This window comes from Pagrus major, chromosome 5, assembly GCF_040436345.1.
Source record: "Pagrus major chromosome 5, Pma_NU_1.0".
Taxonomy (NCBI): domain Eukaryota; kingdom Metazoa; phylum Chordata; class Actinopteri; order Spariformes; family Sparidae; genus Pagrus; species Pagrus major.
The window spans coordinates 34,923,182-35,065,383 of record NC_133219.1 but is presented as its reverse complement, the minus strand read 5'-3'; the positions used below and the strand labels follow the sequence as shown (position 1 = coordinate 35,065,383).

General features: G+C 40.6%; 7 protein-coding genes across 13 annotated transcripts; 3 read left to right on the top strand and 4 right to left on the bottom strand.

The window, feature by feature from the left end:
* Positions 1-6,641: 6,641 nt before the first annotated feature.
* ndc80 (NDC80 kinetochore complex component) lies at positions 6,642-13,544 on the bottom strand. Of its 2 annotated transcripts, none has more exons than XM_073466566.1 (17): positions 13,455-13,544; positions 12,812-12,910; positions 12,268-12,351; positions 11,922-12,048; positions 11,213-11,385; positions 10,656-10,758; positions 10,444-10,533; positions 10,104-10,197; positions 9,849-9,949; positions 9,471-9,615; positions 9,028-9,233; positions 8,706-8,855; positions 8,433-8,522; positions 8,055-8,147; positions 7,681-7,811; positions 7,460-7,562; positions 6,642-7,142 (listed from the first exon to the last, which is right to left on the bottom strand). In XM_073466566.1, exons 1-17 carry the CDS (start codon positions 13,460-13,462, stop codon positions 7,014-7,016), a joined length of 1,926 nt encoding a protein of 641 aa, XP_073322667.1. In that variant the 5' UTR covers positions 13,463-13,544; the 3' UTR covers positions 6,642-7,013. The 2 variants fall into 2 exon arrangements, with proteins under 2 accessions (XP_073322667.1, XP_073322666.1); XM_073466565.1 differs by having other exon boundaries at positions 6,922-7,142; positions 11,922-12,051.
* A 1,992-nt stretch (positions 13,545-15,536) lies between these two features.
* nipbla (NIPBL cohesin loading factor a) lies at positions 15,537-42,941 on the bottom strand. Of its 2 annotated transcripts, none has more exons than XM_073466007.1 (49): positions 42,588-42,941; positions 40,947-41,018; positions 39,143-39,292; positions 38,274-38,439; positions 37,405-37,505; positions 37,180-37,291; positions 36,861-37,024; positions 35,097-35,245; positions 34,156-34,246; positions 33,605-33,826; positions 33,136-33,384; positions 32,276-33,033; positions 30,277-30,484; positions 29,944-30,120; positions 29,526-29,699; positions 28,691-28,852; positions 28,495-28,598; positions 28,312-28,398; positions 27,890-28,121; positions 27,167-27,318; positions 27,002-27,082; positions 26,737-26,837; positions 26,437-26,563; positions 26,256-26,338; positions 25,957-26,089; positions 25,497-25,640; positions 25,293-25,379; positions 24,686-24,906; positions 24,447-24,549; positions 24,172-24,270; positions 23,874-24,020; positions 22,652-22,786; positions 22,349-22,447; positions 22,181-22,234; positions 21,978-22,086; positions 21,695-21,825; positions 21,385-21,525; positions 21,178-21,271; positions 20,824-20,978; positions 20,564-20,654; positions 20,119-20,292; positions 19,791-19,981; positions 19,419-19,526; positions 18,852-19,052; positions 18,316-18,462; positions 17,802-18,175; positions 17,490-17,664; positions 16,949-17,146; positions 15,537-16,847 (listed from the first exon to the last, which is right to left on the bottom strand). In XM_073466007.1, exons 3-49 carry the CDS (start codon positions 39,204-39,206, stop codon positions 16,485-16,487), a joined length of 7,638 nt encoding a protein of 2,545 aa, XP_073322108.1. In that variant the 5' UTR covers positions 39,207-39,292; positions 40,947-41,018; positions 42,588-42,941; the 3' UTR covers positions 15,537-16,484. The 2 variants fall into 2 exon arrangements, with proteins under 2 accessions (XP_073322108.1, XP_073322109.1); XM_073466008.1 differs by having other exon boundaries at positions 32,858-33,033.
* Positions 42,942-44,543: 1,602 nt separating this feature from the next.
* slc1a3a (solute carrier family 1 member 3a) lies at positions 44,544-59,459 on the bottom strand. Of its 2 annotated transcripts, XM_073466009.1 has the most exons (10): positions 59,320-59,459; positions 58,534-58,864; positions 57,506-57,643; positions 50,820-51,024; positions 50,539-50,581; positions 49,451-49,719; positions 49,125-49,358; positions 48,706-48,900; positions 47,870-48,004; positions 44,544-46,472 (listed from the first exon to the last, which is right to left on the bottom strand). In XM_073466009.1, exons 2-10 carry the CDS (start codon positions 58,715-58,717, stop codon positions 46,265-46,267), a joined length of 1,611 nt encoding a protein of 536 aa, XP_073322110.1. In that variant the 5' UTR covers positions 58,718-58,864; positions 59,320-59,459; the 3' UTR covers positions 44,544-46,264. The 2 variants fall into 2 exon arrangements, with proteins under 2 accessions (XP_073322110.1, XP_073322111.1); XM_073466010.1 differs by lacking the exons at positions 58,534-58,864; positions 59,320-59,459 and adding an exon at positions 56,621-56,685 and having other exon boundaries at positions 57,506-57,576.
* Positions 59,460-73,046: 13,587 nt separating this feature from the next.
* Positions 73,047-82,466, top strand: lmbrd2a (LMBR1 domain containing 2a). The gene is made up of 18 exons (XM_073466357.1): positions 73,047-73,114; positions 74,920-75,137; positions 75,321-75,433; positions 76,722-76,820; positions 76,947-77,114; positions 77,215-77,425; positions 77,523-77,597; positions 77,738-77,842; positions 77,920-78,103; positions 79,002-79,183; positions 79,348-79,481; positions 79,679-79,784; positions 79,924-80,021; positions 80,509-80,612; positions 80,888-80,934; positions 81,048-81,156; positions 81,742-81,835; positions 81,958-82,466. The coding sequence occupies exons 2-18, from the start codon at positions 74,964-74,966 to the stop codon at positions 82,019-82,021; spliced, it is 2,067 nt and encodes a 688-aa protein (XP_073322458.1). The 5' UTR covers positions 73,047-73,114; positions 74,920-74,963; the 3' UTR covers positions 82,022-82,466.
* Positions 82,467-83,219: 753 nt separating this feature from the next.
* golm1 (golgi membrane protein 1) lies at positions 83,220-91,603 on the top strand. Of its 4 annotated transcripts, none has more exons than XM_073465571.1 (11): positions 83,220-83,432; positions 84,733-84,874; positions 85,847-86,026; positions 86,225-86,279; positions 86,410-86,512; positions 86,639-86,762; positions 86,895-87,048; positions 87,234-87,461; positions 87,669-87,830; positions 87,992-88,084; positions 88,686-91,603. In XM_073465571.1, exons 2-10 carry the CDS (start codon positions 84,746-84,748, stop codon positions 88,081-88,083), a joined length of 1,227 nt encoding a protein of 408 aa, XP_073321672.1. In that variant the 5' UTR covers positions 83,220-83,432; positions 84,733-84,745; the 3' UTR covers position 88,084; positions 88,686-91,603. The 4 variants fall into 4 exon arrangements, with proteins under 4 accessions (XP_073321672.1, XP_073321670.1, XP_073321669.1 ...); XM_073465569.1 differs by having other exon boundaries at positions 86,892-87,048; positions 88,691-91,603; XM_073465568.1 differs by having other exon boundaries at positions 83,222-83,432; positions 86,892-87,048.
* Positions 91,604-92,029: 426 nt separating this feature from the next.
* Positions 92,030-102,260, bottom strand: naa35 (N-alpha-acetyltransferase 35, NatC auxiliary subunit). Its single transcript, XM_073465567.1, has 23 exons — positions 102,167-102,260; positions 100,596-100,724; positions 100,446-100,479; positions 99,997-100,111; positions 99,721-99,795; positions 99,094-99,261; positions 98,929-98,995; positions 98,758-98,801; positions 98,597-98,647; positions 97,981-98,064; positions 97,697-97,811; positions 96,169-96,347; positions 95,972-96,031; positions 95,684-95,790; positions 95,442-95,508; positions 95,014-95,112; positions 94,602-94,780; positions 94,346-94,482; positions 93,888-93,955; positions 93,656-93,796; positions 93,405-93,527; positions 93,026-93,106; positions 92,030-92,776 (listed from the first exon to the last, which is right to left on the bottom strand). The coding sequence occupies exons 2-23, from the start codon at positions 100,714-100,716 to the stop codon at positions 92,717-92,719; spliced, it is 2,175 nt and encodes a 724-aa protein (XP_073321668.1). The 5' UTR covers positions 100,717-100,724; positions 102,167-102,260; the 3' UTR covers positions 92,030-92,716.
* Positions 102,261-102,500: 240 nt separating this feature from the next.
* On the top strand, positions 102,501-133,325 carry agtpbp1 (ATP/GTP binding carboxypeptidase 1). Its single transcript, XM_073465829.1, has 26 exons — positions 102,501-102,627; positions 103,740-103,798; positions 104,943-105,073; positions 111,374-111,441; positions 112,079-112,142; positions 112,808-112,954; positions 113,339-113,470; positions 113,613-113,706; positions 113,871-113,908; positions 114,117-114,325; positions 114,441-114,618; positions 116,115-116,215; positions 116,838-116,954; positions 117,552-118,321; positions 118,712-118,795; positions 118,908-118,997; positions 119,234-119,382; positions 119,554-119,641; positions 120,058-120,202; positions 120,682-120,832; positions 122,437-122,617; positions 122,838-122,967; positions 123,515-123,646; positions 125,114-125,290; positions 126,521-126,672; positions 131,078-133,325. Exons 2-26 carry the CDS (start codon positions 103,767-103,769, stop codon positions 131,247-131,249), a joined length of 3,732 nt encoding a protein of 1,243 aa, XP_073321930.1. The 5' UTR covers positions 102,501-102,627; positions 103,740-103,766; the 3' UTR covers positions 131,250-133,325.
* The last annotated feature ends 8,877 nt before the right edge of the window (positions 133,326-142,202 follow it).

The following is a 142,202-nucleotide window of genomic DNA, read 5'->3' as shown; positions in this document are numbered from 1 at the left end:
CCTGACAAAAAAGAATAACATTTGCGAAACTGTTATGTTTCATGCCTTAGCTGAATTATGAGCGGGCTGAAATGGAAAAACCTGCTGTGTGTAAGCCGGTCACTCACTGAATCTATTATTCAACAAAAGATACCCTGATTACAGCGCTTCACACTGAGGCTGAACACACAGGAAACTGTCAACATGCGCTGGAGTCACACAGGAAGCTGCCATAATGTCAACAGAGCACACTGTCATCAAAGGAGCCATAACAAGGAGAAAAAAGCACTGGCCTCACACATGCATCGGGGGCAGTGGGAGAGCCCGTGGAAAAAAGCTGTCGCACACACACACACTTGTGATGACAGAAGCAGACACTTTGCGTTACCACAGAAGGATTGAAGGGCTTCCTGTTCTGTGCAGCTTTATTCAGGAGCTATTTTGTGACACTGACACTGATCCAGTATGGGTCAAAATCCAGAAACATTGGATCCAATTTCCATAACGATTGATTGATCTTCCTATTAGTCACTCCCTGCCTATCACGTCTTTCAAACTCAGCACTGTTGGAGGCTTTCTGGACTTAATTTGAAGTCTCAAAGGTCAAGCCGAGATAACTCCGGTGACATAGCTATGACATCATCGGGGTAATTTTCTCAGATTTGACTCCTTCAGAGCAACAAAGGACAACTCTTTTTCGCGAGCTGAGTAATGATGAGTAAACTGATCTTCGTGTGTAAAATCAGTGGAGTCTGACCCCCTTAATGGATGAATGAGCAGTTGTGATTGCAGAGTAGAGCAGCGCTGGAGAGGCTGTGTGGAAGTGGATGTGCGTTGACAAAGATCAGCTGGTTTCATAATTAGTTTAGCGTGAGTGATTGTGTATTATTTGCTGAGAATGAACAGAAAACGCTCCACATGTAATCAGATGATTACTTTTACATGTATTGAGCCTAAAAAGCATAACCATCAATGAATTATGACACATTATGTCATTGCCTTGACCAGATGAAACCAGATGTGGTGATAAAGCTAGATGCCTGCTCTTTCTGCCAGCTGCACAGAACAATCGTGTGATACTGAACAAGAAAAATGTTTCTTCAAATATGCAGAGCGTAACAACAGCTGGCATGATCTGGATAATATAACCTTAAATATCTGATGTATCTTGTATTACGTATTTCCACATTTTGCATACAAAGCTCTCTATTGTATCATCTTTCATTCTGTTCTGTGTTAACAAGCAGGTGTTGACCATTCTCCAGCACACACAGACTGAATTAACCAGAACCAAGATTTACCCAAGTACTGTACTTAAGTAGGTACTTCTGGTCCACTACAATTCGGAGGCAAGTATTGTCCTTTTTACTCTACGACATATATTTGACAACTTACAGACAGCTCTTCCCCACTCGCATTTCCAAGTGGTATTATCATTAGTGCTGCTGTTGCACAGACAAATGGATTGTGTCCATTTTGACAGCGAGGTTTATAGGAAACCAATGTAAACGCCGGCAGTTTTATTATTCTGTATCTTTTTACATCGTGCAATTAACATTTACTTCATTATGATACATTGATAGGTGCTAACTACAAACAAAACTCATTACGTCATAACGGTATGTGTTGAAAACTTGCATGTTGAAGTAAACATGTATGTGACGCTGTGATCCTACCCTCTTACTGAAGTTATAGTGCAGAAACAGGTGATGCAGGGCCGGATTGGCGGAGACAGAGACACCATTCATCCTTTTACAAGACACTGAATCATCAACATGATTTAGAAGCTGTTATTTTAAGCTAATAAAGTCACATAATGTTGCTTTAACTACAGGATATGAGCACATCTTCCACCTCTGCTGCTGTGAATCCTGCACAACATTTTCTTTCACATCAGCACAAACAAGCAATTTGTAGAGTAACTGCTGCACATTGTACTCCATATATCTGACGGCCACAAAAGGATGCATTATCATCTCTGTAAATTGTTGTGTTATTCTTATTAATGTTGGTGCTGAAGTTCGAAATGTCAACAATTATCTTTCACGACAGCGAGGTTTTCCAAATCTGAATCTCATTACAACCGTTGCGTCATTTCTGCGCTATAGCAGAAGTTCATTTGTCTTCTAAATCTGGAGACAATTAGATGCTGGAACAGAAATCAAAATGCCAGAGCCAGTCATAATGTAGGTTTAAGGAAGACAGATTTCAGCTACACAATGGTGTTTTGACAGGGAGCGGAGAGACAGAAAATAATGGAGAGCATTTCTTTATAAGACGGAGCTCGCTTTCTCTCTCCATCCTCCATTTCCCACATCTGTAGAACAGATTATTCAAGTGGCGGATGGGTGAGATTAACCCCTAATAAGACTTCACATTAACACCTCCCTGCTCTACCGTGTCTGCCTGTCTCTGGTATGACGGATCGGCTGCCTCGAGCACTCTGGTAAAAGTTAAAGCAGCACCACACACCTTCTTCAGGTCACAGAGAGGGGAAGGAGATAACCTCAGCTTGTTTTTTTACATCTTGGGTCTTTCCTCGGCACCTGAGTCTCTGTCTCAAGTGCATGACCTCGTCCTTACATCTGCCGTCTTGCGAGAGGCCCTGAGAGAGTTTAGCACACACACACAAACACAATGCCTGGAAGAGTTTTTGCCCTCAGCCGGGTCACTTCCCCTGTGTGAGAGCCGGAAAATACAGTGTATTAAGAATTCATGGTGCATGTCTTCAAATGCAATGATCCGTGATAAAATGGGTCCATACAGGCTCAAGAGCACAGGCAACATGGGAGGACACACACTCTGAAGAACGAACCACGTGAGATGCATGGAAACAGGAAAAACACAAATACGAGCACAGGTTTGCGCAGAAATAAGCACGCAAATTCCCGCACGAGGAGTCACACACGTACACATTTTAGGCCACCATGTACACGCCTCTGGGGGTGCAGAGATACACAAATCATGACATTCATTTTCTCACACATGCAAAGGCACACACACAGTTTGAAGTCTTGTAAAATGGCTTTTATGGATGCCACCTGTCCATATGGGATCTGCTAAACACACCGAGGTCTGTCTTGTTTAGTTGAATTAAGTCTTTGTAGCTGTTAACACATGGTACCAGTCTTTCTCCTTTCCTTTAACCCCCATCACAACCCCTCCCCTGCTCTCCACTGCCCCATCCAACACACACACACACACACACACACACACACACGGGGGTTGCCTCTGCTCATGGTGGACGTTATCCATCACATTTTTCATTCCCTCTCTCTGTGGAGCCCCTCACAATCACCTCATCTCTCCTCATCACATCTGCCAAAACATTTCTCTCACGCTTGCAGCACTGACGGCTTTCAAACGGTTTTACTTTACTGTATTGACACGAGGAGTTTTAGGGTCCGCCCAACCAACGGCTCAATTCCCAGGATGACACTTTAGCCGTGTTTGCAGAGCTTTTTAACTGAATATACTCCAGTGATACATCTTGATGTGTCTAAGTTATCTGCTCATTATTTTCTTGAATGAATATTTAGTCTATGAAATGTCAGAAAATATCAAAAGTCTTGTTTTGTCAGACCAACAATCCAAAACAGGGTTTCCGCACATTTTTAAAAACAAATTCAACGACTTTTCAGGAACTATCCAGGCCCGATTAATTCAATATCAAGGATGAAAACCAGCATAGTTTGAGACACAGATCAAGATTAAAATTATCTTACCACACTAAAAAAATGTTATAATGAGAACTATCAGGCTTTAAGGTTGCCTTGCAGTAACAGGCATCAATAATGTCGCAGGAGACACACATGCAGACAGACACATGTAGCCTATTTACCAATGTTTAGTCAGAAAAATATAAAAAGAACTTCAATTTCTATTCCTGTACAAAATATATTCAAGCATTTATTAATTATTGTATGCGTTAATGTTTTTAATGTGGACTCAGGGAAGATTAGCCAAAGAGCCATAAGAGATTCAACTAAAATCAATTCAAAAACTCAGAAAATTTGATTGGTTTTTTAAAATTCACAAACTTTAAAGGATTTATGGACCTGTGAGAACCTTAACAAAACCCCAAAAATGTAAATTTGAAATATTCAGTTTGATTGAAAAAACAATTCTGCTGTATAAATTAGACATTATTTTACCTTATTGTCTCGAAATTAGACAGTAGTTTCCAACTATATTTCCCACAATGCTTTTAACAGGTGGAAAGAGCAGCAGCGACAAAGCCTCGGCCAGATAGAAAACAGCTGTTAAGTGACAGATAAGTGCAACTATTAGCTTCAAATCAAGACTTTAAGGACACTTTTGACACTTCCTGATCTTCTGACTTCAACAAAATGCTGCAGCAGAATTATGTATGCACTTTCATACTATTTTTCATTAGGAACTAGAAAAAATACCAAAATAAATAAAAAAAATACTACTTTTAGATACATTGTTAAAAGTTTCCTGTACAATTTAAAGTGTTAGGGTTTAGGGCTGACTCTCCCTTCCAAGTGGAACAGCATGAGTGAATTGGAAAAGGATGCGTTTATGTGAAATCATAAATCAACACCACCGTGTCCAACAAGAGCAGCTGCATCAGAACAGATATCTTTATCAGAAAAAGATCCTTTGGGTCTGAATCGTAAAGTTGTATAACTGGATCAGGGCTGATGTTATAGGATACAAAAAGATTTAAAGCTTCTCAATATTTTTTTTTTTTTTTGAAAACCTGAAGTAAACCCAAACTGTGGTTTGACTTGTATACAGGCTGCTACAGGATATCTGGATTGAATCTCTGGACTGGATAGAAATGTAAAAAAAAAAAAAAAATCTAATACTGAAGGCCAAGCATGCAGAGTTCATTGGAAACAGGTACAATGAGATGAGGGATGTTGACCATGACATGGAGAAATTCCCTTTTTTAATTTGCGTTGGCCAAATGATTTGCAATAAATCCTCCTGCCAGAGACGCGGTCTATAAATAAGTGCTTCATTTACTAATGAGCCAGTTAGTTTTATGGGTTTTGGCTGATCTGTGGAATGTAAATGTTTTAATGCGCTCGGTAAAAACTGGATAAATGAGACTGACACGAGTGGAAACTATGCCTGACTTTTCCTAAACAATATCTAACTAGAGTCTAATGCATAAATTCACAGCTTATCAGTTTGTAGAATACAAATACCCTGAAATAAGTCACATATTACGACTGGATCAAGACAAAACTGACAAAAACGAAAATATCTGCTCAATTAAACAGCTTCAACTTAACAATCTTTAGTCATGCAAGTATAAAACTGAATTAACTTTGGATTGACGGTGGTACTGAATGAATACTGTATTGCCTCCAGCCACAGTCAGTATATAAATGTGTTAGATCAAGAACCTGGTTGTAAAGCTTTAGTTAATGTTTAAATACTTTAATTAACCAGGTGACTACTCAAAAAACGTGTTATGAAACAATAACCAACAGTTCAGAAATTTGAAAAACATATTTAACTGTTTCCATCAGTCAATAACATCCTGAACAGTTTTAGCAGCCAGTGGTATGTGCTGCCCTCTAGCGGCTATCTCAGCTCTGTGCAGACTCCTCACCTCACTGACGCTCTGTAGATGGATGGATCACCAGCTGCAGAGCCTTCCTGTCCTGGGCTGTGCACGCACCATACAATTATGTTTCCAGTCAGGGAGCTTTCTATTGCTCTTCTGTAAAAGCTGAGGAGAAGTTGGCTTGAATAAAAGTACAGAGTCCATGTCTCTGAGCAGGTGAAGCCATAGTCCCAAAAAAGGCCTTAATGGGGTGTCATCAAAAAATGTCAGTCAATGGAACCTGATCACAGGAAATCAGGATTCAGTTCAGGAAACCGTCGTCCAACTAGAGCGCCAGCAGCTGCGACGTCCTCAGCAGCCTGTTTTCAGCTCCTGGTGTTGTCCCAGAGCCCCGCTAATGTGTCAGGCACCAGGGCGTTTGCAGCAGATCTCGTAAACCATGTGGGTTTTGAGGTGGGGCCTAAGGCTGCTCTGATTGGTCAGTTCACACAGGTCTGAGCCACCACAAATTAACATGTCTCTGGTCTTTCTGCTGGTGTTTGTAGCTCTCAGTTCGCTGCACTTCTACCATGAATGAGACCACAGCTGCTTCTAAACCTTCTAAACCTGTTTTAGTCTTTTTTTTAATTAACCTTTTTTTATTTGTCCCATATTTAATTCTTCATGGAAAAATACTGTTTTAAATGTGAATTAAATACATTTAATTATACATTTTCTAATTCAGCTTCAGACATTGATCTTGGCATGCGCAGATTAAGATGATTTAGCCTTTTTTAAAACTAATCCAAGTGTCCCAGATTATCAAAATTTGCCAGAATTGTATTTTTTTGCACTAAGAACACTAATAGGTGTGGCATGTCTCCTCTGGGTATGATATCTACATTCTTTCTTCTGGTGTGTTGGTAAATAGTTAAAAATAAGCTGCACTTAAACTTACTAACTACAACAGTAAAATTATTGCTTACATAACAGACACCAAATAGTAATTAGAACAAACATGACTGGCACTGGTGTGTACTACAATGGACCAAAATGTATTTCAGTGTTACAGTAAAAAAGACGCTCAGTTTTTCTCTGGCACCTTGGTGACACACATTAAACCATTTTTAAATAGTAATTTGAAGCTTTAAAGGTCATTTTATTTTGCATGTGAATGTTTATTAATAATAATAAAAACAGGAAAGTGGATACAGAATGACACACACACACAAAAACATGAAAATCAGTCTGTTAATACCAGAAAACTAAAAGAACATGGCTTCAAAACTGCAGAACCGCCATGGTGCCGCAAAAACACACTGCTGCTGTCATTAAAAACAGAATAATTAACAGAGGAAACCAAGTGATCAGAGAGGCTTTCTACTTATTGTTGTTATCTAAACTGTTAAGAACAAAGAATGAAAGTTAAACAAACTAAATACACAAATGGCGGAGAAAAGGGAAAATCCCAAACACTTTGATAGTCTCTGAAATCTTCTCCCCCCTCGCCTTATAAATTGTTCGCCTTGGACATGAAGCTCTTCAAAGTTTCCCGCAGCTTCTGTATGGCAGCCTCATCCTCTTCCACAGCCTTAGAGCAGACACGCTGTACTCTGCGGTGAAGATCCTCCACACACTTCTGTTGTACAGGAACAACAATACCAACAGGTTATATTTTACATTCATGGTAGAGTAATTTGCAACAATTTATCGTGTATTTTATACAATCTGATCTTTTCTGCATGGAAAGCCTAAAGATATTGAGTCACAAATGACTACAGTCACATCTAAATAGATCTTCTCAATCATGTTTACAATGTTTGCACGAGGGGGAAAAAAAGTTGTAGATGCCTAAACCCTGCAAATTCAGGTTCATTTGTCTTTCTTCTTTTAAATATGAGATAAAGATTATTCCTTGCAGTTCAAGGGACAGATGCAGAGTTGTAAGAAAGTTACCTCTGTCACTGACAAGTGGTCGTATGCTGTGGAAAACACAGACGCAAGGTTGTTGGCGACTGTTCGTCTCTCCTCATTGGTCTCCTGCAGCACCAGGTGGTACCTGAGGAAGAGACAAGTGTTTAATCTCAAACGAAACACTCTTCATTTAGACTGAAACAAACCTTGAGGATTGGCTTTGCAGTGGCCATATTGTTGATATAAATATAATGCTAACTCACTGTTGTTGAGCTGCCTTCAATTGTTGCACAGCCTCATCGTAACCATAGTTAACCTTCTTCTCAAGAAGCTTACGATGGTTCTCCACCGACTCCACCTCTTCTGCCCAGCCCTCTTCCTCTTGGGCGAGCTCCTACAGACAGAAACACACTATTGTTAGTACATGTATGATGCAACTGTGCATTTTCTGTCTGTCAGCAACATGTTGTAATATTAACTTAATCCTGTTTTTCAGCTTAGAAGATAAATAGTTCAGAGCTCAACTGACATCACTAAAAACAAATGCCATCTTTGGTTAGGTCTGCTTTATATGTACCACTCGATGATGCATGTAGTAACGTGGCATCTCTACCAGACTGAACTAGAGGGACTATACCTGCATGCCACAATCCAGCCGTTCGTCCAGTTTGCGAATCTGCTCTCTCAGCTGCTTCATGTCATTGGATTTGTCCATGATGTTAGAATTCACCTTGGAGACACACAGACACAAACATTGATGATATCAAACTGTGACCGACTTGATCAAAGCCAACTTTTCAATCATTTAACAAAGATAAATGTGATTTGAGAAAAGATAAACCTTGGTATCATTGTGTATTGTGCCGTTTTATGTTGTTTATATACTGTTCTGTGGGACAAAAGATGGCAATTATCTGCTAGCTAACTCTGGTGCAATTACTTTTAATTGTGCGCCGATCCTTAAAAACAACAACAAAAACAATAAAATGAATAAATAAAATGATTTTTTTGGTACCTGTTCTGAAGACTCCTCTAGACTGAGCTTCATGTTGGCAAACCGACTGTTCTCCTCCTCCACATCACCGATCAACTTTCTCAGAAGCATCTACAACACACAGCATTGATAAGAACACGCATAAAGAAAAACAAAATCTATCTTCACACAGAATAATAGAATACATTTTTACAGCGGCCTACAATGGAGTTAAGATTTAAATAGAAATAACCACAGATGGAGCTAACCGAAACAATAAAATTAAATGTAAACAGGAGCATAAGCTTGAAGTACCTGTATCTGTGTTCTGTGTTGAACCATGCTGCCGGGTCCATATTCAAAAGGTCTGATCTCAAAGTCGTGACCACAGGCGTTCTCTGCAGACAACGGGATCAGCTTCAGTTTACGTGCCAGCTTGTGGTACTCTGCTAGCTTCAGCTCAGCCTGGGATTGAGGGATATAAAAGGACAGGACAGACATAGGAGGGGCAAGGAAACAAATTAAATCAAAGGTCTAAATGTGAATGAAAAACATTGATTTCAGTAATGTCATATTCACAATCAAAACCAAGTGGCACTATTGATGCTCCTCTTTGCATAGAGACTAGATACAGTACCTTGTCTTTCAATTTGGCAAAAGCGATCTCCTCATTCCACTTGTGCTGTTCAGCATCTTCAAGAGACGTGCTGAGGCTAGCGATGGTCTGCTGGAGCTCCCTCTTCTCTCTGTTGATCCTCTCCACATCAGCTGGAGTAAACTTCTGGTTCTGCAAACGGTGTTGCAGCTCATCTTGCTCATGTTTTAGAGTCTCCAGATGACTGACTGCAGGAAGACAGAAAGGAAAAACATGATGCATTTGAAATCAAGTCCAATCCGAGGTGGACTGGAAGGATGATAACCAACGAAGCAAGTTCACTCATAACCAAAGTCCTTATCATATTGTAACACATGCATCTTCGTGGTGACACAATCTTCAGATGCCCACAGGATCCAGTACATCCTGCTAAAGAACTGGTTGACTGACAAGGCTACATGGAGCACGTTGTTGCCCATATTTACCGGTGTGCTCCAGCTCATCATTCAGTTCTGAAGCTTTGTTTTCCAGGTTGGTTTTAAAGGACTCCAGGCTGATTCGATAACTCTGGAGTTGCTTGAGGTCTGCCTGCCGCTTCATTCTCTCCATTCTCTTGTTCATTAGACGGTCCTGTCCAGAAGGAAACAGACAATAATACGTTTGATTTATACTCCAACAGACATAAATATATCAGTTTCCTTTCCTTCTGTGCAGCGTTTCATTTTTTTTTTTATGACTATGTGGCAATTAATTCCTAATAAGAATGAAATGATAACACTGTATATAGGAAATGGGGATGGAAATATCAAGAATTCAAAATCATAATCTAATCTGTGGATGTGTCAGTTTAAAAGTTGTCTGACCGTCTGGTTCTCCTTCTCCAGTCGTTCAACCTCATCACTCAGTATTTTGTACTTCTCCTCCATCGTGGCCAGCACGGCTTCATCAACGTTGTACAGCCTCTCTGTGAGAACACACACACATTTAATTTCTAAATATCAATTCTGATCAGAATTTTTCCGCAAATAGCTGAAATAAAAGCTACTTTTGCATTGTGCTCGAATATACATACAAGCTAATAGAAAACAATTCACTTCACAGAGGGACGCCGTGCTTACTTAGTTTAACGAGAAATGTTTCATCCTCTTCCTCAAATGTGTCATCACCCTGCATGAACTTGCAGTAAGTCTCAGCTGTGTAGTCCACAAAGAGCTGCGTAGATACAAAGGGAACCAGAAGATTAAAAAAAATGAATAAATCAAAACTATCCACAAATGTTAAGGCAGACAAATTAAGAGTAACAATATAATTCTGTTGAGGATGTTTGATGTCTGAAATGCTTTCTAATATACTGAAGCAGTACAAAAACATAATGTAAAGGTCTTGTGTTTGATTTGCAGCAACAGATGTACAGTACATCCTCTTGACATGTCTCTACATATGAAGAAGTCACAGTACCTTGTTATACTCAGCTCCTTCTTCAATATTGTCACTGTCTTCACAGAAGTCGGTGAACAGCAGTTCCTGTTTACTCGAACTCCACTTGATCTGATACAGAGACACACACAATAAACACAACACTGGCTTAAAATAATTTAATTAAACAAAACTGACCTTGGTTTAGTTTATTTGTTGTTTGCATGTTTTTTGTGTTAAGTGTTGCTTCTCACCTTGACGTTATCAATCAGCCACATGAGAGCAGCGAGGGCCTGGGGCCAGGTATGGGGAGCTCCAACAGAATACATTGAACACTTGGAGAGAACAAATGGATACCTGAAACCAGACACAAGGAGAGAAATAAAGACAGAGATGGTCAGCAATGTTTCTTGAACTATAGAAGAGGAGAACATGAAGGCTCACAAAAAATAGTAATGTACTTATTAATTTGTTATATGATGCAGCCTTTTTTTAAAAGATTTTCTCTCTATTCCTTTAAAAGAATGTTTCTTACTTTACGTGATGTGGTTTCAATCTCTGATGTTTGTTTTTATATTTGTTCTTATTGTGTAATTTCCTTTAATAATTTGATAATGTAACGTGTCTGAGTATCATGAAAAGTGCTATGTAAATAAGATGTATTGTTATTATTATTATATCAAGTTAGTCCACCAAGGTCTTTCTATGATCTCAATACATATGCACTTAATCCTGGAGAGATACTATAAAAATGAATCAAAGAAATTCTAGTATATAAAACACTCATTGATACAAAAAGATGGCATTTCACCTCAGAGCTTTTAGGATAGCTGGAACCTCCTCCTCCACTTTTGAGTTGGGCATCTCAAAGGTTGGGTCTAGCTGGCGGTAGATGAACTCAAACATCTTCACAAACTCCTTGGTCGAGGGAGACTGGAGGGTCTTGGATGACAGAGTGCCAGGGTAACCCTGCTCAGTCAAGAACTAGAAAAATAAACGAGAGCATATCAGGCTGGATAGAAATATCCCACACATAATGACACAGATACTATTCTGGTTAAACTACTAGTTCAATTCCACATTCAGTCAGATATCACAAAAATAACATTTAATCTGTCAATCTAATAATACAAATACGATGGTGTCATGTTTTCTCAATTTAGTCTGATGCCGAGCAGTTGTGCTGAAAACATCACAAGCAAAAATTGGAGCCCTGCAGTATGTGAGCTGTTTTATTTATTTATTTCACAATTAGCTTGCTTTCAGCTCAGCAGCAGCCCTCTTTGGTTTAGATGTGTGTGCTTACTCCCACTTGTTCATCACACAAATACAGACAAAGAGGTTCAATAAAATGTGGTGTATGTTGCTGTCTGCCACAGCGACTTTTTGCATACAAACACTATGGGGCAAGGGTTGAATATTTTCAAACCCAAAGAGTGTGTTTAATGTACTGAACAAAAGGGTGTAACCATCTTAAACAGAGAAACCTTTAGTGTTTGAATCTTGAATAGAGTTTTTACCTCATGTAGCTGCCTGATACATTGCTGCACATAGGATTTATCATGCAGCGGTCGAGCATCTTTCATCTTCTCAGTTCCTCCAAACCCTGACATCATGCTGTTGCGAGGCATGCTGGCTCCACTGGTCCTGCTTTCAAAGTTTTCACAAACCACCACAGTATCAAGTATTACATTTGTTAATTGATTCCATCTTTATTTCATTGTATTACTACTACTGAAACTGTGCTGGTGCAGTCTGCGTTTTGTTTTACTTATCTCTATATTCTGTATGTTTTCTATGTCAAACTTCTGAACTGTTCTATACATTGTAATACACTTCTGTAGGGAAGAAATATTATTCACACACCGTGCACCAAAGAAGCTGGTCCGCCTCTCAGAGGTCACAGACTGTGGTTTGGGTATGTTGAGCTTTCCAAATGAAGGCTGCTTGCTGTAAAGAAACAACACTGTGAACAAATGGATGTTCCACTTGCTGACTTTCATTTGAACAAGCTACCTGTATCATTCTGTCCCTTCTGTACATGTACTGAATGGACGATTAAAGCATTTCATCTGCTTACACTGAGTCATAGCTTTTGGTACATGGCATTATGAACATTTCAGCCAGCTACTCATCATAAGTGTCACACTCTCCAAAGTCCATGTGGAAACAAGCACCACATAACAATACTATTGTTACACTACCTATAATCTATTCTTTACCACGTCATCACATGGTTACAAATAATGTTTGTACATCAAACTTATTAAAGATGCGTTTGTGTCCCAGTTTTGTCATAACACACATATGAAATACCATGAAACTACAACCTCGGATCATGGTATAAGAAAGCATAACCTTTTCTGATTAACTGTACAGTCTCATTTTTATTAATTTGCTTTCAACCTACTTCTGGGGCGTTGTATACACCATGCTCATCCTGTTGCTGTCTTGCACTCGCAGAGGCAGCTCCGACAGTCTGCTGCTCGCTGCTCGACTCATCCTGGCACTGGACACAAATAATGACGAAAACAAACACAGAAACCGTTGATAACGTTATTCTGCTGCTTCACAGAGTCCCGCAAATACACAACACTGCTTGTCAGAGCTACAGTGGCACATTACATTTGAAATGAATGTCAGTATTTATGGCCACAGTTAGCTAAGGTTGGCGTCAAGTCTGACTGAATCGCAGCGTACGTTAGCTTTAATGCAAAAACGTTAAATTAGCTTAGCAAGCTAACTAGCGGGGCAGCTGTTTGTACACTTTCCCCAACCTTACCAGACACAACTCACCCCCAAATCTAAAAAAAAAAGCTTTATTAGGAAGTATTTGACGTAAAGTAATTATTACGTTTGTTAGCATCGGTTAGATTAAGAGTAGCTAGAGTTAGCTAACTGTGGCTAACGTCCAGCCACAATAAGGGCGACTGCCTGAAAACAAAGTTACCAAAATCATTAACGTTACACTCTGCCCGAATATTGTTCGTTGATTATTTTTCTGTCATACAAAATAACTCAAAGTGTTTCTTTCTAGCCAGTTTGAGACGTACCGCTCCATGTTTCCTCGGTGAAACGCTAATGTTTACAACTTAAAGCGAAAAACCGACACAAACTTGTAAACCCCGCCAACAATACAAAATACCGGAAGACGGTGACGTCACCAGAAGGCCCGCCCCCTCTCCCATTTTTTTCCTAAAAAACTTTATTGAACAACGTAGAACACAACAGTGGCCTGCAGAGCTGTGAACCAAGGAAGCATGACAGCATAAACACAATAACGACATAGCAAGACAAGTGAAAACATTAAATTCACTGGCACGTGCAAAACGTAACACAACAACAAGTCACAGGAATAAAAGAAAAAAACATACATAAAACCCACAAATGATAAGAACGGGAAAAGGGTGAACTTAGATGTGCAGGAGATGAAGAGGAAGTTGATGAATAATGTTTCTTTTTTTTATTCATGAATTTGTTTAAAGAATAAAAACTGCTGAAAAGCGATGTTTCCCCCAAGAATTCAACATTTGAAAGTGATAAAGTTTGACAGGTAGGCTCATGTATTAAGAGTAGGCTATATATTTCAGGCTAAAAGAAACAAACAAAAAACACACTTTAATGGGTGAAATTGGTGAAGTAACCCTTTAAATTCCAGCTTATCTTACACAGCACTGATGACCGTGCTTAGGATGCATGACGGTGATTCTGAGGGCCACACCACCCTGGATGAGATCCAGGTCCACATCAGCAGCCAGGGCTCTGATGATGACTCCTTCAGTGATGCTGAGGAGCAGCCCACAGCCCACAAGAATATCTGTGTGTCGAACACAGCGATGACTAGTATGTGTAGTGTCATCTGAGAGTAAACAGCAACAAACAGGGAGAAGAATAATTCCTGAGTGCCGAAAAAATCTCTTGAATGTGTTATTTGTAATGTTTTGATGTATTTGGTTCCACATTTATTCTATTTTGTATCTTGTGATGGTAATGTAGTTCCTTATGTAAGATGTACAGAGTAGTAATGGATGTGATGTATAGTAGTTATTGAACTGAATTTGATTTATTTTAGTATTTATTGATAAATAAGTCCTACATTGAGATAGATGTATTTTGATTTCATTCACCACCAAAGATGCTGTTTAATAAGTGAGGAAAATGTCAAAAGATTTGTTATATTTTACACCAAAAATTCCCACTGAAAGCAAATTTTCTTCCCAATATCATGCATGTAGTGTGGTGTTGTGTGCTGCTGAGTTAACACTGGGAGCCTATTAGAAAAAGGATTATGTTTGTTGACAGCTGTGTCTGAGTCTCATGAGTTAAAGGAAATTAAGTTACTGATAAAGCAGCTCAACAGTCCTAAAAACTGTTATTGAATTGAAAATATTTTTTTTGAAAATGCTATCAGGAAATTTGGATAAAAAGGCATAAAAGGGAGAAAAGAAAAGGAGTATTAAAAATCCATTTTCTTCATAAGTATGATGTGGACCTGTTGTTTCTGTCACGGTTGCAGTTTCAGAGGTGAAGTCACACCCCTTCCGGTGTGCCCCCCAAAAAAATGTACAGTTGTGATGTTTGTCAATTAAAACATTTTTCAACTGGAAATTTCGACTCAAGACAGTTGCAGGTTGTTGTAAAGACAGTAAAATACCATTAGTTCCAACACGGCTGTCACCTCGGCTCAGAAAAAGCATTAAAAAAAGTGAAAATGACAACTCTGAAATTGACAGCTGCAGTAAAGCGAAAGGAGAATTAGTTTAGCGAGCCAGCTGATATACTGGACCGGCTCTACATTGTTTCAGTTATGGGTTTTGGTGAAGGTTAAAACAACACGTCGTCACTTGCGCGACTGTTGGTTGTGTGAATTACATGATGGCATTTAAAATTCTCTTGAAACAATTAAAACCCACAAATCACTTCTATACTTCTGCTTTCATTTCTCTTTGAAGTCTATGCATAGAAATGCTAATAAAAGGGTTGTCTGGTATCACTTTGTTGACTCGCTCCCTTAATGTGTAAATGATCAACCCTCTAGTCCCGTCAGGCCTGTCTGTGTTTAAGCAGTATCCAGGTCCTATACTGGTCTTCATTTGCACAATGAAAAGATCAGATTAAGACTTTGAGCAGACAAGTGACAAAGAGAAGTAGAAAATTTATTGCAGTATTTGTTCCACCGAAAGGGTATGAATCCCCTTTCCTCTTATTACTAGGGTGACCTAATACAACAAAATCTACATTTACAAAATATCCTCCTGCAATAGGCCACATATACTGCATGCGTAGTTCGAAATAGAATAAATTATATTCAGAGGACTCTGCCATTGTACAGCATGGACAAATAAAAGTGAACAAAAATAAAAATTCTTATTTTTTTCTTTTTTCTTCTTTTTCCTTCAAATATCTAAAAGCTAAAAGGAAAAACCATCAGGGTGCTAGTAGTATAATAAACTCCAAAAACACTTTAATAAGAACATCAAAAAGACTAATTTCCAACATTCACTTAAGGTTTTATTCTTTTTTTACAGCTTTTTTGTCTTCAGAGATATAAACATTTTAGTTTTTTGTCGTGTTAAACTATGATACAGTGGGAGTAGAAATGAGCGACTAGAATCTGCTGCACAACAGCGAAGGAGCTCCCACAACAATGTTGACAAAACATTTCCCTCCAGGTCTCTTTTCTGATAGCCTTTTGAAGGGATAATTTGGGTGAATTATTCCTTTAATGCCTTCTGGATTCTATCCTCTGCACTTTTACACAAACAAAACATGAGCAGTCCCTCTAATATAATAAGTCCTCTGTTTTGTGTCATTTTCATTTTTGCAAGAATAACTCATGTAAAAGTATGTAGTGTCAAATATTCTTGCTCTCTTGTGTTTTCTTAAAAAAATGAGGAAGGAGAGGAGGGGGGTAGGAATCCAGTGAAGTTTGGCTGTGTCGTTGGAGGTGGCAGGTTGAGGAGGAGGAGCAGGAGCAGGGAAGAGGAGGATTTTGATAAAGTAGAAATGGAGCAGGAGGACCCAAAAAAAAAAAAAATTGGGGGGAGGGGGGGGGGGGGGGGATAAACACCACACGGGAGGCATTAGCTAGCCCCTCCTTCCCGAGCTGCATACAATGAGCGTAAAGTCTGTACTACTTTGTTGCTCAGTTTGTGGTTGCTGGTCAAGGCAATCTTCTTGAAAATGATGTCCGACTCCTTAATAGTGTCCACCCAAGGCACCTGTTTGCGGCCATCGCGTTTCTTGGCCTCGGCCCAGGGCCCCGAGTAGGAGCCGGCCATCCAGTGGATGCTGTATCCATTGGAGGTCTTCTGGACGACTCGAGCTATTTGCGGCCGGTCTTTGTATTTGGGGCACCAGAGGGCGATCACGTCCATAGCATCAACCGTCTCGCTCATACGGCCGGGGTCCGAGGAGTCACCTGCTCGCCTTGACCTTCGAGAGGACTGCAGAAAGAACAGAAGGAAAAAAAAAGGTTGTAATATTTTATCAGAAATTTTTAACTTGTCTTGTATAAACAGTGTGTGTATCTATCTGTCTCTCTCACCCCTGGGGTCCTTTCGTCGCCTTCGCTATCGTCGTCATCTGTCTCTGGTCCCGCCTGATTGCGCGGACTGGGTCCCGACAAGGGGCCGAGGCCTCCCAGTAGGGCGTTTATGGCTTTGTTTCTGATGTTCGCGCTGGCAGACGCTTCTCCCTCCTCGTCCTCTTCGTCTGGGTCAAGATGTTCCATCAGAACCTTGAACTGTGCGGAGTAAAAGAGCAAAGAAACTTACTAACTGAGACACAAGTTATACACTCCACAGCAGTTAAACATCGGCATCTAAGAAACAGATGTGACAGAAATGTTTACAGACTAATGGATATTGAATCATTTGAGGAGAAAAAATTCTTTATGAGCAGACGCAGGCGCATATTTCACAGACACTAGGGGGAAAAAAGGCCATGTACACTTTATAATAACTAACAGGGTTTTCTTTACCATTATTACACTTGGGCACAGCAGTTTTTTCACATTCACAAAGGTGTTGCTGAAGTATCAACTGGCAGTCAGTGATGTACATAAAACATCCAGCTCCATTACTTACATCTAGGTACTGTCTGACGACTCGCCTCTTGACCTCGTTCGTCAGTGTGGCGTGAGCCATGTTGTTGGAGATGAAGTCGATGGTTTGTCGTGGGTGGAAGTTAACATTGTTTTTTCTGTTCACTGCCTTATCGTACACCTTGGCTGACTCAGTTGGAGAGTACTTCTGAATTTTACTGTTGGAAGACAAAAAACATGCTCAGTTACAGAGGTCATGGAAGGTCTGAATTGGTCAAAGTAATCCCCACAAAACAATGCTGATACATTCATTTCGATAAAGGCTCTAAAGAAATAAAGGTTTTGTTGCTCTAACCTGTCAGAGAATCCATATTGGTTCTTCAGGTGCTGTTTGAGCACCAGTAGCAACAGGATCCCCTGAACAGCATTAGCAAAGTCAAGGAGACCTGAGGGATTGTCTGGCAGCAGCCTCATCACTTTGTCCACATCCTCCAAATCCAAGTCATCAATGTCAGACTCGGACTCTGAGCTGGCTGCAACAGGTTTTCTGGCCTTTTTCGGCCGCCGTACCACATCTTCATTGTCATTGTCCTGGTCGCTGTGTACATCCCCCTGACTTCTGGGAGAATCACAGTTCATCTTTTCCTCTTCATCCTCTCCTTCCGACGTGTTCTTCCACTCTTTCACTTTCACTTTCTTCTCCTTGCGCCTCGGCTCCTTTAGCAGAAGCTGGACAGAAGAAATTGACAAGAAAATGCATAAAAATGAATATATATAATTATTACTGTTAAAATACTGGCGTGCTTTTCGGGATTTTTTTTTTTAAACCCCAATGAGAAGACAAACTACATTGAATACTGTTATCCTACCTCTTTGAAGGTTTGCAACAGGTTGCTACCAGAAACAGACAGGGTGATGTCTATGTGGTGCATGATGAAGAGAGGCTCCTCCTGGCTCTGGTATGGGAAACAGGCGAGGTTGTCTGCTATAAACAGCAGCATGTTCACTTCCGTCTTCTGCAGAAACAAAGAAAAGAGGGGAAAAGCATGATGGAGGGTCAGTGCCTGTTACAAACTCCTGTTGCAGTGTTCGCTTATTAGAATTTTAACTATTGATACATGTAAAAGGAAAAAAAAAAACTAGTCTTGTTGAATTTGCAAGACAGTAAAATAATGCCATCTGACATATTTCATCATCAGAAACATGTTTCATAAAAAACGTTTTTTATTTTATTGCAGAGTCGTATTAGAACGATTTATTGCACTTCTTGCTAAAACACCCTACTGCCAAATGTGTTAAAAAAAAAAAAATGAAGCAGTGTTTACTTGGCATGCAGTTAATAAGAAAATTCTGCTTCACGCTCAGCAGTGCCAAGGCATGATGAGAATACTGCAGGTTTACTCACAGAACTGTCGTCGAAGAGGTTCAGCAGTGAGATGAGGAAAGCCCTCCGGTGCTGCCGGTTCCCCCGGATCATGGTGAAGAGGTGCGAGCACAGTGCTGAGTGGGTCTCGTCCTGTCTGAATCCTCTTATGATGCTCTTACGAGACATATTGATGGCCTGCTGCAAATTGTACGACATCTTCATCCCGGCGACTGCCTTCATCTGTGAAAGAATATGTTGAGACAGACGTGTTAAAACACTTAGCCTTTCAGACAACTGTTGACAGAGCTGCTGCTGTGGGCATGTGCCATTAAAATATGGAGACTAAAATTCATGTTGCAAAACTTCTTCAGCACTAAAAAAGTCTAAATTGTGAGAAACGAAAAAAAATAAGTGCTGTTGTGGCTGTGATGCATTTATCATGAAAGGGGCACTATTTAGTTTTGGAGAAGAAATTCAAACTCAGAATTTTAATATTTACAAGATTAATGATGTAATAATGCAAACTCAAATATTTTCCCATAACTGAATAAACAAGCTGTTCTCAGAGGAAAATAAGGTCTTTTTGGACACTGATGAATGACTCACATGGATGAATCCTGTGTACTTCTTGTCAATCTCCACCAGCTGCTGGTCAGCTTTGTTCCTCATGCTGGGCTCTGGGTCTGTTCCCATTGCAATGAGGTAGGGTACACACTGCAAGGACGGGACAAAAAAGAGGTTACGTTCACAGCACATTAAATAATGGATATTGGTTATTTTTTTAGTCATTTTTAGACTTTAGGAGGCTAACACATAAAACACTTTCAGAAAGTGGATCACCTGCAGTGTTGATATGATGACCAAAAATAGAAAAATCCATGGTTTTGATATATTTTGAATAAATCTATTGGCCATATCATAAGCTGAAGCACTTTATTATCTATCAATTACTGGAGGTGGAGTGGTTCTCCAACTTACCTGTACAGGATGGATGAGACCCTGGTTGAGTGTGAGGGCTATGACGTTGAGAGCAAAGTGCCGTACGCTGGACTGGGTGTGGAAGAACGCCTCCAACACCTGTTTTAAATACAGCTGCATAATGGAGCTGCTCATCCCTGAAGAGATGTCTCCCATCTCCTTCAGATCCTCCTGTTTGGACAGTTTCTTCCCTGCAACAACACAGGATACGGTGTGTTAATTACCTATTTAATCACTGTTTTATCATGTTTATTGCTGGAGGTGCAACCAACAAAATCAAGAGGACGTAATGCTGTTACACCTCAGCAGCAACAACAGGTTCATTTACATTCTCTGTCTGCTTCCTGCATCCGCGTGTCCTCCTCCTGAAGGTACGTCTGCAGGTTTTTGAGGATCTGGATTTTGAGGTTGATGGAGGACGCGCTGTCAGCCAGGATGCCGTTATACAAGTTCTTCACATCCGGCACAAACATCTGGCTGGGATGCATGATCACAAGGAAGCCTGAACAACAAACAGCAAAGACAAGTAAGAACAAGTAAACAAAACAGCCTTCATCTATGTTATCTCAACCTGCTGGGGCAAGAAAATCTGTTAAAGATCAGCTTTTCTGGCCTTACTTTACTGTCTGGACACTGAAGGTCAGTGACTCAGCAACACAACATCTCAAGTGTCCAATCATTGAAACACTCAGTGGCTAACGTTTTTGCACACATTAAATATGGTGACCTTTTTATTTGTCAAACCTAATAATATTTTAAAATGGGGTTCTTGCCTAAGCCGATGATGGCTTTGGTCTTCACTTCTTCATCCTCGTGTTTGGTGAAGTATAGCAGCAGCTCGAGAACTTTCTCCTTGATGACAACCTGTACACAATATACATAGACACATAGTTGTGAGACAGCGTCAATTCACCATCAGCAAGAAAGAAAAGAGCCTGAACACAAATAATTGGACTTAAAGTTGCAATCCATAACTTTTCCACATCATTAATTTCAAATCTTAAATATTATTACACATCAACTGCAATGTTACCTTGTTGGTGCCCTTGAACTCCTCCAGATCAAAATCAAAATGTCTGGCCAGGGCACCCACAGTGAAGAGCGATCGCAGCAGGAAAGGCTTGTTTGCTACCAACGTTGTGCTGTTAGGATCCTCTTGATGCTGAACCTTCAGCTTGTTAAGTGCACCTAGAAAAAAAAGTTATTTTCGTGATGACCTAGGTTGTGTGTCCTAGTTTTTTCTCTATCACTGTTGACAAGGTCAATCTGAAAAGCCACTCTTTTAAGGGACATGGGGATACAATTAAATCATGGACCCGTTTGGAAAGTTGAAATACCAAAACATATCACTGTCACAGAAAACTCATTGTCTAACTGGATATCTCACCATAGAATCTGTTGAAGCAAGCCCAGACAAACTTGTAGTTGTGCGTGACTTTGTTGACAACAGCTCCAAGACAGCTCACACAGTGCTGGACCACCTGAAGACAGGAAGGAAGAACAATCATGTCAACACTGATCACACCTTCACAAAGCAAGCTGGTTCTACGATGGTGGGCCCTATGTAAGTTTCTGAAAACATGCTGCCACGCACCGTCATGCCGTATTTGATGATGAGCTTCATGAGGTCTTCTTCGATGGTGGCAAGGAAAGTTTCACTGGGGTGCTCCATCAGAGGTACCACAAGCTCCAAGATCTTTGCCACATTACAGATGACCATGAAGTCATTGGCAGTCTGCAGGGGAAACAATATAACAATAATTACTGAGGAAAGTCTGATAATTATTTCTTTACTGTGTTTATTTCTTCATGCCGGTGTAAAGGATTGTTAATTATCCAATAAGAATAATTGATTTGCTTGATAATTATGCAATAACAAAATGGATTTGATAAACATAACTTACGTTACACTTTGTGGTCAGGTAGGGTTGCATGGTCATGGCATGTTTGACCATGAGCTGGGCCCTGATTTTGCTGAACAAGTACAAGGTGGTGATACACGCCACTAGCCGTGTTGAGTTCACACCCTTGTTCTCTACAGAGGAAAGAGGAAATAAAGATTACACCAAGTTCTGTTCAAAACAGATCAATGTTTTTTATTTATTCTACCAACTAAAAGTACAGACAGTGGCTCAAAAATATTAATAAATATTTAAAAAGGGGGGGTTAAATGATAAACCTGCATACCTGCAAGAGATTCCTCATATTTGAGGATGTGCTCGACCAGATTGTCAACAAGCTGAACACAGGCCTTTTTGGCTGGTTTATACGATGCATCCTCTTCAGACTTGAGAAGCTAGAGCAAAAGAGACAATGTTTGTTTTAAAACAGGTATCAACACTGACATATTCACTACCAGCTGAAGCTCAAACATCAAATCAAATTCTTACATTCTGAAGAAGCTGCTCAAACCAGTCATAGCCGGTGTCTCGACACGCTGCAACCTGAACAAGAAAGTTGACATGAGATTAAAAATACACCAACTAAACTTCACCTTTTCTTGAGGTACTTAATTTAGATTAGAGGATAAAGCAAAGTGGTAAGTCAGTTAAACTTACAACATCAGTGATGTTGAGGATCTTTCTGGTCATGGTCTCTTTGTCATGGTTTGGAGTCGGAGTAAACCACAACTTTTGGAATGTCTCATTCACCAGTTTCTATAAAGAACATAAAGTTCATTAGTCTTGGATCTTTAGTTTGGATCTACACTTTGTATAAACTGTTCAAACTCAAGGTTTTGTCATGATTATGTTACAATACAGAGATATGTAATAAAAGAGAAATACATAGAATAATAATGAATGATGAAAGTCACACTGTGAAAACAACAGAAAGTGGAGAAGGTGCAGTTGACTCCATACCTTGATACCTTCCTCATCATTGACCCTGCGGATCATCCTCACACACATCTCAGTAATCTTACTGAAGGTCGGCTGCTCCAGGCAGATGTCTCTGAGGATCTTGATCACCCGTTTTCGTACGCTGATACCAGTGTCCTGTGCATCAAAACAAAATCAATTCATAAAGGCCTCTGCAAGCACTACATGAAACACAAGGCTCCTGTTTTCATTGATTAAGACATCTGCGTGGGATGCAATATAATTTTTCTGCCAATAGGTGGCAGTGTGAGACTGTAATGAAGATTGAACTTCTCATGAACCCTCTTGAACATTTACATGACAACAGGCACAACAATTTCAATGTGCTCACTTCTCAGATGCTGAGTACAAAGAATAAGTGCAAAGCTGGTCTGCTGGACTGAATTTCAATATTTATAGCTTAAATTATCACAGCCCATTCAATGATCTGTTAATCCTAGATTGTGTGCTTAAACTTCCTCCTTATTTAAATCATGTAAACACAAACCTGAATCATCCAAAACGAACCATTATAAGCGACTTTTCTTCAAACTCAGTCCCTGCAATGCTTCCCCATGTAAACTCAGTGGCCAGAAGAAAACTAGAACTCTCGCCTAATAGAAGAAACGGCCCTGCTCGTTCATTTGCATATGTGTTAAACAGGTGCGCGCAACGGCAGCTCCATTTCCACACTAGTGAATGTGAACAGTGTGCCAACAATGAGTGGACCACAATTAAAGGATACCTAATCAAAAAGCTAGTTTGTAAGAGGTTCTTGACAAATTGAACATGCGTCAGGTGGGTTCTGGCCATAACGATCAACTGCCACTGCACAGCATGATAGTTAAGCTCACAACGTAATAGTGGAGTGCAAAGAAAATTTCAAAGCAATTGGTCACATTAGGGAAAAGTACGGAAACACAGCAGGGTATGTCCAGCACAATGTGGTGGAAAAAGCAAGAGACAACGGACCAGACTTGTATGAGCACAACCTGCATATAAATGTGCAGGTTGTTAGAGGCGCATGGTTGTTTGTCAAGTATTAAACGGACACACCAATACCTATAACTCAGCATTATGATGATAGTATACAATGATATTGCAAACAAGGCTCATCCACTGATGGAAAATTCTCAGTAACTACATTCACAATTATATGGAACAGTTACATAGGGATTATAATACTTCACAACACAACATCTATGAATCTGATTGGTCAACTTACCAGTATCCTCTCTATGAGCATGTCATAGTACTGCTCAGTGAGTTGAGGTCTGCTAAGCACAAATCTTCCCAGCAGCTCTACAGCTGCTTCTCTCACACTTGTGGAGTTGTCCATCAAACGACCGTGGACGCCACGCTGCATGTCGGACTGCAGAAGTGGACAAGAGAGTGTCAGATACACTGGGGGAAAAATGACTTAACAAGAATATGACAAGAATAGAGGATTATGTAAAGTATGTGAAATTATCCTGCAATTCAGGCATGATAAATTGTCTTTGCAAACACAGATCCTAACATACCCTTGCCAGTATGCTGGGGTCAACAGCCACAACCTCAGACAGACATTTCATGGCTTTAGTCCGTACAGCGATGGCACTTTCCCCAAGGACTCGCAAAATCTGTAAAGAAAATGACATACAGAAGGCCATGATTAAACAAATGCTCTTTTTTCACTTCCACAGTTTTCAAAAGAAAGACACCAGTGAGCCCGAATATCACCTATTATAGCTTATTTTGTGTAGCTGACTCATTAAAAAAGACAAAGATATTTATGGTAAAAATACTGAAATCGTACCTGTGTTAAATAAATATCAAAGCTCTGGGCGAACGGCCTCATGGAGGCCAAATAACGCACAATCAGACAGGAGTCATCATAGTCCACAGTGTCAGAGTTCATTCTGGAGAGCAGAGCAAAGAGGAAGAATGTTATTGGACTAGAAAAACAAATAAAGCACAGAAAAGTGCAACCATGAAAGGTAGGAATGATCAAATAACTTCATGTTCTATGAGATATATGCTGAGACACATCCTTACTTCAGTGTGGCGAAATGAGATGGTATCGTCTTGATGATGGCGCGCAGGAACTTCTTGCGCTTCTCAGCACGCTGCATAATTTCACCGGTGGTCTCCATCTCCTTGGCATGTTGTGGTCCGTCCGAGGAGTCGTCATCCTTCTGATTCTGGTTCCGCATGGACTTCTCAGCCTCTGTGGTGGTGTCCCGGAACCACTGGGCAATGTAGAACTTTCTGGCAAACTGGAGGACAAATAAGGTCTCAGTATTCTGCAGCTTATTTAAAGAATATAATTATTTATTTTGAGTAAAAAAATTACACTCAATCAAATAATAATTCCACTTATACCTAGTAAGTGATGCTACAAGTCAGAATTGTTATGTGTGCCTTGAAACATAGACATTACAGCTGGAGTGCATTGGTGAGTAATATAAGCAGATTACAGTAAACTGAAGGCTAATGATTTTAATGGATGTTTTTTAGTGTTTTGTTTATACAAGCCAGTTACTTAAAGGTGCTTCCATATGTGGCTTAATAGCCCATTTCAGGAACGAAAAGCATGCACATAGATTTCAGATATAAAGCCCAGAGTGTTTGAAGTCGCTCAGTCAGTCTAATGTAAACGCACCACCAGTGAGGCATCTGTCTCAGCATTCTCTTCCAAGTAGTCCAGTAGAGCCTTCTGCAGCTGCTGGGTCTCATCACTACCTGGAGCCTATATTACCAGAAAGAAAGATCACAAAATGTGCCATTCAAACCAATCCATATTCAGCTTGTTCCATGTAACTTATTTGTGTCACCATAAACGTCAAATGTGAAATTGTTCTTCTACCTGTTGAAGGATACGATCAATTGATCGCTGGTCCATCTTGCTGGTGACTGCATCCTTCCTCAGACGAGCAGCCACTGTGCCCAGGTAGTCTAGAGATGCTACTCTCAGAGCCATCTCTGTCTGCTTATTACTGAACTGGTGAACCTGATGGACGCATAGACAGAGAGAGGAAGAGGGAGAGAAAGAACATAAGAACAGGTGGCAGCAAGAAACGCAAAAAAAGAACTGAACCCATCGGCGCATTAAAGACAAATTATTTCCTACTTAAGGCTGTCTAGGTGTTAAATACTTCATTACCACAAATCAAAAAGTAATTCTGTTCATGGCAGACTTCTGAGCAAGTACACAGTTCAATAGCGTTTTAGAAATGCCTGAAGAAACACCAGTGCAAACAAATCATCGTCAATTCTCGGAAAACACTTTCATCCCCAATTTAAAGAAAGAGCTCTGTCATACTAACCAGTAGTCTACCAAGCAGACTGAGGAGAAGCTCTGCTGCAGGCCACTCGGGTTTGTTTACTGTCGAGAGCAGGTCCTGGACAAAGTTCTCAAACAATGGCCGGTAATCTTCTTCTCCCTGCTTACTGCCACACCTGAGGGAGGGGAAAAGCGAAGAAAGTGGGAGGAGGAAAAGGGTTGAAACATAGACAAAGTCGTAGTTCTTCAGCCTTTTCTTCTGCATTTGTAGAGTAATCCTTTAGTACAACTGTACTAATACTTGGCACATTTCAAGGAAGTATAAAATAGAATGGTAATTACTTTTTGAGGAAGACTGAGAGGAAGTTTTGTGCTGTTCTCATCGCCGTCTCATACGAGTTGGTTATCAACACATCTTGATCCACCTAAAAACAATAAGAACTTGTGAGTATAAGACTGAATAAGACTTGAAATCTGTATAAATTGTAAATTCGCTTGCTTGCATGTGTTGGCTTACTCTTACCTTGTCGCACTCGTCGAAAATGTCCTTATCGTTGGGGAGATGGACCACACACTGGATTAGCTGCAACACCAGAGCCGTCACCATTTGGATGTACAACGGCTCTCCGTCATCATCTGAGCTGTTCAGCCTGGGGAAACAGGAGTTCAGGATGAATAATAAGTTACTATTATTGGTTTTACACCAGAGATTCTTCGCCTCTGCCTCTACTATTATTTTGTTATACTAATGGCCAGACAATAATCAAGCCCCTCATTTAATGCTGTATCCCTGCACTTCAATTTGAATTCATAAACAAATTACCTGAAATTCCTGAGGGAGCGTTTGCTGGTGGGCAGTCTGGCCAAAGACGTAAAGATCTCCTCCAAGATCAGCTGCCGATGCTTCTCATAACGCGAGAACACCTGGAGACAGGAAATAATAAAGGTGGTCAGTCTCTATCTTCAGTTTTGTAGAAGAGATCAAAAACACATGTGAGGATAAAACACACAAGTCAGAAGTGTTAAAAAAAACAAAAAAACTGTGGTGTAGTGGAACAGATGAAGTGAGAGAAAAAAAAAAGTCTTACTGCTGTAACGAGTTTAATGGCACACAGCTGCAGCTCACTGACATTCTCCACAAAGAACGGGGTGATTCCCATCGATGAAACCTGTGAGAAACAGAATTATATGAATCATCATATGGACTGCAGTGAAAATGTTCGCCTGATAGCTGCAGTCATTACAGTCTTTACCTGGAGGATGGTGGTGTCTGTAAGTAGCTGGATCTCTAAGAGCTCAGAGATGTTGCTGACAATGTCGCACACTTTGTTGTACAACATGATAATCACACGTTGCTTGTGTGTAGAGCATTTCGCACGCTTTGCCTTGGAGCTCAACAGACCACCTAGATGGACAAGAGCAGCCTCGTTAAAAAAACCTTTCACCACGTACCATGATTTTACATCCCAAAAAATATTTTCCATTATCATTAATGAAAAAAGAACTTAACAAAAAGAGAATAAAAACAAAGCCACATCAATGTTCTCGGTGGGACTTTGTCGTATATAATAACAGCTGACAGCTTTAGTATAGACGTTTCTTAAATGTAATTCAGGGACTCATTAAGGTTTTTCTACAAAGGTATCTCCTCCCACAGCACAAGACATTCTGCTCACTGTGAAGCTTGAAGCTGAATTTATGACAGCTGTAATTTTTACATCATTTGTAAAGGTACATACTTCCATGCAGGACAAATCTGCAAAGCCAATAAAAGAAAAAAAAGTATTGTATTTTCAAATGACAACCCTGTAATTTCCAGACATCAGGGATCAATTGCTGACTTGTTTATCCATCTTTCAGCTTAGCTCCTTGGATCATAATGTTGACACTCATTTATTCACCACAAAACTGGCTGATGGTTCTCACACAGTCAGCCACATACCACAATTTAGTTTCACTCTTCCTTTTATTCTCACCTCCATGTGGGTCCACTCTGTAGACTGGGTCGTATTGTGGATACAGTGTGTTCTGAAGATGGAACTTGGTGAATTGTAGCACTCGCTCTATGACGTCTTCTATGTAGACAGCCTTGGGCATGTGCGTCGAGGTCATGATGTGAAGAGCCGTCAGGCAGGCGTCTGCTGACTTTGTGACTCTCTCCATTATCAGGTCTCTCCAGAGTTTCTCCTCGTCTTCAGCATCATGGTCCTGAGGTTAGAAGGGAAAATAAATGCAAATGTGTTTTACAGAAATAAACCACAATCTGGAGGCGGGAGGTTTTTATTCATTCCAGCAAACAATGTTCTGTAGCAGTTTAGCAATTAATCCCATACTTCTTCATTTTTGTACATGGATACTGAATAGATTTCTGCACTATATCGTAAGTAAGGGAGCTTACATGGTTCATCAGGGTGGTGAGTTTGGACCCATCCTGGATATTCTTTTCCAGTATGTTCAGCAGCTTCACCAGCTTGTCTGATGGGATCTGCAACAGAGACAATTATTTAGCTATATAATCAGAAGCAGCATCGCATATCCACAATGCTTTTACACAAGTTTTTATATTAATATACTGCAGTACCCTGCTAGAGATGCCCATGGCCTTGATCTTGGCGGACTCGCTGCCGAGCTCATTCAACTGGTGTTTACCAAGCAGCAGTTCCTGAGGTATCTCATCATCATCTGCTGTTGAGAAAAACATAACACAAAAATCACAATGAAATACAGCAAGGTTCCTTTCTGGATTTCAAAGTTGACCAATTAGCACTGATATTTACCCATGGTAGTGAAATCCACATCCTCCAGATTCTCCAGTATGTTGTCAATGCTTGCCAAGAACCTCTTGAATGTGGAAGAGTCCATCAGCTCCTCTTGGGTCAGCTTGGGTTCATAAGCTTTCCGTTTCTTCTGCTTTTCCTTCATTTTCATTTTTCTGGCAACTGAGTAAAGAGAAATTTCATCCAATTAATTTTTTGTTAAGTTTGATTTGTTCACCCTGCTGCAAAAAATACAGAAGTATCTCCTGCCGTGCGTGCAGACTACAGTGCAGCTTCTTTCCTTTTCTCAGGCTGTGAGACTCAAAACATTTTTTTGTTTTCTTGTGATTTAAATAATGACAATAAACTTGTCACCTATCACCCTGGTAACCAAGAGAATGGAGAAGCTTGCTATGGCCGTGTCTTTCTATCCTGCTTGACAGACATAAACTATCATAACAGAGAAAGGAAAGCCTATTGGGAGAATAGATCAGTTGCACACTGAATGTTGCTGGTAAGCGTTTTGCTTTTATGACACTGCACGTTGTAAGCTTGTAGTTAACTGTGTAGTCAAGCCTCTGTCAACGTATCGTTAAACATGCAGCATTTTTTCCCTGACCGCACAAGTGCTTCATCCCCGTGCCCTGCCAGCGCTTTTTCTTTAATGGACACAGGCCCTTATGTATTTAATGTTCTGTATATGGACATAAGAACAGTGCTCCTCAATCTAATATGACTTTAGATTTAACTGAAAACCAGACAAAGATTCTCTATGCAGATCTATCACCGTCACACACTTATCAAAAGAAAGTGAAACTTCATTTGAAATGCGATGGCACCCGACTTGAATACAGACCTTCACTCATGCTTGGTGGTGGTGACTCTTCATCTGAGGAGTCTCGGTAGCGGCTACCTGAGCCTCGTCGGCTGTCCCGTTGCCCACTTTTCCGATGTTCGCCCGAGCCACGGCGCTCCCTTTCTTCCATGTCCCAGGCCCTGTCTTTCTCTCGACGTTGCCGTTTCCTTGCAGCTGTAGAGATTAGACAAAAAGAAATAAGGGCCCTGATGTCCGAAAAGATACTTTTATAAAGAGAATAGCACTAACCCTTTCCAACAGTAAACTGGTATCCAAAAATAAATAAAGTGTAGAAAATAGTAATCTCAACAGGCTTCAACTGTTCCATACATATTAAGAATATTTCTCAGATCAAACGACCAAACCTTGTGTAACGATTTCCACCAAGAACTGACAAGAAGCCAATTATTTGACTCACACTCTCCATTTGGATCAAAGTCGTCATCCGAGCTGACCTCCGCATATTTGGGCTTCTCGTTTACAGTGCTTCGTTTCCTCTTGTTCATCTTTACCCTTTCACAAAGGGGCATGGTTGATTCAATCTCGGCCAGCAGCTCTGGGGGCAGCTCCTTCAGAACTGCCGGGTCCATACCACCTGAAAAAATTGTAAATAACATTTTCAAATTATTAACAGAGGTTAGTAATCAATAATAATTCATTTTCTCTTTAAGCACTTGTGAAACATAGTACAGAGAGAGTGAAGCGTGCTGTAATGTTAGTTGAATGCAGTTTCACAACTTCTTGTGCTTACTTTTGCCAGACTTGGAGATCCTGTTCTTTCCAGACTTGCTGTGCCGGATGATCCGCTGGATCTGGTCGATGGAGAGCTTCTTCACAAGCACTACAGGCTTGGGCCTCTTCTCAAAGTCCTGTACCAAACCCAGCCTCTCCAGTTTGACCTTTGGCTGGCCCCATAATTGACCTTCAGGTGGCGCACTGATATCCTTGTCACGTTTGATCTGAGGGGGGAAAAAACAGAAGAGGGGTCAGGAAAGCTCTCTGAGATTGTCCAGTTTGAAATTCAAATTTCAATTAAAAAAAGAAATTTTAAAAAAAATCACACTTTTTTGGACAGAAATACATTTTTTTTACAGAAAAAAAAAAAAAAAAAAAAAAAAAAAATCACACAAGATAATAAAATATAAACAATGGATCAAACTGACTGACATGAGATAAGTGATTTTGATGTCAATTTCCAGTATAGCTCTGATATAAAAATACTTAAAGGAATACTCCACTGTTTTTATAAAATCTCCCTCCATGTTTCAGGTCAGGACATGTTGCATTGTCAACACTGCAGTGCCAGTAAATAGCAACTTCCTCCGCCAGCGAGAGGTAACAAACTGTTTATGAAAGTGTTCATTGGTCAACAAAAAGTTACACTGCAATATATTAGCACACCAGTGTTTATGTCTGAGTTGTGTACATACACCTTACAGACAGAAGCTCAGCGGTCTCATATCTCTCTTATCTATCCATCTTATTTGCATTGCATTCTGTTGGTTTACCATTGAAAAGCACCTGCTAAGCTAGGTGGCCAGTCATCTGAACCTGGTAAAATGATGAAGACTTATGAGCTGTGCAGCACAGACTGGCAACAGACAGGACAGTGATGCAGGTTTGCATGACTGAGAGAACAGCGTACACAACAATTCCTAACTGATTAAAAGAAATCAAGAGAGAGGAGCAATTCATCATGAAGCATACTGCTCAAGAGCTTAAGTTTCTTATTTAATTTTATGCTTAAAGACTTACATTTGGGAATACAATTTGGGACTCAATCCAAATCATTCCTCCACAGGAAGTCATAACACCTTAGCCAATCCCAATCATTATATATCATCACAGTGTCCTCACAGGTTCGATGATTTGCATACAACCGATTGATCAACATTTTAATCATAACATTGGTTAGCCCCGATAAGAAGAATAGCATCAAGCATTTGTAACAAAAGACCGATATGATAAAGATTGCTACTATGGTTCCACCTCGTCTTCCTGAACTGTGCCCGTAGCCTCTTAACCAATCTGTTGAAGCTACTTTCAACCCTCCAGAGGTAACATAACTGGTTTAATCGAGCCAGGACAACTATCAAAACTTTCTATTGCAACTTCAACTAAAAAGCACCAGGACCTTTCAGGCACATTTTCAGTGGACATGTCATTCATTGCTAGTACACTGTGTCAGTGATTAGCTACACACTTAAAAACGACTGGCTTGGGTGCTAAATATGGCTACCACATAGCAGCTACTACCATGTTAAAGCATAAGCTGTGGTGTGTAAAGTGGCGTGTAACTAACTGCATAATGGGATGTGGCTGGGGGGTGCATCTCTGACCACTGCTGACAGTAAATATTGTACAAAACCCTGTTTACAAACATTCTTTCTTTAGGTCCCAATTTTTAGGCTTCATGATACTGATGTTGAATTCCTTCAGTACACATTTAGCCTCATGCAACATCTGGGAAAAATCAGTGGAGCCTTTCTTTAAGGTACTTGCTTTTGATTACACACACGACTAAAGACAAAACAATTTCTTCTACTTTTAACAGATGGTTAGGTGTGTGTTAATGTGTTAACAGAATTTTAAGACCAATCCCAGGAATAAACAAAAGGCTTACAAATGGGAAAACAAAAAACGTAAACAAGAGTGAGCAGTGGTGTGATTTGGTTTTGTGAGATTGCAGGCAGTGAGAGTTGAATGATTGGTAGGTGGGTAGATATTTGGTTTGGGTCGGACCAGATCACCTTAGGGATCTGGAAGTTCTTCAGTGCGCCACTATGGCCTCCCAGGAGATGTGCAGGGAAAGAATCTGGAAGTTTAGCACCAGACGCAGATGACGCCGGTTTGGAACCGTCTTGTCTATTGCCACTCCGACCAGGTTCTCCAGTGGAAGAAGACCGGTACCTATCTCGGTCACTTCGGCAGCGAGAGTCGGGGGAGCGTCGATCTCGACCACCAGTCTCGCTCCGATGCCTCCTATCTCGGTCAGCTTCTCGGTCTCTGTCTCGGTCTCTATCTCGTCCGTGTTCCCCTCGGTTTGATGACTTTGGCATGTCTCCCCGTCTTTCCAAGGACTTCTCATCATGTCGGTGTTTTGATGGATCCCGACCCTCTCTCCTGCCATCATGTTTATCGACCCTGTTCTTGATGACTTCCGGTCGACCATCTGGCTTCAACTGCAAAGCCGTGTCAGAACCCTCCACTGCAGCGGGCCCACTAGCTGGTTCTTCAGGCCAGCGCTGGGCCTCAAGGGCTGGAATAGGGGCAGCCAGACAGGGGTCGAGCTGGCCATCAGCTCGGCCTGCCTGCTGGAGGTCGATGCTCACCATGAGGTTTGGGCGGCTGGCACCGTTCCCAGCTGCGGTGGCCTCTTGCGGAGTCAGTTTGCCAGCATTGCCCCCTCCCGTTGATCCACTGCCTGGGGCACCTGTGGGGCCACCTGGTCCCCCTGCGCCTGGCTCCAGGGGAAACGAGTCCTGTTTTCTCTTCTTCAGAGGCTTGTCTGTAAAGATAAATCAACATAAACATAAAATCTCTGATACATTCACAACCTTTTATATGAGTTTTTAATCCATATGGTCATATTTAGAGATATCCCACACACCTTTATCTTGCACCTCCTTTGAGCACTTCTCACTAGCCGCCTCACGTTCTATCCTTTCGATTTCGGCGAGGGCATCAAGCTCTTCCTCGTCATAAGGGGAACTTGGTGGCTGGAGACCACTGGCACCACCTGCTTGCTGCTGTAGCTGCAGCCGGACCGCCAGATTTTGCTGGAGAACAGGTACCTGCTGAAAGCCCAGTTCTGTCTCCATATTGTCAGAGTTCTGGTCCATGCCTGGCATAATCTCACCTGAGATATGAACAAAGAACAATTTTACAGGCATGTGTTTAAAACTGAAGATGTTTCCAGTACTCCAAGAGCTGGCAAGATGTATTTTTCGTTATTAAAAGACGTGCACAAAATATCTAGTCTTGTGAAAGTGACTAAGTTTGAAACTAGAGGTGTAGGAAACCACATAACACTAAAATAGGAATCCAGCCAAGATAGCCTATCCAAGATCTTCACTCACCTGGGGGATCGGACTCATTTGACTTGACCCTCGACAGCTTGAGGGTGAGTTTCGTTGAGTCCTTGTTTGGAGAGCTTACAATGTCGTACATATCTTTCTCCTCTTTCACCGCCGGGGCTTTCTTCCTTTGCTGGAGCTGCTGTTTCTGGTCAGGTCCTCCTTCCCTCGGTGAGGGCGCATAGGGAGGCGGTGACTGCAGAATCAGCGGGGGACGAGAGCCCGCTGTGAGGAAGCAACACCAAAGAGAGAAGAAAGTTATCCTTCAAAGGGCATGTAGAATGAAACACACAAAACAGTCATAGCACTGTGATGACAACTGACAGTACCATTTCTACAAGGGGTATTCCACTCTAATAATGAGCCATGCTATATAGAAAGATGGCCACTTAGACTTAAAAGTAAATCGCTGTGCCCTTCTATCACTATTTAGACATAATGACCTCAAATTATTACAGAGTATTACAGATCCCGGAGCTGCTTTTCCCGATAAGAAAAAAGGTAGGCAGGGTGAAAGCACTATAGTGCCTCTTTTCTACTTCCAGTGTCCTTACGTTTGGGTGTTCCTTCACTCCCTGCTGGGGAGCAGCCAGGCTGTGGAGACCTCAGAGGGAAAGAAGGATTCCTCATGGTGGAGTCTCCCTCCTGAACAACACACAGACAAGACAGATGTAAGCTAACAGTTATGATCTGTACATTGTACTTCCAATGCAAATGTGCTGCAGAACATCCTAACACAGTTAATGGAAAGTAATTTTTTTCCCCAGTTGTCGCAAATTAAGCTTCTCTGATTACTGAATGCAGTGTATCGTTACTTCGCCCATTACATTTGCACAACAGGGGGACCGATTTGACATACTTTCCCCATAATGCTCAGTTAATTTTATACCAAACAGTGAAGCAGACCCTCCTGGCGGTGAGCACATTATTCAGCATGTCTAATGCATTTATAACAGCATTTTCACTTAATCTTTTTTCACTTTCCCGTGGGCATCCTCCCACCATGAGATAAAAACTAGTGAGATTCCAACTTACAATCAGTGTCAACTAAGAAAATTGCTGATTGAAAACAACAGTAGAAAATACAAAGATCTCTGACGGGTTTTATTAAAAACCGACAGTATATACTGTAGAACTTATACACACAAATATGTTCAGAAGCCCCTGGACCTGGTTGGCAAACATTACATAACCGGCCTTAAGAACTTCAGCCCAACTCTTCTTCCTTTTAGCCTGAGGCAGTTTGTAAAATCTAACGGCTGAATTCCTTTTAGATCTGGTTGTGAAGTCTATAGCACTGCACATATTTATCATTTTAGCAGTGTTTTCCATGATTTCCCCCCCATCTGAGTGCTCACTAGCAGATGCTGACAGGTGCCTGTTTGCTTCCTGAAAAATGATAGTGGGAACTATGGCATCCATTTGAGACTGAGAGAAAATGCATTTTCTACTTTTAAACCCTGATGCAAAGAACTTTCTCTTTCAGACGCTGTACCTCATTGCTCAGCCGGTGTACAATGTTCAGGTAGTCCTCAGTGCCGTGTCTGTCTGAGTGGTGGTTGGCAGCGTTGGCCATCTGGCCCGATACCTTGCCCTCATGGATATTTCGTATGCCACCTGGAACCATGGGACTAGTCACAGACACTGCCAAATAAAAGATTAAAATGATCCATTAGTGAGGTAATTATAACACTGTTGAGCATGACAGAAAAAAAAAATGTTCTCTTACAAATGACAGATGTGTCCGAAAAATTGCTGATAAAATAAATAAGCCTTTACTGAAGCAAGGATTTGATTAGAAATGGTTTTTGGTTAAATGAGGCTTCAGTTTGTACAGGAGTGCCAGAGAGGATTCATAACAGCCAGCAAAATGGTGAAAGAAACACTAAAATTTCAACCACTATACATAGAAACTTATTTTGGCTGTTGGCTGTGAACTTATTTCAGAGGCAAACATCTGTAAACAACAACAAGATCGAAACAAAGCGGGTCCTCCTGCTATTGGTGAAAGATTTTACTGGTGAATTGGGAGTGTATAATTTAATGCACCAGAGCAGGCACTCTAAAGCAAAGCAACAACATTTTAATCATTTATGTTTAAATGTTGGAGCCACAATCCTCACAGTTGTTGTTGTTGTTGATATTCAGAGGGCATGAATTTTCTCGCCAAAACTCTGCCTGTTCTGTAAAACCATAACATCCTTTCAAATATTAATTATTTAAGCTGACGAGAACAGAATGCATAATACAAAATTTTGAATAGTGAAATTCCCCAGGAAATTAATTGTTGCACATAAAAGCTTGAGTCATCAAACTAAAAGTACAACAAATATCAAACTTAAATTATTACAAAAATGAAATATAAATAAATAAGCATATCAGACGTGCTGCAATTTGCAGCACTGCATTTTCTTTTTTAAAACAAATCTGCCAACACATAGAGCAATGACGATAAGCCAATATTGACTGATAATATCAGACCTACTGAATACCTCTGCCAAAGTCACACAACAGTCACACTGCCCTCTTGAATCAAATTATTTATCTAATTATTTTAGCCAATCCTTGGAGTTTTTATTGTTTATTATGTCCATGTTATGACGTATGGAAGTCCTGTTTTATATTTGAAGTCAATTATGCCTCAGAAAAAAAATTCTTGTCCTGTGTTGTGTTCAGAAAACATCTGCAACAAATATGAGTAAAAAATCTTAGAAACTCTATTACATAAACGAAGCAATGAATTTTGTTGTTGTTGTTTTATGATCGCATAAACAGCAGATTAACAAGGACGGGACAGAATTTTGTCCACAAACTTGTCCATAAAACCACAGCTGCTAATCACATGCAACAAACTGTACAACACCAGCAAGCACAGTGCACTCAGGAGAGAAAAGTTAAGGATTTAGTTTTATAATATGGCCTCCTGACAGATGTGAAAATGTGCTTCCCAATTATGTTTAGCTGATAAAATCTAGATGTTATCATTTCAAAAAACAACACTGAAGTTTACTGGTTTAAAACAAAAGCCACTGAAATCCTATCAATAACGCAGATCTCCTCCTCACACAAAGACTTACTAAATGGGGCTTTTTGGCCATTTATGTACACTTTTTAGGCGACTTTGAAAACTTTTAAAGTATATTTCATTCTAAAAGTTAATGTACATCAGCCACAAAAACACACACACACAAACAAGGAAGCGCCAATCCATATTTAAGCAAAGACCTCCTATGAACATGCAACCCGCATATACTCTCACCTTGTTGTATCTGTTGGTGTTGGTTATAGCTAGGTGGTTGTTGGTGGGAATACGGCTGTATGTAACCAGTGGCAGGGCTCTGCGGAGTGTAGGGGCTGGGTACTGGACTGTTCTGCTGGCCCATATACCGGCTACTGGAACCCGTCTGAGGTGACACAAACCGGCTGGACAAAGTGGAGGAGAGAAGAGATGGAAAGAAAGTCAGCAAGGTGAAGGAAGCTCCACAATAAACAGTAGAAAAACAAAACAATAATGCAAGTAGGTAGTAAGACTAAATATTGTGATGCAACTGGGTAACACCGATTAAAAACAGGCTCACCTTGGGGGATTGGGAGAAATTGCAGCCGGCTGGAAGTTTGCAGACTGGGCAGGGCTATGCATGGAATTTTGGGTGATCTTGTACGGTTGTACCATTGGCTGCTGCATGACATCTGTTCAGAAATGAAAATAAAAAAACATTTACTTATGAATATCAACATGAAGCTCGACTTTGTGATCGTATGCTTTCAACGCCATAATGAGCAACAGGTATGCATCTCCGTACTTTGCTCCCTGAAGATGCCAGGGTTCCTGGCCAGCATGGTCTGCAGCAGCACCGGTGCATCTCCCTCTGGCTCATCGCTACCCAGGTTGTCCTTCAGTTCTCTGAAAACACACACAAAGAAGATCATTCACAATGTAAAACGATGACAGGGCAGCACACATTTTAGTTAGTAGAAATAAAAAATAATGAATCATGTTTAAAATCTAGAAATGCACGCAAACATGCACTGATTGCATGCATTTAGATATGAATACATAAGTGATTTCAGAAATATGTAGCCTATAACGTAGGGTTGGAAGATTTCACATTTTTGCGAATGTACAAAAGTAGTAGTAGTTATCTCTTTATTATCTTTGGTTGTATTGTGATAAATGTAAATTGGATTTAAAGCATTTTTGCATCAATGTAATTTGACATTGATTTGTCAGGTATGTGTTTTACCTGCCTCATTGCACACCCCTGCCACAAATACATCTCACTGAAATTCATCCACATTTGTGATTTGAATGATAAATCTTAAGTCTTAATGCATTGTAAACACTTGTTGACTTTTTAATGAGTAGTGTCTGCATCAGGTAAATTTGCCCTCAGGTTAATTAACATGCATTATCAACAGTTAAGCCTTTGATGTCTCCATCTCAATAAAAAGTGTTTTTGTATTTTAATTAGGGGGGAAAAAAAACCCAAGCAACATCTCCATTAAGTCAACAGTGGCATCTCTTGTGTTGTGACCCATTTTTACTGCTCATTTTTTAAAGCCAAGTTATGTCAGACCCAGCAGTCTAACACTGACAGCCCGACTAATCTCACATAGTGCCCGTCTCTCAAACACAATTTTGCCATATAGACACTTTCACTTATACACTCACATGTGCTCTGTGGAGACCTGGTTGAGGCCATGGGCTAGCTGGGAGGCCAGATTCTCATCCCGACAGCCAAGTAGGCAGGTAACTTCCTCCGCGATCCTCCCATTGTATAGGAGGCTCTTAGTGGTGGTGGCCGGGAGAGGGGAAGGGAGGGGTAGCTGGTTCAACACTGCGACAAGAAGACAGAGATTGTGATGGAAAGGACAGCGAAGGGGAGATAAAGAAATAAAGAGAAAGAGACACACAGGGTAAGAAACGTTAAACCTGTAAGCAACACAGGACACATGGTCGAAGAAAAGTAGAGATATGTAGATGGTAGTGTTGTCAAGTTACTGGAATAACTAACTCTGATACAATACTTTGAAAAACAGCGATATTCAGTACCGCGTTCGATACAACGAGGAAAACTTGACAACATTGAACATCAAAAAAAGATAAATATATCAAGGTTGTGTGTTAAGCACGAGAGGATCTAAGTTAAGTTTACTTTTGACAACAAACAGAAGAGCGAGAGGAGGTCGAGCTCTGAGGGCACTGCTGCGGTGCATGTGTCAACTCACAGAAAGCAACTACAACAAAAATAAACAACACAAAAAAAAAAAGAAACCACAGTTGGTACTGCTGTATTTAAACGGCAGAAAATGAGTATTGAAGCGGTTTCAAATATTCAACATTTAAATATATATACCGACATATCGCTATTTTTGACAACACTAGCAGATGGACAAGGCCAGGGACAGAATTTGCAATCACAGTTGCACATTTTCATCTGCTCAGACAGATTATTTCAGTTTGGCATTTTCACACACTGATACGAGAGTCGGAACAAAAACTGTGACAATGTGCTTGCAACAGGGCTGTGTGTCACTCACAGTCTGTGAGGCTAGCGATCCCAGCGAGAGTGGTGATAGGAACATGGGGCATATCCCCATTCATGCTGAAGGTGAGGGTGGGGGAGTGTGTTGATACACAGGTAGATCAGGGGGTCGATGGACGACACCCGTCCTCACATCTCCTGACACCTAGAAGAGAGGAAGGTCAGTCGTGGAGAGAGAAGGGCAAAAACAAACTTGAGTGATGGAGAGAGGCAATGAGTATAACAAAGCACAGATTTGAGTAAAGGACAGAACACTATTTAAAAAAAAAAAAAAGATAAAATAACTGGACTCAAGTGCAGAGTGAATGCAGAAATATTTGCTGTGTGTGATGTTGTGTCTGCCCTGGTGCTGACACTGTTTCATGAAGGAGAAACGGTGCCTGCTGCATCGTCTGTATGCCACAATTAAATACGTCTTATTAGATCTTTTAATCAACATAAACTGCCGTGTTTTAAAGTATCTTCAATCACTGGCATATATTGTATATTATTAATTATATATGTTATTGATCAATGTGTGCGCTCTCTGCTTAGAAAACAGGGACACGGCTTCAGGAATTTCATGCTCTTACTCAAGATGTTCAACAAATGAAAAGGGCTGAATCCAGGCGATACAATTAGAGGACAAGGTCACCAACTAGTACACGATCCTGCTGCTGACATGTTGTTATACTGGTAAATACTACAAGCAGCAGCAAATCCACAGTGAATTGTCCAATCTATCGATGAAAACATTTTTAAATGAGTGTTATTTTCTATACACAAGTTGAGTAAGACATACTCGAGCCTCAGTACACTGACGGATGCATATTATAAACCATTGCAATGTCGTGTCAGATTACTAAGTTTTCCCCAATAGCAGATATGCAATATACAAACATCTGGGTGGCTAACAGAAAAATAGAAACCAATGCAATCTCTTCATGGAAAAAAAAACATTTAGAAGAGTTGCTACACAACAACACAGTATTAACATAACTGCGTTTAAGACGTTGGACTTATTAGGTTAAACAAAACAAAGAAGCTTTCATGTTTATACTTATGAATCATACTGCCACCACCAGTGTACATATATTTATTTTTTTAAATAATTACCAGCCTCAGTGACAGTGTCCTCTAGTGTATGAGACCTGACATTCTTATTGACCCTATAAATACAGCAGCTGCTACACAATGTGTGGGCACATTAAAAATATTCCTGTATTTACTTTTCAGTTCTTGTCTTAATGGATTTTACTTGTTATATACACTTAACATCGCCAGCAGGCGACTGTAGGCAACTGATGTAAATCTTTGTGTTGCTACTATAAGACTCTACACCCTTTCACTAATTTCTGAGCGTAGGACTCAGAGCTTATCAGGATAGATATGCATGAATTAGGCCCCTATGTAGCACTTAATTTGTCTTAAATCCCTGTGCTTGTTAGGCGTCCTTGACCTCTTGAATAAGACTGTACAAGAGGTCCAATAAAAGCAGAGGGAAAAGCCAGCTGCAGTTCTGAGTGTATCTGAACGCAGCCTACACTTCATGGATAGATATGACTGCTAAAACACGCTGAGGGAAGGCCAGCGCAGGGTGCTCTCGTTATCTAAATTACTCCCCGTGACACATTATGATGGATGTGTTTACATATTATAATCAGCAAATTTAAAAAGACAATAATCACATGCACAAGCCACAAACCCCTCGAAACATGTTGGTAACATTGTAAGCTGCCTCACTTGAGTATTAACAGGCATCAATATTATCAAAAATGACAAGACTGAGTGACAAATGAATCAAACCGTTATAGTAATACCTTTTCGAAGAATTCTGTGCAGTCTCGGGTGGACTCACTGACATTTCAGATAAAAATTCCTACTCCTTATATCTGTAGAAAGAGAACATGGCTCTGCGTCAGACTCAAATAATGCAAATAAAACTGTGTCGTATTCTTCTTTGGGATGAGTACCGAAGAAGTTGTGTCTGCAGGAGTAAATCTTAAAAACTTAGCCAAACAAAATAGTACCAGATCTCAATATTCACTGTCACACATATTCATACGTGCAACGACAAAGTCCTTAATGCAACAGTATGCAGCACTGTTGACCACATGTGAAATACTTCTTATAACTCCTAAGGAAATGCAAGATTTGTTCAGCAACTTCTGCTGAGTGCTGCTGCCACCAAAATCTGTAAGCACACTGTTGCAAACAAACTTTTAATGCAAGGCGATCATTGAGGCCGAATAGTGAATGGCTGCAACAGATTCTGCAGCACAGAACTGTTTGAGAGGATCAACAGATGGATATTGTAAACATTACATTAGCTAGCAGTAACGTTAGCATGCTCGGTCTATGTGCTCTTCCTCCGTGCGCAGGGGCTTGGCTGACAGCTGTGAGACTGACAGGCAGGAGGCAGCACAAAGGAACAGATGCACTGTGATGGTGGCGGCAGTAGTGGGGGGCTGCATCCTCCAGTAGCACCGTACGCTTTTTTTCCTGCAAACTGGCTAATTGCAGAAAGCAATCAAACTGTATCTGTTGCACTTGTTTTGGCAAGAGGCAAAAAAAAAAAAATCGGCGATTCCCGCTAACAACATTAACCTCACTTGCAAACTCTTGGGAGCAAAGTAACTGTAGCTAAAGGCAACGTAGCTTGTGCTCAGTCAGTCGTCAGTCAAAACATTTCAAAACAGGATAGCAACCAAAACCAACATTAGCCCTGCCAAAGGCTCCAGCGAACTAAAGTGCATATTCACAAGTCAAATAACACAAAAATAATGACAACCAAACCATTTGGCTATGTATGATTTGTGTTAGCATCAATTTAACTGTTTATCTTAGCTGATTTGCAGGCTGCAGCCCGCTACTTGCGAACAAAACCAACAACGCTAACTGTTACACTGCTGAGAAGTTGCCTGCCTGGATCTTTCGAGCCAACTGCGAAGCTAGTGTCACCATTTACGACCGCAGCTAAGATTACTAACGCTATCTACCCAACATTCGCTAACAACAATAGTCGTGTTTTAACAGCTAGCTAGTTATGCTAACTAGCTCTAACTGTTGTGGGTTAGCTTCTAACCGTTCAATTCAAATAATACAAGGAAGCGCTAATCGGGGTTAATTAATGTTAATGAAATTCCCCAGAGATCGGGGGGGGGAAAATGCGATGGGTTAATGTGGCTAGATGTAAATGCAGCGGCACAGACTCTTAATTCCGTGGCAACGGCCCCAATCCTCGGGCTCGACAAATGACATCCAGTTGAGGCCGTGCGCCTTGGTGGAGCAAAAACACACCTAGCTAGCTCGGCTGGCTAGTTCGCTAGCTTCCGTTACCTCCCGGTCAATGGTTAACGACGCCGTAGGTGGTCTTGCAGAAGAACATTGATTAATGTTATTGTTAATAATCGCAATTGAAAAAGTTTGGTTAATAAAGAAAGATGGGTGGTTATATTTACCTTCGGATGTTGTGCTCAAAGGGAGGGGAATGTTTTAGCTTGGTTTGTGTCCGTGTCCGTATCTCTAGCTCCCCCTTTCTTCTCTCTCGCAGCTCCTCCAGAAGGAACTCGATTGGCTTGCCAGCTAGCCGCCGAGCTAGCTTGCTAGCTATCAACAATAATCCGGGTCGGACTGATTCGTTCTTCTTCCGTCACTCAAGGGTGAATGTTTCGGCGTACATTCATGGGGAAACATTCGTTCTTCGGAGTTTCAGTCGGTCTGCGCCGACGTAAACAATGAGTGCAGCCAATTTCGACAGTAAATGAGAAATATGACGATTGTTGCGATCATCAAGAGGCTCTCCTCTCGTAGAACAAAATGCCGACCGGAAGTTCTGCCGTCTGACTGACCAAAGATCTCAGGAGTGACTCCCTCCATCGGCGCCAAACAAAATGCCATGCAACATGTCGTGTCGGTGTCGCTAGACAGCGCTGTGATACAACTTTATATTCACTGCTTTGGCTAAAAAACACGCAAAGAAACAGATTATATACAAAATATCAACAAACATTCGTTCAGTTTTAAAACCCTGATGAGAAAACAGGCCTGGAAATAACCACATACAGTCTATTTATAAGAAAAAATAGCCTATGTGCATATAATAATGTACTAATATTTTAATTATAAATATTAATTTAAAAAAATGATATTGCCTATATAATACACCTTCATTTTACAATTTATTTGTTAGGCCCTGAAGGCATCACTCATCCTTTACTTTAGTAGTACTCAGGCTTGTATTTCAAAATACTTCCTGCAAGTAAAATTAACTGTATTATTAGCAACATATATTTATAAAGCATTAAAAGTACCCATCGTGCAGAATCACCCCTCTCCAAGTGTTACTGTATTTACGCTCATTACAGTTTAATTGAATGCACAGCCGACTATTTTAAAGGCTGATCGTGTGTTTTAGATCAAATCTGCAACTCACAAGCTGTCATATAAATCAAGTGGAGCTACAAGTAAGAGGGCTCACAATATGAACTGTATCTGGGGGAGTAGCATGGTGATTTTCAGATCTGAAGGGTTATATTTTGGGTTATTTCTTAGGTATAGAGTTTAAAATTAAATCAGATTAAATCCTGACTGATCAGATTTATTGCTCGTTGCAAAAGTTTTCATTTCAACTTTTTTTATTTAAGATTCTCACAGTTATTCCCACAGTTACAGACTATTTTGTAAGACGGTGCAAAGAAAAAAAATGTTGCTGAAGACGATCAAATCACTTTTTAACCTCAAGGTGTCAGCATTGGCATTTGTTAAATATGATGGGCGTTCTGAGAGCCTGTGCTGTGTCTGGTGAAGAGGCAGCAGCATGAAGGAAGCTGGACTGCAGGAAACTTTTCCTGGTTTGAAGCACCATTTTCCAAGAAGGACAGTTAAGACTGTTTCCTTCACGAAGTTTGCAGGAGAATACAAGCTGCTCTCTCCTCAAGCACCAACACCCACTAATGTTCCTTCAACGATCAGTGTGTAGGATTTAGTGGCATCTAGCACTGAGGTTGTAGATTGCAACCAACTGAATATACCTCATGCATAAAGAAAATAACACGAAAAACGTGAAAGACTCTCTAGAGCAGGTGTTTTTGTCTAAACATGGTGGTCCAACATGGTGGACTTGCTCCCTCTGTAGGTATAAAGGGTTCCTTCACACACTAATGAAAATAATAACGATACATTATTATGAATCTTATATTCAATTTCTGCCAATAAATCCCCCTAAATCCTACACACTGGATCTTAAAGCAAGATACCTTCAGGTACCACCTCCCTCTTGACATCTCAAGTATGTGCACATTTGTTAAGGGAGGATTTAAAACATGCAAAGACATTTTCCTTATTAAAACATCTGTATCCTAGGATTTACAGATCACATATCAGACGTTCATCTTTAAATGACAAATACACAAACATTGATTTCATTTTTTTATTAAAAAAAGAATCCATGCAGGATAAAAGTACAACTATTTTGCAGTCGTGTCATTCGGATCACATGTGAATTCATGGGAGAAACAGCCGTATCTAGAGAGACACCAGCAACTGTAAACAAAAGGAATCATTCCTTTTCCTCAAGTGTGTGAAGGAAAACATTTGGTCCCTAAAATCAGCCAGTTTTGCATTTTTTTTTTGTAAAAAGGAACGAGAGGGATTGTTAGTTTGGTCACAAGGTACGATAAGAGCACGGTTACAGCATCTTTACATATGCAATCCTCAGGTAACCCTTTACAAATTAAATCTACAATTAATGTACACGTTTATCTACAATTCTCTATACAAGCACAGTATATTCAGAAAAATCTTCTATACAGAGCAACTTCTATGTAAATGTTACACTTCTTATACATACTGAATTAAAACAAATACACAATTCAAGCTAGCTAAAACAAAAACATGGGGGGATTAAGTGAAATTCATGACTTTACGACATGCATCCATATTAAATCAAATGAAATAAATGTCAGAGTTCATCATCTAAAGAATATCTGAACAGAGAACAGACAAGACAAGACCAAAAAAATTGAAAATTATATTTCCCCGACTACCATTTTAGTAATTTAGTGTGAGAAAACTGACATTTAAATGTCTAAACCAATAAATGTTGAGCTCTATGTCAAAGTTAGAAGTAAGTCAGTACTATCTTCCTACTGAAACAGTGCTGAATTATTGTGCAGGTTAGCAGTATATTTGGGTTTGGGCGGGTATGATTGAATTAAGTTGTGCACAAATCTGGATAATATTTTTGGTCCTTGTTTTGGTTGTAATAAAATGGCTTAAAAATTCTGATTTAATGACAGTTTGGATTCTCAGCAGGGTGACTTTGCAGGTCGCTGAGTGTTTTGGTTCGTCAGTTTTTAATAGTGATTGTGAAGACTGGTTCGAGGGCTGGACAGTCGCCGAGATCATCTGACAGCTTCTAATAATAGCACTTACCGGTTTAGACAGTTAGGTACCATAAGGTAAATGACATCACTCATTCATTCATAGCAAATAAAGCCACCGGTCTCTATACAGAAGTTTGTAAATAGTCCTTTTTCCCCTAAAAGCAATTGTATGTGCATGATATCCAACACCACTTTTCACTTCAGATAGAGTCTAACAACCATTTCACATACACTTTCCATACACAACACCACTCAAACAAAAACAAAAGCAACAACTTTAAAGCCAAAGTCTGTAGAAGTGTGGGTTGTAATCCTGCTGCAGTGTTAAGACTCACAGCAATACTGACCTCTAGTGGGTGAGATTAGTCAACACAGTTCTGAGAGGAGTCGGCTGTGGCACGCAGGCCGTGGACCACCAAAGCTACAGGAGTAGTTCATTCTTAATAGTAAACGGCTGCCACCCTATGGCAGATACATGTAGTACTCTTAGGAAACGTCGCAGCACAAAACCTTAGAAAAACAATGCAACAGTGAACCATTTCAAGTGTGTCAGGAAAACCTCACACCTCGCACGTTAGTGGAACTCATCTTGGCTGAATTATTTTCTAGCTGTAGATAAAATTAATTTGAACCGTCCAACCTTGTGAGTGGAAGGTTGGCAAATTAAGAAAAGCTTCATCGAGAATGTGGTTCAGTGCAGTGCAATGTTTTTTCTAAGACAATATGCGACCTCGTACAAAACTGTCGCCGCCCTACATCTTGGTCTCGCTGTCAGGACGCCTTTCGTTCTCGTACTCGTTCTCCTGGCAGATGGGCTGGTACGGCTTCTTGTCCGCCTCCTCCACCACCGAGTTGCCGAACTCTGGGTCCTTTTTCTGCAACTCGTGACGTGACAGGTGTTCCACTATACCTGCGCCGATGGAGTCTCCGAGGACGTTGGTGGTGGTGCGCAATCGGTCCCTGAAGAAAGACAGAGAACAGGTGAGGACAGGAGGCAGGGGTTGAAAATAAAAAAACATGACAAGAGAAGACAAGATAAAACAAGACCAGGCAGGACTGAACAAGACAAAAGTAGACAAGAGAAGACAAAACAAGATGAGGAGATTTGCTTCAAGATGAGACAAGAGAAGACAAAACAAGAGAGGTGAAGACAAATAAAACAAGAAAAGACTCAATGAAGAGAAGCCAAAAGAAGACTAAACAAAAAAATGTTAAAGAAGACTAGAAAAGCAAAGATGAAACAAAAGAAGACAAAACAAAACCAGAAAAAGCTAGACAAAATAAGACAAGGCAAGACTGAACAAGAGAAGAGTCAAAAATAGAAGACAAAACAAGATAAAGTAAAATGAAACAAGACAAGGGAAGACAAAACAACAGAAGAGAAGACAAAACAAAACTAGATAAATGAGACGAAACAAGACAAGAGAAGACAAGGCAAGATGAAACAAGATGGGACAAGAGAAGACAAAACAAGACAAGTCAAAAATGAGACAAGAGAGGACACAACAAGACAAGAGAAGACAAAACAAGACCAGTCAAGATGAAACACGTTGAGACGAGACAAAAGAAAATAAGACAAGGCAAGATGAAACGAGACAAAACAAGACAAAACAAAACAAGATAAGGCATAATGAAACGAGACAAAGCACGACAAGTCAAAAATGAGACAAGAGAGGACACAACTAGACAAGAGAAGACAAAACAAGAACAGTCCAGACAAAACAAGATAAGAGAGGAACAAAACGAGAGAAGACAAAATAAGGAAACGGGAAGATAAGGAAAGATTAGACAACGGCAGAAAATACAAAATGTGACGAGACGAGATAAGACGAAACAAGAAAAAGCAGCCAAAAAAACCAACACAAGATAAACTAAGACAACAGAAAGAAGTCAGGACAAGAGAAATAAAGGCAAGATAAGACGAGACAAAACAAAAAGACAACACAAAACAAGACATTTCAAATTGAAATCCACCTGGAGTGTCTGTAAAATAATGTGTACCTAAAATAATATCATTAAAAAAAAAATGGAGGCATTGTTTGAACCGCTCCAGCCAATCTTCAGACCACATGAAACACAGCCAGCAGATTGGAGGAAGTGGGGCGTTGCACTGGGATTGACCGCCAACTGAATAAAAACCAGATGGATTGAGGGACGTGGAATGTGAGGGGAGTGTCCCTGGAAGCTGTCCTGTAATCCAGTCGAGAGTGCACGGCACACCGATCGGATCCCTTAAAACCCCCTAAAACCCTCCTGGCTGGACCTTGATTGAATTCACACTATATATCTCCTCACGTTTAAACCCTCTTCATTCCTTCTCAAAACCCAACCAAGGTTCTCATAAAGCTGATACTCACAGGAACCAATCAACTGCGATGATGAGGGTGATGTCATCGGTGGGCAGGCCTACAGATGTTAGCACTATCACCATGGTGACCAGTCCTGCCTGAGGGATTCCAGCTGCTCCGATACTCGCTGCTGTGGCTGTGATACTGATGGGAACAGTTGCAAACAAGAAGAAAAATGGAGAGAAATTTAAATTGTCTGGGAATCATTCATTGCAACGCGCAGCGACACACACGTTCCTGCGTTTGCCCTTGGTAACGACCGTGAGGAGGGTCAATTAAATACATTCCCTTGCCTGAAATATTATCCAGCATCTGTCTCCTGTCAGATAGTGAGGCTGGTGGTTAGAAAGTCATTAAAGCCTGTGTCACCTGTGGTTTTTGAGGCTTGGATGTGCATCACTTGGGTTAGGTGGGAGGCTATTTCTTGCCAAATGCTTTTGGATCCATTTAAGGGTTTGGCAGATCGAATAAATAGCTCCTTACTAAACTGATTATGTTACAAATGTAAAACAGGAAAAAAACAGCGTATAGAGACAGAATATTTTCACATCTAACTTCATGAATTAAGGGTTTATTTCAACTGAACCAGAGTTGGTGATTGTTGGAACAGTGGAAAGACTAACCAAGATGGTTTTGGTGAGTTTTATATCGTTTCTGTCAAGTTTGCATGAATTGTATTTTATGATTATCTATGAGGTAAAATTGCTGTTTTTGTCAATGGAGTCTGGTGGCTTGAAGAGAGCAATAAAACGCTGGTGCTCCAGATCTCGTCTACTGGCGGTGAATGCCGTACATAAAACCTTTAACTTGAACAAAACAAGTGTAATGTACAGTACGTCACATACCTGATGGTGAGAATCTGTCCGAAGTTGAGGTCATAATCATTGACTTGAGCGATAAAGATGGCTGCGAGGGCTTCATACAGAGCTGTACCGTCCATGTTTATGGTGGCACCAACAGGAAGCACGAAGCGGGTCACGCGTTTGTCCACCTTGTTGTTTTCCTCCAGGCATTTAAAAGTGATGGGCAATGTGGCCGAACTGAGAGAGGACAGAGGGAGAGGGACGTTGACGGAAAGAGGGGGAGTTAAAACAAAAACAGCATAAAACCAACGAAGGGTAAAATAAACCCAGTTTCCTAGAAAGTACAGTAAGTTGGTGAATTGCTTTAATCTCAAGCATCGAAGTGAGTATTGCATATGAGAGGACGACAATAACCTTGAATTTTCTTGTCAGTCTGTGAGATTTTGAGCCCAATCACATACCTGGAGGATGTTCCCAGGGCGGTGATGAGTGCCTGCAACAGTCCCCCTATGAAAACGAAGGGGTTCTTCCTCGTGACGAGGAAGTACAGTGTTGGCAGGACGACGATGGCGTGGATGAGCAGGCCACAAATTACTGTAATTGTGTACATCCCCAGCTGGCCGCCCATGGATGTGATGTCGTCCATCTCCACGATCTTACCAGCAATCAGGAACAGGATACCAATTGGTGCATACCTGAGGATTGATTGATTGTTATTGTGAATTTGTAATTGAAAGGTCCATCATGTCATCCTACATCCAATCAATCCATCCCGTCTGGTACTTACCACATGATGATGGCGACCAGCCTCATGATGGCCTCATTGAGGCTGTCGAAGAAGTCCTTGAGGGGTTGTCCCTGTTCCCTCATGCTCCCGATGATCAGACCAAAGCATATGGAGAACACCACCAGGCCAAGAGCATTGACTCCATTCACCGACCCTGGCACTGGGATCATCTCCTCCTGGGTTAACTCTCGGCTGTCATTGAGCGTGAATATCGAGTCATTCACCGTCATCGTCACTTGGACTACTCTCTTGGCATACTGCGTCTTGAACTGGGTTTTTAAAAAGTAAAGAGGACAGGTTAAATAGTGATTGATCCCTGGGGGAGGTAACATTTTACAAATACTTCTATTCAAGAATAACATGGCACATTTCTGTTCTTTGCAACAAAGCACAGTGCAGTTATTTGTTTGTGCTTTCAAGTTCCCGTAAAACCATCTGGTACACAGAATTGTACAATCCCGCCACCACCTCTGTCTGTGTAAAATGTCTTGGACTGAGGAAGTGAAAGTGGCACTGAGTGAGGGGCCTCCGTACACAACGGGGCTGTGCCAAGTTAAGAGCGATCGGATCATTAGGTGCCCATGAAAAAGGTCCCACCCTTGTCTGTAATGATTACTGTAAAACCCTTCCTGCAATATTTATGTTGGATCTTTAAATTAATCAAATTGTAAAGTTCCAAATGCATTTTCCTTCCTAATCTGATGACGTTTCAGGTTTCTGGCCTTCTTCTGTTGATCTTGAAGAAGGCCTGAAACATAATCTGTTGTCAAAGAGTATGCAACACTTTTGTCTACTTTCTAGTCTACATCCAGTAATCAGCACCTCATTACAGTGTGCTTAACCTTTCTTTTTTCTAAGTTTATCTCCAGTGTAACAGAGATCTCTCGTCTCTAGTCCACAGGGATGACAATGTCAATACGCACATACAAAAGAAATAGAAACCCTGTACTGTGGGGGGCTTTGAACAATGCTATACATGCCCTCAGGTACTGATGAGGATATGCTGAAGTGAGACAATTAAGGAATAAAACATTTCATGCAACTGCCCAACTAAGGCAATAGGAGGATGTGATGGGACTGAGAGTTACCTGTTTGGTGCAAGCCTCCACAAGGTTCGGAGGAAACATGTTTCTGGAAAACACAACAAGAGTTTTTGATTAGCAAATGTATAATTAATAATTAAAACTGTTTTATTTTGCTGATAAATGAAACAATAAAACACTACGTTTTTTAAAACGTAAGTTCACTCTGTAGGTAGAGTTTCACAGAGGCTCCTCAGGTCACGCTCAGGGTCAGCTTTAGTAGCTCATAGGAGGGAAAGTAGTGGTAGCAGCTGGATCAAGCAGTTGATCAAGGTGTGCGTAGGTACCTGATGAGGTCCAGGAAGGCATCAGCGGGGCTGACCTGCTCTATCTTCTGCTGCTTGGTGAATTCATCCTTTGATCCTTTTCCAGGGTGAATAATGAGCACCATGACAATGCCTATGATCACAGCGATGACGGTAGTGGTGGTGTAGTAGACCACTGCCCTCAAACCCATTTTACCGGAAGCACGGCTGTCCAGAGCGGCCATTCCTGAAAAGGAAATATCATGTGCATTAAAGCAACGTCATGTAGAAATTGGCATTTTGTGTGATTGACCTTTAGATTTTGCACAAATCAGTGCTTGTCAGTAACTTTTGTCCTCAGTTAGCCTGGGAAAATGTGCTGTAATTATCAGTGAAATACACCCATCTGGATTATCTGATGAACTATCACTGTGACTACAAAGAACGGCAAGAAACACAATCTGACGCTGACCTTTCCTAGTGGAAAAACAACACCTACTGAGCAGCACCCAGGGGTGGATCTGCTGTGCGAAATCTGTTTACATGTTGTAGATTCATATACAGATAACGTATGGCCTGAAGGTTTGGCACCGTTCTATTATTTGGTCAGACAACACAGGTGCATTTTTCCATGTGTTACGTTAGTTTGTTGTGAACACACGCAGAAGACTGACATGTCAGTTACAGATTAACAGCTTGACCTGAAAAAATAAACACCAAATCTGTAACTGTATTGTGAGGTCACAGCCGCATGTATGAGGCAAATCGAGCGAAGGCCAGCGCGCAGAAAGAAGCAACACAACGTACATACAAAATACAACACAGACTGATTGAGAGCAAACAGATAATGATCAAGTGACGAAGAGATACTTCGCTTCCTGCCGTCTGCTAAACCTGCTAAATGAGAAGTAGCTTTAGGAATTAATAATAAAGCACTGACGGGGGGGAAAAAACTGCAGGAGCCTGGGGGCTAGGCCGTCGCCCACAGCTCTATAAACAGACTTTGTAGGGATAATGGTGGCAAAAAGAAATGCAGGCATTAGGGAATAGACAAGCTGCCTCGATGGGCATGACAGCGGCGGTGTATTTTCAAAGTGTCAGGTCCTATTATGGCTTTTATCTTCATTCAGAGCTGCACAAGGCAGAGCAGGCTTTGTGTGACAGGAGATCTATGTGTTGTACTGTGACACTTTGGTATACTAACGTGTGTGTGTGTGTGTGCGTGTGCATGTGTGTGTGTACATACTGCCCCTGCTTCGGCTCTCTCTGCCCCTCTTGTCTCAACATGCCTGGACTTGGCTTTTATCCAGATTTTCTTTTTGATCCTCATCCTTGCCTCCCTCATTCTCTTCTCCCAAATTCTTCACCTTCTCTCTCCATCACCGCCTCTTGTTTCAGGGTGCCCCTCGGTACCCCCCCTTGCCCTTCCTCCTCCCTCTCCTCGCACTCCCCTTTTCTTGCCCACTGATCTTATTGCCGCAATCCTATTTCATTGCCACCCCTTTTCCTCCACCCCACCTCCTATTCCTTTTTTCTGACAGCCCTGGGAAAACTTGTTGACTTAGTCAGCCCCGCACGCACACAATGATCCCCGGCCTGTTGTCTGGGCAACACTGGACGCAGCCTCACCAATTCCATCCTTTCAAAGGATTGAAAGGACAAAGATTGAAGGAGAGCAGGGAGAATGACTTTCTTTCTCATATGGGGAATGTTCATCAAACACAAAAGTAGGCCTGCTTTAGGGGGGGAGAGTTGAAGCGCAGGACAAGTGCAAGAGGTCCGTCCAAAGGGCAATTAACATCCACTGACGCTTTGCCAAAAGTTGAGTCCGCAGCTCTAGTAAGACTTAGTAAGAAAACCTCTCCACATGTCACGCTCAATAGATCCTACAGAAAATTCATTGGTTTTAATAATTCGGTTCCATTCAGCCAAATGTGTCAATTTGTTGCTTTTCTTTGTCTTAAATGAAACCACCCTGACTATCTTTGGATCAGGGTGTGCCGGTTAGAACAAAGATGCGACTTTAACATCTCACCGCAGGCCCTTGGGAGGAATCAAGAAATGTCTGAAGTGAAAATAGTTACAGGCAGGCACATATACACAGGTTAGAAATCTTATAAATCAGCAAAAAATAAAGTAAGGCTTGATTTTTTTTTAGTTTTTCTCAATTGCTAGGACACAGTAGTATTCAGATTGTGCCTGTGCTGTCTAACTCATGGTGCAGACAGTGATAAATAAAGGGATAAGTGTGAAGAGTTAAAACAAATGTTAGAACAGGAAAAAGTGTTAATAGTTGTGGGAAATGTGCCTGTCGTTTGGTACATTGTGTAAAACTGCAACAGGATAAGAGATTTTTCGGCACAGAAATGAAAAAGGGGTTTTGGATAATACTCGTGCACAGTTTGACAGTTTGCTGGACTAATGGAGGTGATTTTTGTGCCATTCTTGTGCCAGTTTTGATATACTTGCTCTTGCCAGACTTTATACTTGAATGGTAACTTGATGCTTCTTTAAATTACTTGATTTTATATACATTAAAAATGAGGTTTGTCATTACTTTTACTTCACACTTTACTACCAGCTGCTTTCACTCTTTAACAAATGTCAGGGAAATTTTTAATCAATGAGTTGGCAACAGATAACCTTTGCCCCCTTGCTTTTCCGGTGGTATTGTTGTTGGCGCTGCTGTCGCAAAAGAAAACCGGATCATTTCTGTTTTTCTAAGAATTGCAAATGACAACACCACAGGACAAAGCCTGAGTTTAATCAATCATTTGCTCTATAATAGAAATAAACTGCCATTCAACCTTCCTTTTCCTGGGTGTCCGCGTTCCCAGTGGCTGACAAACTTGTATAGTGATAGAGAGGTTTATAGGGAACCTATGTAACATTACATTTTGCAATCAACATTTACTTCATGGTGACATGTTAAAGTGGAAAACTTGTCCATTGCCAGTTTAAGAAACTCACAAAAAGTCTGTTCAGTTTTCGACTGTCAGCCTGTGTCCTCTTTAACATTTTTTTCCCCCTGTCTTTACTTCTTGTCCTGGTCTGCCCCTTGACTCCCTTCCCCTTCCACGTTTAAGCTCCCCTTCCAGCGAACTCTGCTGTAATCATCCTCCTTTTCCTCTTTTCACTGCCCACATCCCCTCTCCCCTGTCCAGCCCCTTCTTGGCTCTATATGTACTCTGTGGTGGACCCTCAGCTCTTAATGAAATGCCTGAGGACAATGTGGATTTTGTGGCGAACACATGTTGAGTGGTTAGTTTGAAGTGTGTTTGGAGAAAGAAATGTGGTTATGGATGAAGATCACTCATTGAAACACATAAGCCATTTTTCTCAGTATCCCTGAGCCTTGGTTTTCTTTACTTTCCTACCTTCCAGGGACTCTCAAGACTCTGCTCAGACTTTCTGATTCCTAATTCAGCCTTGCTTTTAGGCAGGTACAATATTCAGGGGCAAGTCCCTTCCAACTGGGACAGCCCATTTCACATAAAGGCACAATTCATCGTAGGGAGCGTGACACCCAGTTTGCACAGGGGCCACGTGTTTGCAGAAAAGAAGTCACAGGAGCGCTGAGGTTTTTTTTATCCTTTTAACGTAAAATATCTCAAAGTCGTGCTCCATGTCATGTATGTAAAGCAGTCACTGCTCTACAGAAATAGAAAAAATAGAGCCTAGAGCGATAACATTTAGAGAAAGTTGATGCTGTGGGGATAGAAACACGGCTCACGTCTGTTAAAACACACTTCAAGATAAAGAGGAGCCGTCGTCCTCTAAACTAACCTGAGGGCCACTTGTACTACTTTTCAACTGGGGCCTGAGTTTCAGCAGAAATCTGAAAAACTGCAAAAGCAAAAAGTCACCCAATCAAAACTGAGTCAAAATTTCCACCAACTCGGGAATTACAGCTGTGTTGCAGATGTTCAGCATATTGCTATATAACTATTAAAGCAAAAAGCAAAGCTATTAATCCATCTGTTAATCTATTAATTCTCCTGTTTTATTGTTTGGAAAGTCAAAATTCCTTGAGGAGAGTGAATCATAGCGTGGCAGCATGTGTGTGTATGTGTGCAGTTACATTTCACAGCCGCAGTTATGAACTGCTGATGAACGCTCCATAAAAACTCTGGAATTTCAGTGTTGCAATAAGAGAAGATATAAAAAAGGATGAAATAAGAATAATAACAGTAAAGCATTACGGATGAAGATCTTGAGATTAACAGTACATCCTTTCTTGCCAATAAGGAAGTCCACCCAACTTTGCAACTGAGAGAACAATAACGGGTGTGACATTTTGTCAATACTGACACTCAGTAAACGCAGGTTTAACAGTGAAGAGGAGGCAGCAGTAACTCTAGAAAACCTGATTTCATTTTAAAACCAATTATGGCTCTGGCCAATGACTTGACAGATATCAAATTTAGTCTTATCTGCATTTTAGAATTGAAATCTGTTTTCTAAATGTTTTGTCATCTGCATTTTGAACCTTGTTAGACATGAAGTACATTTGGTAGGCATCATTGTGTGTGGTTGAATTTGCTTTCTTGGGTTTATTCTTGGTTGTGCGACGCTGCCTGAATGACTTATGCAGATAAAGTTTGTTCAGACCGGTGCTGTTTCACCAACAATTACTTAAAGCTGCCGCAAGCGCTGTTGTTGTTTTAGCTAACTTGTGGTCAACCCTCTCTTAACGTATTGTTGAGTTAGCTACCTAGCTAACGTCAAACAAATGTGCAGCGTTTGCATTGGCCCTGCCAGTGTTTTTCATGTCACCACATGAATGCACAGCGGTTAATCACCAGACGTAGCAGCAGAGAGAAGAATCCTGCTGTCTGAACCTCTTTATGGAGTTCTCTGTCCTGATTGGATAAAGTGGGCAGGGATACCAGAAAATGTATTTTCTCTATTACTGCATGAGCAGAGGGGAGGAGAGACATGGGTTACTGACCAAACACTGTCTAACAGTGATATTTAATAATTATTTTCATCAAAAAATATAACTGTGAGCAGCTTTAAATGTAAGTTATGTTATTTTTGTGTCTAAATTAAGCTGCAAAACCAAATTACTATTCCATGATAACAAAAATGAGTGGCAGCAGTAGTGTAAAGAGTGTTATTGTTAAGTTGTCTAGGCTAATAACTTTATCTATCTGTTTACTTGGATAAGGCCACATAAACACACAGAAGAGACAGGAGCTGTGTGACAGAACAGCACTCTGTGTTGGCTTTCACATGTTGTAGCTGCGGTCATGTGACATGATGTCAGAGGATGCTGATGTTACGCCCCGCTGCAGGACAAAGCAGGTTATTATCGGACAACGTGTCTCTGTCGTCCCTTCAGGAGACTGGCTTCTGGAGCTTTCAATCACCGCTCAGAGAGGGGACATTTGGTCTCGGCATGTCCCGCCTACTTTTTGTCAATCAGTGCTGCTGACCAGTGTTGTTGGAAACTCGCATGTTCTGTCTATTCTTTCACTTCCACAACAAGAAGAGGCCCTGCTCAGTAACAGACCTGTAGGTATTTAGGAGAAAACACCCCCGCGTGTCGGACTCGGTTTATGAACCATTATCAGCAGAGATGAATGAACTCACTTGGATTAGAAGACCTCAGCGTCATATGTTTGTGTTTTTCTGAAAAAAAACCCCAACTCCATGTGAGCCACAGCGGGTACGAGACATCCTGAAGCTACAAACAAACCAGTCCACATATTCTGGATTGCTTATTCGATCAAAACACAATGACGCTGGGACTGATTTGCTCGTGTTGCATCAATATCAAGACGCATTGCAACATGGGACAAGCATGTGATTGAGACCAGCACTGTATGCTCAAAACGTACCTCTCTTGTCTGTCTCTCCCTCTGTCGCTGATGAGGTCATCCCAACCCGAGTCCACCACTGGGCCCTAAACCAACAAACAGCGTCGGCTGAACAAACACATGGCTCGCTCTGCCACTCATGAGGTTCATGTTGATGAGCCGAGCCCCAGACCAACAAACAGCACCGTCACTGATATGAACTTTTTACACAGAGAACACATGCTGTCTGCAAAACATGTCGCTGAAGCCTGGGACTCTTTCCGTATAGTCTCCACTTCAGGCTGGTGGAGATACAATATGACGGTAGAAAGTGGAGTGCAGTGTTTTTGTCTGGAGGCTTTCTCTACAGTCTAACATAATGTGAAGGCAGCTGTGGAGCCAGACATGCTGCAAATGTGTGTTTAAGAGATAATGTGAGGGTTTTTTGTGATATTAGGAGATACAGCAGAGTGCTGAGTGTGATGATATAAATTTTGAACAAAACAGTGTCACACAAGCTTGAACTCTGAGTGTCTGTGCGCTTATTTTAGATTTCTGAGGCACAAAAAATAGCCAATGAACTAAAAATAGGCAATGATAACTTACCGTGATGACTGCAGCCTTAAGGGAGTGCTGTGTGTAAGCCTTGGGTGTGTGAGATGATGTCACATTTATTTGTTAACATTACTGATGCAATGGGTAAAACATTTTAATAAGATTTACAAATATGAGAAATATATATAGATTTTTTAATCAGTGACTAAAAATAACGTGAAAAAAAAATACCATTGTGTCGAAATCTTGCTGCGTGACTGCAGAGAATAAAGAGTAACCAATTAAGTGAATAAAAGTCTGGTTTGGTGGGAGGTGCATCTGAAGCTTCTGGCGTCCCGATGACATGCCGAAAATACGGACGGATGTTCGTACCTGTGATGAGACTGGAAACCAGCAGGGGAAGCACGAGCATCTGCAGCATTCTCATCAGCAGTTCTCCAGGAAAAGAGAAGAACTTCACATCACGGTAAGACATCTTGTACGGCCGCAGGGCAAAGCCCAGAATTATCCCTGCAGTGCGGAGCAGATGTGGATGAAAGAAAAGTCAAAACGTTATTAGAGCGTTTCACATTTTCAGTCCCAGATTTGTCACCTGTTAGTCAGATAAGTTGAAAGCTGATGTGTTTCAAAATCCCCCCCCCCCCCCCAAAAAAAAACATGTGAAAGCTTACTGTTAAAGGTTTACATCATGCGAACACATGATCGTTACTGGGAATGCTTTTTCGTTCAATGACAAATGTTTGGGAGTAGGTGCAGTCTTCAGAATACCTACGATTGTGAAATTATGTTTTTTACAACATGGTTTTCTGGTCAAAATGTGTGCAGAAAAAGAAAAAGAATTTCCCCTTGTGGGATTAAAATAGTATAATAAAATAAAGAAGTTCTTTTCGTCAGTGTCAATTGTCCAACAGACCCAGGTGGCTGACCCTGAAGGATGCCCTGAATTTAACAATCAATCAAATGTGTTTGTCATGGCACGGTGTAATTCTAGCAGGGCTGCAGATGTGCAGGAGGTGGGTGGGCCTGGCTTACTTCCTACTGAGCAAGAATCAAAGGTTAATGGCAACAAGTCAAAGGTCAGCTACAGGGCCAGATATAGGCCAATCTGCAGAGTTCATCTGAGTTCCCTCTGTTCTCTCATCCGGTGGGTTTGTATCAATTCTTTTCCTTCTTCCGACACGCTACAGGGGTGTTAGTCACACCATATTGATGGATTGTTGGGGTGACGCAGGAAATCTGGTGCCTTCTTCTTTACAAGATTGAATGGGGGGGGGGTGGGTGATAGATGGAGCGTAGAGGAACAAACAAAGCCTCTTCCAATAATCTCCAGTTTTAAATCAGCTAAACTGCCAATTGAGTTCAGTGTCTCAAGTGAAAAAAAAGTAAGTTTTCCCTCTTACCAATAATGACAGCAGCGATGGTAAAGAGCACAAAGGCGTTTCTTATGAAGAATCCTTTAACGTCATCCTTGGAGATGTTCTCCACTCTCTTCATGGCCAGCAGCGACCGGGACTGGATCCTGGCTCGGATTTGGTTGAGGCCACTCCGGGACCTCTGCGGGTTCTCCCCGTTGCTCTGAGTCATGGCTGTTGTTGCAGACCTGTTATTTAGGTGCAGGAACTCAAACTCCTCTCAGCTGTGACGGGAACACCATAAAGGTGTTGCTGATTCACTTGTTACCTGTTGCTCCTCTTGATCTCTCTCACACTTTCTGCTTTGGTTACACGTGTCCTGAGAGGGAATAACATATTAGAAAGGGTTTAAAAAATGTGTGCACAACAAAAAACAGTTATTGTAAAAGGTAGACTCTGTCTTTACCATTGCAGAACAATGGCACATACACAGGGGATCAGATTGTTAACTCATTTTATTGTAACATCTGACAGATGGTGACCCTCAAATGTAATCAAATGTAACATCTACAGTAATGACCTAAAAATGCATTATAAAAACTAAACTTTCAACTCTTCTGTCAGTGAAATGTTGCACCATGGATAAAGAACACATGTGTTGAAACCTGAACTCTGGAGGCATGCAGACTTCCTCTTACGCACACTCGAGTAACTAAAACACACGTGTACAGATACTGATTCACAGATCTCACACTCACACACATTTAGACATATACAAACACAGTTGCAGACATATTAAAAGGTAAAATACTGAGATAGAAGTTGTTACTGTACCTTTAGACTTGAGCAATAACTTCCTCTGGAGTAATGTTTTTCCAGTTTTTCAGGGGTAAAGTTCTGGTTTAAAGCTCGATCAGTGTGAGAGGGACAGAGGAGCTCTTTGGCTGCGAGCTGGTCAGTGCGAGCAACCAGCAATGAGGAGAAAGAGGAGAGGAAAGAGGAGAGGGGAGGAGAAAGGGAAGGAGGGAGTTGCGGTGGTCGGGATGAGAGAATAAAAGAGCCAGTGAGAGAATGGAGGCGGCGCTATAGTAGAAGAAAAACCAGGGTTAGTCAGTCACACAGTGTGGGCTTGTGGGGAGGTGAAGCGGGAACTAAAAAAGTGAAGTAATTTAGAGGAGGGGGGGCAAGCATTTCAGACAGAGGGGAGCTTGAGGAATAATGAGCTCTCGAAGCAGGAAAAAGAGAAAGAACCTTCTTGTCTTCTTCTGTCCCTCTCAGCCCTCTTTTCAAATGGTTTTTCACGCTTGATGAGTTCAGTCTAATTGGAGATTCCTGCAGAGAGTGAGTCAACAAGAAAATAAAAAAAAAAACATATGGAAGTGGATTAGACTTTCATACATTTATATTGGCACATCTCCAACAGACACACTCATCAATCAGCCTCAGTTTGCCTTATTTTTGCTGCCTTTAAGAACATTACACATTCACGCCATACAAAGTCCACTTGGCCATCTTACTATCAGGAAAAAACTGGTGAGTCTTTAGTTTGTGAAGCTAAACAGGGCAGGTAAATATTTACCAAGTGCCAGCGGTGCAACTGGTGCCCTGCAACTTTAGGCAATGAAAGAAATAACCCTTGCAAACAGTCTGGAGGTTTTTTTGGCTGACCGCTGTGCTGCATGTGTGTCGTGAATTCTACATAAGCTTTTTGCACAGGAGACACGCTGGTTAGGGACTTAAACAGTCCCATGGAGGATGATCCAAACGCAAGCAGGGCTGATGGCCGGGAGTTAAGTTTGGCAGCCAAATTCAGAAATTCACAGTGAGGGTGTGTACGGAAATGTGTGCGTGTGTGAAAGTGGGTAAGTGTGTTTTTGAAAAAAGTGTGAGTGAGGGAGGCAGAGCTGAAGGCATCCTTTCTGACTCATACCAAGGGAATCCATGTTTGGCAGAGATGTTGTGAAATGTTTCAGTTTACACACACATACACACACACTGTACCTCATACTTCATATGACCTCAGTAAAATTATATAACCTCAGACTCTGGCATGTTTACTACTAGAAAGAAGAAAAATTTCTAAGAGCAGACCTAACACCAACAGATTTTTTTACTTAAGAGTTTTGAATATATTCGGAGTGGCTGCGCTCCCATGATTATAAGTTCTGAGTTCACTCAGAAAGGCAATAAATCATTTTTCCTCTTACCAAGAATTTGACGCATCCATCCAGATAGTTTGGATTTGCTGAGATAAGCGCTGCAGACCATTTCAACACGGTGGACCTCTTGCGTTTGGTTTCAGTAATTCTGAGCACCAAATATTTCTACTCGGCAGAAATATAGAAATAGAAAGACTTTAGGAGCCCCACTCCTGATTGGAAGAAAGACCGTCATCATCTTGCAAGTGAGGGGCCATTCAAGACTCATTGGAGTTAATTGTGCATAAAACCGAGGGAAAGAAACTGCTCCAAAGTCTGGTGGTCTGTGCTTTGGTTGTCCTGTAGCACCTACCAACAAGTCAAACAGGTGGTGTCTGTGGTGAGAAGCATCCTTAAGAACATTTTTGGCTCTGCAGAGGCAACACAGGGGTCTGCCAATAACTGATGATCTGGTGGTCGGTTGGGGTGATGGACAGGCAGACTGCCTGTGCTAGGAGTGCAGGCAGACAACTCATGATCTGGTTGGGTCTTGGTAGGAGTGACCGAATGAATGACAGAAATATCTACAGGGGATTCTTACTGGTGGTGCTGGGCAGTGGAGGTATTGCACCAACATGGCGGTACCCCCTGAAAATGGAAGTGCGAGACCCAATGCAAGATGGCTGCTGGACATCAGGGTAGCTCCTCAACAGGTCCATTTTAAGCCAAAAGGGTTCAGGTGATACTTTTTATCAACAGGCATCATGAGATCTACAGATCAGTTTGTCCAACACTTCAGTTTCTGACCTAATACCTGCAAAACTAATGACATTGCTATAACTTTCAGCTGTAGTTCATCCATCCATCCATCCATCCATCCATCCATCATCTTACACTTCTCCAGGGTTGGGTCGAGGTGGCAGAAGGCTAAACCACTTCTAAACCACCGCTGACTTCTTTTGACACAAAGTAGCAGCAGCTCCGGGCTCCTCACCCTATCTCTAAGGCTGAGCCCAGCCACCGTGTGAAAGAAACAAATTTCGACCTTAAGTCAGGGTTGGGCCAAAGATGGACTGGTAAATTGAGGGCTTCGCCTTCCAGTTCAGATCCTCTTCACCATGATGGTCTAGCGCAGTACTACTGACAACTGCACTAAACTGTCCCCCAACCAGTGGGGACAACAACCATAACCTGTAGTTTGGTTTTAGTGCTAATTAGCAAATATTACCATGCTAACACATTACACTAGATGGTGACTGTGGTGTATAGCCTCACAGAGCTGCTAGCATGGCTATAGACTGGGTGACCTCTACTGTCCACTACTGCAGGTTTCGTCCCTTCATTTGATTTACATTTTACAGCTGTGTTTGAATGAATTATACTGTAATCTCTAGCTATCTGTCAGAGATAAAAAAGGACCAACAGGGGAGCACACAGTGCAGATGTTTACAATCCAAGAGTAAAAATACTAGGAGCTGTTGCCTTTAGGCTGTAATAATCATTCATTCATCATAATATGATGAAGCAAGAAACAAAAGCAAAAGAAATAGTTGTTGGTGAAATCATTCCCCCTCTGAGCTGTGGGGATAACCATAATTAGCATTGAACAAACAGGCAATTTCTGCCTGAATTGCAGAGAGAGAGAGAATATCTACTGTGTTACGATCTTCCTCCACCATCCCCTGGGTCTCAGAAACACTGAACAGCTACTTTCAACTCTTCAGATAAAAGTTTAGACTGGCTCATTAGTACACGGACTGGCTTTCATTGTCAGTGACTGCAAGTCCCACGACATGAATGCTGTTATAACATTACATACTGATGAAAAGACTGTCTTGTATTTGATATATGATGACACCCTTACCAAAGAGAATATAAGAAATTGATCTCATTCACTCGTCCATTTATATTATAATATTACCACTTACTGTATCACAAAACAGTGATAGTATTTACATTAGACCTCCTGATTTGACATCAATGACTTCATGTTAACTTGTCTTATGACTCCATGTAAATCTCATTTTTATGGACTGATTATGAACATTTCTAGCTTGTCAGGCCATCCATTACTTGCACGATTGGTGGTTCATTCCCCAGCTAAAGGCCACATGTGTAAGTGTCCATGGGCAAGAAGCAATACCCCATATTGTTCCTGATTGGCAGGCCCAGGAGAGAAAGAGATCCGAGGAGGCTGATAAACCAGCACAGAGGGTGAATGGAGAGGAAGAAGAGAGTGAAAAGGAGAGAGGGTGATGCACACAGCTCTGCAGCCTGTGGGAAAAACACCAAAAACAACAGAAGGTTGGAGGAGAAATGCAGTGGCTATCAGTTGGCAGTATGTTTATTTCTTGTCGGCAGGACGAACATGGACCATAAGTACTAAAGTTAAAAGATTAATTTAGACTGAGACCAAGCTGCTGAAAAGATAACACCAGGCCTGAGGTATTGACAGATAAGGTCTAAATAAAAGTTAAGGCAAAAAGATGATTATTTAAGAGAAAAATGGCATGTTTGGAAAAGGCCCTTCAGTCTACTGAAAAAGAACGAGAAGGCCAAGAACAGAGTCCTGAGGTACTCCATATTTTACGTCAGAAGATTGATGTAATATTATTAAAGGAAGCACAGTTGCCTTTTGCACAGCTGAGTAAAGTTTCAGTTGAATGACAGGCCAATAAAGAGGCGGTCCTGTCTGCTTACGAACACACAGAGAACAGGATCCTCCTGTTAAACAGTAATGGTGGAACAGGGGAAGCTACCGATCCCAGCACTCCCAGTGACGGCTCATACTACCAAACAGGCCAAGCGATGAAAAACGCTTGAAAAAGAAAGGAGCTGTGCAATTATGGTGACGTAGAGAGGAGGGGAGGGGATCACTAACTCCAAAAACGGACAGAAAGTCAGCTAAAAAGATGACAATGCTTACAGCAGCTTCAAATGGGTCTACTCTGGGCCAAGGTCCATCCGCCATCCAAGTTTCATGGAAATCCATTCTGCAGTTTTTGTTTAAGCGTGCAGACAAATCAACCAACCAACCACCCAAACAACGGATCCAGATGAAAACATAAGGTCCTTGGTGGAGGGAACAAAGAGCAGTAAGGATGTATTTAGTAACTGATATCAGAGCTTAATCAGTTTCACTTGTATCTTTACTAAATAATTCAGTAAAATTCTTCTTTCTTAAAAATCTTCGTAAGATTCTGTAATGGGACATTTCCAAACAAAATCACATGAAAGTAGCTCATTTGTTGAAAAACTTTGTCCATCCATAATCTGATTTGTTCAGTGGACGCTGGTGTTTGTCTAAAATAATGTGAAAATGTTTCAGCAGATGCTTCAGGCCTGTGTTCCTTTCTTCATTCTTTTCATCTTTTATACAAAATGTCCCATTTTTTCAATCAAGTCCAGACCATTTCCAGAAAAACATTGCAAAATAATCCTTGAACATCGTTCATGTGTCGTGACACCATTAGTACTGACAGCCTCAATCCCTGCCTTTCCCATCATTAAACCTCAGCTCATCTGGAACGCTTTAAATCAGAACCCCACAATTCCTCACCCTCACCGCAGCGACCCACATGGCATCCGTCACACAGCGATCCCAACAAGCAACAACAGACAACAGCCTCCTTTGTCTTCAGCGAGCAAAGCAAGGGATCGGCTGATGGGGTCAGCTGCCGAGTGGAACTTGTAAATTGCAGAAAGGATCCTGCCGTAAAAAACACACAATGGCAGCGGACAAACAGGTGAATGCGACACATTGCCATGGATGCTGGGGAGAAAATGTGTCTCCTTTGGACTGTGTTTACTTGTGCTAATCACATTGTGGAGACAAAAGTCAATTCATAGGGACTCACCTTACATTTGTGGACTAAAAGCTGCTAGTCCTCACAAGGTTGAAGTCCTCCCATGTGCTTAATAATGTTTTTAGCTCATTTTGTGACACTTGGGAAACATGCTAATAAGCTGTTTTGCAGAGTTCATTGAGAAGATTAATACCAGTCTCATGTTGGTATTATGAATTTGAACCTACAGCTAGCAGATAGTTTAGCAGAAAGACCGGAAATAGCTCGTCTGACTCTGTCAAAAGGTCAGAAAAGATACAGTATATCTACTCATCTGAAGGTCACTGTGTTACATGTATAATTGAAGGCTGACTCAGTGAATTGAGGATTTAATTCGACCAAACTGGAGGTGGTCGTGGAAAGACTAACCAAAACTGTGTTGGTGAGTTTTTTTTCAGTTGTAGCAAGTTTGAGTTAAGTGTGTTTTATGACGAGTTAACGAGGCCCTGAGCTCTCTTAGCTCGGTAAACAAGAGGAAACTGAGCTTGAATTCTGTTTAGTAAGGAAGATAGAAGTACAAATTTTTAATTTCTTGTTAATTTATTACACTAACAGCTGGCATAGGCCTGTACCTACCACCTGAAACTACCTGGGTTATCAGACTTATTACCTCCTGCTGGTACAAAGTGGTAATATGAGCCAGGGCTAGCTGGTTAGCATGCTAACTTTAGTAGACATCTCTGCATCCATGACATCTTTGGCATAATGTCAATACTGTTGTTTCTACACATTTGATCATTTAAATTCAGTTTTTGAATGTTTTAAACAAAAATCCTGGTCATATTTTACAAAATTGCTTTAATCTGTAGATGTAATTTTATTTTTATTAATTAAATTAGCTCTTTATTCGGAGCAGACTAGTTCAACACGTGTCCAGATTGGATTTTTTAATGATTTATTTTGTCTTGTTTTTTCTCTAGGTTATGGTTAAAACTGAAATAAGTCTCTTAGGAATTCATTACCAATCGAAAGTTTGGAATCACCAAAAGAAGAATAATTAAATGATCAAAACTTTCATTTAGTCAGTGTCTCCACAGTGTTTACATGACAGGGGGAGTTACTCTTTTATCACCCTGTCCGTAATATGTTCAGCAGATATTCTGTGAATATCCAATAGAGCTAACTCTGAACCAACCTTCTATTTCTGTGTGTTTGTAAATTCCATTATTGTGCGCTTGACACTGAAACAGGAACCTGTTGCTTTTTAAAACTGCACAAATTTTGATGCAAACCTCATATTATCGTCACTTTCTGCCCTTTCAGCTGTCTTAACCGTTGTACAGCGCTTTGGTTTTTTTTGCAAGCCCTTTCTAAAACCTCGTCCTGTCAGCCATCTGACTGAGCTGAATCAAGCTTTGTTGGAGGCAATTCCAAACTTTTGAAAACTGTCGTAAATCTCACAATATCCTCACAATCTATCCATTCATTGATCCCTTCATTTAACTGGCGATGTCATAGGTCACTATCTTTTTTTTTTTTTTTTTACCAAAGTTGTGCTTGAATTAAAAATAAGTTTCCCACAAGTGTTACGGAAAGATCTTCTCTTCTTCTCTCACCCGTCCCGCCGCAGATCAAAGAACGTCCCTGCTCTTACGTAACGATCTGAGAGTTTAGGAGACCGCAGGGCCTCCGACTCTTCCTAGTCTGGTCTCAGTTCTGTTAAACAGATTAACGGGGGAATGTGGAACAAAATGGGTTTCTGTTTTTCCATCCTCATGTGAAGATCTGTTCATTCATTGTTTACTATAGGAGCCATGAGCCTTTAATGGAATCACATGCTCTGCAGGGATTGACTGTAGAAGAATCAAAGTGGAGAATATGATCATAAGAAAACATGCTGAGAGAAAACGTCACAATATAGAAAATGAGCTGCTGTTGGCTTTTATTTGTTTTAGCCGTCCCAAAAAGAGGAAATAATGAGTGCCTGTTGTTGACATCTCTCCTCAAATTACATAAACATTTGGAGGGACATGTTTAGGCAGAAAGGGAAGAAAATGAGTCAATTTCATCACCTCATGAGCTGCTTTTGTTCTTGTACAGTAAATGATGTCATGAGCAACCTATAGGAATACAAAAACACACACTTTCCCTCTCTCTCTCTCACACACACACAGATACACACCGGCCATACCCTCAGTCTCAGCACCACCGAGTGTGTGTAACTCTAGCTGGCCCAGGCTGCTCCAACAGGCCGGTCGTTTCGGATGGGAGTGGTCCACTCTCAGGGGAGTGATGTATCCAGGACAGGTTATAAGATCTGCAGTCTACAGTGGCCCTCTGGGGACACACAGAACTGGGGCCACATTGTTCCCCAGTGTCATTGTGCACGAGGGTTTCCCATGGATCAGATGTTACAGACTTCAAACCCAGGGGTCTCAGCGCACCCGTAGCTGTTGTTCAATGGGGCACGATGGGAGACGAGGCTGTTCACACACTGTTTCTCACTGATCTGAATAAGGCCACACTGGAAGTGGTCCCAGCGGCTCGTCGTCTGGATATGGAGAATGGTGGTGGGTGGGAGCGAAGGGGTAGAAGATGAGATGCTAGACACATGGATAAGAATGACTGAAGACTCGGGCTGAACTCTGAGGAGAAAGAAAACGAGTAAAGGCAGCGGAAGAGACAGAGGAAGTCCAGATACTCAGTAGCAGATTGGACACACAGGCAGAGTTTACCGCACAGGAAAACAAACTTCCCCTGCTCACCCACAGGGAACCCCCTCTCTTAAACACCAGTGATGTGACTGAGCTAAAAGCAGAATAAGAAACCTTTAAAAAGACAAAGAAATGCTGATCTGATATATTTCTAATCATCTTAAGAGTTTAATCACATGATGTGTTTTACGACTTTACTTGAGTTATTAAATTTTATTTTACTTGTACACTACATTTTAGGGGTAAATATTGTGCTGTTGACTACTTTTACTATATCTGTCAGCTTTAGTGACAACTTAGTGGATTCAAATTATTAATACAAATTAAAGCTACAAGCAGCGTTGAAGGGTCCACGCACCCCCGCTGAATTTTCATGTGTTTTGAACACTTCACAAAGGAGTTCAATGTGACTTCCTCTGTCCACTATGTGGTGCTAGAGAAGAGTAAGGGATTGGGTTCAAGTATATCACGAGTCGACCACAACGTGATAATGTCATTTAAATGGAATGATGTTTGTCACAAAAGGTTTACTGCCTGTTGACAGTAGGTGGCGCAATGTCGATTAATCCAAATAAGCATGTGGATGTCAAATATGTGAAATTTGGGGAAGATTTGAAATGCCCACTGGATTTACAATACAAGATTACAAGTTAAATGTTTGCATGATTATAACAGTTTACTTAGATATACTGCAAAAACATGGTGAAGGACTGTATCACTGCTGTGACCACCATGTGGAATGTTTCCCTGAACTGTTCCCCAATCTCTGTAAAAAGGAAATAAATGAAGACATAGGCATGCAGAGTGTTAGAGGGTCCGCAAAAAGGAGAAATGCTCACTCCAAGTTTGCTCACTTACATATGCATGCATGTGTACATACACAATGTTCCTGTGTAAACCCCATGAGCCTGCAGTGTCTGCACATACAGTATTACAAAAGTGTGTGATTCACAATATTTCAAACACTTCTACTGAAGTATAGGCATGCAGGCAAGACCCTGAAAGATAGGGTTACGAAAGGAGATAAAGTTAAATAAACAATTGTTTCTCAAAAAATAGACGTAACCCTGTTTGCATGTGTACATGCATAAATGTATACCTACATATCCATCCAACAGGAAGTGTCCTTGTGCCAGCATACTAGTGCAGTGTCTGCACACACAGTACAGAAAAAAAAATATTGCATATTATTCCCAAGAGTTGCACTCAAATATAGAGTGTGTATGTACACCAGAAAAAGCAAGGCTAATGAAAAGAGATAAAAAGAAGAAATAAAGCAAATTAATGAAGCTGTTAAAGAACACTGCGTCCATTTAAACTCTTCCAATATACCACAAATACTTCTCCTATTTCTTAAACAAATTCCTGTGGCAAATTCCTGTGGCAAAGCTTTAATGATTCTCCAATTCAACAAAGTAAAGGAAGCTATTGACCTAAAGTAGATATTTGGATCTCCTGGAACCATTCAGTCTTGGACACAAAGAATTCTGGGAACCAGTGTTTGGGTCTGTGTATCGTCATGCCTACATCGCCAAAATTCCTGCTTCTCTCTGCCCTGTTGAGATTAACAGGACTCCAATGGAAAAAGTTGGGATGCTGAAATATGTACAACAGAAAGCATGAATAACACAGAATGTGATAAATTGCTGATCCTTTTGGATAAATCTGGACAATAATTTGGTGTCATCCATTCTGCACAATGACTACTTTTGAGCATATTTTGATGCTGATGATTTTACTTGTAAGACTATTTTTCACAGCGGTATTGCTACTTTTAGCAACCTCTCCTCGTTGGTGTGCTGGATGCTGATTGGTTGCTACACAAATATAAGATTGTCTTGAAATGTGCAGTGTTAATAACCTTCATCAGGCTCGCCTGTGTCTCTGCTCCTACTGTAAGTGAGTTTGTTGTCTTGTCTCAGTTGAACTCTAGTTTCCCAAATAATAAGTGCCGAGTGGTGCCAAGGGGAAACCTGAGCGAGTCTTTGATAAAGACGTGTTTGAAGCTCTCAAAGATCAAAATATGATACCCTTCTTTTTTGTATCGTAAACAACTGGCCAAAAAGGCCGTCTCTTTAAAGACTGGAGTGATCGGTGACAATAGAATAAAAAAGAGGAGACAATGAGACAGCTGGTATCTCATCTTATCACAGATTAGTTTCAGTCTCAAGGGTCTGAACTCTGCTGGAGAAGAATAGATGCCACTTTTGTTTTTGTTTTCCCGTCTTATTCAACCTTGATTATTGTTTTCTGCTGAAGAATGACGTGCCTTGATAGAAGCATGACTGCATGAACCTTTATTTAGATTCTGAGTGTGATAATAATAAGAAGAATCTGACTCAACACCATAAGTATCATCATCTACAGCTTACTGGCATTATGTGCATGTGTCAGTGTGCATCACACTGTGTTTATGCAATTTGTTGTTAGTTACTCAGTTATTTGGGAGATGAGAGAAACATTTGCTGCAGTACTTTATTCAAGTCAACTGGTTTGTCAGTTTCTAGACCTTGATCCTGACAGAGATTATATTTGATTTCAGCTATGGGTGAATGTACAAGGTTGGATAAAATAGCCAATAATATCATCACGAGACAGGTGCTTATACCTTGTCTTATCTCTTTAGAAAGACCTGAAACTGCAGGCGAGACCTCGGCTTGTCATAACTAAGGGCTTGACTTGCCCTACAAAAAATGATTCGTGACTTGTCTGAGAATTGGACTAAATGGCTTGACCAAATGTCTGGTGTGAACCCAATTAACTGACAGCAGAGTGTTAATCTAGTCAGAAACATCCCTGTGGTTTCCTTTTCCCTGCTCCGCTTTGTAATAACATATTTAAGAACACCTCCATCTAGTGGTGGCAACTTTAAGATAAGAAACCCACTGCATTGAGTGCCATCATTAATTTGAGTTAACAGTTTGCCTAATGGACAAGGTAATTTGAACAGCAACAATTAAAAAACACTGGATGATCCTGAACTATAGTTTGATAATCTGAACTGAACTGAACAGAAAGCCCGCCATGATTTCCCACATTCACAATGTCTTGGTGCGTGTCTGTGTTTCCTCTCACAAGCCACAAACGTTCAAAACCAGTTCAACGGATACTTCCAGTATGTGTGAATGTGAGTGCACCTGTTCTCTGCCTGTACATTGTTGTAAGAACTACCCCAAGAGTTATACTGGAGTAAAAGTAAAGATATCGTGTTGTTTTTATCTGTTTGCTAATAAATACGTTAATTTAAAAATGTGCTGCGTTGGATCTGATCCATCGCATAATCTGCAAAGTAACTAGAGTTATCAAATAAATGTAGTGGAGGAGTAGTCATATATTTCCTCAAAATTGTAAGTATAGGTCTTAAGTAAATGTACTTAGTTACATTGCACCACTGTGCTTGTCTGTGTGAGAAGTGTGAGTCTCAGTGTGATCCCACAGAGAGTAAGACGTGGATCAATATATGCTCAAATAAATGAGCGACTACATATCCCTCAGGCAGGTTTATCAATGAGAATACTGATGACATAAGTAGGCCATCGGGGTCTGGATGGTTACACGGCTTATTGCACTAATCCGAGAGAGAGAACTTGTTAAGGTGAGGCTGACAGATGGCCTCACTAAGCACCTGCTGATGCTGCCGGGTTTTATCTGCACTGCTCTGTAGCTGTTCGGGTGACTGCAGAAACAAAGTGCCAGAGGAACAGAGTGTGACAGAGACCAACACAGACACTGGGGAATGGACGACTGGTCTACATGTAGACGGTGGATATGCAGGATTTATCTGCTCGTTGATGTGAAACAGATTTATTAACCAGATGGAGCTGGTGGAAGATCTTCTAGAGGACTGGCCAGAATCTCTGGACATGTTTGGCTCAGTTTGGATGGATGCACTGGGTGTATCCAGAGCGATTAACAACTGGTCAGTTTGTCTGCATCTTGCAGAACATCTGTTTCTGGATCTGCTGAGCCCGGTGGACTTCTTACTGGAACACCGAGCTGTGTGCTTCAACATACTTGGCCCTTGGTACTCTGATGACCCGTATGTGTGGATGCTCCTCCACAGCTGAGATGGATTGAAGATGTTTTGTCTTCCTAAGTTGTTTTTTTTTTTTTTTTTTTAACTCTGCTGGCTTGAAGGCATTTAGACCATGAGGTGAAGAACGCTCTCGGTCAGATTGTGGACTTTTCAAGTTGACATTTTCAGAGTGACAAAGGTGACAACACTGGCATCAGGACACTGCCCCCAGCTTGCATCAACAGCCTCAACTTACCTCAGTTTGGACACATTCATTTAATGAATGCTTCATACTGACAGAATGAATTGTTGGGATTTGTGTATAAAGCAAAAGAGAATCATTGTACTGCTGTCATGCTGTATTGTTGTTGAACTGTCATAACATCTCCAGTTCATCTGCTGCTGCAGCCAGCAATCATAGACTGAATACTGTGTTAAAGTGTAGAACTGAATGAGAAAAGTTACAGAACTGTAAACAAGGTCAATAATTCTTACTGGATAAAGAGTGTGTGGTTTTATTTGGTTTAACGCGACTGAATGCAGCTAACACGGTGTAAGTCAGAAATTCGTGAACATTATGCTGCATTTCTGGCTGCTCATGACAACTGGAAGACTTTGTTTAATAACTCAACTTTCTGTGAACCCAAAGCCAGTTCACAGAGCATCAAGATGTAATGTGTGGTATGTTTTGGTGTGAGTATCGGCTCAGGAATCATGAAACATCAAAATGCATATGTGAAAAAGTAATTACAAATGATTGTGTCGTGTCATGTGTCAATCTGAATGAGATGAGAAACTGAGATGATATTTTGTACCATTGCAATAAATGTCACAAAATCTTCAAAATGATTGTGTGTCATGGTGACTTTATAATCATGCAGTGCTTTCATTTTTGTCTCAGTTATTCAATCTACACAAAATATCCTTTCATCGTTTAATAGTAGCAGCAGATTTTCTGAAATACTCCTTCTCCCTCTCATATATAATACATCTGTTGAGATCCATTGGCACTTTTTCAATCACAATATTTAGCGCCCTGCTCAAAGATTTATTTCTTTGGCCCAAAATCAAGTGTTTCAGCTGTATATTTGTGTAGAAATGTGTATTATAGAATTATTTTTTTGCAATGGTTTGTGGCTCAAGTGAAACTGATATAGCAGTTTTATATCCTCACTGAATGCAAACTATGTTTTTCTTCTATTTTCTATATATTTCACCATAAAAGAAATGAATGTGTGTTTGTCACATATTTCAATGCAGGTTACAGTCACAATATTTTGTGATATCATATTTTGCTAAAGTAGCATTTTACATTTACTTACTTGTACTTTAATTCCTCTTTCTACTACTTTACATTTCTTTTTTATTATTACTTTTATTGCATTGATGTCATAAATCAGTACAGCCACACGGTATCTTTTGTACTTACATGCATTTTTCCCCCTTTTTTGGTCATATTTTATAGACCATGTGGTGCAAAAAGCAAAATGAACAGAACAAAACAAAAAAGAAAACACAACAAAACAAAACAACCTGCTTCTTGTGTTATCTCTGGGCAAATAATTTAGGATTTACGTCACCAGTTACTTTTGTTACTTTATATTAATACTACGCTATGTTTAAAAACATATATAGGCCATTTAATATTTATTTTTTATGCTAATGCATTAGAAATAAAAGCCTTTTCCTGCTCTTTGGTAATTGCTACTTTAACTGAAGAAAAAGATCTGGATGCTTTTTCCACCACTCTGCAATAGGATGCCGATAAAGCACACTGTAGGCTTGACCAGTGGAGAATGCGTGGCCTCGCCTACAATTCCCAGAACTCCCTGCGGCACCAGATTGAGAGCGGCACGCAGCGCGGCCTTACGTAATGTCGTTTCAAAGGTTGTGTACATTTGTCGGAACACAGTGTGACGATACATTCAGACTGTTTACCGGCTCACGAGCTTCAGCCCGAGAGAAGACAGTGGAAAGGTAAGAGTCACCTCCGTCCTGCCTCCTGTACTAACCGGGTCTGGTCTGGGTCGGGCCGGACCGGACCGGACCGACCAGCTGGATCTATACGAGACCGCGGCACGGTAACGTTACAGCTACCGGCGCAGTTGTTGTCCTAGAATAAAAGATGAGCGTGGTGATGAGAGGAATCAAGAAAATGATCAGGCCCGGTGGTCACAACATCTCAACCACTGGATTCAAATACAGAACAGTATCTAATCTGATCATCTTAAGTAATGTCTGATGAAAATAATATCGATAATCAATAATACTCCCTTGTTTTTACCCTGCATTTAAATCTAAATTTAGAAAGAGTTCAGTTTTATATCATTACTTTTATAATGATAAGCTACCTAAATAAAATAAATGTTTACTGGGTGTAGACCGATTATCTGGGCCGATACTCAAAATTCATATATTTGTCTGCCACATAACATTACATATAATAATAATAATACACTACATACATCAACAGACACAAGACATAAGGACATAACACAAGTGCAAACAATACAGTGAGTGCCAGATACATTCCACCCCTCGTCCTCATCACACCCTCGCCTTATGGCCTAAGTTAAGGACATTCACTGATATGGGAATGAATGAGTTTGTATCTGTTTAGGCATCTTCTCTTTTATTTAATTGGGACCCTGTAACGTCGACCGGATGGAAGCAGGTCACATTGACAGTGTGAGGGGTCGGCAGTAATCTTCCTTGCTGTTGGAGGGTTGGATGCCCCCTCAACCCAATCACCTTTAATGGGACCAGTCTGTTTAATTCTGCCTTCAGCTTCACTGTTAGATTCCCAAACCAAGCAGCCATCCCATATCTGAGTATACTTTCTTATCACAGCTTGATAAAACACCAACATCATCTTCTGTTCGACTCTAAACACCCTGAGTCTTGGTGAAAAATAAGGCCACTGCTGGATCCTACTGCACACACAGTCGGACCTGCTGGGACTTTCAGCATTTTGCGATTATCAGTATCAGTGATTTTTCTGTCAGATTGCCGATAAAATAAACTTTTCTAAATTTTTAAAAAAAAATGAGCTACTTTGGCTCTGATCTAATATCCTCTCCCACTATATCCTTCCCACAGTAATATCTTAAGTCACAATTTATAAATAAAAAAATACATTTACCAAACAAATGTAGTGGAAAGGAGGTATAAAGTAGCAGAAAATGGATATTACTTGAGTAAAGTATACTCGTGTATACTCAAGTAAAGTACCTCAAAATTGTTTGCAAGAACAGTACTTTATTGTATTCAGGTTTATTCCATCACTGTTTGTTGGAAATTTTGACACAAAGAGTTTCTGTTTTACTGCAAATGAATATCGGTCAGTCTCCTTGATGTCTAATAATCGGTATCGGCCTTGAAAAAGCCTTATCGGTCGACCCAGAGTGTTTACTGTAATGGATTACACCAATCAGTTAAGTTACAATATAGTCTGCCAACAGAGTTTTAATATTTTGCAGAAATATAGACAATATAGATAAAGACAATAGACAAATAAGTAGACTCAAAGTGTATTGAGGAGCACTGTTCACTGAATGATTAGCTTTTATGTAAATGGGCTCAAACAGTCACACATCTGCTCTCTCCCTCCTCACCTCACTGCTGTATCATGGTGTATATGTTTTTCCCTGAGTGCTCAGCTCGTCCTGTTTCTTCCTGTTATCCACAGCAGATAACAGCGATATCTGTTTGCTGTTTGTCCAATGAGCTTCAGATTCTCTCTCTATCTCTATCTCTATCTCCCGCCCCCCCCCCCCCTCCAGCCCCTCACCATGACATCCTGACGTCAGTCCGTTCAGTCATCACCATGAGTGGTGCTGCGCTGGTTGTCGTGGTCGTGGTCGTCTTCTTCTTAGCCCTCTACCTCCTGCAGCGCTACGGAGATCTGCGGAAACAGCAGCGGATGGTCCTGCTGGGCACGCTGCTGTCCTGGTACCTGTGCTTCCTCATCGTCTTCATCCTGCCGCTCGACGTCAGCACGGTATGAAACCACTGCAGCAGTTTAAAGTCTGCATCAACATGAGGTCTCATTTTCCTTTTTAACCACATGTGCTTGGATATTTTTTAGAATACAAACAGGATGTGACTTTGAGAATAATCGTGTCTGATTGAGGTTGAGCTGTGTGCTTATTTTTGTTTCATGGAGTGTGTTTTCCTCTTGTAGACTATCTACAATCAGTGTCTTCTTGACACGGCAAACCACCGTACTCTTGTGACGCAAGCAACACGCTCCAATCAGACAGATGACGACGTCATCGCTGTTTATCCAACTGTCAGGTAAATGAGATTACGTTTCATTTATTGTCCCCATTTGCTTGTCTCAAGGCAAAGTACATTATTTCTTCAGATTGTGTTGCAAGGTTATCCAACATGATGCACCATATATGTTGTTCTTTGAAGGTAAAAGTACATTTTTCATGATGTTACATTAGACAGAGGCTTTTATTCTCAGCTGCTCGTACTAATATACACTCGAGTCCTTGTGCTGTTTTGTGAGGCTTGATGACGTCAAACTAAATAGATTGAATAATTTATGACACCACATCAAATCCGAATGCCCAAACCAAAGAGGAACTTGTCAGCTGTTTCATTTGAATGAATGGCCTGTTATCAGTTTCAGTGGTTTTCTTTTACTGTGAGCGCCTCATACTGAAGGTTTTACTGTGGGATGTGTGACCATACCTGCTCTGTTCAATTATATATTATTATGTTATGCGGTTGCGGAGTATCTGCTCATGAAAGTTTCAACAATCAGTACACAGTATTGACTTAAAGGGCTGGTTCTCTCACTTATCACCTTTGGTAGCCGTGTAAATAATATTGGTATATGACTCCACCCCAATACAATGAAGTTGAATGAAATTCCATTCATGGTGCTCACAGCATTAAAAAATAACATTTTTAAAATTCAGCAGCAACAAACTCACTGCTCGCTTCATTAGGTACACCTTCACAATGTATTGTAATCCAATACAACATCTCATCGTCATAAATTCTGCCTTTATAAAGATAATAATGTTCAGTCTTTGACGCTGTCGGACAGGTGTTGATTTAAAGACATATTAATATGTTGGAATTCTGCATTTAAAAGTCTAAAAACGACTGGACATTTGTTTTATACTTTGTTGAGTTGAGTACATACATCCACAAGTCCTCAAGGTAACGGTGTTTTTCATTTGATTGCCTGACGCTACTTCCTGGTTAGTGAAATCCGCAGACGAAGGCTAAACTTAACCAGGATAAAACTTAAAACCATTACCTCATCTATGAACGTATGAGCTGCTGTATAATGAAGTGAACTGTCAGTGTATCTTTCTATAAACTGCCTCCCTTGTGTAATCTGGATCGACTATGTTGTTATTGATACTTCATATTAAAGAAATATCGAGTTTTGTTCCAACCAAGGTCAGGATTTGAACATTTCTAACTTTGGTGACACCAAGTGTTCGTTTACAAAAAGACACTGTGGACGCTGCGCACATCACTGCAGTTTAACTTGTTGAACGTGTTTAATGACACTTTATGATTACATGTATGCTCACGTTCTTGTGTGTGTGTGTTACAGTGTGCCAAAGGCTTGTGAGAAACCATGGAGTTATATCCCCGATGGCATCCTACCAGTGTTCTGGAGAGTTGTGTACTGGACTTCCCAGTTTCTTACTTGGTAAGATCTTAACACACACACACACACACACTATAACTTCTGTATGTTCCACCTTTTCATATAAGAACAATGATAGCTTGGTACATTGACTCTCTCTCTCCTTTGTGTGTGCGTGTATGTGTGCAGGCTGCTGGTGCCCTTCATGCAGTCTTATGCTCGGTCGGGAGCGTTCTCCAGAGTCGGGAAGATGAAAACGGCTCTCATTGAAAATGCAATCTATTATGGCACCTACCTCCTTATCTTCATCTCTCTGCTCATCTATGTGGCTGCTCACCCTTCGTGGCAGCTCTCATGGTAAATCAAACGTCCCCTCAATTCAGAAAAACTTACAACAGGACTAAACAATGCCAAAAGAAAAGATGTCAGTGAATCTGTCTTTGTAAAACTTGTGCAGGAGGGAGCTCCAGACCATCGGCATTACAGCTGCCAACACCTGGGGCCTCTTTCTTCTGGTGCTGTTGCTAGGCTACGGCCTGGTGGAGATACCACGTTCTTATTGGCTCTCATCTTCCCATGGTTACCTGCTGGCCAAGACCTACTTCAAGGCAGCGAAAGTGGCTACTGAGAAGGTAGAGGCTGAGGAGAACCTAGCAGATGTTATGGAGGTGAGGATTTATCATCTCTCCTGTGCTCTGAGAGAACAGACTCATAGAACAGACTTTGCTATGCATAAAAATAAACTTTTATATTTCTCATTATCAGGACGTGGCAGGTGTTCATGCATCTGTCAGGTACAACCACCAGCTGAGGAAGTGTGTGGACACCATTTTGACAAAGGTGAGAGAGACATCATGTGATTTGTTCATCAAATAAAAATCTCTTGCCAATAAAATAAAAGTTAATATCTAACAAGTTTATTGTTGCATTTACAGTTTTTACAGTCTTCATTTCTTCATTTGAGTGTCGTCTCATTTCAGTGTCCCACTGACTACCAAGAGGAGATGAGAAGACACGTGGAAAGCCCTGGTGGTGAACAAAACGTCATTCCCACCAAAAGAAGCCTCATTAATCTTCATAAAAAAGTAATTGTAAATTATATTTCAGATTTGAAAAGAAAAAATGCAAAAATATGACCCTGTTGACTGTATGTGTGTTTCAGGTCATCTTTGCAGTGCAGAGACAAGCTCAGACTCGGGTCCAGTGGTCTATCTTGATAGACGAGGCCTTTCATCTAGAAGATGTAGCCAAAAGCCAGAGCAGCCCGGTCCGACAGTTAACCCACAGCTTCCCCTCAGCACACCACCACGGCTGGATCCGCAGGTTCTTTTACACTCCTACTGTCGGTGAGTTCAGTTGGCACTAAAATCCCAAGCTCATTTACTCGGCTACTTTACTTTAGTGCAAAGCTATGGTATTTCTGATTGTGTGTTCCCATTCTGCGAGACTTGATTTACTCCACTACCGCTGTCATTTTCAGTGTTTATGTGTACGCAGGAAAATCAGGGTGTTTTTGACTTGTCTCCTTTGTTTGGCAGGCTTCTGATTGGCCAACATGGCCTTATGGTAGAAGTTATATGGCCACCTGTTGCTTTGGCCTGGGCTTGCCCTTTCATTCCATTAGTGTGGACAGGAATTTCTTTGAAACCGGAGGAGGGAAATAAGTGCAGTTTTAAAAATACCCGTGGACGTTTCGACTAGGTGTCGGAAAAAAAACAGCTGTACTGTTTTAGTAGGGGTCATTTGAGTTGATCAACTGCAAATGCTGAATTTGAAATTAATCAATAAATTAATTAATTAATTAATTAATTGTATTTGCATGAAAAATGTTTTGAGATGTTTAAAAAAGAAAAAAAACTATTTGTGGGAATCATATTTTGGGAGCTGCCTCCATTTTTTCTAGTATGATGTGCAATATTTTCAGTGTTTGATTTTGAAGTAATCCAGAAGTATTCAGATTAGATTACATTTTTTTGTAATCCACTAGATCACCTTAGTTATTATAAAAATTGCCATGTAATTTACATTCAGTAACTGACTACATTTCAAAGTAATCTGATCCAACCTGGAAGTAAACGATACAATAGTATTGTTTCCCGGCAGTAATATTATCTTAGTTTGTTAGTTCTTCTGTGTATGAATCTAGATCTACAGCATGTGTTTGTAGCTGAAATGTCAGTTTAATTGTACCTCCAACATGTGTACTCATGCACGGGTGTGTGTGTTTGTGTGCGTCCTCCTCAGAGTGGTACTGGGAGTGTGTGTTCAGGCAGAGTTTCTACAGGCTGCTGGCAGTTCTCCTGTGTCTCCTCTCGGCAGCAGTCGTCTGGTCCGAGTGCACCTTCTTCAGCACACACCCAGTCCTGTCCCTGTTCGCTGTGTTTGTTGACAAGGCTGAAAAACACCACAACTACATTTGTATCGAGGTGGGCACGTATGCAGCGAGGTGCACAGAACAAACTTAAGCTTCATAAAGCAGAAACACACGGCACAAAAACAAAAACACATAGCCTGCCGTTATTAAATCCTTCCAACACTGTATTGAACGAGCTGACCTGCCTCCTCTTTCTGTTTTCTTTCTCTCCACCAGATGGTGTGCTTTGTCAGTATCCTCTTCCTGTGTGTCTGCGTCTACTCCACAGTGTTCAGGATACGATTTTTCAACTACTATTACCTGGTGCCTCATCACCAGACTGACGCTTACAGCCTGCAGTTCAGCGGCATGTACGTTCCTCATAAAGTCCTCATATTTATGTCACATTAGAGGTACGTCGTCCTGAAACGCCTGTTTACATGAGAGGGAGGTTTTACAGTAAACTTTATTATGGGACCCAGTTTGAAAAGAGGAAGCACGGTTCAGTCTGGATTCCTCACATTGCATTTTGATATCAGGTTGCTTCTCTTTGTTTTTTCCCTCGCAGGTTGTTTTGTCGGCTGACCCCGCCTTTGTGTTTAAACTTCCTGGGCCTGATTCACATGGACTCCGCCATCTCACACCAGGACAAATTACAGACGTCCTACACCTCTGTGAGTCCCACGTAAACATGCACATACCAATGTTCTTACAAAGACATATTAATGCACACTAGAATTGTAGAAACGTCAAAATCTGATTCTGTCCAAACCAAATGAAGTGATGCAATGTGCCTCTTTCTCCCTCTGTCAGATCATGGGCTCTATGCGAGTGCTATTTTTCATATCTGATGGGTTCTACATCTACTATCCCATGTTGGTGTTGCTTCTCTGCTTTGCCACTTATTACAGGTACGCCATCAAATGGGCTTTTCACACAGCACTTCGCCCGGGGCCAAATGCTTTAATTCTAGGGAGATTGCAAATTGATAATATTTCTATAAACATTTCTTTGGCTATAAGCTTGCTTGAGCTCGACTGATAAATTGGCTACATATTAGTTTATTGCACATATGTCGTTAACGGTGTATATGTAGGCCAGTGAGTAAGAAAAGCTTGCAGTACAAAAATACCAAACTAGGGTTATTATTATAGAGTTTGTCAGTTCAGGTCCTGACAGATTTTTCATTTGTAAAAGGTCCCGTCAAGTATGAATCTGCTAAGGAACCCACATAAAGATTATTTATCTTTTAAAAGTTAACTATCAATCAATATGTCATTATTGGATGTTCAGGTAATTATTAATCAAATGTGTGCCATTACTAAAATTGATATATTGTATTTTTCCTTTATTCAACATTATGTGCATATGTGTGTGTGTGTGTGTGTGTGTTTGTAGCCTGGGCTCTCGCTGTTTGAATCTCCTGGGCTTTCCTCAGTACATTACTGATGGAGACTTGACCTCTGACCTGGAGGATGAAGGCAGGGAACTCATCAGAAGAGGTAACAACATCACATATTCAATCATTCATTATTTCTAATGTATCTCTTCAGAGGTGGAAGTGTTTTAACAAATTAATTTTAGTAGAAAGTTAGCCACGTTATTGTGGACTTGATTAATTATTTCTCCTCTCTTGTTTCTAGTAAACTTAATTGTCTTTAGATAAGGCAGGTTCTCTGACCAGCTCACTCTTTTACTTTAACTATTTATTTCTTCTGCCGCAGTACAAACTAATTTGTTGTGCATCTGAAATACATAATTATGTCCACTTTTGTAGAAAGAAGAAAAAGACAGAAAGCCGAGGATGGAGAAAATCGAAGATGGGTTAGAGCATTTTATTTGATCAAATCATTTATCAATCTCTTGGCTCACTGGTTCAACTGGCTTGTGTTAAGTGCATCCTGGTATTTATGTGCATTTTTTGTTTTCTGTTTCAGGCTTGGAGGGAGCAATATGGAGTCCAGGGTGCCACTGGACGGACCAGAGATGGTTACACTGAGATAAAGGATGACCAGAGCAGCCCTGTCACAGAGATCAAGAACAGTGGTAGGATTTAAAGAAAACTTGAAGAAACATGGAATAAAATATTTTTTCTGTGTTCACACGCTACTGAAACTAATATAACCAGAAATTTCAAACAGGGTCTGGGTGGATGACTTGGATTTTATTTTATTTATGCAAGTTCGTATCAGTTTTAAGAGTTTGCTTAGAGGTATTTGACCAGTGGGCTCGCTGCCCGGTGTAGGAAACTAAACAGCTGCCACCCACGCAAGATAAGGTAACGACTGTACAGTGTGTCAGGTGGGGGTCATGTTAGGATATACACCACCTGTTGCCTCACCCAGCAACTTGTTTGTAGTTTTCTTCAGGATATGGCACTGGAGTTAAGGCAAGTTATCCTACATGCATAGGCAAACATCAAAAAAGACATTTTGTTGTACTGTAAAAGTCCAACTAGAAATAGTGGGAATTTCTGTGTGTTTTGCCAACAAACTAAGAACCAATAGACTATTTCTGTCAACTTAAAACCTCCCCTTGTTGCTTTGATTTATTTTAACATTTCATGGATAAGGATGGAAGAGGTCTGCATGCTTACAGTATACTGTTTAAACATTGCTCTGTCTTTCACAGTTATCACATTCAACAGACGAGACAGGGACACGGAGGAGCAGCAGAGAGGCTTACTGCAAGACAATTCCAGTGATGAGGGTTCACCAAACAGAAGGTATAGTTCTTTGTGTGAAATCATTTGAACATAGTGTTTAATTGGAGCCAGATAACAATATGGCCCACAGAACAGAAAAGATTTCCTTAATCACTTACTCTTGTCTGTGTTTGACACTGTAGATCCAGAGGAGGGCGCTACCTGTCTCTTTCACATCCTCGGGGAGGCATATTCGACGATGTTTGATAAACAGAAGACATGGAGGGAAAAGTAGCACACGCTGGAAATGGAAATAAGGACTCACAATGCCTGTCTACATGAGGAAATGATGTGTGCAAAGGATCATACAATCTCTCAGGAAGTAAAGAGGAAGATGCTGTATCAGCGATATGAACACACAATCAAAGGAAATGGATGAAAGTGAAAGAAAAACTCAGTGGAGGGTTTTATACTGTATCTCAGCTGATCTCTGGGACTGGATTATTCACTGAAAGAGATCACTAACTGTGAAGGGATGCTTCTTGTCCAAAGCCTTAACCTATTTGTACACAGCCAAACCTTTTATAATCTATTTTTGACGCTATAGTGTATAGAAACAGATGATGCACCTGCAGTGACCGAGGATAAGCGCACACGAAAACATGTGGAAATTAACTGATGTCTGAATATTTGACCATGACAGTTGATACATCTAAAAAAAAAAAAATAAATAGCTCACTGTATCTGAGACAAACACAAAATGACAGACTCATGTGTTCAAAGGGAAGATATCAGCAGCCTAACTTATTTCTTGGTGGATATTTAGTGTTTGGAATGACTAGACTTGTTTGTAGTCTACAGCCAATTATGTTTCGTATATTTTGTAATCGTGTGTTTACAACGATAATGCATTAAAATGTAATTTTCCCCATGTATGCGATCTTCATCGGCTCATTGTGATTGTGATGCAGGAGTACATATGACAACCCATAGTTGTGTGCTTAAGATCTTAAGTTGTTGAATCATAAATCATTATGTTATCATAAAAAGTAGTCTGGGCAAATATTTTAACACAAATTACCTATCAGTTGATTTTTATTTATTGTTAATTTCTGTATTTTTTATTCTAAAATAGAAAATATATTTAAAATATCGTGTTTATTTATTTATTTTATTCCATTTTAAAGTAAATATTAAGTCCAAACATTTTCAGGTACACCGGGCCTGTATAGTTGCCCGTGATGCCTTCAAGTGCTCTCTGTAAACTATAAAATTCTGTAATAAGATGGTCGAACAATCAAATGCCTTGACATCAAAATAATAATATGGACTCTAGTAGATATCCAATCCTGTCACTTCACCTAGAAATGAATCTCACAGACGCACTTTGTACATTAGATGTATGTTTTTAAAGTTATTTTATCACTGAAATGATTGTGTACACCAAAATGTATTTTTTTTCTTACAGCGTCCAAAGGCAGCATCCGACTCAGGCACAACACAGAGGGAGTCAGTCTGCTGTTTGTATGGAAATAATGAACACGAGCTAACACCCTCGCGGAAATGCGCTGATAATTATCGAAGAAACGCGACCAGATAGTGATTTAAATCACCAAGTATCACCACATCCACTGGGCACAACATTCAGTTCCTGTTTCGTGACTCTTGAGTCCACTGGGTGAGTAGATAGTCTAGCTAATAGCGTTAGCTAAATGCTAACGACGCAAACGTTAGCTTGCAACGTAGAGTGACAACGCTGGTTGTGTTACGACTTGAATGGCTAAATGTTGCTTAGTTTCTTGCCCTTTTTTTAAAATCAGGTTGGCTGTTATTTTTTTAATAAGTGAGACTCTAACATATGTCCTCTACACAACCAGTAAGTCTGTGTGATGACTGTTAACACCAGCTTTAGCTGCACAAGCTCACTCCTGACCTAAATTCAGCTTATCGATCATACGAGAGACCTTTTGGCTTGTTGTTTAATTGTAACAGCGGCATTAGAAAAGACGAGGCTCGGCCCCGGGGCTGCAAAACATGTTTAACCTGCTGCCGTCGGGCCTGTGCTGTGATTTGGTAGCACACACCAACATTTTTCTTCATCCCATCCAAGTGCTTGTTTGTAATCTTGAACTGAGGTGACTCCCTTTGGCCACCCTAACGTGACTGGGAGTCGTCGACATTTAATATCAGCATCGGTAGCAAGCTAAATCTAGACACCCCTTTCTCCTGAGTTAAATCACAGCTGATTCAAGATATGACATTTAACGTTATCTCTTTGTGGTTATGATTTATAACCATCGTTTTAGGATTCTGCAATGGCGTCTGTTTGTATGTTTAGTCCGTGAGAAGTCAGTCATTTTAGTAAGTTATTTACATTTTTCCATGGATCATTTGCATGGTGCAGGGAAAGGCAGGGTTGGGCATATTAGTTACATGGACAGCATGCATGGCCACCACCAGACAATCTGATACTGTGCAGTGAAGTGAGAGTATGTTGTCTGTTTATGTGTGAAGAGCTGTTGTGTTTTAGCCCCCATGGGTCCCTGGGAATGTGTCCTTTCCCAGCAACCTGCAGACATGTTTAATTGAGTCAGCATTGTTAGGGACAAACTGAGATCTTCTCTCTGTCCCATTGTGTTGAGCAGAGACTGTACAACTTTAACATGTGGCTGTAATGTTTGTGCACATAATGTTTGTACGCGTGCATCAAAGTTGCATCTCTGTATGGTTAGACATTTCCTGTACTTGTTTTTCTGTTTTGTTCTTTTTACCTGAGCTTGCCTACCTACTTGCAGGCCTGACAGTGAGCTTTTTGTTTGTTAATAATCAACCTCCTTAATCAATTAAACTCCTTAAATGACCTTAGCCATAGTATCAGCAACAATTATCCTCATGTCTGCCGACGAATTTTTAATTGTAATTCAGAGTTTACAGAGTGCTCACAGTTCTCACCCTGGCTCTGGTTTGTGTGTGTCCAGTTTCTAGTCAGCTATGGGTGGGCTGGGAAACGGCCGTCGTGGAGGAAGATCACCCCCTCTGATGATTGGCGCTCTAATCGCCTGCATCCTGGTTCTGGGCTTTAACTACTGGGTGTCCAGCTCCCGTAACCTGGAGCTACAGGTAGGTTAATCTGTATGTGTGTGTGTGTTTCTGTGCTTTCACAACCCTGAGCTTCCAGCATTTGCCTAACCTTGATACATTTACAATTTAAATGCTGTGTAATTTTTGAAAAGTTAGTGGTTATTTCCTGACTTTTTTGATGCATATCCGCAACACGGATGCATGATTCCCTTCTGCAGAAGTTAACCTTATCAGTTCCTCATTTGGGCTCCAGTTTTTTTTTTTTTTCTGTTGGAAAGCTCATTTTGTAGGTTATGTAATATGCTTTTACAACTGTGGAAACGGGAATATACTTTTTTTTTTACTGTGCAGGGCGGGGCTGCCCAAAGTGGGACCCGCAGGCCAAAGTTGGCCTGTCATATGGTTCACTTTGGCCCGCAGATGTTTCTAGCAAAGAAAAATACCAAAACAAAATCAAAAATATTATTTGAATCCATATTTATTCTGTTATTTTTGTGTGAGATAAAATGCTTTGTTAATATGTTCGGCTATAGATTATTTTTCATAATCTGAGCATGGCAGTGACATTTTGTGCAGGAATTCAGTCAACTAGAATACTAGGGATATTGGGATACTTTAGTGTTTTTACATGATTATTTATTCTGTGACATATCGCATTTTTATTTTGTGTTTTGTGAATATCTTTGGTCCCCAAACATAATGCGACACATTTCATTTGACTTTTATCGCATATCCATGCACACGCATATATGCACCCATGACCCATGAAGTTTCAGTTTTGGCCCTTGAAGGGAAAAAGTTTGGGCACCACTCATCACGGGGTTAAGTGGAATTGAGAAGAAACATAAAACACAGCCAGTATGCTTCATATTTTGTCATTATAATCTTGAGTTTCTATCAATACCCAGTGTTTTAGTTATGTCCTCCTCTATTTAAATATTATGAATAAGACACACATGAATCATCTTAAAAAAAATTAAGTTTAACCCTCTTTGTGTGTGTCTGATATAGACTAAGCTGTACGAGTTGGAAGGCCAGGTGCGACGTGGAGCAGCAGAGCGAGGAGCAGCGGAGTTGAGGGAGACTGAGTTCCGGGAGGAGATCCAGAGACAGAAGGAGCAGCTAAACCGCATAGAAAACCTCTACAAGAGCAAGCTGGAAGGAGCCCAGAACGTCTGCAACCAAGAGAAGGTAAACAAAACAAACCACACTCGGAGTTTTAAATTCAGTGGGAACAAATGACACATGTAACGGCTGTCTGTAAACTGCAGAGCAATTTGGAGGGGGTGAGAACACCATTTGACCTCTTCCTTCCTGGTTCACACTTAAATAACATGAAAAGTTGACACACACTGTGGACATTGAGAGACATTGTGTTTTTTCTTCTAGGGCACACTGCAGCTGAACATTTCCTCCAGCACCAAAACCATACAGGAACTCAAAGGTGACAAATTTGACATTTAACCTCCATGTCTGAAAAATGAATTGCATTAACAGCCAATTAGAGCTCATTAGAAAATAAAATAACTTGGTTCTTTATGTAGCTCTTAATGTTTTGTGTGTCTGTACTGTAGGTCAGCTGAATCAGCTTAACGATGACCTGGGCAAGCTTCAGAAGGAGCTGCAGGGTTGCCAAGGCAACATCAAAACCCTTAACAACAAACTCACATATGACATGTAAGAAAAAGACTACATCACTACAACTTCATATACATCATATAGACGTGAACTGCCATTGCCATCATGAATTGCCTCAGTGCAGAAAATATATATGAGACCGTGTGTGTTTGTATACCTGTGCAGGACCCATTGTCACTCCCAGGTCCTGTCCCAGAAGGAGTTGTGTGATGAGAGAGTGGCCGCTGTTAAACTTGAAGTTCAGAAGAAAATGGAGAAGCTCATTCTTCCTCCAGCTGTCTCCTCACAGGTACAATGACTTAAAACCAGAGTTACTCCACCAGATTGGTGTCTACTGAAGTAGCAGGCTTGTTTAAAAAGTGTCTGTCCCTGATGGTGTAGTAATAGTAATGTTGTATATGATGTATTAATTCCTCAGCAGGCCACTGCAGTGAATGGAGCAGTGAAAGAGGATGGACCAGTCATGGCTGATGCAGTTAAGATGGCAACTGTTGTAAGCCACACGCCGAGTGTCTCTCAGCCCAAAGAAAATGAACCACCTGAACTACTGACCAATGAGATCATTGAGGACAAAGGTAAAAGACATGGATGACCTGGTGGATCAGTCTACCTTAATTTTACACATAACATCATGCAATGGCACCAATATTCATGTATGTGCATATTGTCTGTATTTATATCTGTACATATCTTTATTCAGACTTCAATAACAAGTGTGCGCTCTCATATTGCCCTTGCCTTCTTCCTTGTTATTTCACAGGTCCGGATGCCACAGCAGACCTGACTCCAGCTAAGGATTTCTCTGATGTCGAGTCCCCGTCTCTTCCCTCAGCTGCTGCAGTCAAGCAGGACATTTTGCCACCACCAGTGGGAGCTGTAGCAACAGAAGAGGGTGAGGCAGAGACCAGCAAACTTGTGAAGAATAATCTGACTGATGATAAAGACATGGAGCTGATGGATGTTCATGAAGAGGGCGCCCAGACAGAAGGTAAAGAACTCACACATTGAACACATGAGTGCTTGTGTTTTCCTATCTTATTGGCTACCGCTGGTTTGAGGTCTAATAGTGGCCAATAGAAAGTGTTCCCTATTGAAAGCAGTGAACTAGTTGGTTATTTCTATCCAGACATTCTCAGTGAAAAGAATGTGAATGTTTTAATAAAATGAAACAACAATTTGGTCATGCTGCCAAAAGCAGACCCTGGGATGGAAGGCATGCTGACTGGCAAGGTGAAGGCAGATGAGACTCCTGGTGGTCAGAAGACTGAAGAGCCAGAGGATTATGATGCAGAAGAGCAAGGAGAGGGTGGAATCGATACGGACAAACAACAGCAAAACAAACGGCCTGAAAGTTTAGGTATGTATGCCTGTATAGATTAAAACAGAAACAGTTCCACTTTTTGTTTTATCAAAGGTGCAGAGCTAAAATTTGAAAGAGGGATAGTTAATAACAAATGCTCTGTACTTTAGAGATTTGTGCGTGATTGATGTTAATAACCACATTGTGCCTTCTGATAGACTTGGAGCAGGAGCTGGCTGACTATAACGGGGATGATGAGAACGAAGGAGAGTTTGAGGCAGACAAACAAGCTGAACTTGCTCAAGTCTAAGGTATGCACCAAAACACACACAGACACCTGCATCACTGACATTCACTAGCTTTCATGGTTGTAGCTCGGACGTTTGTTCAGTGAAGTATCAAACTATCGTCTGAGGTTTTTCAGTGTTTATTTCATGGCAGCAGATTAAAAACTGTTTAAATAAACTGGCAGTTGTAGGCATTTAAAACTCAACTGTGTGCAATGATAAATCCGATTTTTGGAAAGCATGCAGGTCTATCTGCACTGTAGCTACATGCAGCTAAACCGACAATACAGTATGATGAAGTCAGTCCACACTGGTGATTCAATTAAAAAATACCACCGGAGCTATATAGCGAGTGTTTTTTTTGTTGTAATTTACATATTTTTCAGTCTGTACTTTCAGAATATGCTGCCATGAAATAAACTATTTTAGGGGTTTAGGTCATGTCCATCTTGAATGTTTGCCTACTTGATGACCTTTGTGCCTGATTGCATTTATATTTCCTAAATAAGAGGTTAAGCAGCGTTTTCGATCTTTAACTGTGCTGTAGGCACTGTGTAGCTTCATCAAGGGGTAATATTAACATATATATGCTTGTTATTAACACAAAAGTGATTTTTTCATGCAGGACAGGAGTTGAAAAAGGAGCCCAGGACCAGTTACACACCTCAGCACAACAGGTTAATGCAGCCCTCCAAACACTGAACACAAAACAAACCCAGATGGAAGTTCGACAAAAAGACAGACTCATGACATTTGGTCCGTTGGCTAATTTCATGAGCATTTGCTGCCTGGAATGTCTTTTGTGATCTTAATTCTGTTCTGTACATTTGATCTCATTACATGTAGTCAGATATTTTATCCTTTTCAAACATCAGGTTTTCTGTGTTAGACCAAGAGTATATAAAACTTCATATTCAGTGCACAATATTCTGAAAGAGTCTGAAAAATGCAAATATCTGCCAAGTGTGTAGTGTCATGATTTTCGTTTACATGCATTTTACTGTACACATACAGCTGTGAGATGGTTTTATTACGGTGGTGACTGCTCACAATCATTTCAGTATGTTTAGGTGAAACAAAATATCCAGTACTTCCAAGTACTCTCATATCACCTACTCTTCATCTCTACATCTCAACATGCCTGGAATTCAGCAGATTTTATTTATGTGATTAGATGTTTTGTTTATGTTCACTCTTTAATGATTGTAACTTGAATGAAATATAAGTGCAGACCCTTATAGGGTTATGAAGTGTCAAATATGATCCCAGTGACAGAACTCATCCATCAGAGGGCTCTGCAGCACAGACCTCCTCTCTCTTACAGATTCAACAGCATCTTAAAGAACGCCTCAAGTTGCTCCCGCACAGAGTCTCTCATAGAAAGAATGCTGACTTCAGATCAATGGTCAGTTAATGCAAATGAGGCTTCTCATAAATGCAGCAAATGAAGGAAATGTGCTGAGGTCCTTTTCAGACAATTTAATGTTGATTTGGAAACCGATAACAGCCTCTTCTGATTATCATGTAGCCAAGAAAGCTGAAAAAAGTAAGGCTGGCTTCATAGACATCTTCTGGATTATATATACTGGAGTAACTTTGTCAGGTTTAAACAAACTATATCATGATTGATGTAAATAGACATTTTTAATCAGTGAGAAATCATTCCTGAAGCGTCAGATCAACATCACGGATCAGTAAGACAGAAAACCAGTTTTAGATTATAGTGAAGGGAACAGTTTGGAACATCTCGATGATCTACACTGATTTTATTTTGACGCATGCCTTATCCATTCTGTGTACACCGGTTTCCCCTGCTTCACAGTAGAGGTTGGATGTAGAGCCATGTTACATGTTTACTGGACCTGCTGTGAGTGCTGTAAAAATCACATTGTGGATACTGCCTCTGGTCTGCTGAAGTGAATGAACTGTATATTTTGTGGAGAGAGATTTTTGAGAGTTGCTGTAACATTATGAAGGACGTTTCCTTGAAGCTGGAACAGCACGTCGTGCTTGAAGGCTCCTGCAAATCCAGTAGATGTGAACTATTCAGTAGCTGTGCAAACATGTTTTAGTCCATTCACCTTAAAGCTGAACTAGACTGGACATCGTATGGATGAGCGCAAACATGAACTAATATTAGGCATCAGAAATAATTAATTAATAACAATAATAATAAATTAAAGTAACATTTAGAGACGGGATCTTTTGTTGCCTTGTGTTTTATACAGGACAGATGATTTGTTTAGTTTTCTAGGTACTCTGTTTTATCTAAAAGTGGTGACTTTGACTAAGTAACCACATTTAATCCTTACGTTGTAGTTGTATTGCTGTAATTTCCATAATGCTTTGACATCTCATCCAAGTATCCTGAATCAGATATTCGACGGCTATCTCCCCTTATTTGCTTATCTGAATCTGAGTAATTACAATAAGTGGTGAGAATACAATGAGGGGCGTTATACTGTGCACCTGACTGATACTAAGATGGGGCTTGCAGGAGAGTACTGAAATTTGATCACTGAAAAATCCCCATGTCAGTTTTATCACTCTTTTGATGCATACGAAAACAACTTGATTTTGACTTAATAACAACATATCAAGAAAGAAGCATGTACAGAGATACAGTGTTGATTTTCTCTCAACTCTAAAATTCTCATTAATGGCTTCATAGTTGCAAAAACATGTCATCAAAACTTTTTCATGTGTTTTTTTTAACAATCCAAACAAAATGAAATTATTATATTTTTACAACTTTGGCTTTCCATCAAAAAAAGATGAAAGAAGTTGTTAAAGTACACTCTTTTATTTATGTTTCCTTATAAAATCAGCGTTTTGTTTGATGTATTGGAATAAGGAACAAGTTTTGTGGGTTTACAAAATGCTTGACCACGTGTTTGTTATAACAAAAGAGTCTGTTAGGTCATGGGGGAAAAACGTTTCAGTTCAAAGTCCTCAATCTGGTGACTTTTCATTTGAGGAACACAAAATGAAAAACAGAATTTCACCATAACTTATTTTTCATTTGTGATTATTTGTTTCTTTGAGCCCAGTCATCATATTTATAAGAAACTACACGTGTATGGAATAGGAGTGCTTTTGATGATCTTGCTGAGGAAATATTGTTCCTGATTTTTTTTTTTTTTTTTTTTTTAAGTGTCATTTTATTTTTTTTAAGTTGCTGTTATTTGTTTTCAGTGTAGTCATCTGACACTGCTGACTTTCTTTCGTCAGAGAGCTTTGTCTGCTTATTTGTGTAAAAAAAAGTCCCATTTTCTGAACTACAAGTCTATGTACCTGGAGAGAAAATGTTGATGAAAATGAAATGAATTTTTTATAAATTTGATCTTCTGTTTTTGTTGATTTCATGTGTTTGAATTTGTATTTTATTTTGAACTGCTGAACAAATTTGTGAAAGGTTTAAATAATCATAGGCTTTATTGATGAATATAGAGAATAAAAAATGTTTTTATTACCACAATAAGGACAATAATGTGTTTTTTATGTGCGGTTTGTTGCTTTGTAATAAATTGTAAAAACATGAAACATAGCAGGGGCAAATTACATGCATGGTCATAATAATGGCATACCTTTCCAAATACACACTGAACACTATAAAGGGGAGTAATAGTAACATAAAACAATTATTCACAAGTATGTGGATGAGTTATGAGAATGAAAATGCTTATTGGATTATTGCATTTTCATTTTATTTTATACTCAAATATTACCTACATATGTGGAAAATTATAATTTAATTGTGGAATTACATTCCCAAATTTACATTATTGTAATATTGTCCCCTATGGGCTTCCATACTTTAAGCAGTGTTTTTAATACACACCACAACACAGTAAGTTGCAGTTGGTAAACCAAAATATACAAATATAAAAAGATGTTTTTTCACCTTAGATTTTTGTGCCCTAAACATTTTTTTTATTGTCTGAAAATGTAATTAATTCAACGACAGAATAATAATACCACAGGAAAGACATTTTATTGTGTTCTTGTGACGGCTGTAGCTTTTCAGTCCTCTCGAGTTGCTGGTAGTATTGATTTAAAGCAGTGCAGACGGTTCACAGGCCTGGAAAGTATCTCTACAGTACCCTTCCTGTAAAGTTGTGAATTCAAGATCTCTAACACATGAAACTGGTGCTGTACGAGGTATGACACGATACTGTAGTCTTTTCAGGCTCAACATTTTCATTCAGATGAGCACATAAATACATAGAAAGCATATTTCATATGTTTGAATGATATGCACCCATTGTCATCACAGCTGCTGTGGAGGCAGCATATAAAAATTTTAATTAGCCAGTTCTTTACTCAAAAGCACCTCGACTTATGTCCGACTCTCACACGCACACACACACGCAAAGCAAACATACACGGATGCAGATGTGGATATATTGTCATTTAGGTCCAGTTGTGAGTTCTCTGGTCTGGTTTCTTGTGTCACATCTTTCATTCAGGTGGGAAAAAAAAAATGGGTGTATGAAACACACCTTTACACAACCTTACAGTTAGGTGTATCAGACAGATTGTTCAGACATGGACTGGATCAGGGTCATTGCACACTTGTTCAGCTGCAGGAACGTTCTTTATGGCTGAAGGTCTTCATGATGACTCACTCGGAGCAACTCGTGCAGCAGAGCAGAATCAGATGATCTTGACCACAGGGAAGTACTTGTGAGCTGAGAAGTCAAATTCTGGGAGCACCTGGGGATGCACAAATTTGGCATTTTACTCCAACAAACAAAGTTTTCCCGATGTGGAACAGCTGTCACAAAAGACTGTAACCAACATTAAGATAAGCCTTTCACAATGCATGTCCATCAAACACCACCATATAAGCATTACCCACTTTTAAAGCACTTGTCTCAAGATTAGAATAACTTTTATATCTAATAAAAATGAACAATCTTTTTTTAACTGGTTCCACAAAAACAAGGTGTTTTGTTGTGTTACCTTGGTCTCCTTCTTGTGCCCTCCAGCCAGGAGCTTCATGACTACAATGTTAGGCTTGGCCACCTTCAGTATACGGTTAACCTGTAATAAATCATTAACTGGTTATTGATAGTTGAGAACAATAGAAAAGGTACAAACAGACTATTTAAATGACATATTGTGAAATGATTTAACAAGTAGCACAGGTGAAGATGAAAAAAAATCTTTTCAGGAATAGATTATTAACATTAAAAACTAAATGAGTTTGGCATGTCATTATGGATCCCACTTCTTTCCTCGAATAAGACCCACTACTCTGCCTGGTCTTAGCGCGAAAAGCATTGGGATCCATTAAAACATGGGTCTGGCATTTATTTTACAATAGTTAACACTTCCTGACCTCAGGGTCTGGGCTGGGCACATTTTCTAAGATGAGCTTGGCCTGCTGGAAGTGTTTGCTGGCAGCCATGTAGAGGTCAGCGGAGCCTGGTGGAGGATTGTACTTCTTCAGATCGGACATCTCCTGGAGGTGACGGAAGAGAGCAGGGAAATTGGAAAGCAAGTGAGATAAAGGGGAAAAAAAAGGAAAAATGGAAAAGATAAAATGTGATGACAGAAATATAATGAGTGGAGGAGACTCTGTTCTAGTACCTTGAACTGGATGTAGTGCACAGGTGGGGGTGTGACCACGCTGTTGAAGGGGGCGAAACGATGCTCATAGCGAACCTGCTCGCTGTCCAACTCAAACTGAGGCTTACGCACCTTCCCGTCCATATCCAGAGCTACCATGGTCTGACGAGGCAGAGAGGAAGGACAATGCTGCAGTGCGAGTAATAAACAGGAGAGAAGACGGCTCAGAAGCAAAGTTATACTGATGTCCTACCTTATACATGCCAGCGCACATGTTCTGGTATGCTTGACTCATGGTAATCTCCTTGCTGAGAGGACGAACTGTAGGGGGAACCAAAGCATGACGTTAGTAAGATGAGCAGTAAAGCTTTTATATTAAGGTCCTTGTAATAAGTTATAGTTAATAGGTAATAAGGCCCTCATAAGTCCTTTTAAGACGTTATTGACATTATTATTTGTACGACTATGTAAGTTTTAAAAATAGCATCATACAGTAGAGACATTATTGTGGGTTTATAAGACTTCATGAGTTTCTTAAATTGTTTAAGACTGCATTAAAACACATCTGATTATAATGTCATTGTTAAAACCTTACTGAGCTTTGTTGTTGCTTTATTAACATGAATAGCTTACTGTGATTATTAACTTAATTATGCATTTATTAGCAGTTAACATTGCCCTTTGCAGCTACTGGTTTAAAAGCGAGCGTACCTTTTTTCTTCTTCTTGGTCTTTTTGCTGCTGCGTCCTTTCAGCTGCTCTTCCAGAATCCGCTCCTCTGCCATCTGAGACGAGTCGGCTCTGCTCAGAGTGGACATCAGCCATGCGTACAGGAACTCTGACAGGTACCTGCAGTCAAAAACAAACTCATATTCATTCACAGATGAACCAAAGTGCACCTGTAGAGGGATCTGATTGTGTGTGCCTACCGGTTAGAGCCAGTAACAAACCAATGCGTTTGCTCTCACCAGTAGATGTAGTAGTATTCATGCATGCTGTACAGCTCCAGTTCAAAGCCACTCAGCAGGTACTGGATCATGATCCTCAGGTTATGATAGAGGATCCAGGTGCCGAGACAGGCTAGATGCTGTCGCTGAGGCTCAAGTTTCATCAGCAAGCTGTGCAGGGCTGCATCCACCTTCTCTGCCTGAAGAGTGCAAAAAATAGTTGGTTTACAAATGATAAGATCACAACTTCCCCCAGAGTGGTTGAAAGAAAACCACAAAGAAGTTGGCTTTGTACTTGTTCTGGGTTTATATTTTGCATAAATGATGAAGAATAATGATGAAAAAAGGTCAATGGTGTTGAAACTGAATGATTTCTTAACTTCCTTCAAAGAAAACTATTATTGCCAAATAGAAGGAAACAGCTGCAGTTCACCTCGTCCTGCAGCGTGGCAAACTCTTCAAGAATGTGACCCAGCTTGTCTCTCTGTCGAGCCCGGTTGTGTCCATGGATCTGGATCAGACTGCAGAATGGCTGAAAGGGGAATTAACGAGACATAAATAAGCACACAGCTTCACTACATGCCTATTCATGTCAATGATGATAGACAAGCCCATTATCTCAGTGTTGAAATATAAAATAATCCTATAATAGCAGAAGCTAAAAATAGCCTCTGAACAAACTCTCCTTAGAGGCAGCAATTATACATCTCTCCTCCTAAACTATTCACCTCACCTTCTAACTCAACTACTGAAACACACTTATGCTCAAGTGAAAGCAGCCCATAAAGTTCGATGAGCGACTGAGGTATGAGAATGCAGCAGAGCTAGAGTATATAATACTGAAGAGTAAAGGTAACATACCCTGGAGCAGTGCGTAACAAAGGAGTCAATGTAGTCCTTGGCCTGGTGGTTGTTGAAAAGACAACACCTGGAGAGAGACAGACGCACATAAAATCAGCATCTCCAGGCAAAACAAGCTCACTCAAGAGAGTATGCATATTATAAAAACACACACAGCTCAAAACAAGGTTCAAAATCAACCCCAAAATAATTGCTTAACTTAAAATCTTTCACCTGTTGAGGGTTTAATTGTTTAACCTTACTTGTAGGAGAGGACAGGCGGGCTGACGAAGTATCTCAGAGCATCTTTAATCATGTCTTGCATCAGGTGGGTCCCAAACACTTTCTTATTATCTATCAAAAACGTTGTCTGGATGTAGGAAGACAAACTGGTTAGTTCTCATACACTGGGTTACAAACAGATGTGTTTTTACTAAGATTATATTATCGCTTCCATAAGTTTTATTGTTTTTTACATGTATATAAACTCCTAAAAACGGGAAGCAAAGCAGTGAATTTCAGATTCAAAATGTCAATTATTATTAACTTACCTGAAGAAGAGATCTAGAGAGCACACAGGGAGACTGTTCACTGAACTCACAGAAGAAGTCCTGGTAAGAGCACAAAGACAATATTCATATGCCTTCATCATTGGCGCGATACTTAAAATTTGGTATATAAATTCCACATTATGTACCAAATTTGGGCATAAACATAATGGAATAGCAATCTGGACTTGTGTGTTTACCAGTATGCCATGCAGGTTGGTGGTGTTGATCACGTCACACACAGTCTTGATGCGTTCTATGAGTTTGCCAAAGTAGGCCACCATGTCCTCCCTCTTAATGATCTTGGCGTAGCGAGGAAAGGTGGGCGGCAGCAATCTCTGGTTTACCAGGGGCTCAAAGCCCATCATGATGGGATGGTCTGCAGCATACACAGAGTAAAAAAAAGGTTAACATGGGTCACATTTAGTAATTATAAAGTAATCTTCCCCTAGAGGCTGCCTCAGCTAAATGTAATAAAGCAAGATAAAAATTAATTGAAGTTTTTTTTAGCTCTGTGTCTGGAAATTCACTGAGGTGGAGAAGGTACATTTAGTGTGCAGCATATGATGAGTACTTAACTGGTTGGCTGGAGAGCAAAAATGTGAATAATATATGCATAATTTAGTTGTTCTGAGTAATTTCCAAACTGAGCAGCTGTGGTGTTTGTGTCAAACTACTGTGTCTAGGTCAGTGCATTTGTGTGTGTTATTCCATTTTTACACCAAATTAGCACGCATGTGCAGGTTTTTAAATGTGGGTAAACCTACTAAAAATAGACAAATGACTTCTTTCCCATTGCTAGTGGACGAGTTTGCCTCTTTCTTTTTCTTTTTCTTGTGTGTCACATTCAAAGTCACAAACCCACCAGAAAAACAGGGAACAGTAGAAAGCAGCTGGTCATATATCTCATCAGACTAAATCCAGAAGACATTAAACTTGTTTTTAGAAAGTCTTAGTCAATAACATAATGAACCATACACATCACTTTTTCCAGAGTTGATGATGGAAGTGGCTGAGGAGTGACACATCTTGCTTCTTTCTCATCTCTGTTGAGAGATGCATATGCACCGCATATGGGCACTGACATTGAGGCTGGTGACAATGTTAAAGTGGTTCCTTTATATCCTTTCCTTCCGTCTCTCTCCTTGAACAGAGACGGATGGAAAAGTACTTCCGAACTTCAAAAAGTGTCACAGCATCACACCCGAAAAGGGGAGAAATTAGCATGTGCACCAGGGTGTCATGTTTCCATCACAGCTGCTCAGAGCTGAAACCGATAAACACCCGTGACAACTGGAGCGTCATTTTACAGGGATGTGAATGTTGATTGTACCACAAAGAGTTTTCAGCTGGTTATGTAACAGTCTCAGTTTACACTCCATATGACCCGCATTAGCAAACAACACCATCTGCTAGAAGATTGGCCATTTCTCCGCAGTTATTATAGTCACACTTAATGCCTGACACTTGATCGATTCCAATTTATACAGATCAGGTAAGCCATAAAAATCAAGTTCTGAGGATGACTTGAGGAGTCTCACAGCCTGAGGAAGGAAGCTGCTCCGTCGTCTGATAGTACAGCACAGCACTAAAAGTTTGTTTTGGTTCAAGGCCTCCAGGGGCCGCTAGATTCGACGAAAAAATGAAAGTTCCTCTTAGCTGCTTTAAAGACAAAAGCCAGATGTTAGTGGTTCTTTTTGTCCACTATGAAAAGGTTATTAGTTTTACCTCCTTTAGTGGTGTCATTCTGTGATTGGATGCCATGCTGAATACTGGAATGAATAGCTGATAAGAGGTCAGCTGCCTGAGCCACAAGCTTTTGGGCCTCGCAAACCGAGCTGGTCTAAAAAGATAAACAGACACAACCATAAACAAACACACACATGAACATGAAGAAGATAACTACCAATTTAACAAACAAGTGCCTTAAAGTGCAAAAAAACCCTTTAATTAAAAGAAGAACATCTGAAAATACATGTGATGTCATTACTTCCTGTCTGATTGTTCATTACCTCTTTCTTGGTAAAGGTGATCAGTGCTGTCAGTAGAAGGCGCGTGAACTTGATTCTATTGAAGAGTGCCAAAAACTGCTGATGCTGGAAAAACAAAGAGTAGGAACATTTAACATGCTCACGTGTACAAAGCTAATAATACACATACTTCCTAATTTGTCTTTGAAGCTCCACAAGGCACAAGAAATCACAAAAGGCGGAATTTTAGTCTTTTTACGACCACCCAGTCCATTTTTGGGTCGGATTTCGTTCTTTATTATTATTACTGTAACAGCTGGAAATTCCAGAGTAGACTCTCAAAAGGTCATATAAGTCCCACAATCTGATAGACGGATGGAAAACAAATTATAACAGGCAGAGGTTGAGAAGGAGGCTTCAAGGTTTAGTTTGTGGCTGAAATAATATTAGGCTTCATTAATGAAGACCAGTGACATAATCTGATTTTATACCTGTAGTCCGATGTATTGTATGTTGAAACTGAAACCACATGAGTCATATGCAACTTGTGTTTAGCTTTCAGATTGTCTAAAAAAGATATTCCAAAAACATGCCTCCAACAAAAACAAATAAATCTGCAGTAAAAACCCCACAGACATGCAGAATTGACCTGACTCACCTCCAGCTCAACCTCCGGGTTTCGCTGCTCTCCCTGTCGACTGCGTGTGCTCTGAGGCAGTAGCAGAGAAACCAATAAACAATGTAATACTCAGCTTATGTATCAGCAGTATTTTATTAATATTTTAAAGATTGAAGCTTAAACTGGACAAGAACAAATACCTTTACTTTTCTCTGCAACTCATCTTCCACATCTTTCAGCATACCTGGTAGGAGAGAGAGAGAGGACATCAGCTACACGTGTTCCTCTGAACTAACAGTATGAATCTGTAACGGCCTCACTTGTTCACAGTATACGTGAAGCTGGAGACTTAATGACCCATAATGCAGTACCTGTTACCCGCAGGTCTGTGACATTATTGGCCATCTTGAAGCCATAGGTCATGGCCTGGAAATCCTCCTGCAGACAAATATGAGATAAATCATCATTAAGACATAAATATGACACCAAGAACAGGCACACACTGACTGACAGAAGGACAAGGGAAAGTTGCTTACCTCCTCAAACACAGCAGCTTTGTTGACTTTCTCTCGTGCAATGTCACACACCTTCAGGATGCCCAGGGCAAAGGCTTTGAGGGCCGGCTCCTCTATCAGGTCGGGGTTATGGACGTAAAGACAGGTGAACACAGTCTGTGCCAGGGAGTGACCCTCCAGCCATGTGATCTAGGAATAGGAATACAAACATACACTCATGACTAATGGTATCCCGCAGTGGTGTGGATCTAAATTTCAGAGGGCTTCAGTGACTATGAAGTCAGAACACCATTTTTAATTCAGGTTTGTTTTGTTGTTGATTGTGGGTTCAGGAAAAAAGAAAAAAGGATTGGTGAACATTAGAGATTGACTTGCCATAGTGATGACTGAATATATAAAACAGCTGTGAGGTGTAAGTATAAATTAAAAACATGTAAATTTGCCATTTTTGTATCTTCAAGTGAAGTGATAAACGCTCAAATTCAGCAAAAGTTCAGAGAATCCAGTGACCTCCATTAACAGACTGACTCTGTACACTCTCTTTGACATGCATGTGGTGGGATGCTAATCAAAAGAGAAAATTTGCCCTTCACAGGTCAGTCATATGCAAATCTATCCAATGTTTATGTATTAGAAACTGAAACTCACCAAACAGCAGAAACATGTGTCTATGATGCCGATGAGTTCAGGAAGACTAAGATCTTTCACCTTGATGGCACCTTCCTACAAGACAACACAAGAGAGCCATACAGATTATGTAGAACCAGGTGGGTAATCAAACTGTTTGAATTAAACAATATTAATTAAATTAGAGAATGCATTCAGAGTTTCACATTTAAAAGCAAGAAAATTAGGCGTTTTATCTTATCACTTGAGAATTCACTGATTGCATTGTGTGTCAGTGTCAGGTCAGTGGTTCTGTACCTTGATAGCTTGTTCAAAGTTGAGCACTTTCCTGTTGACCTGGTTTCCAATCATTCCTGCATCCATTTTAGGATCCATCATCTCTATGGCTGACATGGCCTCAAACAGACCAAACCTGCCACAAAAACATAACATTACTGTCTGGTTTGGATGTGTGTTTACAAAGGGTTCATTTTTACCGATGATGATAATTGTGGACTGATCAATAGATGTTTATGCCAAGAAATTACAAGGATTTGGTCTTTCACTGCAATTACTCTATTTTGTCAATGCTATGAAGTCTCTGAAACAGTATCTAGACTCTCTGTTGAGGTCTGTGCGAATCAATTTTTCAGCTGGCAGGCTGACTCATCTCGTCACCGAGCAGTCAGTAGAAAATGTTTTTTGGTAAATTGAGCGAACTGACCCTTTAAAGTGTGAGTCTGCAAAAAGCATTTTGACCTACTCACAGTTTGTCATGAAGCAACTCTCCAAGATTCAACTCTGCATGAATAAAGGATGAGGACAAGGAAAGAGAAAGAAGAGGAACACGTCAGTTCCTTTTTTAAACAGCACACATACAACTCCCACACGCAAGCAGTCAAGAGCAGAGCCCGTACCTTTGCATGCACCCTTGAATTCATGTGTAATGTCAACCCAGTTGGCATTGTTCTTCATCTTTTCTGGGATACCCAGCCCCCAGCCAGCATCATCATCCTCAACTGCTGACTTCATCACCATGGTGACTACTAAAGAGAAACACAGAGAACCAAGACAAAGCGTTCAGAATATTACAAAATATCTGCCACCCCAAACATTTTGTAACCAGCAGAAAACATGACACAATTTCATGACAATATGAGTTTGGCCTGATTGCGAAACAGATCGTGTCAACCTGACATTTTATGATTTATAAGTGAAAATCCAGCATTGTATGGTCGGCTTAAGTCACGTGTCAGCCTTTTTAGACCCTCTGGTCTCGTAGTGCTGCCAGTGTTAAACAGTTGGCTTTCTTTACATGTTTATCAATCAAGAACTGGAAAAACAGACATTTACATTCACACAATAATTTACTACATTCCTTTAACCGTTGGAATGTTCAGTGGAGAAACCAGTCTGCAAACACTGCTGGCTGATCAAGCTTTTAAAATACCATGCAATCTGTACAGTCAGGTTACAAGTGTAGGCTTGATCTGGATGTGACGTCCATGGTAATAATGTTTTCAAGGCTCATTTATATGGAATTGCATTCATACCCTTTCCATGGCATCTAAACATCATTCAAAAACATCACATATAAAGGCAATACGTATTCATTGATATTCATATTTTACATGCAGATGTGATGATGTGAGAGCAAACAGCCATTTAGCCATTTAACTATTTATTTGCTGGATGTTCTTTTAACTTGTACTTTTTCCAACTTGAGCTCCACTCCTGAAAAGCCGGACATGTGGTGTATTATGATGTAGGGAATCATTAGAGGATTAACATCATGCTCTGTGACCAAGACATGACATGAGAGGCTCAAATTAGAGCCTTAAAAAGGTATAAATTGCACCCTTGAGTGCACTGGAAATTCTCAACATTCAAACCAAGAACATGCTGGATTTCTGTAATGACTGATTCATTCATCTTTAACTGATATATAGCACATCTCTCAGATGTTGCTGAGAACATTTTGATAGAAATTTAGTAACTGAGCTAAGAAGCAAATAACTGCAGCCAGTGACATGTGTGTAATATAGCATAATGAAATCGATTTAACCTGATCACACACAGATACAATAATCAGGGCATAAACAAGATACTGACGCATTTCACTGAAAGTGAACTCAGCTAACAGTTACATGTAAAAAAAAAAAACCAAAAACAAAACACGAGAATAACAGTCGTTCAGCTTATTTGAGTTAACCTAAATATGTACCGTTTACAAAAACGTACAAAACAGTAAAGTCAGTTCTGGTTACTCATGCATGGTACTAAAAAATATGAGATGCATAGGACACGTTAGCTAGCTAACATCAACGTCAAAGTAGCTTGTAAAACCGGGCGCTAACAAGCTAATGTTGCCCACAGTGTGAATAAATCCTGACTATCATCGGTTAGCAGGTTATTCAATTTAATCATGTACGCAAAACACAAATATTATTATCAGAAAGCCACATTTTCGTTGTAAATCAGCACGTACCTCAGTATTGTGTATTGACCATGTAGCTAATAAAGCTCCCTTCAAAGACTGTATAGATCGGCGCATAAATTAAACGTCATAGGCCACTGTCAACCCAGGTGGGAGTGGACTGGGAAATGTAGTCTTCCTATGTCGTAATGAGCAGTTCATCGTTTTGAACATGCCGAGCGCGGCTATAAATCCATCTTGATGACATATTTTAACGAAGATTAATGTGCACTTGGCTCCTTCTTGAATTTTTCCACCCTCGTGAAATTCAAAAGTCAATGTTGTACCTGTAGTCACGCGGAGGATCGTAGTCTCGCGTTGTTCCGCCGTCAGCCCCTCTGACAGTTGGGGGCTGGTGGTCTCATCACAACATCATCAGGGCGTTTCAGGCAACGCTCAAGCACACCGTAGCAGTCCCCCTTATCTTTGAATTGGTCCTCCCTGCATGGGATAACAGTTCCTTTTCCATACAGGTTCGTAAAATCATCGTTCTTGTTGGCACTATACAGGCCAATTGCGTTAGCTAGCGAAGCCCGAGGGCTTAATTTAGCATTATTGTTAGCATACTTCTCTGTTAGCTAGCCCGCTGTCGCAGACAGGCGGCCGTTAATGAGTGACTAGTACAGCAGGTGCAGTGGAGGCTAGATTATCTAACTAAGCATCTTGTAAAATAGCCTTGCAGATCTGTTTTCCTGGCTAACAATAGCGTTATGACTAACCTATATTTCCCAGCAGGCGGGAGTTATGACAGTATGTTATCAAAATGGAATTTTAATTCTGGTATGTGGAAGGACCTGTCCCGTGTAAGCTGACCTCCGCGACATGTCAGTGGCACAATTGCTTTGGAGATAACTTCAGACAGATTATATGTTTATGGTCTGAACGAATAGCTACTTCCATTCTCCCCCTCAACCCGTATCAAGACACGACCCTCAGGGTATTTATCTGTCTGTACCTGTCTAGTAAGAAATGGTGGTGGGCTTTTGCAGTCTGACGCTGCAAGTTTTAGAAAAGCCACTTTTGTTTTTAGATTAAAAAGACTTTCTCAATATTGTGTGTACTGTAGCTTTTTCTGGATTTCAACTGAATTGTGTTTTATTGGTGCAATTTTTAAGATGTCATGCAGCTGAACACTCATATTGCTTTTGTCAAACCTTGTGTTCATATAACCATGTTTACAGGTCCTTTGTCTTCAGACATTTGAGATCTGCAGCATGCAGGGCAGCCCCCTTTTGTTTTGTGTAAAATCAGTCAGGAGATCCTGCGTCTCTGATAGTTTCTGTTCTGGTTCAGTTAATATGAGCCATCAATCTGCTGCAGGTTATCCCAGCAGTCACTGGGGCACTAGTTTGTCACAGAGCTAAATGAACACATTCACAGCTATGAGCAATTTGGTTTGTTGTCTTCTGGTTTTGGCATCGTTACAGGGCTAACTAGAGCCTGAGATTACAACAGAGGGAGTTCAGTGGGCTCTCTTCTGGCACATGGGTCGAAGGTTGATGTCGCTCATTTTTAATCATTGTACAGGATGTTGATGCTTGTCTTCTTTTTGGTCAGTGAGGTCTTTATTTTCTTTCTCCTGCAGACGACATGAGATGTTGATGTGGTAAAAATGAACAAACCCAAAATGGCCACAGAGAAAGGGTGAGTTGCTTTGCTGTTTAGAGACAAACACGTGAAAATTTGTATGCATACACACACAATCATGCAGGCTGTGATATGTTTGTACTTGTGTCTGTGTGAAAGCTGCTCTGTCACAACCATCTGTTCTCTCTGTCTCACTGAGAGCTTACCTCTACCCTCCTTGATGTAATCCTGTTCTTGTACTATTCTACCTTTTCACTGTCCCCACTGTTGTTCTTCCCGTTGCACTGTTTATGTGTGAAAGAAAGTATATTTGTGCAGCAAAGCGGATAATTAGTTTGTCTTGCTTGAACCCTTTTATATGAATTTGTCATGATGACTAAAAATAACGTAACACACAAATAGCATTCATCATTAAGCAGTGCAGAAACGGTGTGCAATGTGCAGCATGTTTATTTAGGCACTACTTCTCCTGTCGTGTTTTTTTCACTTTTTCATCATTCTTTAAATTTTTCCACTTTTTTTCGTTCCCTGTCTCAGCACATGCATTTCTTCTCCCTGTGTCTTTATAAGGACATATGAGAATTTCGGCTCCACTGGGTTCAATCACAGAGTTTTGATTCGCTCTCCCATGTTTGCCGTTGCTGTACCAACAACTGACCTCTAACCTTGTGTTTCCAGCTGGGCGCCTCTGTGCTAAGGTTATAAATGGGGGATGGGTCACCATCCCAAAAATAGTGAAGCACAAGGAGACTGCCTCAGTTTTCTAAACATGGATTGTAATTTAGTAATTTTATAGAACTGCACTGTATAACAGAAAAAGCTTTTTTTTTGTTGTTGTTTATTATTCATTTGTTTTTGGCTGAGACAAATCTGACTCACTGTGGGCATACTAGGGCATTCGTGCATATGAGTGGCTGCTTTATGCTTGTTATCTAGTGTCACCCAGTGGTAGCTACTTTGACTCATTTGTGTGATAAAACTGATCCACCCTTCTCTTATAATCTTGGACAAGGACCAAGAAATCCTGACAGGTTGCCACGTACGGTGTTTGCAGCTTTTTGACATTTTTTTTTTATCCTTTCTCCAACTGTCTACACAGGAATGCATTTATAAATTAAGTTATCCTGTAACAAACAGTAAAGTCTTCAAAAATGTAAATAAATAAATAAATAAAAATGTTTTGGTTTGTGTGTGTTTCCAGTGTCCCCAGTAACTCCAGGGTCCTGATGCTCCTGGGCCAACTGGAGAGAATGAATGGAGAGGCCATGCTGAAGGATGTGGAAACGGCAAGACAGGTCACTGCAAAGATACTTCATCTCATACAGACACAGGGTAAGAGAAAACACACACACAAGAACTAACATGCAATCATCCATACTCAGACTGAAACAATAAAAAAGACAATCTATTTCCGTGTTAGGCTTGTCGTGGTAGTTGGCACACACAGGTTTCATTACTTGCCGTTGTTTTGGTTTTTCACATCAATACTTAGATGGATGATGGATACTGCTATTCCAAACTGGAAGTGTCAGCTCCATACAGCAGCAGCTGCAGAGTTTCAGCACAGAGTCGCAGGAATCACATTTTACTCCATGTGACAAGAGTAAGGAGAGTTGACCACAAGATGATGGCAGAGGATTTGCTGTCAAAGCCAAAAGCAAAAGTGCCTATTTGGCAATATTTTTGGATTCAAACCCAATGCTAATAAGGAACCTGATAACATTAATGCGTCAGTGAGAAGTCGAATGTGTTTAGCCTGTTGCCTGGAGCTTTTCATCTAACAGCTAACCGAAGCTGGTTCTTGTTTCATTACTCCCACAGACTGTATAAAACGATTCCCTGACATATTTAAAACTGATCCGCTGTCAACAGATGCAGAAAATGACTGTTGTTTTGCTCCATAGACACATTTTTAACAATACTGGTGAATGATAAACTCACTGAACACATTGCACCTGCTGTGACATGTTTACTTACATCAACTCATATTTCACCTGTTAAATGCTTTTAATGTGAAGCTGCAGCTGTAGAAAATCTTTACATAAGCAATACATTAACACATGCTCAACAGATGGTGAATGTATCTCTTGTAAAAAAGCCTGGTTTACTGGGTACCACCAGTTTGGTCACAAGCTATTAAGTTGATGGGGAAATGTCATCAGCGTCGCAACCCTATTATTCCATATATTAATGCATGTTTTCAGAGACCAAGGGATGATATTTTATCTTTGGCCTGATAACAATGAACAGTGCTGCCACCTGTAAGTATGTGTGACTGTAAAGAAGTGTTTACAAAACAATAAATGTGACATTGTTGTGTTATATGCAATCAAGAGCAGAAGTTCAGACCACTTTAAAAAGGTAGTGTTAAGCCCTATAACCTGCCTGGCATTAAGCACAGACACCGATAGGCACAGCTAGTCTGCATGTTGATTTTACAGGGAGTACTCTTTGCTACTTATTATTGCACTGCGTTCTAAAGTTTCAAAATGCAGCAGAAACAGATATTGTCCTTGTTATTTCACACATTTTCTTTCTTGTGAATAACTGACATCTTCATTGCCCACACAACTCAACTGAACCAACAACAGTTAAGTAAGTCAAGAGATTTGGGTGTGTTTTGCTTATCATGTGATGCTATAACCACTAGCCTCAAGCAGAGATGAGGAGCGGGCTGCACAGATCTGTTCAGCTTGCTTCCGTATACCTCCACTTCCCCAAATTTACTTCATTTTCAGACTAATAGTCTTCAAATAGACTGAAGTGAAACCCTCTCAGGGACATTTATCAAACTTTGTGCAGCTCCCTTTGGAGCCACAAAAGGCTAAGTACAACTTTTGTCATGTATGCAGTAGTACTCTACAACACCTGTCAACAGCCTGTGATGTGCAAACTCGTTGGAGGTCCCCTTTTAAAATACATTGATGCAAAGCTTCAGTTCCTCAAGTCGAGTTGATTAATTCATTACAATCATGTTCAGTACAGTTGCTGTGTAAATAGAGATGGGTTAGTGCAGCTGTAGTCAAAGTGTGGATGGATTGATCCGATGTCTCCCGATCTGCTTCTCTGATTACTCTTTTGAAAGGAGAGCAGAGAGGAGATCTGACAGCTGAGGAAGAAAGCATTGTGCCGCGTCGCTGTGTAGAACAGACTGAAACATGAGTGTGGGTCTGCTAGCAGGGTGCTTCTCTGCTGCTCTGAGGAGCTTGGATGAATGAAAATCTCTGATGCAAGCATTATTGCTCTTTTGCTTTAATAATTGGTTAATGAGTGGATTTTTCAAATGGCCAAAAAGTAAAGTAGTTTTGATACTTATTTCCCTTATCATGCCAAATTGCACAATGTTTTCTGGTTGCAAATTCTCAAATGTGAAGATTTGCTGCTTTTCTCAGATTTGCATCACTTTAAAGTGAGCACCTTTGTAATTTAGCATTTTTAGCAAAGCAGTTTTTTCTGATTGTATCCGTCTGTCTGTCTGTTTATGCTAAAGCTGTACATGTTCATTTTTTGTACACAGGTCTCTCTTGAAAAAAGATCCTGATCTCAATGAGACTACCTGTTTAAGTAAAGGATTAAATAAAATACATAATTAGAATAAAATCATACAAGCAGCTATTACTTAATTAGGATCCAATCGGTGGTTCTTCTTTTTGACTAAAGGGAAGAGTGAGTCACCGGGTTAATTGCGATTGCATTGCCACTGTTGGCATTGCCCAGCTCGTTACTGGAGATATGAACTGTTTTCCCATGTGGATGCTGAACCACAAGCTCCATCCTTATTTGTAGCTCTTACATTAAGTTTGTCCTGGAGCCAGGTTACAGCTAGTGGCATTTTCAGCTTGCATTTTTTGAGCGAGGACAACCTGTAATCGCTTGAGTCAAGCCTCGGTGGACTCCTTGTGTGCAGGTACAGTGCAGAGTGAAGGATCCTGCTGAATCATTACCCTGTATTTTGAGCCTGCTGGCACATTTTGAATTTGCTTTGAACTTGTCCCCTGTCACTTCTCTTGATTTTCGTCATTTCTTGAGACAGAATTTATAACTTCCTCGACTTAAAAGGAAACCTGTAGTTAATCCATCGTGACTGATGGGTGCAGTGGAAAGGCTTCTGTCTGTGACTCTGTCAGTCATCATATATCAGCTGTTCCTCTCTCATCTACTTCTTGGCTGTCTGTCTAAAATGTGTATGAGTGTGACGTTGGTTAGGGGGAAGTAGGGGTTCTGTGACCCTGTTCACAGTAACTATACACCCCAGAAGGGACTTTGCTGTACTCCTGTCTCATGTTTAGAGTCTTAAGAGCTTATGAGGCAGTGAAGAGATACCCAGAAAAAGAACAAGGCTGATTGAGAGAGAAGAAAGCCTGGTGTTGTAATTGGAGTAGCCTAATGTATACATCTAATATATAGATAATTAAAAAAATATATAAAGATCATTCTACAGACCATGGGGGTTTTAGTTTGGGTTATTGGACTTGTAGGCAGCATGTTTTTGTTTTTTTCCTCTCTGCTGCTCAGTGTCTATTTTAATTTTTAAAGGATGGCGGCTTTCCTGGGTTTCCGTTTCATCACAGTGCTGAGTAGGAGAAAGAGGGGAGGCAAGAGAAAGAGTAGAGGTCAGCTGTACAGTTGTCAGTGTTCTATAGGCGCAGCCAGCGGTCTGGTTTCTGGTCGCGTGTAAGGGGCGGTGCTGATTTCTGGGTTCATAATGTCCTGCGGTTGCCCCTCAGCTCACTGTGTTGGTACACAGTTGGGAGGAGTGACCAGTTGAGCAGTTTACTTCTAGCCTCAGAGCGACAGACAGACAAAGCGTCCTTACGCTTCATATTGATTAAACTTATTTAGACGCAGCAGATCTGCACTGGAAACCTTCGGACTCCAGAGTAAACCTGGATGTTTTGGAAATTAGGTCTTCTTTTCAAACAAAGTTTTGGTGAATTTGTTGTGAAATGGAGTACCACTATACCAGGAGATACTATCAACCTGTGGTCTCTCCAGACCCAACAGGTAGGATCCTGAATGATGGAAATATATTAGAAAATATACTGGTTGAGGTAAGATCTATGTAAACTCTCCCCCAAATTATAGACTTTCACACTACTTATGATGGCAATTCAAGGGGCACAAATATTGTATATATTTTACAATGAGATTTGAACAGCCGCTCTTGAAACAGTCAGCCGTAGCTGAATAATAACTACAATCATCAGAAAAGACATGAACGATTGGCATCATCTGCACATTACTGTGCAAATCAAAATGAGCTGGCTATCCTCTTTACTTTTTAGTGCAGTCATAAAGGTTAACGCACACTTTTTTTTACAGGCAAATCATTGCACCTGCACAATGCAGTGGGTAAACGGATAAGAATTGCAGCAAATCTTTTTTTTATTATTATTATTATTGTTATTAGTGGTGTCAAGATTTTGATTCCAAATTGAAAATGTATCTAAAGAAGCTTTTAATTTCGATCATTGAAATCTAAAGCAGGATCAGTGATTCTCCGAGTACTTTTTCTTTCTCTTCACGCCTGCCTGTTTGTGTGCATCTGGCAGCCGTCTGGCACAAGTGTCTGAAGAAGAAACAAAATGATACTTCAAAGCTGACAGTGTAGCTTACCGGTAGCCTGCAGCTCCACTTTTCATTTTATCACCATGGGCTCTACCGTAGTTGGAGTTGACAAAGAAACCGTCCTGGAAAATCCTCCTGTCTCCTTGAAGTCTCTGGTGTGGCAACATTTTGCTGTCCGACAACGAACGCGTCGTTGACAGAAAAACTCCGGCGACTGGACAGCTGCAGCATAATCCTGACAGCTGCATGATAATCCTTCACCACGGTAACTGTGAGTCTGCGAAAGCCCGGTGGAATCCCGAAGCGGAGTATTTTTGTTACTCCATAAACTGAACTTAGTCATATGAACCGGACTGAACTATAAAGAATGTATTCCTTACCTTTGCTCTCTTGTAACCTTTGGAAATTGAACTGATGGTGTGGTTGAGTTTGTTTAAATTAAGTGTTTTATTCCACTCCCTTGCAAATAATTACAAATTTGTTTGTGTAATAAAAATGAACCAGTGGTGATGCGAACGCATTTAACTTTTATAGGGTTTGATACCGACTCAACCTTTTTACTGATTTAAACTCAAATCGCTGCATAAATAAATGTCCAACCAATGACTTGTTGCTTCCCTATAAAATCAATACGTGATAGTCTTAAAATGGCATAGCCATCAGTGCTGAAAGAAAAATATATATATATATTTATTTATTTATTTATCTGATTTATCTGATAATTTGTATTTATTTTTTTCTCGTGATGCTCTTACATGCAACCCCTCTTGGTGTTGTTTTTGAGGATTAGTGTTGAAATGCCATTTTGTTTTGGAGAGCTTTAAAAAGTCTGGCATGACAGAAATGTTTAAAGGGGTCACTGCTGTCCAAGGCACTGCATGTGAATGTGTGTTCACATGCTCAGATATGCACACAGCTGTGTGCATGTGTTGAAAGCGAGTGTGTGGAAAGTGTGTGTATGAAACTGTATTTCCAGTCCATAATTTAACTTTCACATGCTTCGTGGTGAGAGATCATCAATCATGAAAGCTGCATTCTTGCCACCGTTCATTTCTATATTCACCTGCTGTTATGTTGTCTTCTTAATCAGTGACAGTCAGCCACAGCATGCATTTTGAGACACATGAACCCCTCACATGCGTAAGATCATTAAGTGCTACAGCTCTGGGTTATTTGTGACATGAAGGGAGCACGTTTTTGACATACTCTTCTGTTGTACAATAAATCTGAAAACATTTTTAAAGGGACGGTTTTCCCTTAAATCAAAAATATGTATTTTTTGCTCTTTCCTGTAGTGTCAGTGACAAACTAGTTTTCACTTTTGCAATTTTAAAAGCACTACAAGTAAGAGAAAAATGTGCATAATGCATTGATTTTGGGGTGAACTGTCCCTTTTAATATGAAAGTGAAGTCTTTGTAATATTTTATGTATTTATTGTTTTAGAGAATCATATTTCTTGTATTTCTTTCTTCTTATCTCGTTATATATCTATAATACTCTGTCAACTTCAATGTTGGTTTCATAAAGGTTGAAGGACAGTATCTGTCAGCTACTCTCAGTCCTGTGTTAGTGTTTGGAGAGTTTGCATTTGTTTCAGGACAGGACAGGACAGGACAGGACTGGTCCGGTCACTGTGGCCTCTTCAAAGAGGTCGGGAATCTGTCACCTCCTAAATTATAGTGCCAGCATGGAGTTTAAAGAGGTGGAGAAAGAGAGAAAAAAAGAGCACAAAGCCACTTATCCTTTGCCTTGTCTTGTTGAGTCGGACAGTTTCTTAGAGGTAACTCGGCTTTAAATATTAATATCTATTTATTGGTAAATACTGCAAAAATATTTATAACTACAAACAACAATGGAAGGTTATTTTCACACACTCCATGATTATCCTCTGTGACATTGTGACTGGTCCTTTATGGCTGACCCAACATATACAGGCCAACCTGCTGAACTTTGAGTAACAGCCGTCACTTTGCTTGTGTGAGAAGCCCCAAAATTGTTTTGCACAGAGGCAGTTCAGTTTATCTTCAACTTTCCCATTAATTTAATTTTTTTGTGTGTTACAGAGAAGAGCGGAAAAGAGGTGATGTCCAAAGGCTCCAGTGGCATGGAGGTCATCCTGTCTTCGCTAGAGGTCAGCTCACTTGTCAACACAACTTGACATGAATGTTTTTAATTTAAGATAATCCACAGACCTTGTTGTGAACAGCTTCATGTAGAAACTATTTTCTTTCTACCTTGAAGTTTCACAGTAAACATAGTCTGTACTTTTTTCTTTCTGTCTGCACAAATGAATAGAGCACTATCCTATACATTTGACCATCAATACCAGTCTTTGTGCTAAGCTTAGTATTTACTGCACAGACAAGAGAATGGTATCAATCTTCTCAGCTATCTCTCAGCAAGAAAGCGAAAAAGTGTATTTCCCAGAAGATCAAACCATTTCTTTAAGAAAGCATTTTCCTCCCTTTGGCACATCCTTTTTAAACCCAATAGACATCCGTTATGTAAGCTTTTTCCTGAATAACACTGCATGCAGAGACATAAATCTAAAAAATGCATCACATATATAAAATGCATCCATGCAGTTGTGGGAAAGCCTGCTGCAAATGTCATACTGACGCTTTGTTTGGTTTGAGATTTAATTACCCACCTCGGACAGAGAACACCAAGTAACCTTTCCCTTAAAGAAAATAAAAAATACATATAAATACCTATAAAGTATGTACCTGTATATTGTTTAACAAGTGTGCCGTGTGTGTCTTCGACAGAACTCCCGGGATGTCCAGACCACTCTGAACATTTTGTGCATTCTCAGTGAGCTGCTGACTGTGGGTGAGTGCAGTTTGCTTTCTCCTTACTTTCCAGAATTTATGAGCAGTTCATGCCCTGATTTTAAGAGGTGATAACAACATTTGCTTCCTCGCCGGTTAATCACTTAGTGGGCAATTTAACTGTCATTTCTCATTTTGAAACAAATCTATCTGGGACCGCATCCAGTGTTTTCACTTTTGCATCACTGTGAGAGGTATTTAACGTAAAAAAAAAAAACCTAAACAATTTATTGTGCCGCTCAAATAAATAAATATAATATAATAGATATTTGTATTAATTTGTACATTTAGCTCGAATTGTTGATGTTTTAAGATTTGTGTTTTTCTGGATTTTAGCTACATATTCATGGCTACCTTAAGTAATTGAAAACTATTGCAAGGAACTGTCATCCTCAGCACTCTGGCCAAGTTGGAAATGTGACTCGGTGACAGGCATTAGGCAAAACTATTAATTATACAGCAATAGCTAATTGAGTCAATGATGGGCTTGTTTGCTTATGTAGGTCATATAGATAAATTAGTATTAAATTGAGAGTTTTATATCCAGTTAAAGTTCCTTGTATTATGTTTAAGGCCATTATTTCTTCTGGCCACATTGTTCTGCTCCCATCATGAATAATATTTGATCACATCTCATGCTGTCTCTTTGGTTGTTTTCTGTCTTAGGCAGAGGTCGTAGGGTCGGAGTGTTTGTTTCGAAAGGAGGAACTGGGGTATTATTCCAGATTCTGATCACTGCCAGCAAAGAGTTTCCTCCCAGTGAGGAACTGATGCTGCAGCTTCACTCACTGCTGGCGAAGGTCGGCCCAAAAGGTAAGGTACATTGAATGGCTGGGGGAGCAGCTAATGTTTGTTTTCACTGACTATTAATTGATTTGGCTTTTGTCTCTGTTTTGCTCATTTTAAAACTTATTAAAACTTTTTTATATATTTGAAATGTCATGTCACTTATTTCAACTATTGTTTGGTATTTGCTGTTAAAGGTGCCCTGCTGAGTTTCCTTGTAAACAAATAAAGGATTTGTTGATATTCATTACTTCTCACCTTAACAGTGCGATGCTACGGTCAAAAACTCTATGAGGTGCCCTTAAGACTGTATTATCATTAGGTGTTATGCAGGAAGCAAAAGAGACAAAAACACTGAAAAATTGATTAATCTCTGCCTCATAACTGACCTTTCAACACTTGTGTGTTCAGACAGAAAGTTTGGAGTGAAGGCACGGCTGAGCGGAGCTCTGAACGTCACAATCAACTTAATGAAACAGAACCTACAGAATAACAAACTAATTCTGCCCTGCCTGCAGGTTCTCAGGGTTTACTCTACCAACTGTGAGTCATTTTCAACTTTGACACTCACTTCTGAAAATGTTGCAATCATTTAAATACACTGGCCATGTTAACTCAGGAGTATTTGATGTTGGTTTCCACTTTTTCCTGATAACTCCTCATTCATGTGTGTGTTTGTGTGAAGTGGTGAACGCTGTTTCTTTGGGTAAGAACGGAGTGGTGGAACTGATGTTCAAGATCGTAGCGCCATACAGCAAGAAGAACACCAGTCTGCTCAAGTAAGCAGTTGATTTTGTTTATGAGCCAGCATGAATGGTGGTGTTTTAACTAAGTAGTGACATCCACAGGCTACATCTCCTTTACCTCTATCAAACGGAGATCTGCCGTTGATGTTTGTTCAGAAGATAATGTAATCTCATTTGTCTTGTTTTTTAATCAACAGGGTAGCTCTGGATGCACTGGGAGCTCTGCTCAAATCCAGTGAGTAATTTGCTTTATAATATTGACTTTCGACTCCTAGTATCCTTAATTAGTTTTTATGTCAATGTGACATTGCTCCCTTCATTATTAACCCTTTGTCTGTCTTTGATTGATAAGTTACTTAGCTTCCAATATTCCCCTCTCTATACTTTGCTATACCACAAATTGTCAGTGCTCTTTCCTCTCTCTCTCTTATCTCCCTGTACAGAAACTAATGCTCGGCGTGCAGTGGATGGTGGATATGTGACCGTCTTGCTAGCTCTGTACCTGGACTGGCATCGCAATGACACACGGCATCGCCACATGCTAATTCGCAAAGGGCTGCTGGTCTGCCTCAGGAACATCACCAACATCAAGCTCGGCAGGAAAGCATTCATAGAGGCTGATGGCATGAGGATCCTTTATAACTCATCCACCGTGAGTGAGAATGTGACATACGCATGGCAAACATTTAAAACATGCAACACATAAATGCACCGTACAGACACACTGTCTCACCTTCTCTCTACTTTCCGTGTGGTTTTGTTTCCAGGAGTGTCTCCCGGTGAGGACTCTGGATCCACTGATCAACACTTCCAGTCTCATCATGAGGAAGTGTTTTCCTAAGAACCGTCTGCCTCTGCCCACCATCAAATCAGCCTTCCACTTCCAGCTGCCAAATGTACCTGCTGCGGGCCCTGTGGCACAGCTGTACAACCAGCCACCTGGGGGTGAGAGCACACTAACCAACACACACACACCGTTCACTATAGTGTGGCCGCGCTTATCAGTGTTTGCGCATGCTTTTCATTGAGAATTATGCAGTAGAGACAGATGCATACACTTTTTGTCGCTTGTAGATTCTAGTCTACATACAACACACACACACACACACACACACACACACACACACAAATAAGAGGTCCACTGATGGTAGATTACATACTGTTGTAATTAAAACACTTTATAAGAAACCAGGCTGTTGAACTCAACTTAGTAAAGAAATAAAATATAATAATATATACTTGGAATAATAAAATGGAATTATAAAATCCAGTATCGTCCAGTAAATCCTGTATTACTGAACTTCAAACTATCCATAAAACATCAAGGTAGGTTAGGGTTAGTGATTTTTTTTTTTCTTTTTTGAAAAATTATTTTCCCTCAAAGTCAATAATTCCAGTTGAGAAGCCTGATATTTTTATGGATGAAAGTAGCAACCACTACTGATCGTTGCAGATTAATTGGCCAAATTGATTAATCTATGGACCTCACACACAAATAATGATTATTTCCCTGGAACACTCTTGACACTGCTGCACACAATGTACCTTACAGGAAGAAAGATTCATCAGCTCTGCAACAAGCCCTTAAAGAAGGGTAAGACGTACGTAAGATGATACAACTCCATCCTCAGAATGCTTTCTCATTCAACTCACGTCATACTAAAACTTCACTAAACTAACACATTACGTGTTAGTAATACAGATGCTTATTAGTACACATTGCTTAGTGCTTGCTTGCTCACCAGTAGACTTATGTACTGCACTGTACTCATCTAATTTGTCCACAGGCTGTCATATTTGAGCCTCTTTGCTCTTGCCTTGATCTAATCTAAAATGAAACATGTCCGATCAAAATGTTATTTTTCATGTAGCACTGTGATTACTTAAATCTGCTTGTTGAAGGAACATGTTCACACATTTGAGTTAAATTCCTCCTTTTGTGTTCTGCAAACAGAAGCTCCATAAAAATAGTGATATACAACGCAGTTTTGACAGCTTTAATTGGCTACAACAAGCCAGTAACTGCCTCAAAGTTGTGTTGACTCATCTATATTCCCAAAAAAACATGTCGGCGATGTCCGTCACCCAACCACGGAGAACAGTGTAGCATAACAAGCTGCTGCTATTACATAAACTCGTCAGTGAGATCATCGGCTCGATGCGTCTGAAGAAATACACTCAAAATTTCTTCTGTCCTCTAAATCTCACACTCATCTCTGGACCATGGCTGCTCACATCTTTTCGTTAACATTTTCTCTCTTCCTGTCATTGTAACGAGACTCAATGACCAAAATCAGTTGAGTTTTACCAGTCTGGTTATGTGTCAGCCATACACTGTTATTGTGGGAAATAATGAACTCCAAGCCTGGGCGAGGAAAAATGCAAAATATATGGTATGTCTATTGTGAGGACAGTCACCTAAATAGTGTGTGTTTGCTCAGTGGATGATGTAGTGGACGAAAGTGACGATAATGAGGAGGCAGATGCAGACACGGAGAACGATACTGAGAACGACGACGATGAGAAGGATCTCCTCGCTGCGGTAACACTCAGCACTCACACGCACACACAATATTTCACATGACAGCATTACAAGTGCGTGTTGAGTTCAAAATGTTGAGCATATTTTCTCTGTATGACGGATGTTATAAACATTTTTCCATCACGACTGAACTTCAGGTTTTGTGAATTATTAAACATTTCATATCAAATGTACATGAATCATCACATCATTATACCGTCATCCATATTTGGGGACATAGTTTTATGCGGAGCTGATGTTCATATGATCCCAAGTATCCAGCGGAGGGCAGCCATAACTCACCAGTCCATGCCAAACACTCTCCTGTCACTATGTCAAACATGTCAAACATGCATTTACAGCAGCTGATTTAATCTAAACACTGTTCTTCCCTTACCGAGTGTATGTAAGTAATGCAGAATGGCACTCACAACTTCCCAAGCACCAATAAATCCCTCCAAAATGAAATAGCTTCACAAATTGAGTCGGTTGTGGTGTCTTTGTAAAAGACTCTCACTTCCTTCATCTTTCCAACTCACGATCCTTGAGCATTAGCTTCAAATAGAGCCAGATAGCACACAGTCTGAAGTGTAACATTTACATATATAAATGTTTGCTCCCTTTTTGTTTAATTTTGAATCAGAATGACGACATAGAGACGGACCTAAACAAGCTACATCCCAAAAGGAACCCTGGACGTCCTCTTGAAGAGTTGAGGGTGTATGAGAGGTTCTTCCTGGAGCTTTCTGAAGACTTCCAGGTAGCCAAGCTGTCAGTTTTAACCAACATGAATTCAAGCTGCATTGGCATAGTAATATAATGTGAAAGGTTAGAATGTGCGGTTGGTGTATTTTTAACACGTACCGATAAAACTTGATCTGATTGGCTCACTGTCAGCTTTCCTGTGTGTCTGACAAAATTAGTATGAGACATCAACTGATTATATAATGGTCACAGACAAATCTGGCATCTATCTTTTTTCCCTTATTTTTCTTTTATTTTCCTCTTTTAATTCTTTATTTCCTGTTTTTCCTGTTGTAGTTATTTTATTGTATTGACTTATACTGATTTTGATAGATTTTTTTATTTTCTACTTCCCTTTTTTTGGTTATTACTTGTAGTGTGTGTATACTGTTTTTAATGATTTAATCCACTTACATTGAATGTCTGAAATAATCACATTTATTTTGCAGACCTGTATGTCATTTTAATCACTATAGAAACTGTGTATATTTGTCTTTGACCCATTGCACATTTTTATGACCCTGATGAAGTCCAACACGTTACTCTTGTCATTGTTAATGAAAAATCTTTTATTATATAAGTTTTTTCTGATCAATACATCGTATTCCTACAGGGCTACAACTTTGATTGCTCAAAGAGTGCCTCTACCACATCTGCATCATCACCCTTCTCCTCATCATCAGCCTCAACTCAATCCTCTCGGCCAATTATAGTGCCCACAGCTCAAGCCCTGTCCCCAAAGCAGGTCCCCGTACCGAGCTCTCAGAAGGATTGCAACTCGACCAAAGGAAAACACACCCTGCCGTCTCCGTCTGCACCCACTCCCACTCCTCCTGCTCCTCTGACTCCTCTCGAACTGGACACCATCCACCTCACCAAGGACCAAGACAAAAAAGAGAAGTCCCACATTCCTTCCCCCGACACACGTACAAAACTGTCTCCTTCTCAGGGGCAGATGATACAACAGGAGCTAGCAAATGTGTTGGAGCGTGTCTCTCTAGAAGAGGCGGGGGTCCTGAAGGCAGAGGAAGTAGGAGGAATGGGAGACAAACAGGAAGAATCGCCAGTCAATGCCACAAGACACATACAGTCTCCTCTGCTCTTGGGGGGCATTGCTGCTCGTCGTGTGGGAGGAGGAGGCAGTAACTTTGGTTCAGATTGTGGCTCAGAGGGTGCTGAGGATGAGGGAGGAGAGGGAGCAGTTCTGGAGGTGCCAGACACTGCGCTGCTCCTCCCATTGCATGACCCTGACCTTTACGTGGAGATGGTGAAGGGGACGTGCTCTGTACCCCAGTACGCTGAAGTGGCTTACCCCGACTACTTTGGCCACGTAGCCCCAACATTTAAAGAACCCCTTCTGGAGAGAGTTTATGGTGTCCAGAGGTGAGACATTTCTATGAAACGTTTGGTTTGCAGAAATTATTTAGCAGACAAAATGAAGAGGGTATACAGATGATAAAAATGTGGTATAAATCAGAATCCATGCAATTTCAAGGCACAATTTGGAAAAAGGTTTAATGCAATTATTATGGTGACATTCTGGGGTTCTGCATGGCAGTCCAGTCTGCAAGCTTCAAGTTTACACTTTTAATTTTGCTGCGAGTGGAAGGTTATGTAGCGGGTAAAGGCTTTTATTATAGCTTATTGCATTTGTAATTAATTAATTCTCATAATGGAATTTTTTATTTTTTTTTTTATTTTTTTTTCAATGAAAAAACATATTTGTCCAATCATTGTGTTAACCGAGAGTTTGTTGTGGGTCTAACCCTGCAGGTCTAAGATATTCCAGGACATTGAGAGGTTGATTCATCCTAATGATATCCTGGATAAAGTTGTTTACGACATGGACATTCCTAGGTGAGTCCCTCGTACGGAGCCTGCCAAAGCAGTACATCTCCCAGTCTAAATGGAGCTTCTCACAAGTATCATTTGCTCCTCCTGAGTATCGTTGTGATTTGTTGTGTTTTAGTTGTCCTGTGATCGAAGATAATGGCGAATCCCTGAAGTTTAACTCTCAGTTTGAGTCTGGCAACCTCAGGAAGGCAGTTCAAGTTAGGAAGTAAGTATTTATTGTCACATCAAATACAGTGGAACGAGTGAAGGGTACAAAATGAGATGTGCAGTTTTATTTAAATTTCCTGTTATCACGTTAGTAACAGCTGAAGTTCTGGTCAACTTTTAGTACATTCAATCTACTTCTCACCACAATGTTAACAAAATCAGATTAAAGGACAAACAAATGTGTTGCATCAGAATTGTTTATGGTTAATGATATTTCGGTCCATATTTCTCCAGATATGAGTATGACCTTGTGCTGAACTCAGACGTCAACAGTAATCACTACCACCAGTGGTTCTACTTTGAGGTGAGCGGTATGCGTGTTGGAACCACCTACCGCTTCAACATCATCAACTGTGAGAAGTCAAACAGCCAGTTCAACTACGGTGAGAGGGGCAACAACATCTGGATAGATGGTTGTTTCAACAGTTCTCCATCTGACCCACAGATGATTTGTATATTTTTGTCATTTACTTTTGACCTCTGTCTGAGGTCATGTGTCAGATAAAAAGCCCCATCTGACATACTAACTAATCCATGTGCGTGTGTGTGTGTAGGCATGCAGGCACTGATGTACTCTGTGCAGGAGGCGATCAGTGGCAGACCTCGCTGGGTCAGGACAGGAGCAGACATCTGTTACTACAAGTAGGTACACTCAGAATGCAAAGGATCTTAGGATATATGGGGAAAGGCCAGAAAACTACCATTTCAACAAGTGTCACAGTTATAGATCATAGTTTTCACACAGCGTACCAGTGCTGCCATACTGCACATGCTACATAGCACACTTTCTCCACAAATTGTACTACAAATTTAGGAAGTAGTACATACTGTATCGGATGTTGCATATATTAAGTGGCCATTCAATGACCTCAGTAATAACCATAAAATGAAGTGAACACATGTCTGACAATGTTCTGCAAACTAAACACATAAATAAGTTACATTTTATGGCAGAGCTGTTGAATTGACTTGCAATAGATTATACAGGTGAACCTAATAAAGTGTCCATTGCTATATTGTGCAACACTTACTGATGAAATGTTCCTTCTTCTCCATAGGAATCATTTCGCGAGGAGTTCCATCGCAGCTGGTGGTCAGAAAGGAAAATCTTATTATTCAATGACCTTCAGCACAACCTTCAGCCATAAGGATGATGTCTGCTACTTTGCCTATCACTACCCTTACACATTCTCCACTCTTAAGGTAGTATTGCAATACCACAGTGTACTGTAATATAAAAAAGAAGGCTTTGGTAGTGCGTTTTCTGTGCTCACACCGTATTTTTTAATCTGTTCTCTTGTTACTTAATCTCCCAAACGCCCAGTGTGACCCCAGATGCACCTTCCACTGTTTTGTTCTCAATTTTTTTATCATTTATATGTCCTTCATTTATGACCTCAGATAACTACTGTGCTTTCAAACCACTGTACATTATTTATTTCAATAATTATGTTGTTATAATTAGATTTTGTCTGCCTTTATCGAGAGTGACTATGCAGAATTGCTCATAACACAAGAAACAAAAGAGAAGCCCGCAAGTCAAAAAACTGTCAGTGCAACAATACAACAATAAAATGTTGAGAACACAAGAGGCGTGGAGGCTTTAATGGAAGTTGTGGATAATAATGTTAGTTAGTGAATTGTAAAAACTGTAATTTGTTGTTCTATCATTGTGTCCTTAGATGCACCTGGCCAAACTGGAGGCTTTGAGGACACCTCAGATCTACCTGAGACAGGACAACCTGTGTGAAACCCTGGGAGGAAATGGCTGCCCACTTCTTACCATCACTGCCATGCCTGAGTCCAACTCCAATGATCATATCTGCCAGTTCAGTAAGTAAATCATTGTAGGTTTATGTGCATGTGTCTTTTTATTTACTCCTGATCATGAGGATTTTCTTACGTCCTGGTAAACTTGAAAACCTTTGTAGCTTCACCAGTCATGGTGCCACTATCTGGGATGGGTTAACTGGCTTTTAAACTCAAATCTATGTATCTGAACACTTGATTGACAGCTTGTGCGGGTTGTTACTTCTGCATAGTACATATTTATTGTTTTATTGCTTGAACCCAGGGTTCCCGTATTCAGCACTGAGACTGATTGCATTAGTCTGGTGAAATAAAGTTAAATCGGTATTGGATGATAAAGAATTTCCAAAAACTGCCCCAGAAATCTTTCAGTTTTCCTGAAAATGTCAGTGTAATTTTGTTAGATGTCCTGACAACAGCTGGCAGCCTGAAGCCATTGATAATTGGCCACGATATCTAAAAATGTAATGGCTGGTGAGTCATTTTGATGGTCGAAGTCTATTCTTGACTTTGAGAACAGTCTGTGCAACAAAATAGTCCCAGTGACTCACCAAGGGGTCACCAACTTTTTTTAGACTGAGAGCTACTTTAAAGAGGTAGAGTAATATTAAGTGGAAACTTGTTTTATCAACAACATTATCTTATTTCTTCATCAGACGCCCAAAAACACACCTTGCATTTAGGATTTTTTCATCTGCGATTCCATCACAACAGCAGGTGAGCGCCATTTGGAGGCAGCTTGTTAAATATGTAGGTGATCAAAACCAACGTACAGCAAACTACATCGCAAGAACCAGGTGACTTTACAAAGTTTGTACAAAACAAAAGCATTAGTAGACCTACATTAAGTAGGAGAGGTAACGTCACAATCAGTGTATTTACGGGAGGGATGTAATACCAGAGAGCGTCTCTCTGCAGAGCATGTTTGATTGACAGTAGCTGGGAGGGGAAGTGTGAGGGCAGATTGCTCGTTAATTGATCTGTGGTGTTTTTCTCACAGACAGATTTTAAAAAATAAAAGTATAACATGCTAAAATGGGTCATCAAATATACGTAGTTAAAAGTACAAAGTACACATTTAATAGGTTACAGGTATTCTATTAGGTGACAGTTTAGGTTTAAGGTGCCCTGCAGAAGAGTCACATGCACTGTGTTGGCAACCCCTGGACGAGCCTGTCTGAATTTTTACACCTCATCTCACTGACTTCTTCAGCAAGTGGAGCGCTTTCACATTAGTGAGTTAGTTCGTGGACCTTTTGATAATAGATAATTTTGTCACAAGTAATGTCTTTTTTTGGTAAAACTTCTCCAGGCCTTTGTCAAAGATTTGTGCTCCCTCATGCTTTAATAGTTCTGCAAAATGTCCACTCAGAAATTCTCTAATAACTGACAGAAATGTTCCCTTCTCACTCACAAGAACATTAGAGTGAATATTACTACACGAACAGCCCCAGGGTATCAGGCCATGCCAGTGATTCTCAAATAGCTTTTCTGTCCAGTGTAGTTTACTGATGCTGTTCCTCAGCTGTGAAAAACTTTAAATTGAAGAATCTTTTCTTTTTTATCCACATTCCATCTTCTTCTGTTTGTGTTTGTGCTGCCTTCTCCCTCCCTCTCTGCCTCCTCAGGGAATCGTCCATTGATCTTCCTGTCGGCCAGAGTGCACCCTGGAGAGACCAATGCCAGCTGGGTAATGAAGGGCACACTGGAGTTCCTGATGGGCACCAGCCCGCTTGCAGTCAGCCTGAGAGAGGGCTTCATCTTCAAGATAGTCCCCATGCTCAACCCTGATGGAGTTATAAATGGAAAGTGAGTAAAAAAAAGTCGAGAGAAAAGCAATTAACGCAAAGTCACGCTTTCAAGTATGAAGATGCATACCTCTGCTAAACCTGGGCCTGCATGTTGGTCACAGCTTTATTTTAATAACGCACACAAAATCTTGTCTTCAAGGATTCTTCAGCTGTTGCTCTTTTCTCCTCCACTCTTTATCCTTCCTCTCCTCTCGTCTGCCGTCTCCTTTCTGCTGTAGTCATCGTTGTTCTCTGAGTGGAGAGGATTTGAATCGCCAGTGGCAGAACCCCAATCCTGAGCTCCACCCCACCATCTACCACACTAAGAGCCTGCTGCAGTACCTTGTACACATGCAAAGAACACCACTGGTATGACCTCTAACTAACTGGACTTAATTTAATTGGGGGCATCATCTTTCATTTGGGAAGAAGAAAGAAGTTCCCCTAACATCTTATTGATGGTGGTGTCATTTATCTTTGCTCAGCTGCACACTCTGTTTGGCTGCATGTCCACTAAATTTCAAATCAATAAATCACCACATAAGTTTTGACACATAAATGCAGTTGCCATAAACAACAGCCTTTACTGGCCTCTGTGCTACACTGTGTGTCAGCAAGTTAGATATAAAGGGATATTGCTTTATGGGAGATTTTCTTTACTGTACAAAGGGTGATGGCTTTACGACCCAAAGTAAGGTGAGGCTGCAGTCCTTCCTCTGAAAACAGACCTTTGAAAATGTTGTATTTTTGTGTTGGTTATTTTTACACAGACACTTAAGTAAACAAGTTTGTTGGAAGAAATGAAGTCAATGTTGGTTCACTGGCTTCATGAAAAATGCATTGCAATGAGCATCACATTCTTAATACTTTCCTCCCTCTATTTCCCGTGTGCGTGCGTGCATGTGCATCTACTCAGGTGTTTTGCGACTACCACGGTCATTCCAGAAAGAAAAATGTGTTCATGTACGGCTGCAGCGTGAAAGAGACAGTCTGGCAGTCCAATATCACTGCTACATCCAGTGACTTACAGGAGGACCTTGGATACAGGGTGAATACAAACACACACGTACACACACACACAAATGTGCTTTGCCTGTAACACATTAAAAAACAAAATAAAGGAGCAAGCACTCCTACTTACCTCTCTCTCAGCCTTGCTTTTTCTTTCAGACTACTGTTCTCACATCAAGCAATAATAATTGTATTGAACTTTATTCACCTTTTTTTTTAAGTTATATTCATATTGCCTCAGAAAAGAGATGCAGCTAATATTTTCATCAGTATGTCTGCAGTGTATGCATAGAAATCCATTTCCTGTGTCCCTCACTTAAGAAGAGATTGTGGCACCATTTTACATCACCTTGCTAAAATATTTGCACTATAAAACTGACAGTAACTGCTTACTTTCTCCCTATTCCTAAGTATTTTATTCCATATCTTAAAGGGGACACATTATGCTCATTTTCAGGTTCATGATTTTTTTCTGGGTTACTCCTAGAATAGGTTTACATGCTTTATGTTCAAAAAACGCACCAGTTTTCTCATACTGTCCAATGCTGCAGCACTGTGTTCCCCCTCTGTCTGAAACACTCTGTTTTGGCTCCTGTCTCTTTAAGGCCCGCCTCCAGAATACCCAGTCTCCTCTGATTAGTCAGCTCACATATGCCCGACCCAGCATCGCTAACAACAACAGAGCAGTTGTGCTAAATCAACTGTTATGTACCAAACCAGCTACTAGACATAAATCATGCAAATATGTGACATGGTCACGTAGTGTGATGTCACAAAATCACGGGATTAAAGGAGGCACTACTGACGAGACGTTTCAGGAGCAGTGTTTTCTATGGGAGAGAGGAGCTTCTGTTGGTGCAGACTTTGACATTTCTAACTTTCAAGATCTTTTACCTACACATGAACGTATATATAAAACACTGAAGGAAAGAAATAAAATTAAAAGACATAATAGGTCTCTTTGCTTCTTGCTTCCTGTTTGTGTGCCATTACTGTGGATTTCCTTATTCTGTGTAGTTTAATTCCTGAATCTCTACATGAACTGTTCCCTAATCTATTGGCATTAATGTGTTTCTGCACAAGCTCTTATTCAACAGACATGCTCAAATGTTATGAATTCACCTTGAATTTTACTCTGCAGCAGGGGAGGAATTTTTCTTTCCACACACCAGCCAAGCTGTTCAGGTCAAGATCAGGTTGCCGTTTCTCTCTACATGTGGGAATGCAGAAAATATTTCTGACTGAGCAGAATGCTAATAAAGACTCCAGTTCGATGCAGAGTTTCCTAGTGGACATGTAGCTTCAGGCTTCAAGCTCACAGCAAACATTTCAAATTTACAGCAGTCAATACAAGCATCTGCTCTGTACATAAGCCCACTTTTGTTGGACACAGTTATTTGTCGCTACTATAAAATGTATTTTATCGTCTGCCTCCAGATGCACTAACATACACACACACCTACACAGATACTCCAGTATCTCAAACATTTTCCTGTGTTTTCAGACTCTCCCTAAGATCCTGTCTCAGATCGCCCCGGCCTTCAGCATGGGGAGCTGCAGTTTTGTTGTGGAACGCTCCAAAGAATCGACCGCCCGCGTTGTTGTATGGAGAGAGATAGGAGTACAACGCAGCTACACCATGGAGAGCACGCTCTGTGGCTGTGACCAGGGCAAATATAAAGTAAGAGTTTATTTTTTTATAGAGTATAGACAAAGACAAAGACCTGCCAGTGTCATTAACCTGTGGCTAAATGTTCCCTTTATGCAGCTTCTAATTGTTTTTTGTTTTTTTTACATTTTGTGCCTTTTACCATCGAGACAGTAGAGAAATGAGAACAGAGAGAGATGCGAAATGACATTCATTAAAGAATGGAGATGTTGAGGGTTGTGATCGGCTACCAAGTGTTCCCAGACGTTTTTATGATTAACATATATGTTAATTAAAGAGACGCTGTATGTAAAATTAAGGAAATTATCAAGAGCTATTTTCCTCTCTGGTGAAATCTTCACAAAAAGAGAATTAATGTCTTTGTAAATGTGTCCAGTTTTATCACATTGTACAGGTGTTTAATTGTGTCCAAGTGAGGGAGGTGCCCTTATAGGTCTCCAAATGTCCACCAGGTGGAGCTGCAGTCCTTTTTTCCTCTTCCTCTTCGTTTCACCTCTGTTTTCTCTAAGCCTTTCTTTTGACCCTTTTACCTCCCCTTCTTCTCACTCTCCGGCTTTCCACCCCAGCTGATTTCCTTCCTACTGAATTCTGCCAATGTCAACATCTTGCATATCCAGAAGCAGTCTAGGGATGCCATTTGGCACTGATTAGCACCCCCACTGGTTTGTGTGGAAGTGTTTGTCCAGATGTGCAGGAACTAATGTGTCCTGTATTTGGGCTGCATATCTCTGTGGCCTGGCCAAGTTTAGATGTTCCTAGCTCTGCTCTGGGGAAAAAGGAACATGAAAGTTTTGAGGGTTGAGTACGGGGGTAAGCTGTGTGTGTGAGTATGTGTGTGTGTGTGTCTGTGTGAGTATTCATTTACTTGTATGACTGTACATCACTGTGAAGACTCTGTTAGGGTTGCAGGTGTTAGTGCTATGCTTTTGAATGTGTGCTTCCTGCAAATGAAATATATTATCATGTGTCTGCATGAAACGTTTCCTCAGCGAGTGCTTTCCAGCATTGAGAATTGGGGCGTTTGAAGACGGACAACGGTTCCATCCCCAGGCTCCAGAGGAGCTATAAAAAACCTCAGCGGCAATTTGAAAGTCGATTTCTGTTTGACCTTTTGAAATGATTTTTTTGAATTCAGCTGCATGTTAGTAGTGTGCACATACTGTACCTGCAGGTTTGTGCGATTGGTGAACATGTTAGTCTTTTCAATATTCTCTTTGATGTGCATGTACATGTTCTCTTCAGGGTCTTCAGATCGGCACCAGAGAGCTGGAGGAGATGGGAGCTCAGTTCTGCGTGGCCCTGCTGAGGCTGAAGAGGCTGACGGGGCTCCGCAACCACCAACACCTGCTGGATTTGGAAAACGATATCATCGGGCCACACACGAAAGTAGTCAGGTTAGTAAAGTGGAGAATCCTGCAAAGTCACATGGAAGCAACAACACACAGTTCATGCATGTATGCACCCAAATGGAGTTGGAGTGCAGTGTTTTAAAGCTCACAACAGGGTTTCCAGGTGTCCTTAAAACATTGAAAATCCAATGATCCAAATTTTTCTTTTCTTAAAGCAACATTATGTAGAAATGTTTATTTTGTGCGATTTGCCGTGTTTTAGGGAAAATGTGTATTGATCATGCTGTAACAAAACTACAAAACAAAACCTACATGGATCCAAAAACTAATGCAGGCTCTGCATCCGGTCAGAATTTATTAGGGCACACACAACAAGTGTGTCCTAATACTGCTGGGTGGGCGTCACTTCAAAGCGACTGCTCTAAGTTATAGGTTTACTACTTGTGTATAAACACACACATTACTCTTGCATACACACAATTATGTGTAGTAATGTTCAGTTGAATGTTCATGTTAAATGTAAATAAATTAATTTAGTTTGCAAGTAATTCTGGCATTTTACTTCATATCCTTCAGACTTTTTTTGCCAGTTCAGACATAAATTAGGCCTGTAAATTAATTCCAAATTAATTCTTAAATTTACCTCGTTAAAACCTGCGGTAACTCTGCACAAACAAACCATACACAAGTGAGGATTTAAGTCTGTGATCTCAGAGAAACAAAAAGGCAGACTACTGTTATTATCCTCATGCAACCTCCCCAAGATATCTAAGGTCTTAAAAGTTTTCTCTATCGCCACAAATTCTACCTGGAAAACGGTAACATGTTTTTTTTATTGCACAAAATCACCCTCCTCACTGCCAGGCACGTACTCCCTTGGCACTGATACTCAACGGTGTGACTGTCACTCCGGATCTCCTCTGAAGCACTACTCAAGAAACAAATGAAGGCCCGCATTTATACAGGGCTGCTGTGAGCATCATTGAAATTCTATCAATGTGTGATGAATATAATGAAAACTCTGGAGTGAGAGAGGAATGGGTATGAATAATTGTCAGCAGTGTCATTATTTCTCTAAGAGAGCATGAAAAAAAAAGACAAGATTTTTTTTTTTTTGATAAAAACCCTTTACACCTACGCAGTGAGGTTTTTCAGGTCCACAGTGAGCAGTCGATGGTACCGTGTGGACTAAATGCACATGGAACATGCAAACTAGTCGCCTGTAGCTGTAATATATTAGCACAGAGTGGGCAAAAGAAGTAAATTAAAGTGATCTGTGTCAGAACACGTCTTCATCTACTTAAAGGTCCAGTGCATTCAAGGGATGGAATATGTTCAACTGTTAGACACTAATCTTAATAATTAAACCAGAACAATGTATCTTCACCTAAAACGTCTTCATCCTCCGTGTCTGCTTTGTACAAGAGTACCAGCAGTGATTCATCAGAGTGTTCATCTTGATTATTATCTTGGAGTTCACAACTTAATGCCCTGGTGTCTGTCTTTCTCTCCTCACACTGAATAGATGAGTCTAGACGAGACAAACCCAAAGTTACAATTGTTTTATTTCCTCTGTGTGTGTGTGTGTCTCTGTGTGTGTGTGTGTGTGTGTGTGTGTGTGTGTGTGTGTGTGTGTGTGTAAAAATAATTACAAAATCAAACAGTCTTTTCCCTTTTAAATTGTTGCTTTAAAGATAAGTCTATTAATCATTCATCAGAAAACAAATTAAGTTGGAAAAACACCAGATATGCTCTGTTTGCAGCTTCTCAAATGTAAGGATTTGCTGTGTTTTATATGACTGTAACTGTAATGGAATATATTTGGGCTTTAGACTATGTTTTGGATAAGATTAGGAAATATTTTTTTTACATTTTATAGACTCAACAATTAAGCAATTAATTGATAAAATAGCACTGACATGAATCGTTCATCAGCCCGACTTCAAACATGTCTATTTAATTTATTTTACTTTATTAAAACCCAATAAACCCGATAAATGAACGAATCTAAAAGTCATAACTGCCCCTTTGCCACACATTTTGCTTGCTAAAAAGGAAAACTCAAACCAATGTTGAAGCAACATTATGTAGAAATTGGCATGTTGTGTGATTTGGCGCCCCCTACAGTGTCTGAGTGCAACACCGCTGTCGTTAATACAAATCCCAGGTCCGTAACAACATTGCTAACTACAAACAAAACTCATTACGTCATCACAATGTTGTCTTTTGAGAAGTTGTATGTTGAGGTAAACATGTATGTAACGCTTTGATCCTACCCTCCCACTGAAGTTACATAGGGCAGGAACAAGTGATGGGTGGCTGAGACATCATTCACCCTATAACAGACACTGTACCATCAAAATGATATGACTTTTATGGTAACAAGTTTAAACTTTTAAAGATGACCCAAAACAGAGGATAAAAGATAACTGAGGGAAAATTACTTTTGAGCTCTGAGGTCATAATTAAAATCTAAAAACAGACTGTATATCTAATCAACTCAATTTAAATTCCCTGTTCGGAAATATGAAGTCCACGCAGATTAGATTTTACTTCAGTTCAACGCCGCAAATGAATTATTAAACTTGGCCAAAGCTGAGATGTGACCACCAAGGTTATCTTAATTTATTTTTTTTAATCTTCAGCGTTGTCTGCGCCACAGATTTGTTAAAGCAGTTGATTTGAAACTGTGGCTTTAAAACCACTCAATGCTCACATCTCTCTCTCTCCCGGTCTCTTTCTCTCTCTCCTACCAAGCTACTCTACTCTCATATTGATATATTCATTCATCATTTATGTGTCTGATCATTAAGGGACTCCAAAAGTGTTCTGGTGCTTGTGTGTTTGCGTGAGTCTCCTTTGGGATTGGTTGCTCTCCATCCCGGATTTATGGCTTTATGCATAGGGGCCCGGTGTGGTACCACTTACCATTTAATAGGTCATCATAACAATGATATTCTGGCCGTTGGGAGGCGTCTGCAAATAAGTGGGTGTCTCGGAGTGAGTAAATGGGTGGATACTGGCATGGGCGTGTTTCTGTGCGAGTGTAAAGAAAGACAGAAAGAGACTTATGGTTGTGTAGATATGGAGACTTAACCTTTTAATGTACACACACAGATCTGTATATTAGGATGGAGTGTGTATAGAGATGGTGGATATAGAAACCCAAAGAAAAGAGGGTTGGGATTGGGTTTGGTTTTCTGTAATGGCCTGTAATGGCTGACTCACAACTCTCATTATCTGTTTGGACAATATTCTGTCCGTCCACATCATTACACACACACACACACGCACACAGTTTACACATTTACTGTACAAATACTGACGCACAGTTTCTGCCTCTGTCTCTCCCTCCTGCACTCACACACTGGCGAGCTTGGTGGGAGATCATTGTCTGAGCCCCCCTGATCGACTGTCTCCTTGGGATCACATTTCAGACCATTAACACCATTAAAAACCCACTAAAGCCACTAAAACCTCAAAGAACCAGCAACCATTTAACCATTAAGACCCACAGGGAAAAAAACTAGCTTCACCAGTCTGAGCACACAAGCACAGTTTGCAGCTTCTGTTCTGTTGTAAAATGTATTTTAATGTGTCAAATATCGTTGTAGATTCAGCGTCCACTGTTTGGAAAGTTGTGTAAACTAAGATTTATTTTAAGGTATTTTTTTATTGCTATTATTTAGAGCTGAATCAAGTAGTCAGATGATCTCTCTTGGGAATTTCTGACATTTGTCGCCTTTTATTAAGCAAACAATTTACTAATGAATCTTGAATAATTGATACATCCATCAATAATGAAAATAATCATCCGTTGCAACCCTCCTATTACTGCGTCCAAACTCAAATTATTTCATCAGACATTTGTGAGTGTTATATCAGATCCCAGGCTTTATGTTCAGTTTTTTCTAAATTAACATCTCATAAAGCAAATATTTATCCAAACAACCAGGCATATTATCAATCCTACATTTTGTGCAGATGCCTCATGCTGTTTGTTTTCTGTTTTCTGTACTTTGAAGAAATGGGCTTCTCAAGAGTGCATTTTCAAGGACCATGAAACCCATTTCAAATGCATTTTCTTGGGTGTTTTACTCTGTGAAATCAGAGAGCTCTTAGTGACTGAGTTCAGCTCAGAGTGAAGGAGAGCGACATGACGTTACTCACAATATATCTGAGTGAGGATGTGTGTTTGTTTTTAAGAAGGGCCGTACAGATGTTTGTCATTTATTGAATTGTTTCTGGTAATAAATCATGCAGAAATACATTTTGTAATTTTAAAATACCCACCAGCATCAATGTACCTGAAAAGCTGACATGATGTACGCTGCCTTCAAATGGAACTTGTGGCTTACGATGTGATAATGTATGTACATGATATTCTTGGCGTATTAAGAGCTATATTCACTTTATTAACATGCATAAAAATGTCTGCTTTGTTATCCAGCAGTAGCACCACCACCTACGTGCTGGAGGAGGATGAGCCGTCCTTTCTGGAGGCGATAGACTACAGCGCAGAAAGCAACGACGAGGACGCCGAGGCTGAAATCGAGCACGTCTGCGAAATCCTCGAGAATCCCGATCAGCTGTCGGACTCCGAGACAAATCACAGGGAATAACGCTGAGGTGTTTATCTCCTCTATACCTGGCAATCTGAGCATTAAAGCAGCCAGTGTTTGGATTAATAGCTAAAATGAAAGATTTCACTGGTGAATAGTCAGAACCCACCCAAAATAAACTTACACTTGACCCTTATATATAGACAATTATCATACGTAGGCTGTGCTGACACCACTCGGGTGCTCTTTTTCCCAGCTGTGTTGCTCCTGCGGGTGCATACTCCACCTGCCTCTCACTTCCGACAGGATGGATTTCAATGAATGTTATCACCTTTCACCGTCATACTATAACCTTCATGAACTGTAACCCCTGACCTCAGACACCATGTAGCCTCTGAGATTCACATATAGCTAGCCAGAGCAGCAAACAGCAGGCACCGCCGATCCTTAACTTGAACCCTCGACCACACGCTCATTCTTCACAGCCGATCTCACACTGACGATACCTGACACGGCTGCAGTAGTGTAATAGAGCCTTCTCTCGGTACTGTTTTTGAAACCTCTCTCACCTGTGACCCTGTGTTTCTGATCAAAACACTCCTGGTGACTGAGGGAAACTGGATCTCCCCCACTGACCAGCTTAGAGATCCAACCAAACTGCCTTCTTATTTCCCGTTTCTTTCCTTTCTGTAGTCTCACCCTGCACTTTAACTTTCAACTCTTTGGTTGTTTAGGCCGTCCTTGCGTCTTTCCTTGCTTGCCCGTCCTTTTTTTTCCCCAACAAGCCAAGGTGTCTAAATGTGATACAGGGATGATCATCATCCCGAGTGTCTCATGTAGAAAAAAAAGCCACTCAGATGTTCCTACACTTGAGTTGTGAACTCACTTCCTCTCCCCTCTTCGGCCGCAGTGCACGTGGTCCGATCGTCCATGTGCTGTTTGCCTTGCTTTTTCCAAAACTGAAACTATTTATATCACTCAAATGTAGAATGTTCACGTCTTTATCGAGACACACCTTGTACAGCTCATGAAATGCAGATATAACCAACGCGGCACAAACTAACTAACACAGGTTCAGTTTGAGTGTCTTGCTCAGCAGTAAAAACGTGAAGATGGAATGTAAAATATCCGCGAGCACTGTTGGTGTTTTCATTGTTTTAAAGAATAGACAGTATTAAAGCATTAGACAGAGCCGTGACGAACAAGACGCATGAGCTGCAGAGAGCAGAAAAACCCTTTTGCACTTTGGATAAACACTATACACGCAAAACAAAGAGAAACAAACTGTCTGGGAGAGAAACATCACTTCACCTGTCACAGTTTGCAAACCTCAACTTTCAGTCACCTCATTAGTTTAAAGTTCTCAGAGCTCAGCCCAAAGCTGATCGTAACGTTGCTGTGATGTTTTAAAGAATCGTACTGGAATTTAGTTTCCTTTTTATCCTTTCCTCCGACCTGTGTGTACACTTTGTGGATTTGCTTAGGAGAGACCCGTGCATAACAGATGGTGCTTCGTACTGAGAGTATAAAGATGTAGCGTGTTGCATAATTCTTGACGTGTTTATGGAGATGAGAGATGTTTCTGTTACATTTGTACAGCTAGCGCATGGCTATTTTTTTTGTTGTTTTTATTTTGTAATTTATTATTATTGTTTCTTGGGTTTCAAAAAGAGGCATTTTTGAGTGTATGAGTGTAAGTGTGTGTGTGCAGGAGTTTAAGTTATTCCATTATTTAGCTCAGCTAATACCCTTACAGTGTGTTTCTTCCTTTAAATTTGATTATCCTGCCTCACTCTCCTTCACCTCCCCCCCAGTCATTCTCTCTTCTCTCCTTCCCTTTATCCTCTTTCGTTCCCTTGTTTTCTACTTTCTCTCAAATGTTTCTCATGATCATCTTAAAAAACCCAGGGAGGTCCTTGTTCTGGGAGCGTGTGTGTGTGTAACATATATGTGATACCTTGCGCGTGTGCTGTTTTATGTATTTTATTTGTCCGTAGCAGGTTACGCTGGGCTACTTATGTTTTATGTTTGTTTGGAGGTAAATGAGCTGAGATGGCAACTCATTTTAATTTTATTGCAACACAGAAAACTGAAGCTAAGAGTGAACATGGGAAATAAAAATGTGAATGTGGTAAACTGTCTGCTGCATTTTATTTATAATTCCTGGAACAAAACAGTGTGTGCTCCGCCACAGCAAGGTTGGATTGTTTTTCTTCTCAGTCTTAACATTTACTCAACGTCTGTCCTCATGAAGACCTTTTTCTCTCAAACTTGGTAAAGTATCTGTGACGGATCCAAACTTAATTAAGGGGTGGAGTGCTGTGATTGACAGAACAAAACCAAACACGTAATGAGGGAAAAATGTTTTTCTTACAACTGGGTCTTATTTTCATAGTTGACGTCGAATTAAGATAATTGGGTTAAACTGGATTTGCGTAAGCAATCTTCATGCTCCTCATGTTTCCAATGCTGCACACACGCCTTCATATGGCTGTGTGACATTGTTGATTCTCTACAGTAACCTGGTGAGGAAAGTGTTAGCATAACTGAACCAAGAAAATAATAGTTTCCAAATACTTAAGGGAGAGGGATCATGGTTGTGTACGGTGTAAGCAACATGATGGCAAAGTTTGTCTTAGGGGTCATGCATGATAAAAGGATTAGTCCAAAAATGAGGTCAGGTGAAGTTTCGTAGTCCACAAACCATTTTCTGGAGTTTCACAGTAAAACATTGTTGCAGCATTCTCTTAAACAACTGAAGTAGATGGGAACTAAATATGTAGGTCGTCCGGCGTGCAGCAAGTCTCCAGAAGCCTGCAGATACCAAACTGTTTTGTTATTTTCACCCTCGACCAACAGTCAAGCTCTTAAACCCACTTCAGACGGTGTGCTTACTTACACTTTTAGCTGAGCAGCTACTGTGAAGGTTTCAGAGCAAATAAAACCGGGCGTAGATAACATCTTTCCATATCAAATTTGGGATCTCAGAGCCTTATGTGTCAAAACAAGTCCCCATCTTCTTCAGCTGTTCAGGAGAACGCTGTGAAGCTCCAGAAATGTGTTGCGGACTACAAAACCCAACTTTCCATCGGTTGAGTAGATAATGACTAAAATTTTAATTTTTAACTTATCCTTAAGTCATGCACGACCCATAAAATAAACTGTGCCCTCATGTTGTGTACACTGTACACAACAATGACCCCTCCTTTAAGTTAGGCTTAGTGTTGTAGTGGACAAATCAGAGCCTTTACTAAAAGTGAAATCCTTAATAATGTATTTCTTAAAGCTGCAGGAAGTTTTAATCAGAAGAGAAACTGTCTTTGTTTTCATGGCTAATTAAACTGAATAAACAAACTGACAACACAATTTCATCCCGTTTTGTTTATACTTGGCGGACCCTGCCACCTTTCCAGCTTCAAACAGTATGGCACCTTATTTTCATCTGAGAACAGCTTGTCTATTCAGTTATGGAAACAATACATATTTCTGAGTTTGTATTATTACCTCATTAACATAGCAAATATAACTTTTTCTCTGAAAACTACATCGTGCCCTTTAAAAGAATAGGTTCACATTACTCTCATGCAAATGTTCATCTGAAGGAATGCCCATTCAGTGTAAATAATTGGGGAGAAAATCCACAGTCCTCATTTTGTGCAAAAATTAATTTCACAGTTGAACTAAAGCTAATATGAAGCTTCAGCAGAGTTAAACAAATTAACTGGGTCTCCTCCAAAAGTTACAGTTGTTTTGGTACCAATTCTCCTCACCAGTTAGGCCAGGAAACTGTGAGAAACAAAGGAGAAACTTGAAACTGCAAACAAAGTAACTTGGAAGATATTCACTGGATTTAACAAACTCAAACAGCTGAAACTCCACATTCACTTTATAAAGGGGATTTGTTTTATTGTATGTGTGGACAGGAGGAACGAATACTGCAAAATGTGAACCTGCTCTTTGAGTTTGACTTCTCATCTCTCTGTATCACAGGGAGAAAGTTTCACATCCACGAATCTGTGCAGCGAGATCTGCAACTTGTATATTATTTCAGTTTTTTCCTGCTGTGCATCGTCATCTATCTATCTATCTATCTATCTATCTATCTATCTATCTATCTATCTATCTATCTATCTATCTATCTATCTATCTATCTATCTATCTATCTATCAAGGAAAACACAAGTGGAAATAGGTCCTCTGTGTAGGAAGATGTATCAGATGTATTTTCGATGGTGATGAAAAGATAATTGTTCTGTTTCCAGGCGAACGCAGCAGTTAAATCAGGAAAGAAGAGGCTTTGAAAAATCTGATGATGTAATGCTTTGTCCTCAATCAACCTTTTGGTGCGCAGTTGCTCTCCATTCAGCATTGAGGGCTAGAAAATGTTCAGGGTTTTTTCACACGAGCCCTCAATAGTGTTTAAAACTGTCTTCTTTCAATCAGAACGACGACAAGAACCTGACAATTAACCCACAAAACACGTGACATCCCAGTTATCAGCAGCACTAGCTGGTGAAGTCCACCAAGCGCTGTCCGGGGCTTGGTCCGAGCTGATTTATTTCTGGGCTAATAGAGCATAAGTAGACACTCAATCACATCATGTCAGTGGCAGAGTTGTATAAGCATTTGTTTAGCAATGTACCTCCGCTGCTTAAGTGCCCCGGGTAACCTAATCTTTTTGCTTCTGAGGAAGTGAACAAGGCGAGAAGGGGGCAACAAAAACAGGCAGCACAAATGTCCTCAAGAAGAATTATTGTATGATTCTGAATGTAAATGGATATAAATGTACAGAGGGATGCAGAGGAGGAGGAAAGTGAGAGAGAGAGAAGCAGAGAGTGAAAGCAGGAGAGGAAGAAAAAAAGCCGAGAGGAGGACGAGAGGAATTTGGAGAGGTGGAGGAGAATGTTAATCTGAGGAAGGCAGCGTAGAGAGAAAAGCTCTTTTCCTCTCTAAGCCCCACGCCCTCACTTCCTGTCCCTGCTGTCAATCAGAGCAGCTGAAGTGCATCACACAAAAGACCCCCCCTTCACCCTCCAACCACCACCACAAACACCAACCAACCACCCAATTAACTGCTCTGGTCAGAGGACAGAAAGTGTATGTGTGTGTGTTGCAGGGAGGTGGTGTTCAACTGCTCTCCGTATGTTTTCTCATGATCGTCAGAGACCCCAATTAGAAATCTCTCTCCCTCCGTCTCTCTCTGTCTTGCGCATTCACGCAGGCACCGTGCCCGGCCTCCATCCTCACACTGACGAGCTTATTTCTGTAGTCTAAGTGTGGCTCTGTGCGCCTCTAATAGCGTAGCCAATTAGTGCCAGTGTCCGACTTGGCTGCACCTCTAACTCACTGGTGGTCCCACTGAGGGACAGAATGGCTCCGCTGAAAAGGTACAAGTCCACAAAGAACGGCCTGACAAAGACGTGTGTGTATAGGCTGCATGTCACAGCAGCGCACATGACCGGAAAACTGTGTGTGTGTGTGTGAGAGAGAGAGATTCAGCATCAAAGGTCCTCAATAAAGAGTTAAGCAGTGTGAGCTGTTACACAGTATGATGGGGAGAAGTGCTTTTGAAGGTGGTTGAATGGTTTCAAAATGGAGCCATTAAAGGTATCACACAGGTTCAGTCCGACATCAGTATCAGTATCATTTCCACCTATCCGATCTGACAAAATGTGCCTTTTTCCCCTTTTATTGATAATAATAACCTTAATTTGTACAGTACCTTATTAAACAGACATTTTCTCATATTTTCCCCTCATGTAACCAGGTCAAAGCCTCGCAGAGATCACGAGATAAATGAGTACAAACAACAACTGACAGACCAATTATTGGCACTTGTAGGCTCTTATCTGCAAATGTTTGGCGGATTGACCATTAAGAATCGGCGGCATAGCTCACCGGTGAGAGAAACCGCTCTGATTGGCTGTTCAGAATCGGTGCACGAGAAGAGAAACGGGGAAGCCTCTTGAGCCTGTTGCTGTAACATCAATGATTTCACCCATTTAGTGCAGTTCTGCCTGTTCCTGCCTCCTTCTGCAGCGCCATTTGCAACTTTTTATGAGATCATTTTATCACGTTCTTGTTTAGAAGAGGCTAAATTAGTGAGAGTGACGTCCAAAAGTGCTGCTTTATCATTACAATGGGTTGTACGTCCACAGCCTGGCGGATAAAATTCATGGTCATTCATCGTGACGTTGACCTCCCTGTGTTCCCCCCGTTTCCACCTGTTAATCTAAACATGTATCCACAGACAGTTTATAATCACACAGATGCAGTTATAATGTGTTGTGATTGAGATCCTGACCCACCATGCATCCTGGAAAGTGACAAAGTTCAGTTTTTCGCTCTAAATAACATAATTACATAATCACCATCAGTAAACAGGACCCTGTCTGAGTCTCTCTCTCGTGGGGAGGGATGCTGTTTTCTGGGGGAAAGTTCACTGAAGTCGCGGTCTGGAGGGCTGACTGTGGCAGTGATTTTTTCTCTATACAAGTTTCCAGAAACAGTAACTACAACAACACAATAGTGGAAGGAAACAAAGTTTTTTGCCCTGAATCACGTCACATATTCCTCATATAAGTTGCCAAAGACACTACCAGTTATCACATTACTGTTGTTTGGTTCTGTAACGTTGCTTTGTAGGTTGAAATGTGGGACATTTCTCGTTTATTTGATGAGTGATGGATCTGTTTTGCTGTCAGACTGTGAACACCATCAGACCGACACACCCCTGATCTGCACCTCTGGCTTTTCCATTCATACAGACGTCATCTCACCTCTGCTGTGGCTCCGATACTACCTCCGTAGGCAGATCAGAGCCGGAGCAAAACTATCCCCCCCCTCTTTCGCACAGATGGGAAGGTGGAGGATCGGCGCATGGTTCCCGCGCTGAAAGGGCAGTGTGAATGGGGCTTCTGTTTATGCTCTGGTTAGGTTAATGCAAAAAAACCTCCACGTGGTTAGGGTTAGGGAAACATCATGTTTTGGCTTTAAATACCTATTTTAGTTGCCAAGAACACGGCTGGAGATGTCAAGAGGTGCTTTCTCACTTACAGATGCTTGGCAGCCTTGTTGACTGTCACTCCACCAGCCTCCCCTCCACCTCCCTGTATGAAGGTCAGGTAATGAACATGAAATCTGGAAGAAATTTGATGCATTTTGTATAGATTTCAAGATGGTACGTAGCCTATGACACATATTTGGAAGTTAACTGCTAACATTTTATCCTGCCGACTGGGCTGCCCTTCTTGAAAGGGTGAATACAGCCTACAGCTCCCCGGTGGTATGGGGAGGTACTTCCTCTCAAGCGGTTAGCCGTTCGCTGTAGTCTTTAATGTAAGTAATGTCCCTTTAATTTTTAACCCTAACAATTACAGTCATTAGAAGAATCAGTTGACGTCACAGAGACGCCACCGAGACTCAAGGGTCAAGTACATCCTTGTGTGTTTTTTAATACATTTCCTTAACTACATGTGAGTAATGCCAAAGTTGCTATTTAAACTAAAGGGGCCGGTGTGCCATGGGTAGCATCTCTCGCTAGGGGGAGCTACATCTGATTGTTCCTTTATGTGCAGCTTTTTTTTTGTAAATAGTCTTACGAACACAACAGTGCAAACATTGTAGGGTTTTTGTTCGCTGCGTGTGTGTTTGTGTGTGTGAGGACAGAAAATTGCAGCTGCTGATAAACTGACAGAAGACAGCTTGACACAGATAACAGATGCAAACACACCACGTTAAAATCAAATGCCCTGCAAACATTTTTTTTTTTTTTCCGCAGAAGCTCACATGGACCCACTTTCTCTTTTGCATATCAATAGCCCTAGATAGTGGATACACACACACACACACACACACACACACACACGGACACACACAGACATAATTGGTTACGTAGGGAGCAGAGCCAACTTGCACCTCTCGTTGCCGTGGTAACCGGAGAGACTGATTTTTCTAGAAGCACTTACTCACATCCCGTCTGTTATTCACTTGTTTGTTCATTCATTCCTCCTTTTAGCCTTTTCTTTATACAACACTCTCTGCCTCCCTCTCCCGCTTTTCTCTCTCCGGGTGCTTTTCAACCCATTTTTCCATTCCCACTTCTCCTCCAATAAGATGCCCTCTTAGCATGCATATGCAAACGAGGCAGACTTGAAAGCAATTAAAAAGAATTGAATAAACCAACGGCATTGTGTCCTCGGCGGATCGGACACAGAGATAGTGGCTCTGCAGTTACATCGCTCACAGTCGGAGGAAGTGAAACTGATTTGATCGCTTCATCTGTATACGGTGGCTCCTTCACTACCCATCTCTTTCTACACCTTTTCTATCTCGTCCTTTTGCCTCTTTTCCCTCCACCTCCCCGCCCTCGACGCCCCCACGGCTTCTCTCCAGGGTGTATCAGGTTATCATTGGCCAACAAAGCAGGAAACAGGAAGGATGTATTGCTCCATAGACAGAACTCTGGAGATACTGGATGGATAAACACACACACACCTCGACATCCTACAGCCCTGCTGCGTTGTGTTTTTTTTTTCTTTTGAGCATTAATGTTGTCTTTCTGCAAATAAATGGAAAGTATGACTAAGCTCCTCCAGAGCAGCATATCAGATTCAGGTACACGGATGTGAAAAAAGAGGTGTTGCTGTACAGCTTGGAAATATATTTAAAAAAAGATCCAGAATCATGCAGGATCAGCTTGTTTTCCATTAGTCAGACTGAGAGACAGAGAAAAGGAAGATATTTCCGCCTGATACACGTTGCAGATCGACACGCAATTTAGGGGAGTTCAGATGAATTTATTTCACCTGACATCAGTTCTACTCCGACATCAAACAGGAGAGAGCTGCTTCTCATTTACACAAAAAGGCAAAATTTGTTGGAGAGAGCAGAAGAAAAAATATGACTAGATGGGGATTAGCATTTGGAGGAAATCGTGGTGTGAAGACTGGGGAAATGTAAAAAGGAAAGAAGATGTCAGAGAATAAAAAAAAGGGAGATTCAGACAACAGGAAGAAAAAGATGCTGAGAATGACAGAAGAAAGGAAGGGGCAGCTCGGTACTCTCGTGTCAGCTTTCTGTCAGAGAGGGAGACACTGTGAAAGAACAGAAAGACAAAGAGACAGTAGGCTCTAATAGTCCTGTGTCAGCGTCCAGTCAGACCCCCAGACCAAGGCGACTTCGGGAACGTCGATGGATGGACGCCAGCAAGGTCAACAGCCATAACCTTCAGGTTAACACAGTTACTTACTACACACTAATCCAGTGCACATGTGCAACACGCAGACACACTTAACATAAAGCATAAAGCACGGTAAGTTCATGGGACGCCGGGGTAGAGACAGCACAGTACATGTGCTACTAATGCACGTTGGTAGTACAGAGTGAGTGGTGATGATAGATCCAGAGAGACACAGACGCAGACAGGCTGGCACACACACTGTCTCAGGAGTGTAATTAATATGTAAGTTAAAGCACGCCTTCTATAGGTATGAGTGTAGTTATCGCTCTACAGCCCGCTCTCTAAACACACGTTTCCCACTGAGGCCCCGCAACTAAACGAAACACGTTCGAGATGAAGAGAACGTATTAAACAATCTGACAACACGTACAGTATGAAGTATCCCAAGATGCATTGTAAACATAGAAAACACAACCAAACATGTTGCGAATTCAGAACGAAACAGACAGAACTAAACTACAATGCAACTTTTCCACAGGACCCTAAAAACTGATGTTGTTGCCACAGATGCGGCTCATGAAGCTACCATGGATGTATCGCTGAGAACGGGATACCAGGCTCCTGATTCCTGCCCTGGTCCTGTCCTTACGCTTGATATTCACCGTCCTCATGCTGTTGGAGAGTCGGGTGAAGTTTCATAGTCCACGAAGCATTTCTGGAGCTTCACTCGCTTCGCTTTGGTTGTTTCTTTACATTTTTAAAACAATCTACGTTACTTCAGATGTTTAGGAGAATAGTGCAGCACTACAGTCCCCCTCCTGCCTGTTCTGGCCACTCTGGAAGGTCTGTCAACAGTTTTAATAAAGATGGACGATAGGCAAAATTGAAAGCAGGGAGGTGCAGTATCCAGGTTTCACATTATACATCCATGGGAGTTACTCACTGCATTGACATTTACTCCATGACAGACTAAGTTAGCCTTTCCCATATAGGTCCCATTAAAAAAAGCTCAGAGAAGGAGCTGTGCATTGCTCTTTATCAGAGGTGGGGCAGTTTGCCAGTTGTACATTTACCAAAACGACTATTACGTTTTCAAGTGTTTCCTCTTGTAAAACCAAAACAAAGTAAAAGCGTCATCATCCAAGTAAGTTTTCTCGTGTAGACTCTGAGCCGCATTACTGCCCCTTGAGGTTGAATGGTTTACCCGCAGCTGTGACTGGGTTTTTTTTGTGGTCCTAAGAGGCAACAATAAGCTCAATCCATGCTCTCAAACAACATTTGGCAAGCTCGACAAGCAAGCCTGATTACTTCAGTTGCAGTGTGTTGCTTTAAGGACCACCATCCTCTCTTGCATTTAAACTGTTAATGTAAAAGTGCAGATAAATAAACAGTATTTTAACTAGTTTTCTATCCTTTCTCGGTGTGCTCATGAGCTCTTATCTCCCTCTTTAATCGACAGAGGTGATTGTCAATGGAGTGATGGGCGATGAAGGAAACATGGAGACTGTAGGGAATTCAAGTGACAAGTGACAGACAGGCTTGTTCAAGACCTGAACAATCAATCAAAATCACCTTTTCAGTCTCCACATTTAAACATGAGTGTAGGTAGGAAGGTGAAATGTGGTTTCCCTCCAGGGGTTTCCTCAAAACAATGAGTATACATGACATCATCTCTGCTAACGCCATGTCTTCTCCTCCTAGCTGTCGATCAAAACATCCCTAATCCACCAAAGGCTGAAAAATGTGACCTCCTGCGCGACCCCGCATGTTGACTGAGTGACTGTCAAGGTAATAGGTAGCTTCCAATCCCATCAGCTAAAAAGAAGCAGTTGT

Excerpts from the sequence above, each read along its gene's own strand:
- golm1 (XM_073465569.1), top strand. The coding sequence starts at position 84,746 with ATGGGTGGGCTGGGAAACGGCCGTCGTGGAGGAAGATCACCCCCTCTG. Across the intron at positions 86,027-86,224 it reads ACGTCTGCAACCAAGAGAAG|GGCACACTGCAGCTGAACAT; the intron begins GTAAACAAAACA and ends TTTTTCTTCTAG. Across the intron at positions 86,513-86,638 it reads AACAAACTCACATATGACAT|GACCCATTGTCACTCCCAGG; the intron begins GTAAGAAAAAGA and ends ATACCTGTGCAG.
- nipbla (XM_073466007.1), bottom strand. The coding sequence starts at position 39,206 with ATGAATGGGGATATGCCCCATGTTCCTATCACCACTCTCGCTGGGATC. Across the intron at positions 26,339-26,436 it reads TTTTCGACGAGTGCGACAAG|GTGGATCAAGATGTGTTGAT; the intron begins GTAAGAGTAAGC and ends TATTGTTTTTAG. Across the intron at positions 21,826-21,977 it reads ATATGAGGAATCTCTTGCAG|AGAACAAGGGTGTGAACTCA; the intron begins GTATGCAGGTTT and ends TTTCCTCTGTAG.
- lmbrd2a (XM_073466357.1), top strand. The coding sequence starts at position 74,964 with ATGAGTGGTGCTGCGCTGGTTGTCGTGGTCGTGGTCGTCTTCTTCTTA. Across the intron at positions 77,115-77,214 it reads CCTTCGTGGCAGCTCTCATG|GAGGGAGCTCCAGACCATCG; the intron begins GTAAATCAAACG and ends AAACTTGTGCAG. Across the intron at positions 80,613-80,887 it reads CAGGGAACTCATCAGAAGAG|AAAGAAGAAAAAGACAGAAA; the intron begins GTAACAACATCA and ends CCACTTTTGTAG.
- agtpbp1 (XM_073465829.1), top strand. The coding sequence starts at position 103,767 with ATGAACAAACCCAAAATGGCCACAGAGAAAGG. Across the intron at positions 114,326-114,440 it reads TCCTTTATAACTCATCCACC|GAGTGTCTCCCGGTGAGGAC; the intron begins GTGAGTGAGAAT and ends TTTTGTTTCCAG. Across the intron at positions 120,833-122,436 it reads TGATCATATCTGCCAGTTCA|GGAATCGTCCATTGATCTTC; the intron begins GTAAGTAAATCA and ends CTGCCTCCTCAG.
- slc1a3a (XM_073466009.1), bottom strand. The coding sequence starts at position 58,717 with ATGACTCAGAGCAACGGGGAGAACCCGCAGAGGTCCCGGAGTGGCCTC. Across the intron at positions 57,644-58,533 it reads CATCGCTGCTGTCATTATTG|GGATAATTCTGGGCTTTGCC; the intron begins GTAAGAGGGAAA and ends TCCGCACTGCAG. Across the intron at positions 46,473-47,869 it reads ATCGCAGTTGATTGGTTCCT|GGACCGATTGCGCACCACCA; the intron begins GTGAGTATCAGC and ends GTCTTTCTTCAG.
- naa35 (XM_073465567.1), bottom strand. The coding sequence starts at position 100,716 with ATGGTGATGAAGTCAGCAGTTGAGGATGATGATGCTGGCTGGGGGCTG. Across the intron at positions 98,648-98,757 it reads AGTTGCAGAGAAAAGTAAAG|AGCACACGCAGTCGACAGGG; the intron begins GTATTTGTTCTT and ends CTACTGCCTCAG. Across the intron at positions 98,065-98,596 it reads ACCCGGAGGTTGAGCTGGAG|CATCAGCAGTTTTTGGCACT; the intron begins GTGAGTCAGGTC and ends TTGTTTTTCCAG.
- ndc80 (XM_073466565.1), bottom strand. Across the intron at positions 12,352-12,811 it reads GTGTATACAACGCCCCAGAA|CAAGCAGCCTTCATTTGGAA; the intron begins GTAGGTTGAAAG and ends GTTTCTTTACAG. Across the intron at positions 9,950-10,103 it reads AACATTTCTCGTTAAACTAA|AGAGGCTGTACAACGTTGAT; the intron begins GTAAGCACGGCG and ends GTGTTCTCACAG.